Here is a 144,179-nt window from a genome sequence, read left to right as displayed (position 1 = left end):
ATAGTAACACTTTTTGCCCAAACGAAAGGGCATTCCGTTCCGTTGATTACCCTACGTAACCTATGCTTTAGCCTCCTGACCGATCACACCCCACCATGACCTATGGTTACGAGCAGCTGAGCCTTGTGGGCCACGCCTGGGTTCTTCAGGTTGCAGCCTATGGTCAAATGGGCAGGTGTGAAAAGAAAAGGGCAAAAAACAAAGTTACACAAGGATAAAAAAACAAGGGCGGGCGGGACAAGTGATTTCATCACAAAGCGAACTTAAAAATAATCATGAACATAAACTGTTCACACGGGGGCTCCCCCATGAATTTATCTTTTTTCAAAAGACTAACAACTTCTATTCTAACTCTATTGTGGCTCCTCGGCTATGTCGGCTGACGATGTGGTTGGCGAGGACGAAGGTAGCTCGGCTGCGGTCGGGACGACGGTGCTCGGCTTGGCTACGGTCGGGACGACGACGCTCGGCTCGGCTGTGGACGGGACAATGCCTGGCTCAGTTGTGACCTCCACCTTGGCAGGCTAGACGACATCTTCCTGGAGCGCACTTACGACCACCCTCGAGCGGCGAGCCTCCATCACCCACTGCGGGGTGACCTACTCAGCAATAAATTGTGCTTGCGGCACCAAGCTTTCACCCAATGCCTGGATGTCGTCTGTTCTCCACCCGTGGGCATATCCCCTGTAGGATGCCATGAAGTCTAGGTCCGGGTAGTGGGTCACCACCGACATCAGCACCCCCGACATCCCGTAGTACATGATGTTGGAGATGAGTGCCCAAACCTCGTTTGGGGCCTGCGCCAGCTGGACGACAGGTGTGCTGGTGCTCGGGCCTGACCCGAACACCTCGGAGACCACCAGTTGCACAATGTTGCAAAGCTGGTCGAGCTCCCCTCAAGAGCACATCGCTCCTCAAGGGACTGGGCTAGCGCCTCTGCGCTTTGACCTGCCATCGCCTTGGCCGTTTCTAGCTCCTGCTCTAGAGAGTCGATCTTTCCACCCAGTTCTGGAAACGGATGACATTTAGGAGAAGGAAAAGAAAAAAGTCTAGACATCGACCAAGGGCAGGAAAAGTTCATACCAAGGTGGACGCTTTCAAGAATGGTGAGCCCTTCCTCTTGCTAGGTCACCCTATCAATCAGCCGAGTGTTCGACTCTTCTACCCCGAGCATCTACCCCCAGAGTACAACAACCTCACGCTTAGCGTCCGACCGAGCCTTTCGCTCTGCCTCTAGAGTCTCTAGAGACTTCCTGAGCGCTGCCTCGGTCTTCATCAAGTGGGTCTACATCGCGTCTAGCTTCTGCTTGACAGTAGTCATCCGCTCAGCCGCACGCCGCTCCGCCTCTCGGGCACCCATCGCCTCTACCGCCTGATCTTGGGACTCATGGTGGGCGGACTCCAGCTTGTGCCTAAGCTCGTTGACCTACCACAACACCACCGCCTCCTACTCCATCCGATCATGCTCCTCCTAGAGAAACTAGGACTTGTGGATCGACATCATCTCCAAGTCCTATGACACAAGAAATAGGCGTGCTGAGACAACTGTTTCATGCCAAGGAATCAAAGACAACAGGAATGCAGAAACCTTACCTCAACAACACATGATAGGTTGATAGTCATGGCCTGATAGATGAGCTCGACCCTCTCCAAGGCCTCCTTCAGCTTCACCTCAGTAAGGGCGAGATCAGACCCCATCAACAACCCTCTCTCCTTGAGCAGGTGCCAAAGCTTCACCTCCTCCTCATCGCGAAGGATGAACTGGGCCTTTCCTGGCTCGCCGAGGTAAGGCCACACCAGCTCACGTGTCGCCCTCGACCCACCGAAAGATCCAGCATCGTAGTATCAAGCGACGACCGGATCATCGCCAACTCCTAGGATGACGAGACGGATGGCGGCTCCACCCCGATGTCTTCCTCGCCATCGGAGGGAATGTCCACCACCTGGACTCCATGGCTTGCCGGTAGCTGCTCTACCTCTAGCTTGGCCGTGGCTCCTTCGGCCTCCTCCAGCTCTGACCAGGTGGGCAAACCATGCGCTCCTCCGCTGGGTGAGACAGAGAGCCCAGCTACCCTCCTCTCCTCCTCCACAATCAGCGACGGAGGGACAGCAAGAGTCACCCTTGACCTGGCCTCTACCGACACCATGGGTATCGGCACCATCACGACCGCCATCGTAGCTGCAGCCGCCGCCGTACTCACGATCGGTCGGGAGGAAGCAGCCCCCGTTAAGGAAGGTCACGACACCGCTAGCCTACTTCCCCCGCCGCTCATCACAACTTGCCACAGGTTGGGTCTCCACTCTTCTTGCATGGGAGGTGTGGAGATCTCGATGCCAGCCGGCTCCTGGCAGCTGCAAAATAAGGCACAAATGTAGGTTAGTCAAACACCCAAAAACTCAACTATGAGGACAAAGGGAAGCATGGCCACATACCTAGACAAAAGCGGTAGAGCCTGAAACCCAAACATGCTAATGATGTGTCGACCGGACGAGGATCGCTCGAGGGTCATAGCTCGTGCCCCCTCGGATCAGCCGAAGGTGGGGGCAGCCCGGCTGGTCCCCGTTCGGCCCGTGAATGGCGACGGCTGCCAGCTCGTGGTGAAACCACCGAAGCAACTGGCGGGGCATCTCTCCATTGGGGGTCATGCGCACGCACCGACCCTAAAGACGTAGGGGAACGGTCCCGTCCCCCCGACTGACCAGCGTGCTCCATCACCCTCGGAGAAGGGGACGACAAAGCCAATGGTGTCTCCAAAGGATGCGGCGACCGCGCCCGCTACGCCTCCCGTTCATGGGCGGCGTCCTCACTTGCGGCGTGCTTCCTCAACTTAGGAACGTCGCCGTGCATCTCCGTACCACGCCCACCGCCAATGGGCACAGCCATGGGCTCACTGCGCTCTAATGAGGTCGTAATAGCGCCCCTGTCTCCCTCATTCCCCGAGGAACCCGCATCATCACCCAACTCTAGGGGATCATCCGACTCGAGCTCCGCCTCCACGTCACTCCAGCTCTCACCGCCATGGACCCGCCAATTGATCTCCTTCTACTTCTCAAAACTCCTCCGGACCTTCTCAGTCTTCTTCTTCTTCTTGGCAAGCGCGGCCTCCCTCTGGGCAGCTTGCCGAGCCGTGCCCTCTGGCCCTTTTGGAAGATGCGGTCAGGATTTGCAGCCCACAAGCCCCTACAAGATGGGCGATTCAGAATCGATCGAGAGATCAAAACAAGAAAGAAAAAGCCAAGGGAAAGGAGTGTACCAAAGTGGATAGCTTCGTGGCATTGAGGGGTCCGGGCATCCCCTCAAGGGAATCTTGATCCCCCAACTGCAACACTCAACCAAGATACCCCCAAATTTTGTCCCCTGACAACTCCTTCGATGACGGGCGGTCGGGATCTATCGGGCTAGAATACTACCACATCAACCATGATCTTTCCGCCAATGGGGCAATCCGATGGTGGAAGAAGGCATGGAAGACCTGCAACCCATTGAGGCCACTCCGCACAAGCTTCTGAAGCTCTGGCTCAATGATCTCTAGCTTTCTAAGTTGTTGACAGGAGGGACCCCATGACCCGTTGTCCTTCTTCTCCGGCCTCCCCCCGGTGAACCTCAAGAATGGCGCATCCATCGGGTTCCTAATGTAGAACCACTCGCCATGCCATCCCCGATTGGAGACACTAGGGGAGTACGTCGGATAGGGGACCGACGACTTGGGCTGCTTTTGCAGGGTGAACCCGCCAATAGGGGCGTTTGGAGGCGGTTTCCCCTCGGACAGGGCATGCCCGAGGAAGATCTGCCAGAAGGGATCCACATTTGGCTCCATCCTGAGGAAGGTCTCACAGACGGTGATGAAGCCAGCGATGTGCAGCACCCCATTGGGGTTGAGGTGCTGCAACTCCAGGCCCTACTCGTTTAGTAGCCCACGCAGGAACCAATGCACGGGATACCCAAGCCTACGCTCGTGGAAGGCGAGGAAGGAGACGACCTCATCGTCCTAGGGTCATGGAACAACTTCCCCCGACACGGGAGCCCTCCAATGCGCCACCTCCTTCAATGGAAGTAGCCCCTTCATCGTGAAGTCGGCCAACAAGTCCTCATCCATGATAGAAGGCCTCCAGTTCGACATCGCGTAGATCTACGAATGGATATATTAGTTTTTTCCTCTCCCTCGCTCCCGAGGAACCGCCGTGACGCACGAACAAGTTTGGTGAAAAGAAGGGAGGAGAAATAGCAGCAGATTGGAGGAAGGTGAAAAGACGGGAGAGAAATCCTCCCCTTCCCCCTATTTAATGCAAAAAGGCGCGTGGCGGGACGTGGCCCTGGCTGACAGGACACGGCCTGCCCAATGGGACATGGCCTCGCTAATGGGACATGGCCTAGGTGGGGCCCACCACTACCACAAGCCGGGCATAGGAAACGAGGCACAACTTCATGCAAACACCCCTCCGCCTTCCCAGGTAGGGTTTGAAGGGGCCCACCGATAGAATCTCCATCGAGGAGAGGCCAACGGGTCACCTGAGTCGATTGGACGGCTTGGGCGGCTGCCGAGAGATGGGTAAGAAGCAGTAGGATGCCCCATGCGGGTTATGCCGACTCTGTCGTGAATGACGAACCTGGATTCCACTCGGACATATCCAATAGGAGCTCCCTGAACCCGTCACTCGAGCCATCGAGGTAACTTTATCAACCCCCATTTTCTACTTTTCTAGTGCATAAGCATTCATCCTCATGCATGCATTCATACATCCAAATCATTGCATATGCAATCATTGCATCGAAACACTTCGTGTCGCATCACGAAGCGGTAGTCGTCTCATTCGATATGAGCATCAACCGACCGGGGTTCGAAGGCCGGCCCATGAAGGGCTCGAGGCCGCCTCGCATAAAACAGAGCCAGTGGAGAAAACACAGATGAGCCCCAGTGGCCCTCGCCCAACCCGCTCAAAAGCAGATAGGGTCATCTCAACCTTCTCGTTTGATCCTGACCTCGAGCCGTGCCTATAGAATCTCCATCGAGGGGAGGCCATCGGGCCACCTGAGTCGCTCTCCAGAATGACTCAGGCATCTGCCAGGAGGCAGGTTAAGGAGCAGTGGAGTGCCACATGAGGGCTATGCCGACCCCATCACGAACGACGAACCCAGATTCCACTTGAACATTCCCGTTAGCGAGCTCACCGAGCCCGCCACTTGAGCCATCGAGGCAAGTGGAGTTAGCTCAACCCCTCTAGTTGTGGAAACTGTGGACATGGTGATGCAGGAAAACATACGACTGGCCCCTAGTGGCTCGGGGGCTTGGGCCGCCAGATCCCGACTTAGGAATCCGATTGATCGCATAGGTCACGGTCGGAACGGACATGGGTGAACGCCCCGACTGGCGGGGACACCAGAGTCTACAACCCTGAGAAAAGAGTACCAAAGTGCTCAGCCTCCGATCGACTTCCTAGTCTACCACAGGCTCGGGGGCTACACCTATCGAGTGCGCTCGCACGCACCCGGCAGAAGACGGACTACTAACAAGTCCCCCTCGGGGGCTGGGCGCCTAGTTCTACTTGGTTATCCTGCACAGAGAGGTAAACCGAGGAAAAAAACAGTAAAAGTTCCAATGACAGCCCGCCTCCACGACGCAATGGGCATAGGAATTACAAGGCAAATACAAAGCTTTCGTTATGCTAAAAACACAAGCCCCAGGCTTTTGCAATATCATGCAAAGCGTGTGTGAACAGCCCCGAGACTACTCCGCACCTTGGAGCATGAAGCGGAACAAGGGAGCCAAGATCCTTGTTCTCCCGCTCCAATGCCCTCCTCCCTCTCTCCGTCCTCTGATCCAGAATCTGGGACAGGGGCTCGTTCGAGACGCACAATGCTCTCTCCTTATGTGAGATCTTCTAGCATCGTGGCCTCCAAACATGCCCGGAGAGGCTTTGGAGGGAAGGAGCTTGGGACATCCATTACGAGAAATCTTCTGGCATCAGGAGTAGTGGCCAAAGCCACCCCTGGCGAAAAGCAAGAGCCTCATACCAACTAGCGCTATAACTCGAGCCATGAAAGCTTCTGAGGTAGAAGCAGCTCTATTTATATCTAGGGCAACAAGCTACCGTCTGAAGTGCTACAACGCACGCCCGTGTCCGCACAGTGAAAGTGCCTGAGCGCAGGATGACGGCATAGTATCCCCGTGAGGCTGATCCTTATCTGGAATCTGGCACAGTATCCCCGTGAGGCTGATCCTTATCCGGAATCCGGGGCCAGTGCTCACACACGGCTCGCCATTCTACGAAGCGACAAAGATGAACAGTACTCCCGTACGTCCTCAAAAGCGGCAACTCAACAACCCCTTCACGGCTTCACAGAAACCCCAAAGGGGCTTGGGGGCTCCTGTCGTGTTCATCAACCCGGGGTCCCCAATGGACCCGCTTCCTAGCAATACTCGGCCTAGCAGGCGGCGCAACAACAGCACGCGTTAGGGCTGACCCAAATACACAATGACAGGCCGAGACCACGATCTGGCCCCTGACCGGCACCTCAGGCCAGGAGTCCCGGTCGAAACCCCGACCGGAAGGCCTGGTCGTGGTGGGACCGTAGTCCAACTCTGACCCCGTTCCTCCGACCGAGAATATGTCGGACCTCTGCTCGCCGCTCTTTTCCGACCGACACGGTCGGGGCCTACTAGGAACACCCGACCGAGGACGCCCGCTCGGTGTGGGCCCGGGGAGCAGGCGGAGCAGATAAGGTAAGACGCTCAAGTCAACCGCAATACCAAGGACCGTACCCTGCCATGCCCTGTGCACCTGTAGGACGGTGTCGTCGGGCCATGTCAGACGGACACTGTATAGCCTGCCAGATGCGCCAAACCATAAATTGTATTGTGGGCGCGCTAAATAGTACGTATTTAGCGTCCAACGCGTCAAATAGCGTTGTCCCCTCTCTCTCTATATACAGGGAGAGTATATTCAGTAGCCAGCTATAGAATAAGTTATTCTGTAGGCACCTCTATTTACGATAATTTTATATGCTAATTTACGATAAAGTGAATACATACTTACGATAGTTGTGCAGAAGCTTAATTAAATTGCGTAGTGTATGTAAGTAAAGAAAAGAGTGGCAAGGACAAATTACCTGCAAAAATTGATGTTTCCGTACGTCAAATGTAGTAGCACATTGGACATTAACGATGACTCACTTTTTTTCTCGATCAAGCGCGGAGCCTTGTTTTCATTAAGAAGACAGGAGGTTTAAACAAGTCTTACATTAGGCGCTAACTCAAGCTAGCAAAGTGCGAGCTAGTTGAAAGAGCTTGACAACCAAGCACAGATCGACTTATATTAACTGCGAATTGTGTTTGCAAATTCAGCAAAATGCAATAGCGTACGAAAATTTTCAACATGTTTAGAAGAGAAGCGTCCTTTTTATTATTGTTCTATATCTCGTTATGTAATAGTGTTTTTTTCCTTGTTTTTTCACAGTTTTTTTTCCTCCTCTACCAGAGTGCTTCAGTGTTGTATATATATAACTTTGTTTTAATTTTCCCCTACTAATACATTTTTGGCAAAGCTTTTGCCGACCCTTCCAAAAAAAAATATTATTGTTGGGGTGACGATCTCGACTCCGAAGGCTGCCGAGGAGAGGATGCAGGCGAACCCGGCCCTGGGCATCTCCCGCGGCCGTCGCACCGTTGCCGAACGGGAGCAGCGTGACGGCGGCCATGGACGGCGACAAGCGTAGCCAGCCGCCCCGCGGCGACGCGGAACAAGGCCTGTGAGAGTGAGTGAAACACGAAGCTGGAGTGCCAGGTTGGCTCGAGTCAATGGCAAGAACGTGGCGCGCGCGCGTGCCTTATTAGTCCATGGCAAGAACGTGGACCTGCTCATCACCTTTGTCATCGTGGGCATGGTTACCGGGATGGAGATCTGCGAGCGAGTTCTTCGTCCACCTCTTCTCCGACTGGACTAAGGTACGCGCGTGGCGTGAGCGTGACTACGGACCTACATGAGATCAATCAGAGAGCTTGTTGATACATTTTTTTTTTCTCATTCAGCGTTGACGCGATTGGCTGATTCAATCTCCTCGGTGGCCATCCATATATAAACGTATAGTACAGCTCTGTCGCATGCCTATAAATATTATATTGCAGCAAAGTTATTTTCTCAGGCACCATGCAGTACCTATAGAAGATGTTTCAGTCACGTACCGCCTGTTTGGATGCGGCCCTGCTGAGGAAATGCAATGCATCGGCCGGTCCTCATCCATACTTAGTTGCTCGTAGTGCATTATGTGTGTGTTTGGTCTAGGGGCTCGGTGTGAATTGGGTTGGTCGGACCCATTTTTTGAATGGGTTTGGTTCGGGGACTAGAGGGTTAGGTTCATCTTATATAGCTAGGAAATATTCCCGGCCAGTTTCATTCTGTTGCTCCAAAACGGAGAAACAAACCGAACCCGGCCACTTCCTCGCATGGGCGCGTGGGCAAACGTTGCTGGACGGCGTTGGAGGTGAATAATTGATGGTGCCCCCCCGCTTTGCCTTTGAGGTTATATGGTGATCACTGAATACGTCCGGAAACCGTTCTCTCTCGGACAGTTTGATCTTTTCAAGGCGACCAAGAAGCAGATACGTACATCTCTCGGACTCGGAGTGCATCGTCAAGCTGTACCACACGGCAAGGTCCTTCGTCCTGCTCGCTGGCCACGAGGACTTGCGCATCAACAAGTGCACGACTCTCTCCGGCCGGTTCCACAGACATAGAGGTAGACTAGATGATAGAACAGAGACGGTTTGGTTGGCGGCCGGAGTCCCTGAAGGGTGAAGAGGAGGACCGACCTGAAAGGCGACGAGGAATATGTGGGCTGTGCACGTGGAGATTTCCCCCGGCCGTAATTCATCGGGTCCAACCAGTCGGCGTGCAGTACGGCGCCAACCCCTGCTGCGTGATGCCGCGATTTTTCCGGAAAATCTTCGCTGCCGACCGGGTGGCCGCCAGCAGCGCGCTGACCCCCCCCCCCCCCCCCCCCCCCACCTCATTTTTTTTTCGGCCGAGCGCGGCCCATCTACTGGAGCGAGCGGCCCACATCTGCATGAGCATGGTCCATCCGCTGGAGCGAGCGCGGCCCAGAGGAGCCGCGATCGAGCGAGCGCGAGATCCCCTTTTTTTCTCACTTTCTTCTTATTATTATATTTCTTTTTCTTTTAAGTACGTTTGTCTTGTTTTTTTATTCCCACACCGACACGGCGTCTAGATTCGTATGTTTCTTTTTTTTATTATTATTACATATATCTCTTTCCCTTTTATATATGTTTCTCTCTTTTTTTCTTTTTATATTTCTTTTCCTTCTGACTCCGACGTAGCATCCAGCTCGTATGTATGGTTTTTTATTTCTTTATTTATTCTTTTCATTACTACTTCTTTTATTTATTTTTAAATTATATCTTTTATTTATTTGTTTTTGTTGCTGGTTTTTTGTCGAATATTGAAGGAGCGCATGGTGCATTGGTGCGCCTAAAGGTTCGAGATGGGCCTACGCTCATGCCAACGTCTAGATGAGCTTCTTTCTTTTTTTTCTTTTTCCTTTTGTCTTTGGAATTTTTGTTCTTTACATCACTTTATATTTTTATTTTCTTCATTATTTACTATATTTATAATTATTTTTTATTTTTTCTTTTCTTTTCTCATGTTCTACTTTTTTTTCTTGTATTCCTTGAGATACATGTAACGCTCAGGTGGTATATATGTGATGTTCCATGATATGTTTTCAGATGTTTAGTTCTTTTTTCTTTATTTTTTATTTATATAAAAAAATTATATAATGTTCACGTAGTACACTCTACGATCTATTTTGTTTCTTCACACTATATCCATGAGATATCCCTTGGTGTATTAAAGTAGCATCGACATGATGTTCCTTTTTATTTTCCTCAGTTAAATTTCTTTTCATTTTTATTAATTCTATTTTTTGTTTGGCGTGATGTTCACGTATTATATATGCGATGTTTTGTGGTGTATTTTTGAATGTTCACGTAATATAAATGGGATGTTAAACGATTATGTTTGAGTATTCACATAGTATCCATGAGATGGTCTGTGGTATTTCTTAAGATGTTCAATAATATCCATATGATGTTCTCTTTTATTTTTCTTTATTAGGTGAGGGTTTTTCTTTTTATTATTTTTATTTTCTGCTATGTTTTGTTTAATCTTTTATTATTTTTTTATATTTAACTTATTTATTTATTTATATATATATATATATTCATAGAAATTGTTATTAATTTTTATTTCCCATTTTTTCTTCTTCTTTATTTTACCCTATGTTTTTTATGTTTTTATTTTTATTCCCTATATTTCTGGTATACGTACGATGTTCGCATAGTATACGTGTGATGTTCATGTATTATATATGCGATGTTCTATGATATATTTCGAGATGGTCACGTAATATAAATTGGATGTTCTACGATCACCTTTGAGTATTCATATAGTATAGTGAGATATTCTGTGGTATATTTTAGGTTGTTCTATCAGTATTCGTGTGATGTTCTCTTTTTTCTTTATTTAGTGAAGTTTTTCCTTTTTATTAATTTTATTTTCCCCTATGTTTTATTTAATCTTTTAGTAACTTATTTTCCATTTAAGTTATTTACTTATTTCTATATATTCTTAGCATGTGTTACTTATTTTTTATTTTCCTTTTTCTTCTTTATTATACTTTAATTTTTTTTACCAAGTTTTGTTTTTTTGTTATATATATTTCATGGTACACGTGTAATTTTCTGTGATATATTACGTGATATTTTATGATATATTTTATGATGTTCAAGTATTATCTATGTGATGTTCTATGTTTTTTTTATTTTCCTTCTTCTTCTTTGTTATACTTTAATTGTTTTTTTCATGTTTTGCTTTTTTTGTTTTATATATTTCATGGTACACGTGTAATGTTCTGTGATATATTATGTGATATTTTATGATATATTTTATGATGTTCAAGTAGTATCTATGTGATGTTCTATGTGTTTTTTATTATGCTCTTTTTTATGTGATGTTCTGTATTATATTTTTTCCTTATACTTATTTACTTTTGATTATTATTTACTTTTTATTTCATTTTTTCCTTCATATTTCCATTTTATTTCATTTGTACTATTACATGAGTTTTCCCTTTGTCTTCCCCTTTTTCTGATTTGTTTCCCGTTAGTTAGCCTTTTTCTATATTTCATGTAATGTCATGTGGTATATTTTAGTATAGAATATTTATTCTTGTGATGGTTGGATACCTTTTTATTAGACTTTAAATGGTCCGATGTATTTAATAAAAGAAGTATTTCATTACTATCACCAACTTCTGTATGGTCTGGTAGTGGAGAGTAACATCTCTAAATCAGTAGGTCTTTTGTTCGAATTAGGGATGAAAGCGGGAACGGGAAATTCCCGTACCGACCGACACTGAATACCGGAATTCCCGACCGGATATCATTTCTCGGGAAAAAATGAATTCGGGAAGAAATTCGGGAAAATTCGGCGAATCCGGTATTGAAATCGGTTAGAGTGATTTCCCGACCAAATAAGCGGATCCCGTATTTGTCCAAGAAACCTCCCGCGGAAAATTCCCGTTTTTCCCATGGAGCAGCAAGGTTTGGCCCAGGAAGAGAGGAGGCAAGGAGCATGCGGCCCATCATTCCATGCTTGGCCCAGGAATTCACGCATGGAACACAGGAGCAGCAAGGTTTGGCCCTTTGTTCATTTTTCTTTTCCATTTTCTTTTTTTGGTAGTTCTGTAGTTTTTTTTGCATAAATATTCTGACGAGCTCACTGTTTGCTATTGTTTGCATATGGATTATGCATGGTTGCTATTATTGCATCGAGCTCACTGTTTCCAGTGGTTACATATATCGATGTTTCCGTTTTGTGTTACCGTTTCCCGATCGTAATCGACGCGTTCCCGTTCGAAATATTCTGTTCCCGATATCCCGTAATACCGGATTCGTTTTCCCGTCTGGCCTTTCCGTTCCCGTTCCCGTTCCCGTTCCCGGCCAAAAAATATAGGAGCGGGAATGGTTGAGACATTTTCCCGACCGTTCCAGACCGTTTTCATCCATAGTTCGAATCATGCCATGGACCATTTTTGCTTTTATTATTTCTCTTTTATATATGCATTTACGTGCTTCCGTCTATCAGCTGGGCTGGGCCGGAAGCGTTCCGTCATCAGCCGATCTGAGCCGGAAACAAGCGCGGGCGGGAGGCCGATCTGGGCCGGAAGCGTTCCGTGATCAACCGAGCTGGGCGGAAGCGTTCCGTCATCAGCCGGGCTAGGCCGGAAACGAGCGCGGGCGGGAGGCCGAGCTGGGCCAGAAGCGCGCGGGTGGGAACGTGGGCTGTGCCGGAAGCACGCGAGCGCACGCGACAGGAAAAAAAATTCAGCGGGTCGGCGCTAGACTCCGCGCCACCCTGGTCGGACGCTAGTCGCCCCCCGATTTTTCCACGCTGATGGAATTAGATTAGGAGGAGGCCGATTCTTTATGGGCTATGGCTGTTTGTTGTTATTTGGGCCCACGAGAACATTATGAGCTGCTGGAACAAGTTTTAGAATGATCAATTTTCTACTGGGCTGATAGTTTTCCGTTAGGACCGAGCATTATTTCTCCAGTTTCTTAGATGATGCATGTACGTAAGTGTCTCATAGGTGTCATTTTTTTTTCTTTTCTCAGATATTATTTCTTTCTTCTTCTTCTTTTCTTTTCTTTTTTATTTTCATTTTTCTTACTCTTTATTTTTTACTTTCATTACTTCTATTTCTTTTTGTGCTTCTGTTTTTTTATTTATGTGTTTTTTATTCTGCTTTTCATTTTTTTTGTTTTCTGTGATAATTATTTTCTTTTTATATTCTTTCTTTCGTATTTTCATTTTATTTCCATAATTACATGGATTTTTTCTCTGTATTCTTCTTTTTTTCTTGTTTGTTTTTTTATCACGTAGTTTTTACTCTTTTATCCTATATATGTTTTTTCATAGGATACATATGATGTTTGTGTAGTGCACATGTGACGACCTACGATATGTTTTCGGATATTCACATAGTATAAGCAATATACAAAACAACAGTTGTAGCTGCCGCAATAGCAGTAGCGAACGTAGCAAACTGAATTTAGCAAGTTGGAACTTAGCGGCCGCTATTTGAGTTAGCAGATCGCTATAGTGGTCCGCAATTCTTTGTAGCGGCTGCAATAGCATGGTATCATATGTAATAAATTAATGAGGTGTAAGTGATCATGGGACTAATGAGGTTGCTATTTTTTGACAGTAATAATGAATAATGGTCTTATCAACCATTTATGATTCATAATCTATTTCTTTATAAATTTTGATACATGATGACGTATATGTAACACTATGTTTTTTCTTAATTTAAGTATATGAAACCTCAGTTCTTTGAGTACAATTGAATGTCTATTTATTATGTATTTTCATATCATATGCTATTCATTTTTATTTAATTTTAATTACAATTTTACTCTATTTAATTATTTTATGTTTTTCATGTCTATGTTTAGTTTTTACTTCTTATATATTCCATGAGATACATGTGACGTTCGCATCGTATACGTATAATGTTCTACGATGTGTTTAGAGATGTTTGCGTAGTATAAATTGGATGTTCCATGATTAGCTTTGAGTATTCACATAGTACTCGTGCGAGTAGTATCCATGTGTTGTTCCTTTTATTTTCCACTATTGCATGTTTTTTATTTCTTTTTTTCTTTATGTCTTATTGTGTTGTTCATATGCTATACATGTGATGTTTTTATGATGTGTATTATAATGTTCACGTAGTATAAATATGATGCTCCATGATTAACTTTGAATATTCACGTTATACTCGTGAGATATTTTATGGCATATTTTGGTTGTTCCAGTAATATCCATGTTATGTTTTGAGTGTTTTTATGTATTTACTTTTGATTATAATTTTATTTTTTATTTCATTCTTTCTTTCGTATTTTCATTACATTTCTTCAGTTTCATGGTTTCTTTTTTATTTTTTTATTCCATGAGATGTTTGTACCTTTTAATTTCATTTTCACCCCTCTTTTATTTTCATGGCTTGTTTTTATTTATTTTATTTTCTCTTATGTTTTGTTCTATATTTTATTAGTTTGATTTTCTATTTAATTTATTCATTTAATTTTTTTCCATATTTTCTTAGCATTTATTATTTATTTTTTATCTCCCTTTTTTGTTCTTCTATATTTTACTCTAATGAATTGTTTTTCATTATCATGTTTACTTTTTATTCCTATATTACATGATATACATGTGATGTTTTATGATGTACTTTCTCCGATTTCCTAAAGGATGTCGTTTTGATGTCGTCTTAAGTCAAATATTTTAAACTTTGACTACAAATAAATTCTTTTGGGTTGAGTTTGAAAATATAAAAGTGATGTAAGTAGATTCATCTCAAAATTGTTCATAAAAGTATATATTGACTATATTTTATAAATATTTTATAGCAAAAAGTAATGGTCAAAGTTGTTTTTTGGAGGCCGTGTCGCTGTTCAAAACGACGTCCTTTAGAAAACCGGATGGAGTATCTTGGGATATTTAATAGTATAAATTAAATGGAATGTTTCATACTGTACTTCGGGTTATTCATATAGTATCATATGATGTTCTACCATTTGTTTTTCATTGTTTTCATACTGTCCATGAGATGTTCTACGGTATATCTTAGATTGTTTACATATTATCTACTAAATTTATGTGATATATTTTCAACTATTCAAATGGTATGTCGGTACCCATAAAATATTTCATGATATGTTTAATTTTTCTTCACTTTTTTACTTTTGATTATTGTCTCTTTTTATTCAATTCTAATGGTCTGATGCGGAGGTTTATAATAGTATAAAAATTTTATAATCAATACAAATCGTCTACATGGTGTAGCGGTGGGAAATGAGTCGAATTACTGTCCTAATCGTCTACATGGTGTAGCGGTGGGGAATGAGGAATTACTGTCCTAATCTTCGATATCTTGTTTTCAACCCCTCTAGGACAATATTTTTGATCCTCCTATTTTCTAATAGAGTTAAATGAACCGGGAGCCTCGAACTTGTAAGTGTGTGTCACATAAGCCCCTGAACTTTGAAAATGCATCTCTGTCCCCCTAAACTTATTAAGTGGTACACCACAGGCCCATACTTGCCATGCGGGTATTTTTTGCTGACGTGGCGTTGCTACGTGGCAAAAAAAAATGCACCAAACTCCCTATAACCCAATCCGTGTCGCTGTCATCGGCGCGGGAGCCGCCTCCGCATAGAGGTGCTCGTCGTCAGGAAGGACAACGAGGGGAGCATCGGTGGCTGGAGGGTGAGGTGGCACAATGGCGCGTCGCAGAAAGCACGACCCTGGCCGCCGGCGATGCTTCTCCTAGTCGCATGCCAGACCGTGTGTGCGTGGCTCCTGTCGGCGATGCTTCTCCGCGCGAGCTCTTTGACCGAAGCCACACGCGGAAGCATCGCCGACCGGAGCCACACGCACGCGGTCTGGCCTGCGACTAGGAGAAGCATCGCTGGCGTCCAGGGTCGTGCTTTCTGCGATGCACCACGGTGCCACCTCACCCTCCAGCCGCTGATGCTCCCCTTGTTGTCCTTCCTGACGGCGAGCACCTCTGTGCGGAGGCCGCGGATTGGGTTTCAGGGGGTTTGGTGCGTATTTTTTTGCCACGTAGCAACGCCACGTTAGCAAAAAAATGTCCGCGTAGTAAATATGGGCCTGTGGTGTATCACTTAACAAGTTTAGGGGGGCTAGAAATGCATTTTCAAAGTTCAGGGGCCTATGTATACCACTTAACAACTTTATGGGTCAAAAAATGCATTTTTAAAGTTCAGGGGCCTATATAACACATGCTTACAAGTTCAAGGGCCCCTGGTGCATTTAACTCTTTCTAATATATATCCTAACTAGCAAATATGTCCGTGTGTTGAATAGGATAAAAAGCTACTGAATACTGCGGTATTGTAGCGGACGTCCGCGGTACTGTAGCAACAGTCCGCGATCTCCAGGCTGTGCTGTTTTCTTCCGTTGTTGCGCGTTTGTGCTCCGATTTGAGTTCCGTCTTTTGGGTTGGCTTTCCACTAATCTAAGGAACGTATCTAGGTACTCTTGTCATCAGTTGGTTTGGGTATTTCAGATTCTTCTTGCGTCTTGTGTTTTTACGGTGATTTTGGGACAACGGCCGAATATTTCGAAAAAAATTTGATACTTCCATTCACCCCCTCTTGGGTCGTCGTTTTTGGTCCTAGGTATATATTAATGGGCATGGGTAAATACGAATTGTTATTGTTCTATTCTGCCTATTTGTCGTTTGACGGGTGATCACATTTTCATAAGAAACATATGTTTCTCACTTGTGTGCAGAAAGAAGCAAGCCGAAATGTACAATTGGGAATGTTATAAGCTTATAGCTGCCTGTCTGCTCCAGCTTCCAGGTGTATGTATAATCTGGACCCTATGCTGCGCACCAATCGCATGACCTTCGGTGTGGGTAACATATTGTCTTTAGTGGCTCAAGTCTTCGTGATGTATATATAGTATAGTAGATTCATGGCCAACGGTTGTAGCTTCCAGTTCCCAAAAAAAACGGTTGTAGCTTCCAGCGCAACGTGGAAGTGGAAGGCCAATAGGACTGAAAAGCAAGTTCTGGTCCTAGCTTTTTAAAAGTAATTATCTGAAGTGTTTCTGATGACGAAAAGACAATGTAACGCGTGTACTCATTGACATGTTATGATACGAAATATTTTCTTTTCTAAAGTCAGGTGTCAGAAAATGTATTAAAAACCTGTAGTTGGTGTGAGACACTCATCCTTTCGCAGACCGTGCTAGTTATACCAAAAGCACATGTACGAATAACATCTAGTTCAATCTGTGTTTTCGTAGTTGAATATCTCATTATGAAGATACAAATCTTTGTCATTTCTTATCCAAGAATGCATTTCTGCAGAAAAACACTCGGACAAATGAAACACCAACATAACATACCAGTACTGACACTACAAATCGTTACATGATTATTATTAGGAAAACACATTACATAACTAAAATAATCATTGACCACCTAATGCCTTTACTAGGACATGGTCACAAATACTGAATTCAGCACAACCAACGCGGCAGCTATAGGTCGGGCATGCCGATTCCAGATTTATCATCGTAGGTTTTCTCCAGTACAAGCTCAATCGGCGTATCCTTTGGGCCAGCTGCATGATTGGAAGTAGACAGTTAGATCAAGAACAGAACACATCCTGTAACAAAATGAACATGTAAGGCAATGCTCAAATAGAAACAGAATGCATTTTATTGCATGCAACAAGAAAACAGACTATTAGTGCTTTTTTTATTCCATACAAACCCACATTACATACCATCTCACAAACATAACTCACGCATTCAAACATGAATCTGCAGTAGGGTGATTATGGGGGAATCAGTTGTCTAACATACACAATATGTATAGCATTCCAATGCTTAAAAAAACTCGTCAGGATGGGAAAATAAAGGAAACATCAAATATAGCTACTAGTCTACCACATGCTTGTTTTAATTTGTGGCACAAGAAGTTCCACTTAGTTTAGTTACACCCTTTTTTAGTGAACTAATGCAACTTGAAAAACACTGTATAATGAGCATGTAAAATGTGTTTACAAGACATGCATGATGTGGATCACCATTAGTGAGCTTAAAGAAGTTTTTATGAGACATACGTGATGTGGGTCTCGGTTTTCTTCTCTCCTTCAGAATTTCTGGCCGGGGTATCACAGCACCACATGCATTCATCCCCCTAGCGAACCTGACTTTGGTCCCATCTTCCAAATACTTATATCCAACCTTACATGGTTTCCTGTGGTAAACATTGTGTTGACAAATGATTTTACAAACTTAGAGGTCAATAAAAGAAATATCTCTATAGGTAGTAAAACATGGTCAAGTATCATATGCATACCCAGTGACAGGATCAACTACTTGGACATTTGACACATGAAGTGGAGCTTCAATCGAGAAAATACCACCTGTGTGCCCTTCCCCTTGCTTAATGTGTTTCTTTACCTAACATGATGATAGCTCAGATATTTATGGAGTTCCCGACATGCAAGAGATGACAAGGCACATGATAAATGAAAATGACATTTTCCCCTTTGCTGGTTGCAGTTAAAAGTACCCAGAATAGACAAGCAAATATGCAATGCAATTTTAGTAAAGATACAATGGTTTTAGAAAGATGAGAAAACTATAGTTTTGTTGTTCTTGTTTGGTATTCACCACAGCTGTTCCACAAGACAAATCAATTGGCTATGATGTTATCAAGTTTATTAAGTTATTGAGCATCAATTGATTATGGGCTTATGCTTATGTGATTATGTCAATATGCAACAGTTGATACAGTACACAGGCGTTCCCCGAAGAGAATCAGTAAAGCATGTAAAAGGACACTGCAATATGAACAACAGAATACTGGTTTGTTACACAGCAAGAAATTATACTTTTCCTATGCTACACAATCAAACAAACTATACAAAAAAATGGATATTGACGGGTCTGTTCCCTCAAGTGCCAGTGCTATTCTTTGATCTCTAACCAATTCATAAAGCTGAAGGCCTACATCCACCTATAGATACAGAATGTGCACAACTATTCAGTTCTCACTCACTATTAATATGTGCTCTGTTCCTCTTTGCTATCTTTGTGCCAAGATGGACATGTATTACTTTTAGGGAAAAGGCTATATCTATCATTTGGTATTCACAAGTCAAACTCATACTCAACCTCAAAGCTAGTCTGGTCTGGTAATTTCGACGAGCACCTGGAGCACGATGTCAAAATGAGGGGTAGGTTTGCTTAAATCTGATACAGCTAGCCACAACGAACCAAACTGCCGATTATGCAATTGGTATCAGTCCTACGTAGACACAAACTGTTATCTGGTACACTGATTCCACACTCAAGCTAAGTAACTGGGGAAGAACATATAAGGCCAGCAAAATACCAAGTTCTTGCCCTCGACGATGACGCGATTCTGCGAGCGAATGACACGCTTCATGAGACCGGTCTCCCCTTTGTCCTTGCCTTTGATGATCATCACCTGGCAGTAATACGAAAAAAGGAAAATGGGAGATCAGGCGACGAGAAGAGAGTAGGACTAACACTACTAACACGAGTAACTGAAGTGGGGGATGGAGTGGAGCACGAGAGAGGTTACGTTGTCTCCGCGGAGGATCTTCCAGTGTCTGATGAGCTTCTCCGCCGCCTTCCATCCCATCTTCCTCTGAGTGCTGCGGTGGCCCGCGCGGCGAGGGAGGCGGCGGCCGGCGAGGGATGGTTGGCCTGGAGGGAGGAGCGAGTGGCGGTACCGGGGCTGATTGCTCAGAGCGTAAGTGGGCCCGAGTAGTGAAGGAGGTGGAGCGCATGGGCTGATGGGGAAGGCCTGGCCTGGTAGCTATGGGCTGAGCCCAAATTGATCTCATGCACACATTTAACATTTTTTTTAAATGTTTCTCAAAAAATATTAACATTTTTTAATTAAAAATATAATTGTGTTTCAAGAACTCAAAACATGGGCTCCACGATTTCTCAAATTTGACCTGCAAACTAGTCATAGCAAAACCTGTAGCTGTAGGTACACAAAGATGCTAGACTAGAGTAACACAAGAGAAATCCCTGTCTAGGAATCTGGATGTAAGAGACCTTTTTTCAAATTATTAGAATCATTTTATAACAGACCCTGCCCAAGCCGTCCCATTGGCAAACTGTTGCTGTTTTAAAACAAAAAATAAGTAAAATAACACAAACAATGTAAGTAAAAAAAATAAGTAAAGTATTCCCTCCATTCTAAATTATAAGTCATTCTAAAAATCTTAGAGAGTCAGAGCATCCCAAGTTTAACCAAATTTATATGATAAGATAATAATATTTATGACCAACTAAGTCTCATTAGATTCTTTATTATTTATATTTTCATAGTATATCTATTTGATGTCATAAACTTTATAATTCTCTCTATAATTTTGGTCAAACTTGAGATGCTTTGACTCTCCAAGATTCTTGGAATGACTTATAATTTGGAATGGAGGGCCTTTCAAAAAAAAAAAGTACCCCAAACAACTGAACAAGGTCTGAGTACCTGGCATGCACAGCAAACACGTACGGAGAAAGCAAATCACTCAACACCAACCAAACCTGATGTGATTTTTATTCATGAAGTACAGTACGTATATATCTGTATCGTGGTACACTAGTACAGAGCTTTTATCAAGATGCTAACACATCACATCTCCGCCACAAGCTTGGACTGAGCCAGCGCCAGATCGAACGTGGTGAAGGAGTGAGGAGCCAGCGTCACCTGCATCTGCTCCGCAGCGTTGCTCAGCTGGCTTTTCACCGGCGCAACCTGCAAGATCGTTCCACAAGCAATTAAGCTTTGTGTTCAGAACAAGCTCTACACATCGTGACACTTTTTCATTCAGAAATAAACCAGCCAGTTTGATATATGATCATCGGTACACAGACCTTGTTTGGGTTACTGAAAGAGTTCTCATCCATAACGTTGCCAGATGTGAGAACAGTGGCGGTTGATCCCAGCGAGTTGACACTGGCCTCAAGTCCACTTGTGGAGATCGTGAGGCTAACAGTGTTCGACCCAAAGTTTACAACCTGCATAGAAGCTTCTTGAGATCACTACAGGTTTGTAATCCTTTAGGCACAGGCTAGGATGGATGCGACAGATTTTACTTGCCTTTACTCTTAGGAAGCTATTCTCTGAATCCTGCCACGTAATTGCAGATGCAGCTAGCGAGCTTGAGTACCGGGAACTGATATTAATTGGATGGATCATGGCACCACTGGACTCACGGAAAATTGTCTGCATCCAGTAATTAGGAGTTCCATAATATTGCCAGGAGTTGAAGACAATAGCGTCCGGGTTCCACCTGATTGTTATGTTCAAACACAATTATCGCAGCGTTAGATCAGCAAGAACACAAGAAACAGGATAAAGCCACGGATACCAACGTTTGATCATTGTCGTTCACGAAGAGTGGAGCGTAACTTGCCATCTGAACAATATCACTGCAAAGAACCAACAAAAGGTCATCTAACTCACAGTAATGATTATCTTGGTAGTAGAACTGGAGCAGACCGAAATCCGCCATGGTGCCTCAATGAGCAAAGACAATATACAAAATATACCAACAAAAATAAGGATTGATCATCAACCAACTTGCATTCAAAAGGAGATATCACCTGTTTTTCTCCAGACCAGTAAGGAAAGCAGCTTCAGCCAATGAAGCGAGAAGACTTCCTCTACCCGCATCACTTCTCCAGACAGCGTACTCACTCACAAAAGCCTGTGTTCGAATCATTTCATTAACATTTTTACTGTATAGACAGGGTATGGTGATGTTGTAAATAAGCAAGAAAATCATTGGAGTTTCAGAGAGTCTTCAGAACATGCAAATAAAATCACACATCACATAAGCTCCATATAAATATTGCTCATTGTTCTTCAGAATCGCAACACCTCAAAGAATTGTACCCTCCGTCTCTTAAGGATTTTGCATAGCATCAAAGGACCCATATTATATACTATCCAAAGAACATCCCAAGTGAATGCGAGGAATCCCGAATCAAATATAAATGATTGGTCATGAAAGAGGGCTGTCTCATAAGGATCCTGTGAAGATGAGACTTACCTTGGGTCCACTACGGGATGTTCTGTCAAATTGGCTCCTCATGTTAAACAAAGTCTTAGAATCAGTATAGACCTAGAAGAAAAAAACACTGTTTAAATTTAAGAGAAGGCAAGTTGACCATGACAATGAATAGTTAGAACCACAGAATCATTAACAACAACAACAACAACAACAAAGCCTTTAAGTCCCAAACAAGTTGGGGTAGGCTAGAGTTGAAACCCAGCAGAAGCAATCAATGTTCAGTCACGTGAATAGCTGTCTTCCAAGCACTCCTATCTAAGGCTAAGTCTTTGGGTATATTCCATCCTTTTAAGTCTCCTTTTATTGTCTCTACCCAAGTCAACTTTGGTCTTCCTCTGCCTATCTTCACGTTACTATCCTGGCTTAGGATTCCACTACGCACCGGTGCCTCTGGAGGTCTCCGTTGGACATGTCCAAACCATCTCAACCGGTGTTGGACAAGCTTTTCTTCAATTGGTGCTACCCCTAATCTATCACGTATATCATCGTTCCGAACTCGATACCTTCTTGTATGACCGCAAATCCAACGCAACATACGCATTTCCGCGACACTTATCTATTGAACATGTCGTCTTTTCGTAGGCCAACATTCTGCACCATACAACATAGCAGGTCTAATCGCCGTCCTATAAAACTTGCCTTTTAGCTTCTGTGGTACCCTTTTGTCACATAGGACACTAGATGCTTGCCGCCACTTCATCCACCCTGCTTTGATTCTAAATGAAACAAACAGACTTGGTAGTAAGAACTTTACATGGAAGTCATACAAATCCGCAGGATGGTCAAGTGGTCTAGATGAACCATCACAGTTTGAAATCATTTGAATGTCTGGATAGGCCTCTCTTATAGCATTGTAGAATTTGAGGTAATTACCTGTTTAACAGACATAAAGACCATCATTCCATGCAAATAAAAGCAGGCTTCATATGTAAAAAAACTATAGGTGAAGTATATCCTTTGCCGACTACCACTGGGAGTTAAGTTCAGTTTAAGTAAGTCTCTTTGCTAGTACAGGGACATCGAGTGCATAATTGCCCTTGTGCAGAAGACCATTTTTTTGAACGAAACTTGTGCGGAAGACCTTTTCAACTTATTTAAAGGATGCAAATAAAAATGTAGTTGATAAGTTTACCACGGTAAAACTTTTTCCCGCAATCTTCATTTCCAATCGCGACATGTTTCACCGGGAAAGGTTCAGGGTGCCCCATTGCAGCCCTAACAGAGCCCCATGTTGAATCTGCATTCCCCCTTGCAAATTCTAGACTGTCCAATACATCCTGTAGAAAAACAAACACTTCAATAACAATGAAGCTAGAAGAATTATAAGTATAAGAACTACCTAAATCCACAGGAGATATATGGTATCTTATTGAGTTTGTTACTATTCATATAAACAGAATTAATTAGTTCACGGACAATCTTGGTAAATGTGAGTGTACAACTCAAGCTAAGCGTCATCTCTGCATGTAAACTACCTGAATAAAAAGTAAAGGGTCATCCACTGCTGTTATATCCTTTTCAGTATTCATGAAGACAGCTAGAAGATAATAAAACTTCAGCATTATTCAAAACTGATAATATGTGATGGTTCTCACTGTGATCTGAGCAATAAAGTTTTAATCTTTTTTTTTTCTCAGATATGCAGGATTTGTATTAAGAAATAAAGTTTTAATCTTGGATATGCTTTCTAGCTCACAAAAAATGAAATTCTATTATAAAATCTACAGTGTTGATATCCAATGGTAATTTGCACCCATGGCTGAGAAAGTACATTGCATTAAAAAATTGAAGGCTCTTATATCATTATATCAACAAATTTTGAAGGCTTTATATCAACAAATGCTTAGTCTACTCGAGGTATAACCAGGGAGCTCAAAAGATACCTTCACAAAAGGAGCAATAGCTACAGTATCAACTTCGTCATTGTGGCTGATTCCTGAGTTATAAGAGAGAAATTCCATAAGTTAAGAAGCCCCACAGTGAGAAAACATTTAACAAATCTGAAAACAATTACCATTGTTGAATACCCAGATTGGGGCAGCACCCAGGTCCTCCGCAAGCTTTGATGTAGATTCAAAGTAATAGGTAGGGGGTGATGATAGGAAAGAAAAAAAAAAATTGAAGCAGTGTAAACTGGTACCTGAAGAAACTCATAATATCCAAGCCCATCATCAGTCCAGTAATGCCAAACATCCCCAAAGTGTCCAGGCCTCTCTTCCCATGGACCAATAGATTCTCTCCATCTGAATGCATTTCTTAGCCACTCACCTTCTACAAAACAACCTCCTACAATAGTCGCATGCAATCTATCAAATATCTGAAACATCTATGAACATATATAATGTATGTCCAAACGAAGAACCTGATTTTAAATGTGAAAACACAGTGCATACCAGGAAATCTCAAGAACCGTGGTTTTAAATCCAAAAGCATGGATATAAGTTCTGTGCGGAAACCATGCCCCTGTGTGAACAGAGAGAACCGGCTGTAAATACTCAGATAAACTTTTGCACAACGAGAATTACCATACACTAGAAAGAGATCGTTTATAGGTTTCTAGCAAGATGAATGAATCTAATACATTCGGTACACTAAATAGATGACTAACATATAAATTCAGCCACACAGGGTATCCATCAGAAACATTCAATTGGTGGTTACATTCATCAAACAAACCGAAGTAGTGAACTGGGTGTCATACTATTCCTGTTATGGATTATAAGTGGCCAGTAGTTCATTGGTTTGCAGCATGGTAGAGTGCACTTGTCATGTGGGGCAAGCAGTAGTAGAGGCGTGATCACCGCGGCCAGATCAAGACTGCAGGCTTTAGTGGAGAGGCTTCAATGCAGACCATAATAGCAATTTTGCAGTCAAGTGGGTACCATGAAGTACACTTGCACTGTTGCACATGATCTTAGCCATCCAATATTCCATTATTAATTGGAAGTGGAATGTAGTCATTAAGGATTGCTGAAAAGTAGATCCTCCACCTACTGACCTAGTTTGATTTGTCACCATGCAGAATTAATTAACCAGTGCTTTATACTCAGAGGTTCAGTACTAATCTTTATTTATTATTCATATTTTATATATGTTTTTTCTAGGCCTTAATTGTGTTTTTCACTATGAAGACTAATAAAATAATATAACATACCTTGTATGTGTCTTCAGGCATGAGTGATACTTGATCAAGCCATACAACTCCTTTTTTGTTAGTTGTTATTTGAAGCCTTGAGGTTCTATTGGTTCCTTTAGCAACCAGCTTCTGCTCCACTTTTGTCCAATTTGATGTGCCAGAAACTCTGCAGCAGTGCAATCCCTTCAGCTATTATGAATACGGAAATATTCTCCTTCTTTCTAAACATTGCGAGAAAAAACACTAACGTTATCGTAGCTGATGCCAAGTTTTGCAACCCATCAGAGCTTGTTAATGAAACTGTTAAATCCGTTGTTTCTGGAGACTTAACATACATAATGAGATTGTAAGCCTTCCCATCTTCTATGTTCTGTAAGTTGAAATGGTAGCATTATAGAAAACAAAAGGTAGAAAGGGTATGAAAACAGAACATGTGCTGAATATCTGCCTAACATCAGAACATAAAAGGTAAAAAACTACCAGAACAATACAAAAAAAAAAACCAAATTGTTACTGCTTCTGAAATTATCCTTTCGCTACTGTTATTGCTTCTGAAAATTGGCATCCTAGTTAATTAAATAACCAAATTGTTGATATTAACAAAATACTTCTTTACGAAACTATCCATTTCTAACACTTATATGAATAAGAAATACATGATGAAATCATACCATGCCCCAAAAACCTGGGTTGTAAACACCAACACCACCAGCTGGGCAGTTATTACAGAGGACCTCCATCCTCAGAGCAACAATGTTTCGACTGAAACATGATGTACGATCAGTCGCCACGAATATGGAGGAGTCATCTCCAATGATGGACCACGGGGCAATGTTTGATGGAGTATGAGAGCCTCCAGCTTCGAAACCTAAAGTAAAAATCCAGCTCGAAAGCCTTGAACATCAACATCGGCGGCAACTTTCAAAATAAGTGCATCCAGTGGCATTTCAAAAGGCACACAAAAATCAAGAATAGCTGAGGTACCTCTGTTACTGACAAGCTCTGCCCATATACCACCAGCTCCTGCATGGTTGATCTCCTACAGTGGGTCATGTAGTATATTTTGGATTATTCTTTCTGATTATATGTGGTCAAACATAAGAAGCCGACGGAACTAGCATCTACCAATGAACTACTTCCTCACCTCAAAAAATATCCCAAACAGTGTTTCAGGAATCTTCCGGGCAAGTTGTGGCGAGGCATCAACCTTGAGGGTTGCTGTCTGGGTGGCCTCTATTTCTAAAGGCCGACATCTGCAGCCCACGCAGAATAGAAGCAGAAGGCAGAAGATTGTAGCAGAGAAGGCTTGCCTGAGATCCATAGGCTTCCAGTCTTCCACTTGTGGTAAGCACTAATGCAATGAGTGTGTCTGTTGGAGAAATAGAGTATAATTGGCAGGTCAGTTGAGTTAGATGGAAACAGAAGCCACTACAGCATGGCATCTCCATTTTAGAGAGAAATGGAGAAGCATCAGATCAGAACAATCAAAAGGCAAACACATAGTACTGGTGCATATTGAGTTATCGACCCCCCCAATTTGGATAAACATCAACCAAAACAGTGAACATAAGGTAGCTACTTTACATTCAGATGTACATAGGAATTTTTTTTTAAAATAAAATAAAATTGATTTGGTAAATCACTACAAATATGCAAAGGCCTTTTGAGATTATGTCATCAGACAGAAGCACATGGGCACCTGGGATTGTGTTCCAGTTAAAGCAGGGAGCTTGTTTTGTCTCGCAAAAGAAAGAAACGGAGGCCGTCTTGGGAATTCCATCGAACTACTCGCCTGCACCAACCAGGCAACCACCAACACAAACTCCACCCAAAATCGGCAACTGAAGACAAAAGATTCCGAAGCAGAATTGGAGTCTGTCGTCGTGGAGTGTCTCACCATGCATCCACCATCCGATGCCTCCTTTCCAAATTCCAAAGGAAGAAGCGATCGAGCTACCGGATGCGAGTGCCCGGCCGGGGGGCCCTGCGCTTAAGTAGAAGAAGGCGGCGGAAGCAGTGGCTTTGAAGGGAAGCGTGCCTACGCTACGGACTATGGAAGCCACGCGAGGGGTGTGGGGGAGGGAGACCTATCGGGTGCCGGAGACGGCGGACGTCAGGGTCGCGCCGCGGCGTGGCCACAGTTTTTTTTTTTTTTTTTCCCTCTCATCTGAGTATACGTTCGTACCCGAAAAAATCCCGAACAACGGTGAGGCACGCGAGTCGATCAGGGATCGAACTCGCGTGGGCTGTTCGCACGCCGGCGCAGCTAGCCAACCGAGCCATGCTCGGTCCTCGGCGTGGCCACAGTTGCTTGCCTTGCCGGGGTTGTTGGCTTCGTTCGGCGGCGGTTGGCTGCGCGCGCCCGCCGACACGTGGGTCCCACGGCTGTCAGCGACAGCGGCGCTGTCGCCTTATCCGCATCCATCATCACTTCCATTTTTTTTTTGGGTTCAATCAAAGCATTGGTTTTGGATTATATTTCTGCCGGCGCATTAATCATGGAAACGGGAACGGACGAAGGGCGTCGCTGTGGAACGACTTTTGGAGCTTGAGCTGGTTTAGTTTCAAAAAGTTTTCCTAAAAAGTGATACAGTAGCAATATCGAATTTTGCGATACGCGTATAGAGCATTAAATATAGACGAAAAAAAACTAATTACACAGTTTGGTTGGAAATCGCGAGACGAACATTTTAAGCCTAATTAGCTCATGATTAAATACTAATTGTCAAATAAAAATGAAAGTGCTACAGTAGCCAAATTTTCAAATTTCACCTCACTAAACACGCCTCTGGTTTGGTTGTGGCCGTATCTTTGTTGTCTATTATATGCCTGTTTGCTAATCGTCAGAACTTACTCAGGCCTGTTTGAATCATCTAAAGTTTTCATAAGTTGGTCGATTGAATAGTTCAAAATAGTTATGAGCCAGACTATAGTTGTGTTTGTTCAGCTTCTGGAAAACATTTCTCCTGTCAAAAAACAGAACGCTAACCAAATGGGTGGAACTTGAAGCTTTTCCAGAAACAGCTCTTTTGCGTATTATGATTTTTCCAGAAACAGCTCTTTTGCGTATTATGATTTTCGCAGTTGGACCCTTCGTTTAGCTTTCTGCTCTTCCAAATATATGGAAATAGAGAGATGTCTGAGATAAAATGAGAGGGAATAGGTTTGTTGCATCAGAACCTAGAAATGAAAATTCTGATCCCGGTTAAAGTTACACATGTTGGCAGGCAATTTTGTTAAAACAGAATCCGGAAGTACCAAAAGCGAGATTTTTAAATTTAAACGCTCAGCAGAATGGAATTTGGAGTGACCAAGTAAAGGTTTCAGGCCAAGCTAGCTACTTGGCATAACAAAAGAGCTATTTTCTAAAAGTTCGGTTTTGCACGTGCTAAATTTTTAATTAAAAAACAAATGAAAAGCAAAATTCGAAGCTAGCACGGCAGAGTAAAAAAAAAAAACAATCACGTTTCCTTGATACTATAGCACGGATTTTGATCGATCACGGTCACGCCACCATCAAGAAGTAGTATTCGCACAAATAATTAATTAATCAGGGTATTTAATTAACTAAGATTCTAATAATAACAACAACCGATCGATTAGGAGAAGAATATATACCTCATCATCATCTAGCTAATTGATCGTTATTTGACGTGGCGCACGAGATGCTGTACCTGTCACCATCAGACTTAGTCAGGCACTCAACAACTAGCAAACAAAGTGATATGCTATTATCCGTTCCCAAAATCCAGTTTATAACTATACTAAGAACAAACGTAGTGATTAGAAACTAATTAGTATAGATTACTTTATTTATCATTTGATGTGGCGCACGAGATGGCTAGGCTAGATGTCATTGAACTTGCATTGCACTAGGGAAGCACTCAACAGCAGAGGCGATCTTCATTCTGTCGTCTTTAAATAGATGGGTGGGACTCTGCTGAATATTTATAGGCTTGGATTGGATTTGCATTTGCATTCGCATTCGGAGCACTCTTTTATCAATAATCACCAGCTAGAGGTTTCTTTAAATTCTTCATTTTAATCCTCGCGACTGTTGCTGATCGACTTGTAGGATGGGCAAATTTGAAATGCACCTTTAGAAGAACTGTGAATGATAGTCTGTTGATTTTTTTTTTTTTGGGTTAGAAGTTTGGTGCAATTAGCTTGTACAATTTGTTTTACTGATGCTAGAGGATTATCTAGTTTGGTAGTTGTACACTCTTCTCAATATATAGGGTAAAGTATACTTTAGGACCTCCAACTATCGTAGAAGTATGGATTTCAACCTCCAACTTCAAAACCGGATAACATTGGTCCTCCAACTCTCGAAAAAGTTCACTTTAGGACCATGGCCGGTTTTCCAGGCGGTTTTGCATGGCACTGTAGCAGTGCTGACGTCAGCGATGACGTCAGCACTTCTTTTTAATTTGCAAAATTGATATCTTTTTATTCGGAGCTCCAAATATAGCAAATAATATATCAATTTTGATCGTCTCGACGAGCTCTTTGCAATGGTGTACTCCGTTTTGTTGTTTGAGATAATTTTATTTCATGAAAAAATAAATATTTCTACAAAACAAGTTACCGATGCCGCACAAGATTCTGCTTCGTGTGCTGCCACCTCGCGTCGGGCGGGCGCGAGGGCGACGAGGCGCACCGCAACGCCGACGCCACGGAGATCCTCGCCCGGACGACCTTCCCGCGGGGGCACGCGCTCAACTTACTGATGCCGCACAAGATTCTAGACCACGAGTAAGCCACTCACTATTGCTGCTACCTGCTCCCTCAATTCAATCTAGCTATCCACTGCCACTTCATGCGGTCATACTCATGCCATGCCAGCCAGAAAACAGATACGTACAGGTCGGCCGAATGGTCATCCAGTTCCTGTGTGCTGCAATAGTAGCCGTAGGAAAGGAAAAATGACATGTGTACACGAATCGTATACTGTATCGGATTTGGGTACAAGATAAATATAATACTACTACTACCACTAGCTACTTAATTTCACCACAAAAACAGAAAAAAACTACACTAGGAGCAGTAAACATATCGTTTGATCGTGTCATATGTTGACAGTTAGTTAACCGCAGCTAGGGAAGGTTAATTCAAAAATATCTAAACGATCGTGGCAGGTCTGATTGACCGTCCAACTCCCTGTTTTATATACTGACTACGTTGGTGTTGTACATATACAAATATACAAAGTATATAAAATACTTGCATACGTCAGCTTAATTGCATAACTTGTTTTGTAGAAATATTTATTTTTTCATGAAATAAAATTATCTCAAACAACAAAACGGAGTACACCATTGCAAAGAGCTCGTTGAGACGATCAAAATTGATATATTATTTGCTATATTTGGAGCTCCGAATAAAAAGATATCAATTTTGCAAATTAAAAAGAAGTGCTGACGTCATCGCTGACGTCAGCATGCTACAGTGCCATGCAAAACCGCCTGGAAAACCGGCCAGGGTCCTAAAGTGAACTTTTTCGAGAGTTTGAGGGCCAATGTTATCCGGTTTTGAAGTTGGAGGTTGAAATCCATACTTCTACGATAGTCGGAGGTCCTAAAGTATACTTTACCCCAATATATATAATCCTTGGCATTTTCTCAATTCATAGTCCTGCTGCTTGGAGTTTGAAAATCCCCCCTAGAGTACAGTACACTGGCTTTTATGGTTTCTTCAAAAGAAGGTTCTTACTAGAGATAATGTGAATAAGAGAAGAAAGGTGGAGGATCCTAGTCCAAGCAAGCTGTGTATTCTACCGTGAAAGCTGTAATCAACACATATTCTTTGATCGTGTGGTTTCACAACAACTAGTTTGGTCTATCTTATGTGATTTATTAGAGTGTTACAGGTTTATTTAGAGCCTATTTGACACTAGGGGTTAATTGTTAGGTACCTACAAAATTCAGAATTGCTGAAGCGCACTCGAGTGTTTTTTTCGTCCGCCAGCACTTGATTTCTATCACCGTTGGACGATGCATTGGGGGGGCCAGGGTCGTCTCGGGGCCAGCGCTCGATTTGTCCTTCCTGGGACCATGCGCAGCCGGTGGGCGGTGTTGACTGCTGCTGCTACTCTGCATGGCGGACCGGACTCGGAGCTCGCGGCCCCGGCCATGGCGGGTGCGCAGCCCTGGCGTTCTCGGCGAGGAGGGCGACGAGAGGGCCGGCGGCCGGCAATAAGGAGGGTGCAACGGGTGTGGCCCAGGTTAGGGAAGTGAAGGGAAGGAAGGGATAAGGTTGGGGAGAGTGGGCCTCACTGCAATTTGTGAACAATTTGTAATTTGTTTTGAATTTTGTGAACAATTTATTTATAATTTGACATATATTTCTCTGCTTATATATGCAATCCATAGAAATAATTTATATTTTTTTCTAAAAAATTTGACATATATTTGTTTAAGATCTGCAATCCATAGAAATAAAAGTTGTATTATCCCCAAATTACATCACCCTGTCCAATAGATTACACCGAAGAAATCAGTATAAATATAGTAATAAGACAGTGTAAAATAGCTACTCTCTCCATTCCAAATTATAAGATGTTTTGGCTTTTTTAGATATATTGTTTTTACTATGCATCTAGACATAGTGTATATATCTAAGTGCATAGCAAAAGCTATAAATCTAGAAAAGTCAAAATGTCTTATAATCTGGAACGGATAGAGTAAAAGACACTGTAAATGCATGAGCAAAAATCAGGGCCAGGAGCTTCCAAAACACTCAGTTATTAGCTAGACAGACTCAGCCAAAATTAGCCGTAACGCATGTAAACAGAATAGCTAATAGGTGAGCTATTTTTTAGCCAAGTTTTTAGCTATTTGTTAGTCAACTTCAGCTAATTTAGACTAAATTTTAGTCCTAACTAGTAACTAGCTATAATTGATCTAGACAAACATGGCCTTAATTTGTCTCTCTTTCAAAAAAAAAAAAAATCGCATGACTGCTATGCTAGCTGACGATGGATCTCGATCGCTCTCCGCTGTGAACGTGGATGGATCATTTCCTCGTGCATGCAGTACGCACGCAACCTCGCATTGCGGCCATTGCCACACGTACGCACGGTGCCCTACCGATCGATGCGCGCATGCGTCGTGTCGCGTCGATCGCGCGCGGGCCTGATCTCTGATCTGATCGCGTAAAAATGGACGGAACCACCGGCAAAACAGAGAAAGCTGTGATATGATATCTGATGTGTGCGCGAGAGAGGGAGATGCATCGTCATACAAAAACCGCCCACAAGCAATGCAAGAAATCCGACGTAACGTACGTGATGTATATCCGATCCTTTTACAAAACTGCACGCCTACGCGTCTCGCGAAAGCGATCGTGTAGTAGTGTAGCACGAGCACGAGCACGAGCACGAGCACTAGCACGAGCTAGCAGAGCGAGCACCGAGCAGCATTCCTATACAAATCGATCGAATAATAAATATCCCACTTACAATCTGGTTTGCTACTTGCCTACATGTCCCGTGCTGGTGCATGCATTGAATTGGCCAATGGCCAGGCTACTGACAAAGCGGATCGACACGCATGCACAAGCGGCAGGCATCTGGGCCATCGTGACCCATGAAATGGCTTCCAAGTTCGTTCCAAGCACACATCATGTGTTTGTGTTGTGCATGCTTTTGCTTCCCCACAAATCGATCCAACAGCGCTTTATTTTTCTTGCCTTTGCATCTACGCCGGTATAGATAAGTGTACGTGTGTGCCATCACACTACTATAAAAAAGTTTCTACAGTCAGTTCCATGCTAGCTGTCCAGTAGTCCAGCGCGATGTGCCCTCTCACAACGCCACCTATGCATACGTCATTTATTAATGAGTTAAATGCATCATTGATTCGTTAACTTTTGTCCATGTTTCACTTGGGTCCATCAACTGTGAAAATAGTTTTTCGGATCCATAAACTTTAGAAGTGATGTATCTCTAGTCCATACCCCTTCGTTTCTTTTTTAATCCGACGCGGTGATCTATAGTGGCGCTGACATGGCCTTGGAGGCAGTTGTGGCTCACGTGAGCAGTAGACGAGGGCTGGTTAGTGTGCAAATGGCTCTGACATTCAGAGAGAGGAGGCTTCGACGTCCGCGTCGCGAGCCAGCGGCGAGTTCCGGCTCTCGGACTTCGACAGGCTCGCCGTGCCGGGGAGCGGGAACAGGGGCACGGTGTACAAGGTCGCGCACCGCCGGACGTCGGCGCTGTACGCGCTCAAGGTGCTGCACCGCGGCGACCCCGGGGCCGCGTCGGAGGTGGACGCCCTACGGCGCGCCGACAGCTTGCCGCACGTCGTGCGGTGCCACTCCATGCTCCCCGCGGCGGCCCCCGGCGACGTCGCGCTCCTGCTCGAGCTCGTGGACGGTGGCTCGCTGGACGCCGTCGCGGGGCGTTCCCGGAGGCCGCGCTCGCCGAGGTCGCGGCGCAGGCACTGGCCGGACTGGCGCACCTCCACGCGCGTAGCGTCGTCCACCGCGACGTCAAGCCAGCGAACCTCCTCGTCAGCGCCGCCGGGGAGGTCAAGATAGCCGACGTGCTCCAGCATCCGCCGCCGCTCGTCGCGCGTCGTCAGAACATACAGCGAACCGGTCGGGGACGAACTCGCGGCCACGCTGGAACACGCGCTCGTCGCGCATCGCCAGCGGCTGGTACCCGAACACCATCTCGCCCTTCTTCACCTCATACGCTGCGTCGTGGCTCTCCACCACCGTGTCCCGCCGTGCAACGCCGTGCTGTTCGTCGGCGACCTGTCAACGGCATCTTCATCGAGGACCACGCCGCCATTCGAGACTCCCGTGGCTGCTCTCCGGCTCCCGTGGCTGCTCTCCGGCTCGACGACCACGGCAACCTCGCGCCCATGCATGGCCTGCGCAGCCACGACGTCTCTTCTAGCGACGAACGGGTGCACAAGAAGTAGTCCAGGCGGTCGCGTAGCCGCGACGTCTCTTCTGGCGACGAACAGGTGTGCAAGAAGCTGTGCCATAGACGCCCGCTTGGTGTAGTCCTTCTGCAGGCAAGCGGCGACGAACGCACGGAGCTCCGGCGACGCTGCGTCGTCTGGCCGCGAATCCGCGATGGCAGCTCGCCGAAGCAGATGGCGCACATGAGCGCCGCCCAGCTGGGCTTCTGCCCGGCGGGGAGCAGCGGGTACCGTCCCATGAGGAGCTCCAAAACGGTGACCCCTAGGCTCCACACGTCGGCGGCGCAGGGGTCGGCGTGTTCGTGGCGCTCCGTGTCGAACCGCTCAGGGCTCATGTACGCGGCGGTGCCCTCGTAGGCGGCGCAGTGGTCGCCGGCGCGCGAGAGGACCTTGGCGATGCCGAAGTCGGCTATCTTGACCTCCCCGGCGGCGCTGACGAGGAGGTTCGTCGGCTTGATGTCGCAGTGGACGACGCTGCGCGCGTGGAGGTACGCTAGTCCGGCCAGCGCCTGCGTCGCGACCTCGGCGAGCGTGGCCTCCGGGAACGCCCCGCGCCGGGCCATGACGGTGTCTAGCGAGCCGCCGTCCACGAGCTCGAGCAGGAGCACGACGTCGCCGGGGGCCACCGCAGGGAGCATGGAGTGGCACCGCACGACATGCGGCGAGCTATCGGCGCGCCGCAGGGCGTCCACCTCTGACGCAGCCCCGGGGTCGCCGTGGTGCAGCACCTTGAGCGCGTACAACGCCGACGTCTGGCGGTGCGCGACCTTGTACACCGTGCCCCCATTCCCGTGCCCCAGCATGGCGAGCCTGTCGAAGTCCGAGAGCCGGAACTCGCCGCTGGCTCACGGCGCGGACATCGAAGCCTCCTCTCTCTGAATGTCAGAGCCATTTGCACACTAACCAGCCCTCGTCTACTGCTCACGTGAGCTACAACTGCCTCCAAGGCCATGTCAGCGCCACTATAGACCGCCACGTCGGATTAAAAAAAGAAACGAAGGGGTATGGACTAGAGATACATCACTTCTAAAGTTTATGGGCCCGAAAAACCACTTTCACAGTTGATGGACCCAAGTGAAACATGGACAAAAGTTAACGGATCAATGATGCATTTAACTCTTTGTTAATTATTATTATTTTTGTTACAAATACCTTGTATAGGGATGATCTCAATCCATCCGCGTATCCGGAGTTGGTTCTAGAGTTGGGAACTCACCGTACGGTCAACCACAACCGCACCCCAATCTAAATATGAATTCAAAAGATTTACACCGTTTGCGTGTTTACTTTTAAAGTGATAGTCTCATAATTTGAGGTGTACACCGTGTTTCTATAAACATAGTGACTACCTCTGAGTTGAATCACCCAATAAGGTATATGTCATGTTCCTAACATATGACTACCTTCAAAATATGATCAACCCATACTATTAGCATAAACACAAGGTAATGGGATGACATCTACTGCACATACACATATTTGTAGATTATGCTCCCCTACTACAAGGTCACCAGTTTGGTTTGCACCTTTATTTGTGTGTTAACTTGCTAATGTATAATTATTGAGACTATATCTTGGCAATGATTACTGTTCACGGTGATAGTAGTGATTTTCTATCACCTATCCAATATGAGGTAAACACTACATGTGATTCGAGATTCATCTTGACATCATAATGTTTTGCATATGCCAATTCAAGACACATCTTGAATATGAAGTTATTTAAGTAACCATTTGCTTAAATAAATAGCAATCTATAGTGCATAATTTGGGGACTCCTTTCTATCATATACAGAGTCTATGTTTTGGCAAAGACTTTACATCATCTATTCCCACCGGAATGGACTCCAAAACATTAGCAACGACTTTGTCGCGTGTCCTTTTATAGAATGGTTAGTCTATAATCAAGTATCACCTTGAACCCTAAAATTTTGCCTTTATTGCTATACTATTTATTGTCAAAGTAAATTCATACATGATAAACTGATGTAGGATATGGCTAATATTTCCAATTTGGAATATTTCCAACCTCGCATTGGATAGAATTTATTTTCCTAACATGGGCATTACAACCAAATGCTCAATCCATTCTGGATATTGCCACACTTGCATTTTTTGCAATTTTTTATGCAACTCCCATATTTGGATTTTTACAAATTTGAGTATTCAAAGGAGTGAGATCCATCTACCTTTTGCAAATTCCTCATTAGGATTTCAATAAAGGATGTAATATTGCCCAAATCATAAATGATTGTTTACTCATTCGTTTATCAAGGATCTTTGATCCATGGCAATATACAACACAGTGGATTCTCATGAACGCAAATGTCATTTTTCATTTAGAAAAGTGATCATGTGTGACAAATCTCACATTTTCACAAAAATGTGATTGTACTATCCGTGTACACAGAAAATCCTAAATCAAATATTTGGCTCAACTATACCTCCAACTCATTGGAGACAAGCGAGTTCTTTGGATCAATTTGAAGTTCACTTCAATAAGCGAACGCTTGCAAAAATCTTCATATTTCTATTGGAAATATTATTAGCCTAATGTCGTACTACCACATGTAGTATGTTGTTCATTACCAAATAATATCATGTACCTCATACATGGTATACATATTCTATATGAGTGCAAATTCATACTCGAATATTGCCTCACTCTATATAGAATCACTTGGGATTCAACCAGGTGGAAAGAAATCTTGTTTAGTGGACCATTGTCAAGCTAACACAATGATGAGAGATTGCGCTCTCTTTGCGGGTATTCAATTAATCATGGATGCATCAGTGTATCCTGATTCTATAAATACCCCAGTGATGTTTTCATGTTATCTACTTGCATGGTTTCCATACCGAAACCCAATACTAAGGAGCGATGATGAAAATCTTCACTCGACTTAGTGCAACATATATGGAAACTAGATAATTGTGCAAATTCCTTCTGTATCATCTGGGGTGTATTATACATACATCAATCCCATATTATATGTTGCGTACAAAATAATTTTCTCTCTTGATTCCATCAAGATTTGGCACATTTGCCTTAATCATTCTACCTTTAGGATGATGAGAAAATTATTATCAATTCTATTGGTCATAACATCAATATGAGCCACTAAATTTCTTGAAGAAATTCAAGAACATACATGTGACTTCATTTGCCATTTTATGGACCATAAAAATACTATGTAATGCACATTTATGCATCTACAATGTTGTCCTAAGTGTGTCCTTTACTCATAAGGTACCACAAATTTGCCAAACCCATTGCTCAAATTCTTCAATTTGGAGCACATGATCCTCGACGTGGGATCCAATCCATTTATATGGAATAGTTTGGTTTTTAGGGACTACATCATTAAGTATCTTATGTTCATACACATAATGGCTCAATTGAATCTCTCGTCGAGAGAAACAAGTCTGTTGTTTGATGACCCAAAATAGAATTGCAATTTACCAACATCTAGTTGGTGGCATGTGGATTTACACAACGCATCAAAATCCAAATTCATCAAACTGCAATTATACGTCTCCCTCCGTTGCAGCTAGTACGCGAAAATTTGGCCCTATAGCCAAAACATTTCCCATCCGCGAATCGGTAATGTTTTGTACGTACCGATATCACCATCACAGCATACATCAATGGGTATTTTGGAGATCAACATAAGGTATCATTTTTTGTCATTCGATAATACCTCAGATCTCTAATTAGGGATTCATTCATTGCCCGTATGCTGAACACATCTTTGAGGAAGATTCCAAGCATTAGGGGGAGATACTTACCACACGTAGAATGCCAGGAATCAAAAAGAGAATGTCACTAATGATGTTCGATCCTCATATCCACGTACCAAAGAATCTGAATCAACAGTTTAAAATATCTTATATTTGCAACACATTGCAAATAGTCTGCCAAATGCATTTACTTGTCATAAAGTTATCACCAAATCCGATCCCCATTTAATGTGACTGAAAGAGTGGAGGTACCTAACAAAACCACTCAACTCCTGAATCTGAATAAGAGGGGGAGAAATATGGCCACATGGGGATACAATTTCTTGCAAGCATTCTCGGATTAGGGGGAGATAATTCTCCAAGACAGTACATGCATATCAACATCAACTTGATAGACACTATGGATATTTACTATCCAAAGCCTATGGATGTTTAACATCCAAAAGCCCAGCACAACTTGTGCACAAATTTAGGCGCTGGGTCATTGGAATGCCCTAACTCTGTTATTATGGGAAATGACATGGAGTTCAAAAGGGTCAATATTTCCACATGCTAAAATTGGTTCCATTGAATCAATCATACAAAAGAATACAAATTGTTGACATACTCCTCAAAATTGCCGTACACCTTATCTAGATCTAGACCACAAGTCCTAGGTAGAGTGTTCAAACACTCACATTGGGTCAACCAAAGGTGGCAATTAAGGAGAATTGCTTTCACTCAATAGTGAGAAGCCATTACCTCTGAAATGACTTCTCCTCACAATGCGTTCCCTATGGAACCATTATGGATTTTTCAAATCCATAAGGTGGTGAAATAGTGAGAGCTTATAGCACATGGTTTCACGCAGAGACCTAGCATAACGTACCCATTGGTATGTGTGGAAATTATGTTCCTATATCGATAATTGGCAGATCAAATTTGATTTGGATAGATTTGGATTATAAGTCCCAATGGACTTTGTATTCTGAATCAAAAAACAAATCGCAACATACATTGTGTATAAATCAAGTCACTCCACGACTTGGAATAGTCAAGTTGATTGTGGTACAACTGACTAGGTGAGTTCCTTCCACAGAAGGATGTCTCCCATCTTGATGATTTCACCTGTGTGACAATAGTAAAATCCCATTGGATTTTATACATCTCATATGACACATATCAAAACAGGTAGTCATCCTATAAGACGGAATTGAGATATAAGATTTGGGTAAAACCAAATTATGCTTAAGTCTATAACTTAAGCACACACATCAGTCTTCCAATATTCAATTGATATTGTACACCAATATCCAAATAATGTTGGACAATCATACTACCAACACTATGGTCATTCAATCATTAAATATGGATCAATATCCATTCTGACCCTTGGGATAACAACCATAGTGCCATCAAAGCGCTCATGTATCTTGCATACTACAACAGGCCTGATATTACACTTGTAGATACTTGCTATAGCTTGAAAGGCGCAACTTCTATAACATCGAAAGGTGGGAGTCAAAGAGGATATCCATAGATATCTATATGATACAAAGGATCTTGATTTATTATTATGTAAATTAAGATATGACCATGTGGAGTATCGGGATACTGGCTATTTAATCCTCATAATGCTAGATCATATACTGATGTTATAGTGGTAAAGTTCTCATGGGAGTCATCAAACTTAACTCTAATGGCTACTTCCACTCCTCATTCTAAAGTATTACATGAACATGTATGACTTTATTGAATGGTTGCTTTTGATTCCATCGAGCAACTAGCCATTATCTTCAAAGATAATGCAAGTTGTGTTGCTTGGATGTAAACAGGTTACATAAGAGCAATATCACTATATTGCCTTCTAGAAATGTTTTATTCTCACGAAAGTGAGGAGATAAACACCTTGCAAACTAAATCAAGTGATAACTCCACGAGATTTATTCACAAAGTTCCTACCAATTTCCACATTTCACAATGTGTTGTTGAGATTGGTATGCTATGACTTTGAGAGTTGCAAGGCTCAGGGGGAGACTCCTCTTGAAACTATAACATGTCCAAAACATCATATTGTACTCTTTTCCTCTATGAGTTTTTCCTCACACAGGTTTCTCATAAAAGGTTTTTAATGAGGCAATATCAATACAAGTTCATATGTCATATCTCTTATTTTTCCCACCAGGGTTTTTGTAAGGGGTATCTAAGACAAACATATGTCATATCTCCTATTTCCCCCCCCACAGGGGTTTTTGAGTAGGTATCAAAGACATATAATTACAGTTATGATCCTCAGATCATATTTATTGTTCTCTAAACTTGGTCATGGGTTTTCCTTCCAAGGTTTTTGCCATATGAGTTTACAATGAGGCAATAATCATTATATGCTATATCTTTCTCCTTGTTTTCTCATTGGGTTTTAAGGAGTTTTTAATGGTATATCCACACACATTTCTCCTCATTTTCCCCACAGGGTTTTTGGAGAAATTATTCAATACATTGATCTCAAGGACGGATTTGATCAAGGGGGAGTGTTACAAATACCTTGTATAGGGATGAATCTCAGTCCATCCGCATATCCGGAGTTGGTTTTAGAGTTGGGAACTCACCGTATGGTCAACCACAACCGCACAATCTCTGTATGTGGCCACGTGGGAGTTACTCCCCGCATGGCTGCATGCACGGGAACTTCCCATGGCCATAGGATATGCCCACATCGTGGTGTACGAATGAGTTTTCCATCCTCGAACCTCCTCTCCTCTTGTATAAATATCTATCTAATGATCAATGAAAGGGTTGGATGGTTCATTCTATTCCCATGTGTCTTTTACATTACTCGCAATTTATACTCGCAACAATTTTTAAATATTTCTTATTTTGGCTCTTGTTGGTCAAGAAGCTTGGTTCATATTATTTAGATAGGCATATAAATAATTTTAACTGAAAAGGCTGTCACATACAAATCTGTACATCTTGTCGAGTACTATAAATTTCATATACATTTTTGCTTCATTCACTATTGGAAACGAGGATTGCCCTCTGGGTGATAAATTTTTATGTCGGTTTTTAGCCATACCAACAGGGAAATTTGTTATGAAGCACAAATTTTTGATTTCGCAAAAAATATATTTTTAGATTTTTTTTACTATCCCACTAGAAAACACAAACAACAATTTATATGAGTACTTTACTCGAGTATCTTGTGCAATCATGAACCAATTTATCACAACTATAAAAAAATACTTTTCCAACGTTATTGTCTCCACCAATTCTATTAAAATCGACAATGATACAATATCACCACTGGTTCGTTATAAACCGGTAGTGAAATTTGATTTTCACCGCCGGTTTATAATGGAACCGGTGGTGATAATGTTTTTATCGCTAGTTTGTGGCATTACCAGTTCAAGTTACAAACCAACAATGAAAATCAGCCCCAAATATATATTAAGGGTCTCTCCACCCTCCCCTTTACCCTCCTCCCTTCCGCTGCCGACACTCCTCCTTCTCCTCCATCGCTAGCGCTATAGATCCGCCGCCGCCGCCCCCTCCTCCCCCGACGCCCGGCGCTCCTCCCCCCCTCAACATCGGCGCTATATAGATTAGGGCTACCCCTCCTCCTCCACGGCTAGGCGGAGGCTCTAGTGCAGTGGCACTAGCGAGGCACTGCTGGATTTGCGTGACTCAATGGTAACTACGCGGACAACTAGCGACGCCGACAGCGCGGGTGGGCGAGGGCGCAATCTTGGTAGGCAATGGCATGGATGGACGTTTGGCGCGGACGGCCCTAGGTGCGGATGCGCAGCGCCGGGTGTAGCTATTGTTTTTTGGTTTTCATCGTCAGTTCCAATCCAAACCAACGATGGTGTTGATTCACATCATTGCCGACTCGTGAAACCAACAGTTTCCCAGCCGGCAATGATGACATATCTATAGTATAGTGTTAAGCCTTGCACATATTATCATCCATTCATCACTATATAAATACCACATTGTTATTACAAGATTTATTTACCATAATTGCTAGGGGCCAGTTCAATGTCTTAGCATCGTTTTTAGACATTATGGGTAAAAAAACTAGGGTTGACAAATCCTTCTCATAAACCTCAGTCAAATAAATCTTTTTTTTTTGTAAATGTCTAGTTAGCTTCAAATCCCACCCAAAAATGAAAAATCCAAGTCCAAATAAATATTTTTGCTTTCCTGTTGGTAGTCCAATGTTTTCAATACGCCAAATCAACGTCCATGTCAGCACCACCTTTGGTCTTTCCCCACCTTGATTAGTTAGCGGTTAGCAGCCATTGAACGGTCCACCACAGCACCACACTCATGTGCGTGGCCAGCATGATACAACTCGCAGGCACACGCCCTCACCAGTCCCCACCTATCAACCTGCTATAGGCCCCACCTATCAGCCTGCTGCATGGTTAACTCTCTCACCAGCAGCTCCTCTCTCACTCTCCCGCTCATGTTGACTATATTGAGAAATAAATTTAAAAACGGCCAGGTCGATTTTCCCTTAATTGGCCATAGCGAATGATTGCAAATTAATTGTTGTGCTGGGAAAAGGAGATATCTGCTATACTCTCCCCGTTCCAAAAAAGAGTGTCGCTAGTTTGACCGCATTTGTAGAAAATTTTAGCAGCACTTGTATCTCCAAATAAGTTTATGATAAAAATATATTGAATGATTTATCTTTATCTAATGATACTAATCGTGCACAATAAATACTAATATTTTCTTATATATTTGGTCGAAGTTGAAAATTGTTTGAAAGATATTCTAGGGATTGATTTCATTCCTTTTATCGCCTGCTAACCATGTAAAGAGCTATGCTTGAAAGATGTCTATAAGGAAATACTGAAACTCGATATATGATTTATTTTATATACAATTTCGTTTCAAAATGGTAATTTAGCGAGGGACTTGCAGCGGGCTGTTGTGGTTTACCTAAGGTCAGTCTTAATGAGAGTTTCATCTTATTGTTTCCAAGACTCCTATGCGTTGGAAACAGTGTAGACAAGTTTCATCAGATGAAACTCATCCCACATCTCTCTTCATTAATACTAATGCCACATAAGCTTATTTAATACTTATGAATCTCCCATTGAAATTGACTTAAGATGGAAGATGATGGGAAGAGTAAAAGATGGAAACCATCTGGCCCAAGAATTTTTTTTATCAACTGCCATAGTTATCCTACTAGTGCAATCTTGTGTAGGAGCACGAGTGCACATTGTCACGAATGTACGCAAGGGGATGGAAGGATCCAATACGTCACTATGCATTTAAAGGATTGCATGGTTCAACCTTTTCTATTGTGATTAATGCAATATTGTTTTACTAGGATTATTATACACGTTGCAACGAGAACAAAAAGTATAATACCATAACATTGTAGTTAATTTGCCCGTGTGTTGAGGGAGAGGGAGACCGTACCAGAAGTTTTTCACCCTTTCTTATATAGCATGGGGTTAGGGTTACATACATGTGTGACTCCTAATGGTCAAAGGTACTATTGCCACCAGTAAGTAATTATCACATCCAACTGATGCAACACTATTGGGATGACGGTTGCTAGAGCCGGCTCCTGTCTTAGCCGGATTCATGCGGATGGTAGGCACACACTGCATGTCACTCTGGTTAGGTAGGATAGTACTGTAACAGTGCCAGACATTGATGAGGAAAACATCCTTTGTTATTCATTGGTTTGTGAGACCCTGTCTTGTGAGCTTATTCATACTAGCACTATTCATAGTATGTTCCTTATTGTTCTTGCTTCTGTTGTTCGATTAACAGACATGAATTAGCCTTTGTAGTGAGGTCAATCGGGCAATACATGGTTGATAACTAGAGGAGACATGGTGCTTCGATTGTAGAGTTTGAGTCCTTGTAATCAGAAGAAGAATCATGTGTGTCAAATCTCCACCAAATCAAGAGTTACCTTCATGGAAGATTGGGCACCCCCATTTCATCAGGCATGACCATCCATGTGCCCAGTTCTCTGTATGGCGGCAACATGGCATGTCCTATAGCATGCTCTGGTGTAGTGTTGATACATAATCAAGTACTTCTTGCCCTATGAATTGGCTGCCCACAATGCACAGGGTACATGTTTCGCTGGTGCTTCTACTTGGGTGCTTCCGTACGCTGGGTGTACCGGTGGATGAGGCACTCCTAGGTCGGGTCCATCCCTAGCCAGTCAGTTCATCGAACCCTATTCCTGAAAGTCAGATATGATCTCGGGGAGTATACTCGAGGACTATGCACTCATCAGACCTACACTCTTGTGTTTATTTTAAACATGGAGTTTATGAACTTAGTGCTACATTATATCATTTTAATTGAACGTGTGAATTGTGATATTGATTAGGTGCGTAGATCATAATTGTTATATATGATATATAAAGTGATTTAAAAAATACTGTTGAACAAGCATTGAAAGCTATCGACACAAAATTTTATCCCGTGCCGAGGACACACGTAGCAAGCCGGAAGGGTCCGCTCGATGGAGCTAGAGATCTGCCTAGCTTCAGTGCAAGGGTGGTCGATCCTGCACACTCCTCCCGAGACATGCCAGTCAATTTGACCCTGCAATTGACAAGGAGAGAAAACTTATCAGTAATTAAGGGCGGGACTTGCCGGTGTTACCAGACAGTCCCGAATGTGCGGCTCTGAGAGCCGAAATGAAAGGAAATCGACTAAATAGTTGATTCCAACATATTCATGAGAATAAATCGGTTAAAGCTCATTGGGTTGTATAAGAAAAATCGGTTATCATTCAAGATAAATGTCGTTATTTGAGCAAATATTAATCAATATCAATAAGATGTCAATAATGATTGGTTTATACTAAGCCAATGACTGCAAGTAACTGAACTCCTTTATAAAAGAAATAGTTCATCATTATTCAACCATTTAATAGAAACAAATCTAATGAACATATTAGATATCATATATCGCTTTGACCAGTGGGGCATGAGGCAGAATCATGCAGGCCGTAGAAACAACAATAGACTCGACGACCCTAACTTATTACTAATATCAGTGGGACATGAGGCAGAATCATGCAGGCCGTAATACAATAATAAGATCATGTGGCTAACACATCTTTTAACTTATCGCTACTTCAACGATCTCGTGATACGAACTGTTCGTGAAAGCGCTCGATATCGGCTAAAACAGCCGATTCAGGCATAGCACACAGTTAAGGTCATGCCTTATCAGGAATAGATCTACCAAATAACGATCCTCACTCCATGGTGTTAACAGTGGGGTGTGAGGCAGAATCACACAGGCCGTAATAACAGGCCATGAAACGGTTCTCTCTAGCCAATAAATCTACTCAAGATACAACATGCTTTAACCACAAGCTATGTGTGATCAAGATTGACGTAAAACAACCTCTGTTCATGATGAGGTGAGATTGACAACCTCTGTTCATGATGATGACCTGTTCTGACTCGCCTATAGGTCCGTTGTGAATGACAACCTTCATCCTTTCCCCAGGACCGGCAAACCCGCTGATGTTGCATCCTCCGCGCCGGCTTCATCATCGGGTTCTTCCAACTCATATGACGGCGATGATGCCTGGCGCTTCTTCCAAGAATAGAGGGCAGCCGAGGACCGCTATTCCGAGGCGATTCGGAACAACGGCCAGCTTGAGATTCGTCTAGGGGTTTCCAAGCGGCCCTTAATGCGGCTAAGGAGGAGGCCAGCGCCGTTCGAGCGTGACTGGCTGAGTCTGACGCCGCGGTAGCAGGTAAGATGAGTTCCATGAACGTTTCTATTCTGGTTTCCATTGCCTTTGTCTTGATATTCTTCTGCAATCGCCAGCTCAAACGATGCAATTGGAGTCTCTCCAATTGGCGGCAAACGCGGCCGCAGACACCGTCAATGCTAGGGGTTCCCTCATTGACGCTCGTCTCCAAGACATCCCGGCCCGCGTCTAGGAGATTGCCCTTCATGGCGCGTCGGTGGCGCTAACTGCGGCGCAGGTCCAAACTAGGCATGATCTCCACGCCATGGAGGTTGGCTTCCCGATTGGAGATGGCCCCGAGGGACATGAAGATTTGATAGAAGATTTCACCGCAGCGGCGGAGGCCATTGTGGATATTACATCCGCTCAGGATGTGGTGAACAAAGTCTTTGACTAGATTGTACTTAGGGGAACCAGTGAACAAAGACTTCTCTTTCATGAATGCGCCTCAGTGCAATGCCCTTATATATGATTGTTTTTATTTTTTGTTTTTGCTCTATAGGCGATACATATCATATCGGCTTTTATTGTCTTTGAAGATTTTCATTTTTTGAACTAGAGGCGATACCCTCCTAGTACCGGCTATTAGAGCCGAGAACGAATCGGTTATCAAATATTGACCAGATGTTAGGATAACGTCCCTCAGAACTTTTCATATCAAAGTTTAAACGGTTAATCAACCCAGGTCAAGCATTCTATTAAGCAAAACAGAACTTCTTTAAGGAATCCATTAACTCTGAATCGCATTTACAATTTGACTCAACATCCACATATGTCGGCCTAAACTCATCTCTAGGACTCAATGCTTATTTTTTCCTTTAATCCAATGACCGATGTGAAGCCATGATTTTTCTACTAAAACAAACTCTTAGAGCCGATCGCTTGCATTGGCTGTTGGCTTTTATTGCTAATCTTAATGAAGCCTCCTTCCCATGACTTGCTAGAAAAACATTCAAAGTCTCATAGTTCCCAAAAAACTGGATCGACTGTTGCGATGCTCATGGACTCATCAGCGTGAACCAGTTCTACATTATCCCCATGCCATTGAATCAAACACTGATGCATGGTTGATGGTATACAACAGTTCGCATGAATCCAATCACGATCGAGGAGTAAACCGTACGACTCTTTTCCATCGATGAAGAAGAATGTGGTGAGCAGAGTCTTGCTTTTGATTGTTAGTTCGACATTTATTGCCCCCTGGGTCTTAGACATATTACCTCCGAAATCCTTAAGGATCATGTCAGTCTCCATTAGATCTTCTGGTCCTTTGCCAAGTTTACGAAAAGTGGTGTAAGACATAAGATTAATGGAAGCGCCTCCGTCCACCAACATCTTGTTCATCGACTTCCCATCAACAAGACCTTTCATATATAAAGCTTTTAAGTGCCGATGTTTGACTGGTTTGTCAAATATTGCTTGTTGTACAACCGTTAACTTGACAACTATTTCCTCATACTCCGATTCATCGAAATCCGAATAAACTTCTTGATCTGTCAGAGCTCTAAATTCTAATGGCAACAGAAAATCCATTTGGATATTAGCCGATGGTTGCTTTCTATCGGCTGTTTGCTTGGTACGCTATACTTGAGGTTTACCGGATGCCTGAGCCTATTCCATCTCTTTATTCCTTAGGCATTGCACCCTTCTCTTCTGGCTTCTTGTTAAACCTCCTAGACACCATTGGCCCTGCTACCAAACATATTTTCTTTTGTTGCTCTCCCCTTCATAATCAGCTCAGTCCTGGTCAACAACTCTTTTTCCCAGCTGATTATGAACACTTCCATTTTTTAAGCGCCGATCCTTGTTATCATGATGATATGCATCTAGAGTATGGATAGACCGGTGGTTGGTTTGAGATTGCCTAAACTCCTAATACTGATTGCTGCATTCTGGATAGTCATGTCTGGTAGGCAACTTCAAACCTTCATTCCAGCAATGTCTGAAGAAAGGACAATTCCAATGTAATTTGGCTCGTTTCCTTTCATACCTCTCTTCTTTCAGTTGATGCTGGTATGCCTGATCCTTTAACCAATGCTGATAATCCTTTTCCTTCTACCGCTACCACTTATTCAACAGAATCCGAGATGTAACCTGTGGCTTTGTCGTCTCTGCTTTTGACGTCCCCCCTGCTCGTATCGACTCTTTTGCTTGACACGACGTCTTCTAATCTCTCTGTATTCATCAGCCGATATTTGCATCTTGGGATCGACCGTTCCAGCTTCTTTTGATTTGGTTGACGTTAGGACCTTAGTCTTTCTTTTGAGTAGCCCAGCATCAACCATGTTTTGTTCTCCTAGGAAAGGATTATCATCAACTTTCATTTTCCAAGACGTATCAAATTTGATCCTCCCCTGCTAAATAGCCCTTTGTATATGCTGCCGGAAAATTCTGCATTCGTTGGTGGAATGAGAAGTAGCATTATGGAATTTGCAGAACTTCTTATTCTTTAATTGATCAGGGGGCAACATGATATGACCATCGGGCAACTTGATCTGCCCTTTCTCAAGCAAGAAATCGAATAGCTTATCTGATTTGGTGACATCAAAGTCATAGCTCTCCTCGACTCCTCTTCCCCAAGGATTTGGCACCATTACTGTCTTCTTGCCCCAATTCCATTCAGCCGCAGCAACCTCTTCTTCATCTTCATAGCCGTCATCGACTGAGTTTGGATCATAAGCTTCAGCTACTGTAGTACTCTTCTAAAATCAGGTATCTCTGCGCATACTCTAGAATTGGCTATTGAGTGCTGCCACTCATTGAGTCAATTGACCCAAGTTGTCAAATTCTTATCCCAGTAGCTTTTCTTTCCACATCGGCAGCATTCCTTGAACAACTAAAGCAGCTGGTTGATCATCAGCCAAGTTTAAGGAGAAGCACAAGTTCCTGGTTTCTCGGAACCTCTGAAAAAATTCAGTGCCCGATTCATTAGTCTTCTACCTTATAGTTGTCAAATTAGTAATCTTCTTTTCTCTAGTCCTAGTGTAAAAATATGTATGAAACTTCTTCTCTAGATTAGCCCAATTGGCAATGGAATTGACTGGCAATGATGAAAACCAAGTGAAGGCTGGCCCTGATAAGAACAAGGAGAAGAAACGAACTCGATGGGCATCCTCAATTGATGCTTCGCCCAACTGTGTAAGATATCGACTGATATGTTCTATCGTGCTTGTACTGTCTTGGCCAGTGAACTTAGCAAACTCTAGGAGCCTGTAATTTGTGGGAAGGGTGACCAAATCATACCATTCTGGATATGGGCGTTTGTACGAAAAGGTCAGCCCTTTTGGCTTCAGACCGAACTGATTCTTTATCATCTCGGTCACCCTCAACAATAACTCATCAGCTTGCGGATTTGGATTTCTCTGTACCTGCTGACCCATCTATGGATTGAAATCCTGTGTGCCTTGATATCCTAGATTTGGCATCATGTGAAGGGTGTTATAATCTGTGCCAAAGTGATACCCTTGTGGAATCTTGATCTGTTGGGTCCTTTGCTGACTTGCTGCTTGAAGTCTCTGATTATAGACATAAGGATCTATATCTCTATGAATCCTTTGAATTAATGGTGCTATTTTTTGAGCCGATGACGGTATGTGGCCTGATGTGCCAAAATTGATCACCTGGTTCTGACTTTGCCCCATCGGCTGTTGCACATGCTATATTGATGGTCCAGGATTGTACTGTGTCTAATTTGCAGTAGTTCCTTGAGTTTGTTCAGATGGACCCTGAACTGTCTAGACATCACCACTACCAGCTAGTGCTGCTTCTTGATGGCTAGTACCGACTTGATTAGTCCCTTGGGTCGATGGATCTAGAATGTTGTAATAAGCCGGCCCACCTTAACCAACTGGAAATCTATGAATCGCCTCTCTCATGGCATTGTGGAATATGTCCATGAAAGCTTTGTTATGGCTTGATATGGTATCACAAACAGATTTGTCTACAACTTCCTTAAAGAAACGTCTGTCTTTATCTTCAGTTGTATCTATCTGCCCATGTAGTAGAACTATTGGTAGTGAAAATTTCTGAACAATTGTGTTGTTACGTGTTTTGGTGTAGGACAATAAACATTTGTTCTGAAACTCTCCTGTATCTTTGCTGATGATACCATTATCCCCATCAGGTAGATCTTCATAATGCAGCATAAGGATGTCATTGTTATTGTGAACCACCATGACGATTGTGGGGTCCCATCGGGCGTGCCAGAAACGTGTGTCGACACAGAATTTTGTCCCATGTCGAGGACACATGTAGCAAGCCGAAAGGGTCCGCTCGATGGAGCTAGAGATCCGCCTAGCTTCAGTGCAAGGGTGGTTGATCCTGCACACTCCTCCTGAGACATTCCAGTCAATTTGACCTTACAATTGACAAGGAGAGAAAGCTTATTAGTAATTAAGGGTGGTACTTGCCGGTGTTGCCAGATAGTCCCGAATATGCCGATATGAAAGGAAATCGACTAAATAGTCGATTCTAGCATATTCATGAGAATAAATCGGTTAAAGCTCATTGGGTTGTATAAGAAGAATCGATTATCATTTGAGATAAATGTCGTTATTTGAGCAAATATTAATCAATGGCAATAATATGTCAATAATGATTGGTTTATACTAAGCCAATGACTGCAAGTAACCGAACTCCTTTATAAAAGAAACAGTTCATCATCATTCAACCATTTAATAGAAACAAATCTAATGAACATATTAGATCTCATATATCACTATGACCAGTGGGGCATGAGGCAAAATCATGCAGGCCATAGAAACAGCAATAGACTCGATGACCCTAACTTATTACTAATATCAGTGGGGCATGAGACAAAATCATACAAGCCATAATACAATAATAAGATCATAGAGCTAACACATCTTTCAACTTATCGCTACATCTCGTGATGCGAACTGTTTGTGAAAGCGCTCGATATCGGCTAAAACAACCGATTCAGGCATAGCGCACAGTTAAAGTCATGCCTTATCAGGAATAGATCTACCAAATAACGATCCCCACTCCACGGTGTTAACAGTGGGGTGTGAGGCAGAATCACACAGGCCGTGATAACGGGCCATGGAACGGTTCTCGCTAGCCAATAAATCTACTCAAGACACGACATGCTTTAACCGCACGCTATGCGCGATCAAGATTGACGTAAAACAGCTGATAAACGTAATGCATCGTTTAACGTGTAGATTAGATTAGTTTCAGATTAAAAAACAATGGGCTAAACAAGATATAAGGCTAATCTAGATCAATCCCAATCGGGCAGAGTGATATTGCTGTAATTTAGATAAATAATGAAAGCAATAAGCAATATCGGTAACTTAACTTGACCTTGATCTAGTTCATTCAGTGGGGGTCGATTGGATCGATACAGCCATACTTGAACTAGGCAATAATCGATAACTAACTTATACCAGAGTCGTAGTGGAGGTCGACCGGATCGATACAGCCGTACGAACAGAGGTATAAGCCATGACAGTACTTACAACAAGCAGTGGAGGTCGACCAGATATATGCAGCCGTACTTGCTGAAGAACTCACCGAGATCTACTCTACTCCTACTCCTAAGGGGTGGCCAGAGACAAAAAAGTAAATGACTTGTATATTAGATTGATTGTGTGTCTTTTACAATAGCCGAAGTTTGATATTTATACCTAGGACCTACGCATGACTCCTGTCTAAGCACGACTCATCACAATTTTTGACCATAGAGAAAACATTCCTAATTTAAGATAACTTGGACTCTAATTTTTTCCTTTTTGTAGAGTCCAACATGTCTCGTCCTAGCGCCAATCATAGCCTTTGTCGTTATCCGCTGCCACTATCTGAAGAAAGCTAATTCTGGTTTTGCATCTGAATCAGCTGCTTCCGATCTGTATGCATTTAATTCCTTGATGACATGATCTTGGGAACTGTCGAGTCCCTATGACTCTTCTTCCAAATTTTGGTGTAAACAAAGCACAAATCCAACCATGAAAGCATGACCACATGTGTAACAACTATGCTATCGCCAAAGCCCTTTCTGTACTTGCATCTAAGGAGGGCAATTAAGTGGGCCTTGTTGAGTTGATCAGTTTTATTTTGGCATACTTCTTTTGGACAATCTTTGTTGTAAGCCTTGTGTTGGGTTCATAAACCCGGGGTCCCTCGGGGACCGGCTTCCGCACCAAGGCTCGGCCCAAGAGTCTAAATACAATAGGCCGGAAGGACGGCTCAGTCGCTGACCAGAAGGTCTAGACCGAAAGGAGCGGCGCCTGCTCGTCGACCCCTTGGGCCCACCACTCCGATCAGAGCACTAGCTTTGGCCTCCAGCTGCCTCCGGACGCCCTCTCTGATCGGAAGGCCTGGCCCAAAGCGCTACTTCCAACTCTGACCCTGCATCCCTCCGACTGGGGCTCATAAGAACCCTGCTCACTACTCTTCTCTGACCGGCGCACTCAGAGCCTACTAGAGCCATCCGACCGGGGACGCCTGCTCGGTAGGAACCAGAAGACATGCAGAGAAAGGCAAGGCAAGACTCACAAGTCAAAACCACTGTACTAGGGACCATACCCTGCACGGAACAGTACTCTACAGCCACCTCACACAAATAGTATTGTAGGCGCCGACATCTCCCTCTACAGTATTGTAGGGGCCGCTAAAACTCCCATACGGCATCAAATAGCATTTGCAGGTACCGACGTCCACCATCCCTGAAAAAGGTAGCACGACCTCCCATATTTATCTGACATTCTACAGTGACATCAACAGTGTTGTAGGCGCCCACCATTATCTGGTACCCGCCGGTGTGGGCAACAAGGCTCGGTAGGCATGGACAACAAGCCTCGGTAGCATATGCACCCTTTCCCTCTCACTTATAAAGTCGTCCCCTTCATCTATAAAAGGGGGTGCGCTTCCTCCAACAAAGGGAGATCGATCCCAGTTGATCAGAGTTCCTTAGATTGATAGCTCTCAACCACAGAACTGCTAGATTCGGACCTCAAGCACCCGCTTGAACACTTAGCTCATAGCGAAGTTCCTATCACTCTCAGCCCTTCTGACCGAAGCCAACCGGACCTCTTGTACTCCCCATCTTTCTCCTTGTCGTTTGTAACCCCACTACAAACTTCGAGCACCTAGGCTCAGGAATAAAGTCACTGACCGACCCTGACTGGACGTAGGGCACATTGCCTAAACCAGTATAAATCCTGTGTCATTGAGTGCTAGGCACCTCCGATCACAACGTACAACAAAACTACAAATATTCACTAGTTGGTCACTTTCTGCACCGATAGTTGGCGCCGTCCGTGGGGAAGATGCTGTTCATTCAACACTTTTTGGTCATTGGATGGCCCATTTTTCCACCACCCCCGCCATGGCGCGCTCGGGCGATACAATTTGCTTTGGCTCCTTGGAGTTTCCTGCACCCTCGCTCGCCGGGATGCGAGTTCCACCTGTCTTTGAGCCATCCCAGGCCTTCCTCTTTGGAAGCCTAGACTTTGTCGCCGACCGACTCAGCATACTACACCTCCACGAGAAGGCTTGCGACCCGACACCCGTCGGAGGGATGTCCTCCATCGACTCCAGGACGCATGACTTCGACGACGTGACATCTACGCTTCATTCCGAGCAAACTCTCTGCTCAAACCCCACTGTAAGTAATATGCGTACTGTTGTTCGCTCTTTATTTACCATCTCCCACCGATCACCCGGAGGGAATGCACCACCCACGCCACAAACACCGTACGATCGGTTTCCCTACGGCCTCGCGTCCTCCATGGATGCATACGCTCGGGGGCTCCAAAGGATGCTGGTACCATCCCCCCTTAGGTCTGAATTTGTGGGATTGGCAGGCTGCATTCCTACCATTTCCCACGATCTCTCGGATGGTGAGGGCGAGAGCGACGGCTCCAGCATCGGTGATGTGGCCCCCCGCCACCATCTGTCATGGGAGTGCGCTATGGCGGACGCTCTAGGACAACCGTCGGTGGTTGTGGAGTCTACGTAAACTCACACCCCTCTGGACCCACATGTGGGGGCCCTCACATTAGTGCAAGCACACATCGAGGAATTATGACAACGATGGCAGAACCAGCCGCCGCCTGCGCCGGCGCAGTCGATGTGACACGTTGCACCCCATGCACCTGGCCCGGCGGGTGGCGCCCGGGGTCACACCCGTTAGGTCCAACATGACATCATGAATGAGGGGAGCGGTCTCCCACAATTTGCCTGGGCCATCCAGAACATCGCTACTGCGACAATGCTTCTACGCGGCGTTCCCGAGCCCATCGACCCCTAGGAACGCGCAGTCTACCGGAACCTCCGGGTTCGGGTAGAAGCCGCCACTGTCCAATAGGTGGAAAGCTCTATGTCGTGACTCTGACCCATGCCCTGTCTCCCCACCGAGGGAGCGGGGACACGCCGGACGGGTCACTCCATCCGCTCGCTGCAACAACCGTCAGGCGTAGCTCGGGAAGCGGCAGTCACGCCACGATCCAACCTGGCGCCCGCACCACACCAACTACTAGTACACGAGCGGCCCGATCCGCACCAAGACGCTAGTAGCATCGTCAGCAACCAGCATTAGGCCTAGCACAATGGTGATCTCCACCGAACGGCAGCAGCCGACATGGATCTTGGCCGAACCATCGAGGGGAGCGGTGAAACGGGCCCCAGGCGCGGTCACCGGTTTGACGACCAGAGCCCTAGCCTTGAGGGCCCAGGGCCATGGGCCTTCAGCCAACGCATCTGGAGAGCACCATTCCCGCAGCATATCTGACCGCCCGCCAACATCACCAAATACACCGAGGAGACAAACCCAGGCATTTGGCTCGAAGACTTCCGACTCGCCTGTCGGGCCAGAGGAGTGGATGATGACCATTTCATCATTCAATACCTTCCCATTTGCGTGGGGGAACATGTTCGGGTATGGCTTGAATTCCTTCCGCACGACAGCATCCGCGACTGGACGGACCTCAAGAGGGTCTTCATTGGGAATTTCTAGGGGACGTACGTCCGCCCGTGAAACTCCTAGGACCTCAAGAGCTATCAACAGGAGCCCAACGAGTCCCTGCAGGATTATATCCATAGGTTCTCCCAACGATGCAACTCCCTCCTCGATGTCGTCAACGCAGACATCATCAGCGCGTTCCTCTCTAGGATGAACTGCGAGTCCTTGATTCGCAAGCTTAGCTGCTTGAAACCCTATACCACCCGTGACCTGCTCGACATCACCACCAACCACGCCTCTAGTGAGGAGGCGGTCGGAGCGGTCTTCAGCGGAGGCCAGGATAAGGTCAAAGCCGAGCGCACAGACCTAGACGAAGGCCCCTCCACACAGAGGGGCAAGAAAAACCAAAAAGACCAACGCCGGTCGGACAGCTCCGCACTGGTCGCTACGGCCAATCGCACGGCCAAGCAGCCCCAACAGGGACTGCCTGACCACTTCAACAAACTCATGGATGGTCCATGCACCAACCACAACTACCCCGTCAAACACCTCTACAAGGACTGCCAGCTCCTCAAGCGCTTGCTGAGGTAAGCTGACAGGTCAAAGGAAGAAAAAGGCGAGGAAGCAGCGACCAAAGAAGGGGGCGCAGCGGGCGAGGATCCAGACGACTTAAGGTTGAAGTGATCCGACCGGACACCTACTGACCAAAGGACAACAACGACGCCCATCTCTCCGAACTACTGGAACAACTATGTCATTTTTCCTAAAGCTTCAATCTTATCATTATTTACTTAGTATATGCTCCTACAAAAGCGCCCCGACCCGAACACTTTTCGGCCCGGGGCACTCGGGGGCTCCACTAGGGTACACTACTATCATTATGCTTAATGACTATCTCCCGGTTTTGTTTACATATGATGGAATTCCTTCCTACCCAACCAACAGGATAGTTCGTTCCTTAGTTTTGCTTTACGTAGCTTTGCTTTAAAAACATTCCAACCGATCGCACCCCACCTTTCCCTACGGTTACGAGCAGCCAAGCCTCGCAGGCCACGCCCCGGGCTCCCAAGGTCACGGCCTACGGGACAAACGGGCAGGTACGAGAAAGAAAGAATAAAAAACAAAATTATGCTAAGGGAAACTAAGGAATGAAAGGGAATAGGCTCTCCTGAACGGAGCAATTCCATCACAGAAAAGAAAACTGATGGTAGTCATTAAACACACAGTAATATTTACACGGGGCTCCCCCACAAACTTAACTTTTACATTTTCTACTTCTGCAAATACTACTGTGACCGCAAGGGATCCGCTCGGTTCTGCTCCCTTGGCTTCGTCAAGCACAATGGGTAGGAAGCAAAGGGATGCCCCATGTAGGCCATGCCGACTCTGTCACGAACGACGAGCGCAGGTCCTGGTTGGACATTTCCGACTGAAGCTCTCCGAACCCCGTCACTCAGGTCATCAAGGTCCTGGTCGAACATTTCCGACTGAAGCTCTCTGAACCTCGTCATGCAGGTCATCAAGGTGAGCATGTGTTCATTAATACAAAAACTGTTCACACAAGGGCTCACCCATGATTGACGAGCGTAGGTCCCAGTTGGACATTTCCGACTAAAGCTCTCCGAACCCCGTCACTTAAGCCATCAAGGTGAGCACTACCAACCCCCTCTATTTCCTTACAATCATTTCATACATCCATACGCGCATTCATTCCATACGCCCGTGCCTCCTGGACGATTCGGGCCCTGAACCGTCTAGGGGCTCGGGAACTAAGCATCGCACGTGCAGTGAAATGCATCAGAACATTCCGTGTTGCGTCACGAAGCGACGGTTGCCTCATTCGACATGAGCAACCAATAGAGCTAGTGGAGAAAACCGTAGATGAGCACCGTATGGCCCTCGCCCGGTCTGGCAGACCGGGTCATCTCAACCTTCTCATTCGATCCTGAACCTCTCGCTAGGCCCACATAATCTCCATCGAGGGGAGGCTGTTAGGCCACCCGGGTCAGTCTCCGGAATGACCTAGGCATCTGCCGGGTTGCAGGTAAAGGAGTAGTGGAATGTCACAAGAGGGCTATGCCGACCCCGTCACGATTGACGGACCCAGATTCCACTCGATCACACCCGTTAGCGAACTCACCGAGCTAGTCTTCGAGCCCGAGCGATCGGGACAAGCGATGAAACTTAGCCCCTCTGGTTGTGAGGAACCAGATGGGGTAACGCACACAACTCACATCGACCCCCACGAAGGCTCGATAGGGCTCGAGGGCTCAAGACAAACGCCAAGGACGGCGACCTCAAACTCACTAGATCCACAACTCCGACTCGCCCGGTCCCGCGGCGCACACCAACGCAGGATCCACGAGCACCGCCTCATCCGATCTTTAACTAACTAACTACGCTTCGACTGCGCTCTAAAAATCCAGGGACCGTGACTCCGAACTCATGTAACGGCTTCACTTCCGACTGTGCTCCAAAAATCCAGGGACCGCGACTCCAAACTCGCATAACGGCTTCACTTCCGACTGCACTCCAAAAATCCAGGGACCGCGACTCCAAACTCACGTGAAAACTAACTAAACTAACTACCTCGGCCGCCCAGGCTGCGCCGAGGCTGGGATCCCCAACTCCGACCCGCTCGGTCCCACGGCACGCACCGACGCTAGGACCCACGGTCTTGGTCTCGTCCAACCCCTAAACTAACTATTTAGAAAGCACGGCACGCACCGATGCCAGGGTTTGTCCAAACTAACTCTCTCACCCGATCCCACAACGCGCATCGATGCCAGGATCAGTGAGCTCTCTCATGATCGAACTAACTCCCTCACACGATCCCACGGTGCACATCGACGCCAGGATCAGCGAGCTCTGGCTCATCCAAAGCACGACTTTGACTCGCTTGATCCCATGGCGCGCATCGACGCTAGCATCAGTGAGCTCTGGCTCATCCAAAACACGACTCTGACTCGCTCAATCCCATGGCATGCATTGACGTCAGCATCAGCGAGCTCTGGCTTGTCCAAAGCATGACTCCGACTTGCTCGATCCCACAACGCACATCGACGCTAGCATCAGCGAGCTCTGGCTTGTCCAAAACATGACTCCGACTTGCTCGATCCCACAGCGCGCATCGACGCCAGCATCAGCGAGCTCTATCTTGTCCAAACACGGACTCCAACTCGCTCGATCCCACGGCGCACATCGATGCTAGCATCAGCGAGCTCTGGCTCATCCAAAACATGACTCTGACTCGCTCGATCCCACGGCGTGCATCGATGCCAGCATCAGTGAGCTCTGGCTCGTCCAAAACATGACTCCGACTCACTCGATCCCACGATGCGCATCGACGCCAACATCAGCGAGCTCTATCTTGTCCAAACACGGACTCCCTCACTCGATCCCACGATGTGCATCGATGCTAGGATTAGTGAGCTCTGTCTCGTCCAAAACACGACTCCGACTCACTCAATCTCATGGCGTGCATCGACACCAGCATCAGTGAGCTCTGTCTCGTCCAAGACTGACTCCCTCGCTCGATCCCACAACGCGCATCGATGCCAGGATCAGTGAGCTCTGTCTTGTCCGAAACTAACTACCTCACCCAATCCCATGGCGTGCATCGATGCTAGGACCAATGAGCTCTATGTCATCTGAAACTAACTGCCTCACCCGATCCCATGGCGCGCATCGACACCAGGATTAGTGAGCTCTATCTTGTCTGAAACTAACTGCCTCACCCAATCCCACGGCATGCATCGACGCCAGGATTAGTGAGCTCTGTCTCATCCAAAAACCCTTGACTGACTCCCTCGCTCGATCCCATGGCGTGAACTGACACCGGGATCCACAAGCTCCCTCTCACCCAATCTCTCAAAACAAACTAAAAAACTACCTCGACTGCACAACGATGCCTTGGGCGACAAAATTCCATCTCAGACTAAAAACACACACACACATGCCCACCAGAACAACACCCCCAGATGGTTCTGCTTGAACCACCCGGGGGCTCAGGGGCTACACCCGTGGGTGCACTCGCGCGCACCCATCAGCAAGACAAAAATCCCCCGAATGATTCGACCCGAATCGCCCGGGAGCTCAGGGGCTTCTGTCGGGTTCATAAACCTAGGGTCCCTCGGGGACCGGCTTCTGCGCCAAGGCTCGACCCAAGAGTCTAAATACAACTGGCCGGAAGGATAGCCTAGTCATCGACCAGAAGGTCTGGACCAAAAGGAGCAGCGCCCGCTCATCGACCCCTTGGGCACACCACACCGATCGAAGCACTCGCTTCGGCCTCCAGCCGCCTCCGGACGCCCTCTCCGATCAGAAGGCCTGGCCCAAAGCGCTACTTCTGACTCCAACCCTGTGTCCCTCCGACCGAGGCTCGTAGGAACCCTGGTCACCGCTCTTCTCTAACCGGCGCACTCAGAGCCGACTGGAGCCATTCGACCAGGGACGCCTGCTCGGTAGGAACTAGAAGACGTGCGGAGAAAGGCAAGGCAAGGCTCACAAGTCAAAACCACTGTACCAGGGACCATACCCTGCATAGAATAGTACTCTACAGCCACCTCACACTAACAGTATTGTAGGCGCCGACATCTCCCTCTACAGTATTATAGGGGCCGCTAAAACTCCCATATGGCATCAAACAGTATTTGCAGGTACCGACGTCCACCATCCCTGAAAAAGGCAACACAACCTCCCGTATGCATCTAACATTCTTTAGTGATATCAACAGTGTTGTAGGTGCCCACCATTATCTGGTACCCATCGGTGCGGGCAACAAGGCTCGGTAGGCGTGGACAACAAGGATCGGTAGCATACGCACCCTTTCCCTCTCACTTGTAAAGCCATCCCCTTCATCTATAAAAGGGGGTGCGCTTCCTCCAACAAAGGGAGACCGATCCCAGTTGATCAGAGTTCCTTAGATTGATAGCTCTCAACCATAGAACCGCCAGGTTCAGACCTCAAGCACCCACGTGAACACTTAGCTAATAGCGAAGTTCCTATCACTCTCGGCCCTTCCGACCGGAGCCGACTAAACCTCTTGTACACCCCATCTTTCTCCTTCTCGTTTGTAACCCCACTACAAACTTTGAGCACCTGGGCTCAGGAATAAAGTCACCGACCGACCCTAATTGGATGTAGGGCACGTTGCCTGAACCAGTATAAATCATGTGTCATTGAGTGCTAGGCCACCTCCGATCACAATGTACAACAAAACTACAAATATTCACTAGTTCGCCACTTTCTGCACCGACACCTTGACTCTTAGTGAGCCATAGTGAAAGACCAATTTGGGTTTTGGTAATTGAGTGACAATGTTAGTGAACCAATGGTTTTGTTTATGAGATGAAAGGTGAAAGCTTAATTAGTCCACAAGCTATTTGAACTATGAGGATCCATGAAGAGGAGATGGCAAGGACCATGAGGTGAAAGGCTTAACATGTGGAGATGGTGGATGGAAAGCAAAGGATGAAAGGAAAGGCCAAGGCAAAGGCATATCTTAGGGTTTTCTTTCACTGGCTGTCGACGATATGTGGTCGGTAGTCCACCAAGGGTGAAAGGTCCTAAATGGCTAGAGAGGGGTGAATAGCCTAGTAAAATTTTTCTACAACACTTAAGACAAGGTGGTTAGATAACTAAATGGCGTAATGCAAGTTTTGCGCTAGCACTACAAGAAAGATGCAAGCCACCTATCCACAAGTCTAGTGAGCTATACTTTACTTAGGCACTCAAGAGCTAAGACTAATCAACAACTACTAGATAACTAAGCAAGATAGCTAATTACAACTAGAAAGATAAACTAACACTACACAAGATATATATCAATGTAAATGCAATAGACTGATAGAGAGGGTTATACCGCCGTGGCAAGTGAGCAATCAATAGACACAATGAAATCCTAGGAATGGAGATGACACACAATTTTTACCAAGGTTCACTTGCTTACCGACAAGCTACGTCCTTGTTGTGACGGTCACTTACTTGGAGGTTCAAGCACTAGTAGGCATACACAAGCCTAACCCACAATGGGTGCCGCACAACCGACACAAGATGAGGACACTCAATGTCACGAGCAATATATTAGAGTCACCTTTCATGAGCTTCCATAGGGAATAGGCGCAAGAACCCCTCACAAAGACAATGAGTGTTCCAAGAGCAATCACCAATCTTGCCAACACTTCTCCACTGCACCAAGCCGTCTAGGTGGCGGCAACCACCAAGAGTAACAAGAGAAATCCGTAGCGAAACACAATCACCAAGTGCCTCTAGATGCAATCACACAAGCAATGCATTTGGATCACTCAATCTCACTTTGATTTGCAATATGAAGCAAGAAGATGAGTGGGAGGGAGTATGCTTATCTTAATGGGATGTTAGGAATGTTAAAATGCCAAGAGAGATAGACCAAAGCCAGCCATCTAGTATTTATAGACACCCCATTGAAAATATACTCGTTGGCCCCTTTAGTGGGCTGTCTGCGCACGCACCGGACGCGTCCGGTGCCTTTGCGTCCAGTGTATCACCAATTGGCATGTGTCCTAGCCATTTGAATATTACTGTTGGCATGCAATGGCTACTCACGCGTGCTCACTATGCATTCACTAGACGCGTCTGGTCAACTAACCGGACTCAGCAGCCATAGTGTTCGGTGCGCACTCAGAGAGGTTCAAAACTTGATTTTCATCACCGGACGCATCCGGTCGTCCGGACCGGACTCTCTAAGTGTTCGGTGCTCTCTCTGCTTCAACTCCAAGAGCCACGTCACACTGACTAGACTCGTCTCGACCGCGTCCGGTCCATCTGGGTCAGCAGCGTCTAGTGCAACATAGAGAGCTCCCCGAGAGCTCTCCGTGGCACTGGACACGTTTGGTCACACACGACTGGACTCGCCCAGAGTCAGCGCAACTAGGGTTTTGTACCGGACACGCCCGGTCCCACGGGGACCAGTGTCCAGTCAACTAGGGTTAGCCACCGAACGCGTCTGGTCCTAGGGGACTAGCATCCGGTGCACTCTCTTGAACCATGTCTTTTCTCCAATTGCTTCACCCTTGTTCCCAAGTGCTAAACACAATGTGTATCACCTTTGTGCATGTGTGTTACCATATTTCCCAAGCATTTTCAAGGTTGTTAGCACTCACTAGAATCTAAATGCATATGCAATGAGTTAGAACATCTAGTGGCACTTTGATAACCTCATTTCACAATGAATTTCTCCCCTCTTCATAGTATGGCTATCAATCCTAAATACACTCACACCCTCTATGGTGTCTTGAGTGCCAAAAACAAAATGGCCCTATTAAGTATACCTTTGCCTTGAGCCCTTTTTGTTTTTCTCTTTCTTCTTTCCAAGTTGGAGCACTTGATCATCATATTTTGGCCATCACCTTTGCCATGATCATCATCTAGCTCCACACTTGATCTTGAACCATCCTTACTTGTCTACACACTTAGATCAAGGATTAGTCCATAGGTTTCATCAATTATCCAAAACCAAACTAGGGCTTTCAATCCCCCCCTTTTTGGTAATTGATGACAACCTTTACAAAGATATGAAATATAATCAATTTGAACTTGAGTTGCTTGTCCAAGCATTTTGTTCATGAATTGTATTTGGACAAGTTACGCAAATTCGGTTTGGTAGTTATTAGCTCCCCCTACATATGTGCTAGATGAGTTTGGTACAAAGCATTGCACATATGTATAGATAAGAATAGTGGGAGAGTGAACAACTACTAAATGATGCTAAGGTGTAAAGAATGGACCTTTGAAGCGTGATACCATCGGAGTGCACAATTTCAACCATCCTTAGCACCAAGAGTAGCTAGATACCACTTTGAAAATACAAAGAACTAGATACCTCATGTGATCAACATTAAATGATAGGTTCTAGTACCATTTGAAAACATATTACTTTGTGGCATATCTAGCTATTACCTATGCATGCTTGTATTTCAATCACCACACAAGTTCTATTTCTAGCATACACCACACAAGCATGTATATTGAATTTAAAAACTTGTGCAATGTAATCAATCAAATGAATATGCTCATATAAATGCAACAAATAAGTTCATGAGCTTGCTCCCCTACTTGTGTGCTTAAAATTCAAATTTTCAAATTTTTCATTGATCCTCCCCCTTTATCATATCTCTCCCCCTTTGTATTATTCATTCTATCTTTGTGACCAACTTCTCCCCATAAAGCATTTTATATCTTTGTACCAATTTTCCCCCTTTGTCATCTATTAACACAAAAGGTACACCAATTTTAGGTAGGAAAGTTTTAGTCAATCAATGGATATCACTTGTAAGATTCTTGGGAGTGGAGCATTAGTTCAATTGGTTTAAACTAGACAACATGTATAAGATATTTAACTCGGTTTAAACCAATGACAAGCTTCTTCACACATTTTGCAATGGTTATCTTGCCAATGTTGAATTAAACACTTGATACATATTAGCTAGATCAAACACTAGGTTTACAAGCCCATAAACAAGTTATATGCTACCACTAGATCATAGTCAACATAGAAGCATTAGTGGCACCATATAAGCATTAAAAACATTTGTTTTAGTGAATGAGCCTAAGGAGTGCAAGGTATGACTAGATGCACTAAACAAGTCCTTAGTCAAGTATAAATGCCATGTCAAACAACTTTTACCTTTGCTTTACTCGAAGGAGAGGCATGCCATACATGTGTGGGTGCATTCATCTAGAGGAGGGGTGAACTCAACTCATATTGGAGAAGTCAAGTATGTTCAATTCATTCCTTATCTTGTAAAACCTCTTCTCATCCAATGGTTTGGTGAATATATCAGCAAGTTGATCAATAGTGCCCACACTCTCAATTGAAATGTCACCCTTTTGTTGATGATCTCTAATGAAATGATGTCGGATATCAATATGCTTTGTTCTTGAGTGTTAAACCGGGTTGTTCGTGAGCTTGATTGCACTTTCATTGTCACATAGCAATGGCACTTGTTTGAATTTGATTCCAAAATCATCCAAAGTTGCTTTCATCCAAAGTAATTGAGCACGACAACTACCGGTGGATATGTATTCGGCCTCGGCTGTAGATAGTGCTACACTATTTTGCTTCTTTGATGACTATGAGACAAGTGATCTTCCAAGAAATTGACATGTGCCCAATGTGCTCTTCCTATGAACCTTGCATCCCGCATAATCAGAGTCCGAATATCCAATTAACTTAAATTGAGATCCCTTGGGATACCATAATCCAACATCTTGTGTATGCTTCAAGTACCTCAATATTCTCTTTGTTGCCTTCAAATGACTCTCTATTGGTGAGGCTTGGAATCTTGCACACATGCATACACTAAACATGACATCCGGCCTAGAAGCGGTCACATAGAGTAAGCTTCCAATCATTGACCGATACAACTTTTGATCTACCATATTTCCACTTGAGTCCAAGTCCAAATGACCATTGGTTCCCATAGGTGTATGAATTGCCTTAGCTTCTTCCAATCCAAATTTCTTAACCATGTCCTTGATGTACTTTCCTTGACTTATAAATGTACCATTCTTCATTTGCTTAATTTAAAGTCCAAGGAAGTAACTTAGTTCTCCAATCATAGACATTTCAAACTCATTTGCCATCATATTTCCAAACTCTTCACAAAAATCTTGATTGGTTGATCCAAAGATAATGCCATCTACATATATTTGCAACACAAACAAGTCCTTGCCTATCTTCTTGGTGAAGAGAGTAGTATCAACCTTGCCCATCTTAAATCCCTTAAAGAGTAGGAAATCCCTCAATCTCTCATACCATGCTCTAGGTGCTTGTTTCAAACCATACAATGCCTTCTTGAGCTTGTACACATGGTTGAGTTTCTTGTCATCTTCAAATGTGGGAGGTTGCTCAACAAATACTAGCTCATTGATATAGCCATTGAGAAAAGCACTCTTCACATCCATTTGATAGAGCTTTATGTTATGAGCACAAGCATATGCTAATAAGATTCTAATTGCTTCCAATCTTACAACCGGTGCATATGTTTCTCCAAAGTCAAGACCTTCCACTTGTGTGTATCCTTGTGCAACCAATCTTGCTTTGTTTCTCACAACTATTCCATCTTGATCTTGTTTGTTGCGAAAGACCCATCTAGTGCCAATCACATTGTAGTTCTTTGGTCTCTCAACTAGTTTCCAAACTTGATTTCTTGTGAAGTTATTCAATTCTTCTTGCATTGCATTCACCTAATCAACATCTTGTAAGGCTTCTTCTATTTTGGTAGGCTCCATGGATGATACAAATGAGTAATGCTCATAAAAAGAAGCCAATCTTGATCTTATTTGTACACCACTTCTAATATCACCAACTATTTGATCTATAGGATGATCTCTTGCAATACTAGTTGGTTGGAGCACTTGCACTTGATTGCTTGAGCTTGATTGACCATTTGATTGATTCACTTGAGATGATGTACTAGCCACTTGTTGATCTTGCATAGGAGATGATGAGCTAGCTTGACTTGCATTAATTTGAACATTCAATGGAGTGAACACTTGATAGTCATCATCTTGCTCATATATCACTTCTCTAGGCCTTATATCACCAATATCCATATTCTTCATTGCATTTGCCAATGGTAGACCTCTCACATCATCATGATTCTCATTCTCATCTTGAGATCCATTGGTTTCATCAAACTCAACATCATGAACTTCCTCAACTATCTTGCTTGAATTATTCCATACTCTATATGCTTTGCTCGTAGTTGAATAACCAAGTAAGAACCCTTCATCACATTTCTTTTCAAATTTGCTCAATCTTGTGCCTTTCTTCAAGATATAACATTTGCAACCAAACACTCTAAAGTATGCAATGTTGGGCTTTCTTCCATTCAATAACTCATAGGGTGTCTTCTCAAGCAATCTATAACAATAGAGACGGTTACTACAATAGCAAGCCATGTTGACAGCTTCGGCCCAAAAAGAATCACTCACATTGTATTCACTAAGCATTGATCTTGCCATATCAATAAGTGTTCTATTCTTTCTCTCAACAAGACCATTAGATTGTGGAGTGTACTTGAGAAAGAATTAATGTTTAATTCTAAATTCATCACAAAGTTCATCAATTCTAGTATTCTTGAATTCACTACCATTGTCACTTCTAACTTTCTTGATAGTTGTATCAAATTCATTGTGGCATCTCTTGATAAAAGTTTTGAATATATCAAATGTTTCACTTTTATCACCAAGAAAGAATACCCATGTGTATCTAGTGAAATAATCAACTATCACAAATCCATACTTATTTCCACCAATACTAGTATATGTGGTTGGTCCAAACAAGTCCAGATGCAATAGCTCAAATGCTCTACTTGTACTCATCATGCTTTTGCTAGGCTGTGTGTTTCCAACTTGTTTGCCGGCTTGACAAGAACTACAAAGCTTATCCTTTTCAAATACCACATCTTTCAAGCCCTTAACTAGATCATGCTTAACCAATTTATTTAATTGTCTCATTCCAACATGACCAAGCCTTCTATGCCATAATCAACCCATGCTAGATTTAGTGAGCAAGCAAGTTGACAATTGGGTTTCATTAGCATTGAAATCAACCAAGTAGAGGTTCTCATATCTAAAATCTTTGAATATCAAATTAGATCCATCTACACTTATGATCTCTACATCATTAACTCCAAATATGCATTTGAAACCAAGATCACATAGTTGAGCTACCGATAGCAAGTTAAAGTTCAAGCTCTCTACTAGCAACACATTGGATATGCTCAAGTCATTGTATATTGAAATCTTACCAAGCCCTTTGACCTTGCCTTTTTCATTATCACCAAATGTAATACTATCAACACCATTGTTATCATTTGACTTGATTGAATTGAATATTCTTGAATCACCCATCATATTTGAGTGCACCCACTATCAAGCACCCAATGCCTTCCTCTGGCTTTATAATTGACCTACAAGAAAAGATCAATTCTTTTTAGGTATCCAAACTTGCTTGGGTCTTCCAAGGTTAGTTACTAAGCTTTTGGGCACCCAAATTTCCTTCTTCTTTGGGCCAACAATGGGAGCACCAATAAACTTAGCATTTACACCATTAGTTCCCTTGGTAAGCATGTAGCAAGAATCAAAACAAATAGATGATACATTTGCATTGTTCTTTTTACTCTTGCATGTTTGCTCTACATGCCTAACTTGCTTGCATCTAGTGCACAACCGACCATTGCCCTTCACAGAGTCTTGTGAGTGACAAAAGCCACCTTGCCATTCTTGGGGGTATATCCCAATCCCTCTTTGTTAAGAGAGACCATAGGCTTTACCTAAGACATGAGTGAGCTCATTTACCTCCTTTTTGAGGGTTTCATTCGCAACCATTAGTGAGGAATCACATGTGAAACCATCACTAGTAGATGAGATGGAAGTGAATGTGCTACAAGAAGGGTTAGTGGGAGCAACAATAATAGGAGCATAAAAAGATTCATCAAGTAAATCACAAGGTACTCCTATGTTGCATGTTTGAACAATCTCCTTCTTACTTTGGTCAAGGAGAGAGGAGTGAGCTTTTTCAAGCTTAGAGTGAGCCTTCTCAAGCTTCTCATGGGCTTCCATTAGCCTCTCATGAGATGCATTGAGCTCATCAAAGGATTGCTCAAGAGCTTGATGCTTCTTGCACAATTCTTTGTACTCGTTCCTCTTTTTCTCCATGTAAGAGTGAGCTTGTTCCAACATGTCCATGAGTTCCTCCTTGGAGTACTCCTCATCATCACTCTCACTATCACTACTTTCATAGTCGGATTGTACCTTTGAGCCTTTGGCCATGAAGCATGATGGAGAGTAAAATAAACAAGGCTTGTTGTTGATAGCAATGCTTGCAATAGCCTTCTTCTTGCTTGTCTTCCTCTCATCATCACTATCTTCATCATCATCACTTGTGGAGGCATCACTATCCCATGTGACCATGTATGATTCCCCCTTCTTCTTCTTCTTAAGGATCATCTTCTTATCCTTCTTTTCTTTCTTGCCCTTTTTCTTGTCATCATCACTATTGTCACTCTTGTAAGGACAATCATCAATGAAATGGCCTTTGCTTCTACACTTGTAGCATCTTCTTGTGAAGTTCTTGTTCTTTGATTTGTCTTGCTTCCTTCTTGCACCATATCCCTTCTTGATCATGAACTTGCCAAATCTCTTGACAAATAGAGCCATCTTCTCATCATCTTCCTCATCACAAGTACTTGGGCATTCATCATCACTTGGTTCTCCTTTCTTTGCCTTGCCCTTGGATGATGATGTGGCCTTGAATGCCACACTCTTCTTCTTTTCATCCTTCTTCTCATTTTCTTCTTTGTCATCATGATATGTATCATCGGTCATTACATCGCCAAGCACTTGGTTTGGTGTCATTGTGTCCAAACCACTCCTCTCTAACAATGTGACCAACATGCCAAATCTTGGAGGGAGACATCTCAAGAATTTATGAGAGAAGTCCTTGTCCTTCACCTCCTCACCAAGCTCCTTTAGATCATTCACCAACACTTGGAGCCTATCAAACATCTCCGGCACATTCTCATCTTCCTTCATCTTGAAGCTAGCAAACTTCTCTTTGAGGATATAAGCTTTGGCACCCTTGACCACTTATGTGCCCTCATATGACTCTTCTAGCTTCACCCAAGCATCATGAGCCATCTCCATATTCTTGATTTGCTCAAATACTCTTTGGTTGATAGCATCATGAATGACACTAAGAGCAATATCATTGTTTTGCAATTTTTCTTCTTCAGCGGTGGTGGGAGCCTCTAGATTAGCAACCTCAAACTTGGTTTCCACCACTTGCAATATCTTTCTATTGATTTACTTTATATGTATTGTCATTTTTGCCTTCCAATAGCTATAATTGGTGCCATCAAATTGGGGTGGCCTTTTGGTATTGTTGATTTGAGCCATTTTAACACCGTAGGTTGTTAAGCCTCAATTAATGGTGACCTAGCTCTAATACCACTTGAAAGGTCCTAAATGGCTAGAGAGGGGGTGAATAGCCTAATAAAATTTTCTACAACAACACTTAAGACAAGGTGGTTAGATAACTAAATGGCGTAATGCAAGTTTTGCGCTAGCACTACAAGAAAGATGCAGGCCACCTATCCACAAGTCTAGTGAGCTATACTTTACTTAGGCACTCAAGAGCTAAGACTAATCAACAACTACTAGAGAACTAAGCAAGATAGTTAATTACAACTAGAAAGATAAACTAACACTACACAAGATATATATCAATGTAAATGCAATAGACTGATAGAGAGGGTTATACCACCATGGCAAGTGATCAATCAATAGACACAATGAAATCCTTAGAATGGAGATGACACATAATTTTTACCAAGGTTCACTTGCTTGCTGGCAAGCTACATCCTTGTTGTGGTGGTCACTCACTTGGAGGTTCACGCGCTAATAGGCATACACAAGCCTAACCCACAAAGGGTGCCGCACAACCAACACAAGATGAGGACACTCAATGTCACGAGCAATATATTAGAGTCACCTTTCGCGAGCTTCCGCAGGGAATAGGAGCAAGAACCCCTCACAAAGACAATGAGTGTGGCCAAGAACAATCACCAATGTTGCCAACACTTCTGCACTACACCAAGCCATCTAGGTGGCAGCAACCACCAAAAGTAACAAGAGAAATCTACAGTGAAACACAATCACCAAGTGCCTCTAGATGCAATCACTCAAGCAATGCACTTGGATCACTCAATCTCACTTTGATTTGCAATATCAAGTAAGGAGATGAGTGGGAGGGTGTATGTTTAGCTCAATGTGATGTTAGGAATGTCAAAATGCCAAGAGAGATAGCCCAAAGCCGGCCATCTAGTATTTATAGACACCCCATTGAAAATATACCCGTTGGCCCCTTTAGTGGGTTGTCTGCGCACGCACCGGACGTGCTGCAGGGAGCACCAGATGACCATCTAGTATTTATAGACACCCCATTGAAAACATACCCGTTGGCCCCTTTAGTGGGCTGTCTGTGCATGCACCGAATGCACTGCAGGGAGCACCGGACGCGTCTGGTGCCTGTGCATCCGGTGTATCGCCCGTTGACATGTGTCCTAGCTGTTTGAATATTACCATTGGCGCGTAACGGCTACTCACGCGTGCTCACTGCGCATTCACCGGACGCGTCTGATCAACTGATCGGACTTAGCAGCCATAGCGTCTAGTGCGCACTCAAAGAGGTTCAAAACTTGATTTTCATCACTGGACGTGTCCGGTCGTCCTGACTGGACTCTCTCAGTTTGGTGCTCTCTCTACTTCAACTCGGAGAACCACGTCACACTGACCGGACTCATCTCGATCACGTCCGGTCCATCTAAGTCAGTAGCGTCTAGTGCAACACAGAGAGCTCTTGAGAGCTCCCCGTGGCACCGAACGCGTCCGGTCACACACGACCGGACTCGCCCAGAGTCAGCGCAACTAGGGTTTAGCACTGAATGCGTCCGGTCCTATGGGGACCAGCGTCTGGTGCACTCTGTTGAACCCTATCTTTTCTCCAATTGCTTCACCCTTGTTTCCAAGTGCTAAACACAATGTGTATCACCTTTGTGCATGTGTGTTAGCATATTTCCAAAGCATTTTCAAGGGTGTTAGCACTCACTAGAATCTAAATGCATATGCAATGAGTTAAAACATCTAGTGGCACTTTGACAACTGCATTTCACAATGAATTTCTCCCCTCTTCATAGTATGGCTATCAATCCTAAATACACTCACACCCTCTATGGTGTCTTGAGTGCCAAAAACAAAATGGCCCTATCAAGTATACCTTTGCCTTGAGCCCTTTTTGTTTTTCTCTTTATTCTTTCCAAGTTGGAGCACTTGATCATCATATTTTGGCCATCACCTTTGCCATGACCATCATCTAGCTCCACCACTTGATGTTCAACCATCCTAACTTGTCTACACACTTAGATCGAGGATTAGTCCATAGGTTTCATCAATTAGCCAAAACCAAACTAGGGCTTTCAAAGGGGTATACCCACGATGGTAGATTGAGTGGTGAAGGTGCGCGTGATCAGGAACCGGATGGTAACACAAGCATAGAGACACGAAGTTTAGACAGGTTCAGGCCATCAATATGACATAATACCCTATGTCCTGTGTTCTGGTGGATTGTATTGATGATGAGATAATGAGAGATGATTTTGAGGGGGTCCCCTACCCGCCTTATATAGCCAGGGGATAGGGTTACAGGTCGGTTAGATCTAAATCTAGTCAGTTACATGACAATCTTCATAAGGAATATGATATCTAGTATATCCGATCCAATCTATCTCTATCTTTGGGATTCCTTCCTGATGCCTTGTGGTGCACGTCGAGCAGCGCCTTGCACCGCACGCCTTAATCTTGTGGGCTGGACCGTCCCTGATGGTGCAGGCCCATGTCTTACGCTGTGGGTACCTAGGGTTATACCCCCCACACCGTCCTAAGGTGATTAGAGAAGTAAATTATTCAGGTTTAGGATAGATAGTCTACTACAAAGAGGGAAAATCTTTAGCTAATGCAATTATCTAGTGCTACTGGACAAGGTCTAACATTGCATATGTATTAGATAGAGTGGCGCGGTGAGGTGCAAGTGAAAATCTTTGAAAAATGTTTTCAAAATGCTAACTCAATGTTAAAGGTGATGGTTTTCCTGTATGATACCTATTGGAGTTAGGCATTTTAGAAGGTTTGAAGAGAGAAGCTCGATGGGCCAATTTTAGTATTGGCCCTAAGTAGATTGGTCCGATCATCCATCGGAGCTCTTCGGTGTCCCACCAGAGAGTGGCACCGGAGCTTAGCCTAATACACAGAGCATTGTTGATTTTTAATGTAGGAACCCTAACTTTCGGTGCCACTAGAGAGGTGGGCACCAGAGTTTAGGTGTTGATCACGGAACAATGGCGAGAAGGTGCACAGGAAGTGTAAAATGGGCGGTAGATCTCTCCAGTGGTAGCATCGGAGTGCTCATCGGAGCTTAATTCCATATAACATGTTTAGTGCGCGCAAGGCTTGAGAGCTCACTGGAATTCTCTGTTGTTCACCAGAGTGCTAGCACTAGGGGCACTAGGTGATTGTGTTTGCTATGGGTTTTTTTTAACTCTTGGTGGTTACCGTCACCTAGATGGCTTGGAGCAACAGTGACTCCATCAAGCACTCATTTGGACATTGTGTGGTACCGGTGCTCCGGAGATCGATTATGAGAGGCTCTTGTTCTCATCCTCGCTGGAGATTCACAAAAAGCAACTTTAGTGGAATTGACACTTCAAAAGCACCTTTTGATCGAGCTGGCTCAAGACTAAGCTCATGTCAAACCCAACCTTTGTGGGGTTGTTTAGTAATGGTGCGGTGATCCAAGGGCTTGCCTCAATATAGATGTAGGTGTCAGGCAAGTCATCGAACCATGGGATATATCTTATGCCATCTTCTCATGGTTTTGATTGTCCATTTTACTCTTGTATTACTTGTTTTGTTCAATTCATAGAGTAGAGTATGTAAAAAAATGCAGAGTAGAATTAGTAGGACTTGTCATCACAGGGTCAAGGTGTTTACCAATTTACCTATTCTATCTATTGACATGGCTTAGAAGCGGTTATTTCTTCTCTCATTTAACACCAAAAACTAATAGGAGAGTCATAAAAACTAAAGTTGTGGTCACTAAGAAAGAAAGAAATATGAATGCTAAGCAGGAAAACTAGTTAACATTTAGAGCTAAGTAAGGAATTCATTCATGCATATACTATGGAGAAGCAACTATATTATTATAATATAATGAGTCCTTATAAAGAAAATGTTATTTCTCTAATAGAGAGGTAAGTTTTTTTAAAGACACGTGTCAGCCGGTATTAGAAATCAGCGACTCTGATAACTTTATTATTGACTTTACTATATATATTTTTTATAGAATTGACTTCACTATTTTGATAGGAGAGAAAAATAGGAAAAAGCGTATTTGCAGGAGGAGCGAGTAGGTGGTCTCTTCTGATTATGTGATCCGACGCTCCCGAAACCTAATCCAGTCTGCCGCCGCCACCGTGATGGCCTTCGATGACAGTGACAGGGACGTCGTCCTCCTCGTCCAATAGGTCCCACTCGACATGGAGGAGGGTCCGGTGCCCCGCCTAGCGCACCTCCTCCTCCCGCTCCACCACGCGTCTCCCCCGCCCCTGCCTCCCCCCTTCCGCTCGTCGCCCCCACCATAGGCCACCGCATCCGCCGAGCACCGCCTCTCCTTCCGTGGCTGGCTCGGCATCCCCCGCCACTGGGAAGACTGGGTCACCAAGCTTCGCCCGCTCCACGCGCCACCTCAGCATCCACGACGATGTCCTCGCCTCCACCCTCTGCTTCAAGCGCGACGCCTCCGCCGTCCTCCACCTTGCCTCCTTCTGGTGCCCCGCCACCGCCACCTTCACCTTCCCCTGGGGGGAGGCCACTTTCACCCTCCAGGACGTCACCGTCCTCACCGGCTTCCCCGCCCTCAGCACCCCGGCCCCGCTCCTACCCTAGTGGCACCCCGATGAGGCCTCCCTCAATAGCGTGTGCCTTGGCTTCAACCGTAGCGCCTGCAAGAAGGTGCACCACTCCGCCTAGATCAAGCACTTCCTCACCGACGACAACAACGACCCCGTCTTTGAGCATGCCGCCTTCCTCGCGCTCTGGCTCACACATTTTGTCCTCCCAGGCCACCTGGAGTCTACCATGCGCTAGGCCGTCTTCCCCATCGCCGTCCGCCTCGTGCGCGGGGACCGCGTCACCCTCGCGCTCGCCATCCTCACCTCCATCTACCAGGACCTCTGCAAGATCAAGGCTATCATACCCTTGGCCACCGGCTAATCGCCGTCGACGTGAGCACAATAAGGGTATAGAACAAGGACGCCGGCAGGGCAAGCCCTCTGCCTTGGCGACTTGGATTTACTAAACATGAAGAGTCTATCGAACACGGCACATGGTTTGGGCACTTATGTGCCATTACAGTCTCTGGCCACTCGGCCCCACATGACAGTACAATAATGGAAATGTAATACAACGCAATACGTAAAGCTAGTAACGTAGACGGCTTCAATGGTGGTCAACGGGTGTGACATCTCCCCCCGCTTGAGTTGCAGCTTGCCCCCAAGCTGCTGCTTCAGGGAACCTATTCTTGACGACGTAGTAGTCCTCCCAGGTTGCTGCAGTATCAGGCAGACCCACCCAGGTTAGCTTCACTTGAGGTACGACAGTATTGCCTTTCTTGACCATGCGACGATCAATGATTTCCCTTGGCGTTGTATTAGCTGTATCCAAGTCAGTTAGGACAGGCAAAGTGTCAAAAACTGGCGTATAGTCTTTAGTGTATGGTTTCAGTTGTGAGATGTGGAAAACTGGGTGAATCAATGATCCTTCTGGTAATTGCAGCCGATAAGCTACTGATCCCACCCTCTCTAGCACAGTGTAAGGACCAAAATACTTGTAGGCCAGTTTCGGGTATGGTCTGTTAGCTACAGTTGACTGAGTATAAGGCTATAGTTTCAGTAGCACTTTGTCACCAACTGAAAACTGATAATCCTAGCGTTTGGAATCTACCACCAGCTTCATTCTATTTTGTGCCCTTGCCAAATGGTCTTTCAGTGATTGTAGATGGAGCTCACGGTGTTCAATAATATCAGCTACTGATGCATTTGTTGTGGGTGGAAGAGATGTCACTGCTCTAATGTTAGGTTCATAACCATACAATGCTTTGAATGGTGAACAACCCAGGGCAGAATGCAATGATGAGTTATACCATAACTCTGCCAAAGAAAGCCATGATTTCCATGATTTAGGAGAGTCTTGCACAACACACCTTAGGTACATTTCTAGACACTGATTTACTCTCTCAGATTGTCCATCCGTTTGCGGATGATAAGCAGTGCTAAGTTGCAAGTTGACCTTATACAGTTTAAATAATTCTCTCTAGAAATGGCTAACAAAAATGGTGTCCCTGTTAGAGACAATTGAGGCTGGTAATCCATGTAACTTAACCACATGATCCATAAACAGCTGAGCAATTGTAGCAGCAGTATAGGGGTGCTTGACTGGTAAAAAATGTGCATACTTTGTCAGCCTATCCACAATTACCAAGATGACACTGCACCCTTCTGATTTTGGAAGGCCCTCTATAAAATCCATTGTCAAATTCTACCAAACCCCTTGTGGGATGGGTAAAGGCTACAGAAGACCCATAAGGTGTTGAAGTGAATGTTTTGCATGTTGACAGGTGGTGCACTGTTTCACAAAATTTTCCACATCTTGCTTCATCCCTTTCCATGCAAAATGTTTCTTGAGTCTGTAGTAAGTTGTAGCAATACCTGAGTGACCCCCAGTGCACTGGAGTGACAAGTTGCTATGAGTTTTGTCTGGAGAGCTGAATTGCTGCCTATCCACACCTTCCCTTGGTACCATTTGATGCCCCTATCCAAGCTGTATCCTTGGTTATCTGGGCTAGTAATAGCCAATCTTTGCAATAGTTGCTGTGCTCGTGAATCAGTGGTGTAGGAGTTGAGAACTTCCTCTACCCAAGCTGGTTGGACTACTGATATTGCTTGAAGAGCCATCATGTGTGCCACCCTAGACAGGGCATATGCAGCAATGTTATCTTTTCCCTTCTTATAGATGATTTTGAAGTGTAATCCCATGAGCCTATTCATTGCCTTTCTCTGCATGTCAGATTGAAGATTTTGCTCATTTAGATAAGCTAATGACTTATGGTCAGTCTGAACGAAAAATTCTCCTCTCTACATATAGTGCCTCCATCTTTCTATAGCCATGATGAGAGCTAAGAACTCCTTTTCATATATAGATAAAGATTTATGTTTCTCTCCCAAAGCCTTACTGAGGTATGCTATAGGTTGTCCCTTCTACATGAGGACAACTCCTATCCCATCTTGATAGGCATCTGTTTCCACTGTGAAAGGTTCTTGGAAATTGGGTAGGGCCAAAACTGGAGTTCTTGTCATTGCCACTTTGAGATCATCAAAAGCTGCTTGTGCTGTTGGATTCCAGGCAAACTGTTTAAGCCAAAGGATGGCTGTCAAAGGTTTAGCCATGATCCCATAATTTTTGACAAATTTCCTATAATAGCCTGTTAATCCTAGAAGGCCCTCAACTCAGTCATGGAAGTAGGCATAGGCCACTGAAGCATATCATGTATCTTGCTTGGATCAGTGGAGACCCCCTGAGAGGAGATGATGTGGCCTAAGTATTCCAAGCTATCCTTAGCAAATGTGCACTTGGATTCCTTCAGATATAACTGATGTTTTCTCAGAGTAGCTAACACTTGTTCCAAATGTTGGGTGTGTTCCTCTAGAGAAGTACTGTATATCAATATGTCATCTAAGAAGACCAAGACGAAGTGCCTCAAAAATGGTTGGAGGATTTCATTCATGACACACTAGAAGGTAGCTGGTGCATTGGTCAAGCCAAAAAGCATGACTTTGAATTGATAATGACCTTGATGTGTCTTGAATGTAGTCTTGTGTTCATCCCCAGGCAACATCCTAACTTGGTGGTATCTAGATCTCATGTCTAGTTTTGTGAAGACTTTAGCTCCTGAGAGTTCATCCAATATTTCCTCAATTACTGGCATTGGAAATCTATTTTTGATTGTGATGTCATTCAATTTCCTGTAATCCACACAGAACCGCCAGGACCTATCTTTTTTTACCAAAAGCACTAGAGATGCAAATGGACTGTGGCTATGAGCTATGAGTCCTGCCTATAAGAGCTACTATACCTGGTTCTCTATTTCTATTTTGTGTAAGGGAGAGTAGTGGTATGGTCTGGAATTGATGGGAATAGAGCCAGGGATGAGTGGGATAGCATGATCATAGGTTCTTTGTGGTGGTAGGAGTTTTGGATCAGTGAATACATCCTTGTAGGCAGTGAGGAGGTTTTGGATTTCATTTGGATGTGGACTGGTTTGTTTTGGTTTGGTGGGGAAAAAAATTCTGTGGTATGGTCTAGCAGGACAAAGGCCCATATATCATTACCTTTAGTGGAATTGTAAACCTTTGTGGTAGAGATGGATGATAGTTGCAACGGTGGCTCGTGCAACCCCTGGAGTGTCACTGTCCTGCCCTCTTCAGAAAGGTTCTGTTCTTCCAATCACATTCCATGGGGCTGTGTGCTTGGAGCCAATCACATCCTAATATGGCATCATATGGTTGCATCTCCAGTACCACCATGTCAGTAGTGAAACTTTGACCCTGACAATAGCATTGGAGTTGAGGCACCATCCTATCTGTTTGCAGCCCTTCACCATTTGCAAGTTTTACTTTCCTGGTACTAGTGGGCACTGTGTGTAGCTTAGCCAGTTCAACAAACTGTGAACTAATGAAGCTGTGAGTACTTCCACTATCTACTAGTATAAGAAGAACTTTGTCTTTGACTCTAGCCTTCAATTGAATGCAACTTGTACTGTTCTGACTGGATAAGGCATTGAGGGAGAGTTGACAGAACTCCTCATGCAACTGGTCCTCCACTGCTAGCTCATTAAGGACTTCATCAGATAATTCCCTGTCTAGGTCATTGAGCATAATAGCATTGACTTGTGGTTTTTGTCGCTTGGAACAGACCTCGAGGTGTCCTAGCACAAATTTTTCACCACAAGAGAAACACAGGCCATTTGCTTTGTGATAGTCCCGTAATTGTCGGTCCTTCCACAGGGTTGATATTTGTTGTGGTTGTTTGTATTCAGTCTTTGGCGGTCCATAAGGCCTGACCTGAGAATTGGCTCGGTTATATCTGGTTTTGCTTCACTCAAGCATCCCTTGCTGAATCCTGGCAATGGTTGATGCTTTTTGCACCGTCTGGGGCATTTGAGGCTCCACAGTAGTCCTTATCTCCTCTTTGAGCCCTCTGATATATTGTGGCGTGAAAAACATCTCATCATAGTGTGAGTTGTGCATGGTAACATCATACTACAGAGCCTGAAACTGCGAGGTGTAATCTTCAACAGTGCCAGTTTGCTTAAGATCCAGCAGAGCATTCATGGCAGTTCTGAAATCATCAGATCCAAACTCTTCTTCTACCACTGAACAAAAATGGTCCCAATTCTTGAAAGTGTGGTTCTGTTTATATGCTTGGTACCACTTCGCAACATTCCCTTCAAAATGTAGGTGGGCTGCAGTAATCCACATCCCTTTTGGCAGTTGATATAGCTCAAAGTAGCTCAGGCAATTATCTTTCCAGATCTTTGTGTTTTGACCATCAAACTTTGGAAATTGCATCTTGGGCATAGCTTGGTACGGCAAAGGATTCTTCTTATCATGCTTAGGAGGTGGCCTCCTTGTCTTGGATGATTTCGGTTTGTGAGTGCCTTTGTTTCTGGCAAACACATTCTCAAAGTCTTCCTTCTCATCAAAAATTTCAGATAGTGAGGAATTATCTAAAAAAGCCCCATCATTGTCAAACTGTCTCATTGTGAGTTGAGCGACCGCTGCACCATTAGCCTTAACTTGTTGGGCTATCAATTGTTGCTCAGCTGTATAATTGTCCATTGCTTGGCCTTTGATGTCCATCTGGGTTTTCATCTGTTGCTGGACTTCTCCAATGTCATTGACTCTAGTGAACAGCAGATCAAAGTGCTCCATAACCTGATCCCACCGAGTCTTCTCCTCTTCAGTGTTCTTCGACATGTTGTCCAGGAGTATCTGAGTCTGCTTGGATGGCTTTAATGGAGCCGTGATGAAGGATTTGAATGAAACCGAGACGCAGCTGCAGATGATGCGGATCCGAGGGGATGGGTGGTGGTGTGCTGATAGTGGAAGGTGGGTGTGTTGGTGCTCAAGCTTGGTGACACCGATGCCGCCGCCGACCCAGTTCAACCAGAGGGACCTCTGGGACCTCACGTCGAACACCTTGTGGGCGACCCGCTTGCTCACCGGAATTACGAACTGCGATCTAAGCGAACGATTTCGGGAGGTTACCGAGGAGGGGATGAGCACCGTTGTAGTGGTGGTGGTGGTGGTTCGTCGGATCCAGAGTCGAAGGTTGTCGGAGCTAAGGTAGAAGCGGTGATGAGGAGCGATGAGCGCCCGCCACCCACGCCAAGGATAGAACGTCTCTGATACCACTTGTCACACCCTTGGCCGCCGGCTAATCGCCGTCGACGTGAGCACGATAAGGGTACGGAACAAGGACGCCGGCAGGGCAAGCCCTCTGCCTTGGCGACTTGGATTTACTGAATGAGAAGAGTCTGCCGAACACGGCACATGGTTGGGCACTTATGTGCCATTACAGTCTCTGGCCACTCGGCCCCACATGACAGTACAATAATGGAAACGTAATACAACGCAATACGTAAAGCTAGTAACGTAGACGGCTTCAGTGGTGGTCACCAGATGTGACAAAGGCCTTCCTCATCGCCGCGGGCGCCACCGCCACCGCAGGCGACGCCGATATGCTCTCCTCCTTATCCGTCTACTCGCCCCTCTACATTCTTCATCTTTGGATGTGGGAGCGCTTCCCTGCCCTCAGGCCTACAAAGGTGAACCCACTCGTGGCGGGCGACCCGCTTGCCGCTCGGTGGCATGATCTGAGCAGAAAGCTGAACCCGGCGCAGATACGTCAGGCCCTCAACACAGGATACAACTTTGTGTGGCAGCCTTATGTCAGCTCCATGGAACACACAGGGTGGGTTCACAGCAGTGATCTAGCCGGGAACGATGAACTGACATCGATCGCACATTTCTTGCGCCCCTGTGAGCTCGTAGGGATGGATTGCATTGAGCAGTACCTCCCGCACCGCGTCGCCAGACAGTTTGGACTGGACCAAGATGTACCCGGGGATGTTCACCGTGCCAACCAGGATTGGGCGATTGCTTGGCAGACCTACCAGCTGGAGGGTAAGGATGTGGCTTTCTTCATCCCTCACTCTGTACCTGGAATCACAGCACGGTACGCACAGTGGTGGAGGCAGCAACTTCTGCCTTCTGACATTGATGCTGCAGCAGCAAGTGCTCCAGTAGAGTGGAAGACTTCCAAGCGCAAGGTGAAAAAGACACCAGCGGCCATGGAAGCTGAGGCTGAGAAGGAGCGGAGGATGAAGAAGGCCCGTGTCTCTCCTACTACTGACAAAAAGCGCAAACTTGAAGAGTTGTATGATACTAAGTTGTCGGATTGGCTTCCAACTGCAAGGAATGAGATTAGTGACACCACTAGTGACATGGGATCGGAGGAGGCCTTGTTGCCTAATGTTGGAACTACCAATGATGATATTGTGCTACTTATGCCAAGGAAGCAGACAACGACTGCACCTGTAACGGCATTGATGGATAATGACATGACCCCGGCTCTAGGAGAGAGGAAACTTCATGGTTGATGAGCCTCCAGACATCCCATGTGAACCTGAAGCTGGTGTACCTGCAACGCTGGAGGAGGAAATAGTTAAAGTTCCTGTGGTTATTTCTCTTGATATCCCAGATAAGTTAGAAGAAGGAGCCACTGCAGTAATGGAGGAGCAGAAGGAAGCTGCTAGTGTATCTGGTAGATCTGAAGAAGCTAGTGCTCCGGTCATAGAAGAGGTAGAAGAAAAGGTTGTCATAGAGGGAGCTATTTGTGTTACAGGGATGAATCCATCGGGAAACAACACAGGAATTGTAATGGAGTCAGATGAAAGAAATGCAGTTCCAAAAGAATTTGGAAGGGCTGCCGAGGAAGCAATTGAAGCTGTGCCACAGAGCCAGCATGAAGTTGATGCAGGTGTTATGAACAATTCTCATGATGCAGTGGCTTTACCTGAGGAGGCCGCTCCAGTTCAGTCTACAAATGATTCTGCTGGATGTCCTGTGGTATCTCTGTTATGACCGGAGTCCAGTATGCAAGGAGGCCCACGGGTGGCTGACCTGGGCGCCTGGTGCATGGGCTTAGGGCCCATGATAATTATCTATATTAGAATTATTGGCTATTGCCAAATCAGTTTCCTATTTTTAGAAGAACTATATATAGATGAATTGTAAAACGATTGGAGATCAAGCAGAAACATATTATTGTTTCCGGCTTCCTCAGGGAGCCGGGAGAAACCCTAGCCGCCTCTACTGTTCACGCGTGAACAGTGCCGTCGCTACTGTAGCCGCGTGAAAGTTAGGGCTACAGCAGCAGCCGCCCATCCTCCACCACGGCGTCCAGCCGCCGGCAGCGAGGTTCCCAGCCTGCTCCACCTCCCTCTCATCCCTACAGACTCCGTGATCTACGCGGTAGGATCCGTAATCCTATCAATCTGGTATCAGCTTCCCAGGCTACGATGTCGCTTCCCTTGCCTACAGCCACCACGCAGCCGCCCGTCACCCCCACCGCGCCGCTGTCCTTCGTGAATTCTGGGATCTCCGATGCAACGGCTACTTCCGGGGCCCCCCTCACGTTGCATGCGTTGGCCTCCGTCGTCCTCGACATCCAGCGCGAGATGCGGGAGATGAGGGCTGCCTGGAACGGCCTCGTCCAGCAACCGCAGCCGCCGCCGTTCCCGGCTCCTCCGCCGACGACCGCATCTTCCACACCAATGCCGTCTGCTCCGGCGGTGTCCTACCCCTACGGCATGCCGCACTCGGGGCCCAGCGTTCCCCTCCATCAGCTGCAGTGGCCAAGCTCGCCGTCGCCGTTGCCCACCTGGCTGCAGACCCAGATGGCGGCCTCCGCGCCGCTCTACTCGACAGCCGTCTCCTCTACGCCAGCGCCTTCGGCTCCGTCATCGACGATCGCCGCCTCTTCCCTGCCCCCCGCCGGCGACATCTTCTATGGGGGGGTAGATGGACCGCTGCTCCAGGGAGCACCTCCACCCTCGGCCGGCCAGTACACAGGGGTGGTCGACCCCGGCCTTGCTGCGGCGTTCGCTTTGGGTGGCGCCCAAGCCGGGCCCAAATTCTACAAGCTGGAGTTCCCGACATTCGATGGCTCGGTGGACCCCCTCAACTGGTTGAACTAGTGCGAGCAGTTCTTCAGGGGACAGCAGACGCCGGTCTCGTCTAGGACTTGGCTCGCGTCCTACCACTTGCGCGGTGCAGCGCAGACATGGTATTATGCCCTGGAGCAAGACGAGGGAATGCCACCATGGGAGCGCTTTCGGGCCCTCTGCTCACTCCGTTTTGGACCACCGGTTATGGGTACCCGTTTGGCAGAGCTCGCCCGTCTCCCCTTCGTCTCTACTGTGCAGGACTACTCAGAGCGCTACAATGCCGTGCTCTGCCATGCCCGCGACCTCTCCGCTCGCCAAAAGGCGGAGTTGTACGTGGGCGGCCTCCCGGACCACATCAGGAAGCAGGTACAGATGCGTGCGCCGCCGGATCTCCAGTCCGCCATGTACCTAGCGCGGGCCTTTGAGGACTGCGCGTATACGCCGGCGCCTCCACCACCAGCGCGCGGCGTCCGACCACCACAGCGATCGGCCTGGGCACAACAGCAGCAGCGCCCCCCTAACGTCGCCCCGGCCGTGGCAGGGGCCGTGCCCCCACCGGTCCAGGGGGCCGTCGCAGCCCCGCCCGTGCGCCAATTTCGTCGCCTGTCTCCTGCCGAGCAGCAGGAACGTCGCCGTCAGGGGTTGTGCTTCAACTGCGACGAGCCCTACGTTCGCGGCCATGTGTGCCAGCGGCTCTTCTACCTAGAGGGCGACGACTACCTCGACGACGAGCCGGCAGCCGCCACCCAGGATGGCTTGCCGGTCGACCAGGACGCCCACGCGCCGCCCGCCGCTAACGCCCTCGTGGTTTCTCTTCAGGCTGTTGCAGGGATTCGGGCGGCTAATTCCATGCTGCTGCCCGTCACCATCAAGGGGGAACGCTTCCTCGCCCTCCTCGATACCGGGTCGACGCACAACTTCGTGGCCGGGGAGACCATGCGTCGCCTCGGCCTAGTTCCGGCCGGTGGTGACCACCTGCGGATCACGGTGGCCAATGGTGACCGCATGCCCTGCGAGGGTATTGCTCGCAACGTGCCCATTCGCATCTATGACGAGGACTTCGCCGTCACCTGCGTTGGCCTCAACTTGGGTGGTTTTGACTTCATCATCGGTTTCGACTTCATCCGGACCTTGGGACCCATCCTATGGGACTGCGAGGCCCTCACGCTATCGTTCTGGAGGAACGGCCGCCGCATCACCTGGCAGGGGGTGGCCGGCGCGTCTGCACCCCAACCGGCCGCCTCTGCCCAGCTGCTCGCCGCGATGGTACCGGACTCCCGGATGCCCTTGCTGGACGCCCTTCTTCAGCAGCACGCCGCCGTCTTCATGGAACCCACGGGGCTCCCTCCGGCGCGTCCCTATGACCACCACATCCACCTGCTGCCCGGTACCGCCCCTGTGGCGGTGCGCCCCTACCGCTACCCCCAGCTGCAGAAGGACGAGCTGGAACGGCAGTGCGCAGTTATGCTGGCCCAGGGCATCATCCGGCCCAGCACGTCGCCCTTCTCCGCGCCCGTTCTCTTGGTGCGGAAGGCGGATCAGTCTTGGCGTTTTTGCATCGACTACCGTGCTCTCAACGCGAAGACCTCCAAGGACAAGTTCCCGATCCCGGTGGTCGACGAACTCCTCGATGAGTTGCACGGGGCGAGGTTCTTCACCAAACTTGACCTCCGCTCCGGGTACCATCAGGTGCGGATGTACCCCGACGACATCGCCAAGACGGCGTTCCGCACCCACCATGGCCACTTCGAGTTCCTTGTCATGCCGTTTGGGCTCTCCAATGCCCCGGCCACTTTCCAGGCCTTGATGAACGACGTCCTCCGCCCCTACCTCCGGAGGTTTGTGCTGGTATTTTTCGATGACATACTTATCTACAGCTCGTCGTGGGCCGAGCACTTGCAGCATGTCAACATCGTCCTCAACGCCCTGCAAGCGCACCAACTACATCTGAAGCGCTCCAAGTGCTCCTTTGGGGCGCCGTCCGTGGCTTATCTGGGCCATGTCATAGCCGAGGGCGGTGTCGCCATGGACGCCGACAAGGTCGCCGCCGTGGCTGCATGGCCGCTTCCCCGCTCCGCCCGGGCCCTCCGTGGCTTCTTGGGCCTGGCGGGATACTACCGGAAATTCATCAAGGACTTCGGCATCATCGCTGCCCCGCTGACGCGTCTCTTGCGGCGAGAAGCGTTCCTGTGGGACGACGAAGCGACTACAGCTTTCGAGGCGCTCAAGCGCGCCTTGACCACAGGGCCCGTCCTGCAGATGCCGAACTTCGACGAGACCTTTGTGGTCGATTGCGACGCGTCGGGTGCAGGGTTCGGCGCCGTCCTCCACCAGGGCGCAGGACCCCTCGCCTACTTCAGCCGGCCCTTTGCAGTTCGACATCTCAAGCTCGCCGCCTACGAACGCGAGCTGATCGGATTGGTGCAGGCGGTGCGCCATTGGCGCCCTTATCTATGGGGGCGGCCCTTCCTGGTTCGCACTGATCATTATAGTCTCAAATTTTTGCTTGACCAGCGTTTGTCCACCGTTCCTCAGCACCAGTGGATCAGTAAACTTTTCGGCTTCGACTTCACGGTGGAGTACCGCCCGGGACGCCTGAATGTCGTGGCAGACGCCTTGTCCCGCCGCGATGTTGCGGACGATGCGGCTGCTTCAGCCCCCGGGGCGGCTATGGCCGTGTCAGGGCCCTCGTTCTCCCTCCTGGAGGACATTCGGCGCGCGACGTCATTAGCGCCGGACGGCCAACGGCTGCTGCAGCAGCTGCAGGCCGGCGAGCTCGGCGAGTCGTGGCGTCTCGACCACGGGCTCCTCCTCCATGGCTCTCGCGTTTATGTGCCGGACCATGAGGATCTCCGCCACCAGGTGCTCCTGCTGGCCCATGCGGCCGGCCATGAGGGCATCCAGAAGACGCTGCATCGCCTCCGCGCCGACTTCTACGTTCCGCGGGACAAGGTGCTGGTTCAGGACTTGGTGCGTTCCTGTACCACGTGCCAGCGCAACAAGACGGAGACGCTGCAGCCGGCGGGACTGCTGCAGCCCCTCGACGTGCCCTCCCAAGTGTGGGCAGATATCTCCATGGACTTCATCGAGGGGCTACCGAAGGTGGCGGGCAAGTCAGTCATCCTCACCGTCGTCGACCGTTTCTCCAAGTACGCGCATTTTATTGCACTCGGTCACCCCTACACCGCCACATCGGTCGCTCGTGCCTTCTTCGACGGTATTGTGCGCCTGCACGGGTTCCCCCTCTCCATCGTCAGCGACCGGGACCCCGTGTTCACTGGCCATGTGTGGCGGGACCTTTTCAAGATGGCGGGCGTGCAGCTCCGCATGAGTACCGCCTTTCATCCTCAGACGGACGGCCAGTCCGAGGTGGTCAACAAGGTGATTGCTATGTATTTGCGCTGTGTGACAGGTGACCGGCCTCGGGCGTGGGTGGACTGGCTGTCGTGGGCGGAGTATTGCTATAATACTTCCTTCCATACCGCCCTCCGCGCTACGCCCTTCGAGGTCGTCTACGGCCGCTCTCCACCGCCCATTCTGCCCTACAGGCCGGGGACGGCCCGCACGGAGGCCGCCGATACTCTCCTCCGCAGCCGTGACGAGATGCTTGCCGAGGTTCGTCAGCGGCTCCTTCAAGCTCAGCAGCTGTCCAAGAAGTACTACGACGCCAACCACAGGGACGTGGAGTTCGAGGTGGGCTCGTGGGTTTGGCTGCGCCTTCTCCACCGCACCACGCAGTCCCTCGACCCGCGCGCCAAGCGCAAGTTGGGGCCCCGTTGGGCCGGGCCGTTCTGCGTCCTCGAACGCATCGGTCGAGTCGCCTACCGTCTACAGTTGCCGGAGGGCGCTCGCATCCACGACGTCTTCCATGTTGGCCTCCTGAAGCAGCATCGCGGCGACTCTCCACCAACTCCAGGCGACCTTCCTCTAGTACACGACGGTCGGGTGCTGCCGGCTCCGGAGCGTGCCTTGCGCGTCCAGCAGCGCCGCGGGGTCTGGCGCGTTTTGATCAAGTGGAATGGCCTTCCTGAAGATGACGCGACGTGGGAGATCCTCGACGACTTTCGTGCTGACTACCCCGACTTCCAGCTCGAGGACGAGCTGTTTTTGCAGGCGGGGAGAGATGTTATGACCGGAGTCCAGTATGCAAGGAGGCCCACGGGTGGCTGACCTGGGCGCCTGGTGCATGGGCTTAGGGCCCATGATAATTATCTATATTAGAATTATTGGCTATTGCCAAATCAGTTTCCTATTTTTAGAAGAACTATATATAGATGAATTGTAAAACGATTGGAGATCAAGCAGAAACATATTATTGTTTCCGGCTTCCTCAGGGAGCCGGGAGAAACCCTAGCCGCCTCTACTGTTCACGCGTGAACAGTGCCGTCGCTACTGTAGCCGCGTGAAAGTTAGGGCTACAGCAGCAGCCGCCCATCCTCCACCACGGCGTCCAGCCGCCGGCAGCGAGGTTCCCAGCCTGCTCCACCTCCCTCTCATCCCTACAGACTCCGTGATCTACGCGGTAGGATCCGTAATCCTATCAATCTCACATAATGGAAGATAGTAATGTTGCTGGCGATTCGGGCAAAAATGATTATGAAAATACATCTTGTGATTTTGTTGAGGAACAGAAGGGGATTCCTTGTGTAGAAGAGATTGCTGGAGAAAACAGTCGAATGGGTGAGAAAGAGAGAGAGAGGAAACCCCCCATGGATCTCCTCAAATAGAGAGAGTAGAATGTGTACAAGACATCGTTCTTATGGAAACAGACTATGATGTTCAGCAAAAGATAGTTCATCCAGCAGTGGAGGATTTAGCAACTTCCAATAGTATGAGTGCAGCTCTTCTGGGTGTTCCTGAACCAGAAAATGCAGAACTCAATACACATCCTTATCTAGCAAATAAAGATGTGGAAGATATACCCATGGAAGTTGCACAAGGAGAAGAAGCAGAACTGGAACAAATTAGTACTTCTGCAAAGGGAGGTGCCGAGGAGCATGAGGAATTTTCTGAAGTCGATCACATGGGCACAGCAGATGCTAAGTTGCCTTTACACTTAAATTCTGAGGTGCCTGAGAAAGTTGATGAAGTAGAGCGTACAGAAGTCGATGGCACTATGAGACTAACTGGGAGAGATTCTGATAAAAAGCTTGGAGATGTCCCTGAAGTTGGGTATGCAGAAGATGAAAACATTAGGGGGCTGGTAGTGAACACAAGTGATAGGAAACCTTCAGAAGTCTCCCAAGCCGAGCCTGCAAAACTGGAAGATTCTAAGGATTTGATGAAAGAGGATACAGACAAATCTGAAAATGTTCCTGGATTAGAATGTACAGGATTGGAGGAAACTCATGGAGATTTGATGAAAGAGGGTACAAATAACAAGTCTGAGAATGTTCCCGAATTAGAAAATACAGGATTGGGAGGAACTCGTGGGCCAATAGAGGATACTGATGGTAGACTCAAGGGGAAATTCATGATGTCAATGCAGAACTGGAAAAACACAATGTGCATGAGAGCGATATTGATAGATCTGAGGACATCATGCAAATAGATCCACTAACACAGGATGAAGCTAGGTGGCTAGTGAAGGAAGAAACTGAAGATAATACTACAAAAGTTCAAGAAGTAAAGTATGAACAATTAAGAAATGAGGCACCAATTCAGGAGGATACCAAGGAAAAGCCCTGTGCTGATAGCAAGGATCTATCAGAGAATGTTGTAGATCAGTCCAAAGAGGTTGATAAATTGAAACAAGCAGAAGGAGAGGGCCGGCGTGTTGGCTCCTACCCTCTTCCGCCCGATTACCATGATCCATAGTTTCGCCAAGCTGCTATCCAAAATTCTGGCAATGCGGCTGGCACCAAGACTGAAAGACATCGTCGACAAGAACCAGAACGCCTTCATCCAAGGCCGGTCAATTCATGACAACTACAAGTTCATTCAACGTGCGGCCGTCTTGATCAGGACAAGGAAGCAACCCATGCTACTACTCAAGCTTGACATATCCAAGGCGTTCGACACCCTGTCTTGGCCTTTCCTACTCGATGTGCTCAAGGCCAGAGGGTTCGGGGAATCTTGGTGCGGCTGGGTGGAAGCACTTCTGTGCACAGCCTCATCGCGGATCATGCTCAACGGCCATCAGGCCCCTTTGATACAACACTTGAGGAGCGTGCGTCAAGGAGATTCGCTGTCCCCGATGCTTTTCATCATCGCCATGGACATGCTACACCGACTTTTCGCCAAGGCGGTGAGCGACGGGGTACTCAAGCGGATGCGGCCATCGGAAATCAAATACCAATGCAGCCTATACGCTGACGACGTTATCATGTTCATCAGGCCAACAGTTCAAGAGGCGCTGGTGGTAAAACACATTCTGAACTTGTTCGGCGAGGTCTCCGGGCTCCAAACAAATATGACCAAGTGCTCCATCACCCCAATCTTTGGTGGTGAAGCGGTTTTGGACGACATCGTCGGTATACTCGGCTGCCAGGTTCAGCCCTTCCCCATCAGGTACCTCGGACTACCACTTAGCATGAAGGCCATTCCGAAGGCAAGCTTCCAGGCCTTGGTTGAGCACGTCGCGGCAAAGCTCCCTCCATGCCACGGCGCACTCATGGCCAGGAGAGGAAGACTAATCTGGATCAAGTCCGTCCTCCGATCGGTGCCCATCTATGCGATGATGGCTGAAAGCTTGCCGGCCTGGGCGCGCAAGGGGATCGACGCTATCTGCCGCCGGTTCTTTTGGGCTGGTGCCGACCAGTCAGTACGAGGGAAGTGCATGGTAGATTGGCCCACATGCTGCAGACCAACGGAGCTCGGCGGGCTGGGGATCACGGACATCAAGCTGACGGGTTACGCCCTGCAAACACGCTGGCTATGGCTGCAAAAAGCCGACCAGGACAGAGCTTGGAGCCAACTGCCGATCAAGACATGCCCCCAGGTGCAAGCTTTCTTCAAGGCGTCCACGTACTCGGTCGTCGGCAACGGGGAACAGACGTTCTTCTGGGAAGATAGATGGCTCAACGGAGAGTCGGTGGGCGAGTTCGCGCCATGTCTTCTCAGTCTGGTACCGCAAGCAATCCGTAGCCGACAAACAGTGAGCATGGCCATGAACAACAGGACCTGGGCACGGAGCTTCACCGGTGGAATGTCCATGCAGGCGATCATCGATTACCTACACCTATGGCAACTGCTGGAGGGCGTCCAGCTGACTGGAGAGCGAGACCGCACGATGTGGCGCTGGACGGCGAGCGACGAGTACACGGCTAGATCGGCCTATACAATGCTGCACGCCGGCTCATCTCCATTCCCCGGCCACAAACTCATTTGGAAAACATGGGCACCACTCAAAGTAAAGATCTTCCTATGGCTGGCCATGCGTCGGCGGAACTGGACCGGCGACAGGAGAAGAAGACATGGTCTTGAAGCCCGGGAAAACTGCTACCTCTGCGACCAAGAGCCCGAGACTATCGATTATATCATGGCGACTTGCTCCTTTACCAGAGAGATATGGTTCTTGGTGCTCAGGGCCCTAGAAATCCAATCGCCTCAGGCCGCAGTCACCACCTTGGGCTGGTGGCGATGAATTCGGGCAGCAGCACCCGGTGAGCGAAGGAAAGGTCTCGACACGCTCTTCGCCCTCGTGTCCTGGCAGCTGTGGAAGGAACGCAACGCGCGGTGTTTCAGAAGCTTGACAGCTTCCATCGCCGAGACGCTCCACATGATCAAGATCGAAGCTGATCGTTGGATCGAAGCAGGAGCTCAGGGCCTACGTTGCCTGGCGCAAAGATGACAGCTGCCTCTCTTCTAATCGAAACTTCGATGTGCTTAATTACAATGTAGTCACCAAACAATTGTCACTGCCGTCTACGGCATTCTTGTAACATAAACCTTCCTTCTTCTAATGTAAAGATACGCACTCTCGTGCGCATTCGCGAAAAAAAAGAAGGAGAGGGCTGCCAGGTGTTAATGGAGAATAGTAGTGATGCTTTTGTACTAGAACAGACAGAAGGTCGACACATAAAATCATTGATAGAGACAAGTATAAATAACCATAGTGAAATTACTATAGGTGAGCAGTTGGATGGACAAAGCGAGAGACTTACAAGGACAGGTGCTGAGGAAATTCATGGAGAAACCATTAAAGCACAAGAAAAGGAGTTTTATAAGGATGTGGCAGAAGATTCAAATGACTCAATCAATGATAAGGATGTGGTAGAAGATTCAAATAATTCAATCAATGCTGAGATGCCATGTAGTTCAGATACTGTACAGTTAAAAGAAGATAAGATGGAAGGTTTTCATGAAGGCAAGATTGAGGAGCCATGTGTTCAGGATGTTGAACTGATTAATCAGAGGGAACCATCATCTGATGCAACTGCTATGGAGATTGAGGTAGTATCCAACCACAAAATCTTGAATATGCATGAGGTGTGCTTGCAAATGTCTGTACTTCTGTTAACTGCTAATTAATCTGACCATGCTTTTTTGCAGGCAGTGGCTCTGGAACAGGACAACAGAATCATACGCAAGAACATGGAGGCAACAACAGTGGAAGGCAGCCACACGCTGGATAGTGGACTAAATTCTGATCTAGACAATGTTGATGAAACTCATGCTGCACGGGAAATTAAAAACCAGGAATTTTTGGACGTGGACATGGTGAGCATGGCTGCAGAATATATGCCTTGATCACCTTCTCTAATTGCTATAATTTTGTTGAGACCACAGCTTATCTAAATCATGATATTTGGTTGTTTGCAGCAAGTAGCAATGGATGAAAGACAAGATCTACAAGCGGTAACTGGAAATGACAAAAGGAATATGTCAGAAGATACATGTAGAAGTGTTTGTGGTGAATATCAAATTAACTCAGCTGGTACGGAGGATGTCAAGTCTACCAAAGGATTACAGAACCAAAAATGTTTGGACCAGAAAGAAGTGAGTGTGCCTGCAAAATTATTTTTTTGTTTGGTAACCTTATCTGATTCCTGAAATATTGTTGTTTGCAGCAACTAGCAAGGGAGGAAAGACACAATTTAGGTGCTACAACTGAAAATAACAAAATGAATATGTTAGAAGATGCAGACGTTCTTGTCTGTGGGCAATATTAAAATGGTCCAACTCATACCGAGGTCAAGCCTACCAAAGGATTACAAAACCAAGAACTTTTGAATTACAAAGAAGTGAGTCCACCTAGAATATAACTCTTTTGTTTGATTTGTCCTATCTTTTCTATTTTTATGCTCCCTCTGTCCCAAAGAGTATCGTTCTAGATTTGTCCTTAGCCAAACCAACTTAATTTTGACCAAGTTTATAGAGAAGATTATCAATATTCATGAGACCAAATATGTATACTAAGAAAATATATTTCATGATGAATCTAACCATCCTTATTTAATACCATGAAATCATAAATATTGATATTTTTTAATATAAATTTAGTCAAACTTAAGATGGCTTGACTTAGGACAAAAGCTAGAATGACATTCTTATTGGGACGGGGGAGTGATAGATTAGTGGAGCTTGATAATACTCTTTTGCAGGACCAGGTAATGGATGAAAGAGTGGAGTGTGAAGTAACAGATGGAAGTGGAGTATCCTATGAAGAGGCCTGTAAGCTTGGTGGTGATGGAGTGAATACCTCTGGAGTTGCAGCGGATGTTAGTGATCCAGTGCTAAACAAGGAAGCCTGCAACACAAAGGAGGCAAGTACATTTCCAGAATCTAAATCTTTGTGGCATCGTTTGGCACAGCTCCTCCTAGGTCAGTAGGCCCCTAGTTCATTTTGGGGTCTGGCTCCTGCTACAGTGCCTTTTGGCTCAGTGCCATTTCCAAGAGGAGCTGGAGCTGGAGCTGGGATAAAACCTGCCAAACGGGGCCTAAATATGGTTCATTGTGATGAACTTGTTCTACAGTTTCAGGGAAGGGAGGATAAGCATCACCATGGAGTTGGACATGCGAATGAGAAGAAGATTTCGGAAGACACTAGTATGATTGATACTGGTGAATTGAAATCTGATTCGACTGTTATGGAGGTTAGCATGGCTGGGTTAAGAGAGGGAACACTCAACCAGTGTCCTTCAAGTTTGGAGAAGGTGAGCACAGTTTGCGTTTTCAATGTAATATCCGTTTGGCTGTAGTAGCTGATGCATCTCAGTCACAGGAAGAGGCAGTGCAGAAGCATGCTCAGGGAGTGGTAGATGAAAACACAAACAGAGGTTCAGCTGACATTGATGCACTTGAATGTGAAGGAGTGAATCCTGATGTGGCCATGAAAATGTTTCATGAACTACAACAGAAGCTGTCAATTTAGCTGGGTCTAAAATTCCGTCTGAGAACAAGCAAAAGGAAGCACCCTTTGAAGAACACTCTATATCAGAAGTCGAAGCTTCTGAATCAAATGAATCTGCAAGAAAGGAGCCTGAAGGAGCTCTTCCACAAGAGCCTGGAAACCTGGTAAAAATTAAGCAAGAAAGTTTGGAGAATGGAACCGAGATGTCCATTTTTAGGGAGAACGACAAAGCTTCTGGAAAACATCAGACCTCAGCAGAGTTTATAATTGCTCCTTCAAATATGGATGAACGGGGTGAGAATGATATTGGATGGCCCGATGAATCAGCAAAAGGCTGCGAAAGGTTAACTTCTGATTCAATAAATACAGTTCGCTCCATCAAATTTGTCAAGTCAAGTAGTGAAGAGGTTAAGAGAACACAGAACACCAGGTCTATGTATCTAAAAGATATCAAGGAATCATTGGGTAGAATTCGTGCTGAACCATCAAACAGGGTACATACAACCAGTGTTGGGTATTACTCTCGGCACGCAGTTCAGGATCCAATTTCATCTTGCAAGGAGATCAAAGTGCCTTTGCGAGACAGTGCAAGGGATTTTGGAAGGGAACGTGCACTAGAGTTAGTGGTTACAAGTCCACAAGAAGAGACTCCTCGATGGAGGCAAGAACAATATGCACTTCAAATTTTAGAAGATGTTCAAAATTCTCGAATTGCTGAGAAATCTAGGATGGAAATGGAGATCAGAGTACTGAAAGCGCAAGTTAGTAGCATGGAGAGACAAGTGATGAACTTGGATCACTTCTCTGAGGTAAAGTCCAGATCTAGTTTGAACCAACAAATGCTACATTTGCACAAACCATCCTTCTAAAATTGTAACTGATTTAAGATTTGTGAAATAAACACAAATCCATGCAAGTTCTCTATCCCATCGACTACCTCCTGGAAGTTACTCTTAGGTCAATTTCATTTTAAAGATTAACGTAGTAGCAAAGCAAGGTCCTGCATTCTATCCTCAAACAATATAAACGTCTTGTCCATGTGTGAAGTAATCCAGTAGAGAAACGGCATTGTTGGTGAATTTCTGATGCAAATGTCAGGCTCAGTTGTTCCCAACCTCCCATTATACTGAATGCTTGAATGCATGATGGTGTACAAGGCTAGGACATGTCTGGGTCATGCCTGGTGGTATAGCTAAGCTGCCTAAGGTGTTACTAACTGATATTTATGGTAGGTCTGCTGTCTAGCTTCTAGATAGTGACGATAAGCTCATATAAATTTAAACTTCTGTGCACCATATATAAGGTTGAGGTACCTGATCTTGATCATATTTCTCACATGAAAAGACTCATATGTCGTTACTATTTTGATAGATAGATCAGATAGTTTATTAGTTCAAAATCAAAATCTGATTATTGCTGCTTATGGACCTAGTTAAATTTACAACATCATATGGATTTGTCGTCTGAAAGCGCTTTTTTCCTGAAATATAAATATTTCACTGTTATGCTAAAGACTAGGTCTTGGATGGGTCAGCTAGTACAAATGCAGTACAAGATTAGGAACTGCATAGTATGTTTATGCATTCACAACTACTTACTTTGATCGCACATCAGAGATCAGTTTTTTGCTTCTGAGATTTCTCTTCTTGGGTACAAAATCTTGTATCCTAGCATCGAACTGAAAAAAATGAGAAGCACTTGCTTGGGTTACAGTTTGTACTGTGCATGACATCTGAAACTCGATTTGATTCTGAACTTATTAGTGTTTAGCATTTGATTAGCTGAATAACCATCTTGCTCGATTGTGCATTTGTGGTCGCATTACACATGCTGCTGAACCTGGCACTTTTGGTCACATGTATGCTGCTGTAACACGCAACGCGTGTATGATGCTGAAAGTATTCAGCTTTGGTCACACAAATGCTGTTGGAACAGGCACTATTTGCTCACAGTTATGCTCCTAGAAAATACCATGCATATGTGTTGCCAAAAAAAGAACTGTTGCTCACACCACAGACCCTTACGACAAAGCAGAGGAGTGCTTGAGAACAAACTACCATGGCACCAAAATTGTCACAGAAGCGCTTCTTCCTCTCTTGCACCTCTCATCGCATGGAAGAATTGTAAACATATCATCTCGTTTCGGACTACTCAGGGTAACAATTAAATTAACTGCCTTCAAGAAATGATGCAAAGCCATGCTAGAACTACATTCAATGGTTAGATACACTGATACCACATTTTGCATTTACAAAACACTAATCGGTTTAATTACACGGCTTCAGTTTTTCAGTGGTGAGGAATTTAAGAAGGAGCTCAACAACATCGATGACCTATCCGAAGAGAGATTAGATGAGCTGTCATTATTGTTCCTCAACGACTTCAAGAATGGCCAGCTGGAACCCTATGGGTGGCCGACTGATGGAGGGTATCTTGCATATAAAGTGTCCAAGGCTCTTGTCAATGCTTATTCGAGAATCGTTGCAAAGAAGCACCCAACACTTCGCGTGAATTGTGCACATCCCGGTTTTGTCAGTACAGACATGAGCTTCCACACCGGAGATCTCACGGTCGAGGAGGGCGCAAGGGGAGCTCTGATTCTGGCTCTCGTACCCAAGGGGGGCATGACTGGAGTGTTCTTGAACCGCACAGAGGTCGCATCCTTCGTGTAACTCTCTACCGGGAAAACCTTAAATTTTGTCGACAGGACTCAAAGTTAATTATAGTAAGTCCCATATGTACCCCATCAATGTTTCCAATGAGAGAATGGCACACCTTGCAAACACTTTTGGCTGTGATATAGGCACCATACCTTTCACTTACCTGGGATTACCCATGGGTACGACCAAGCCCTACATTGAGGACTTCACAACGATGATGGATAGAATTGAAAGAAGATTATCTGCGTGCTCAACTTGGCTCTCCTATCTGGTAGGTTGGAAATGGTCAACTCTGTAATATCCCCGATCACCACATATGCTATGTGTACCATTAAATTGCCCAAGGGAGTCATTGATAATATTGACAGAGCAAGGAAGCAGTGCCTCTGGAGAGGCAATGATCCTGAGAAGAAGGGTGGAAACCTTGAGGCGTGGCCAACTGTGATGAAACCCAAAGAGAAGGGAGGTCTGGGTGTGATCAATCTTCACCTACAGAATGACGCTCTTCTCCTAAAGCAGCTAAGCAAATTTTATAACAAGGAAGACATCTCATGGGTACAGCTGGTTTGGAGCAAATATTATGACACCAAAGTACCCCATGCTGCAAGGGAAATGGGCTCTTTTTGGTGGCAAGATGTATTGCGCCTCAATGTCATCTTTAGAAGAATTGCTAAGTGTGAACTAGGGGAAGGCTCCTCAGTTTGTTCTTGGGAAGATCAGTGGTCTGAGTCAGTGCTATCTCAAAATTACCCAAGATTGGCTTCCTTTGCAACAAATGGTGATATTTCAGTAATGGAAGCGCTATGCAGGCTGATGACCTTGATAGCTTTTTTTTTTCTCCCGCTCTCGCAACAAGCTTTTCCGGAGTTTGAGAACCTACAGGTCCGGCTGCAACTGATCCCATATGATGATACTGCTACTGATCGGTGGGTGCCGACCTGGGGTAGCAAATACACTTCGAGGCGCTTCTACTCCCATATTTTCAGCACCGTGGAAGCCCATCCGATTTTCAAAGCGGGTTGGAAATCAAAATGCATCCCACGCATCAATTTTTTTGCATGGCTAGTTCTAGTCGACCGGTTGAACACCAAGTCGATGTTGAGGAGAAGGCATCTGCACATCCAAGACAGCATCTTACGTGTCATATGTAATGATGGGGAAGATGAGACCATTGTGCATCTGTTCTTTGCTTGTCCGTTCGCACAGGAGTGCTGGGGGATTCTCAACTTCGCCTGGGACGGCTCGCTGCAGCTCATGGATAGGCTGGTGCATGGGAACTCGGTTCATAACCTGCCTTTCTTCACAGAAGCGGTGTTGATAGCGGCATGGGAACTGTGGAAGATGTGCGATGACAAGGTTTTTCAGAGGCAACAACCGAGACCAAAAGCCTGGTTAGCTAATTTTAAAAATTAATGTTACCTGCAATCTGTTCGTTTAAGGATGACTTGAGATCATCCTTTTGTATTTGGCTTGATGCCTTTAGTTAATACCTTGTATGTAAGTACGTTCTCTCCTTTAAATTAATATTAAATCTCACAGTGGGATCTCCCCAGCAGTCTTTTGCTGTAAAAAAAAAGTGTGCTACTAGCGAACGACCAAGTAGACGACCGGATGAAGGGTGAACGTGAACCGGAGCCTCACCAAACGTTTGAATGGCCTGTCACATCAGTCACCCACCTCATTCCACAACAGAAATGAGATCAGGTTAAAATGCCAGAACAGCCAGAGATTTTGCACTTTGCAGTTGCAGAACACGAGCAAAACACCAGCTTGTGAATTATCTTTGCACTTAGGTTCCTTGTTTGTTATGTGTACTTGTTTTGCTCTCTGTAAACAAAATTTACATTTAATTTAATTAGTACCCCTCCGTTCTAAATTATAAATCACTTTTGATTTTGTTTTGTATATCCATTTTATTATGCATTTAGACATATTATATTTTAGATAGAAAAATAGATGTAAAAAAAAGTCAAAGTGACTTATAATTTAGAACGGATGGAGTAATAAAAGAAGTGCACGGCAAAATAACTCGCTATTGTGTTGTTAGTTTGCTACTACGCATGTAAAGTGAAGAAAGGTTGCGGGTTAAAATACAGGAAGACTAGACTAGTCTGTCTACAAAATCTGATCTACATATGTCTTTTTTTTTGACAAAAGATCTACATATGTCTTTGTAGTACTGGATTCTCAGTTGTAACCAATCCGCCTTGACTTCAGCGAGGAGGTTGCGTCACTTGGTGCGTAAAACCATCGGCATGACGAGAGGGGTGACATCATATACAGGAGCGTACATGCATGAACACTAGTACTAATGTAGCGTAGGCCTCTATTTATAGCGAAGCTCCCGGTGGTGGTTGCGTATATCAAATCACAGCTCTGGTGTCTCCACAAACTCTCTTAACAAAGTGACTTCTACAAGATCAGCTCCCCGTCAGACACTCAGACATGATGGAAGGACATGTACGCGGCCAATATGAAAAAGAGTGAGCATCTCGCAATCTCTATGTTCTTGTTTGGCCCGTTTGCTAGTGCTCCTTTCCGGCTTAGGCGTCAGCTTTGGCTTCTCCGAGGAAGCCCTAACAAACGATTTAGTAGGTGGAGTTGTTTGGAGCCGTTTTTCGGTGAGAGAGGAGAGCCCCTTTGCAAGAGTCGGACTTCGGCTCTTCCGGAGGAGCGCTTCCAAACAAACCCTTAATTTTAGTACTCCGTCTAAGCTATTGAGATTGTATTTCCAATCCAAAAATACATATGATAATAAATAAACTTAATAGACACTTTTTGTGTGTATCTAAAACTTTGAGGACACTTTTCCTATTGTTCCAGGGTGGCCGTGGTTACCGGAGGGAATATAATAGAGGGATTGGGTTAGAAATATGCAAGCAGCTTGCTTCCAAAGGAGTCACGGTAGTATTGACAGCGAGGGACGAAAAGAGGGGTGCAGAAGCGGTCAAAAATCTTGCATCGCAGGGGCTATCCAACGTCCTGTTTCATCAACTGGAGGTCGGAGATCTTTCAAGCGCAGTACGTCTTGCTGACTTTATCAGGAAGCAGTATGGCAAGCTGGATATATTGGTATTGCCTCGTGTTTCTTTTCCAACATCACGAGTACATGTGAAGGATGTTGTTTCTGAATTTATCTTAAATCATATGTTGGTAGTCACTGGGTTGATACTTTGATTCTTTGCAGGTCAACAATGCAGGAATCGTCGGGACGACAACCGAGATCAGCGACCCAGAATCTTTTAAGCAAGAGGTTAGCTAGCTAGTCTATATAACTTCATAAGCATTTCAATTGTCACTTCCAATTAATTATCTTTAGAAAGTTCTAATATATTTATCTTCTTGATATATAGTTTTCGACACTAGCTAACAACTGTTTTCTGCATGTAAATAGCTTGCAGATATGGATGGCATGGAAAAGCTTGAATGGATCAGGAAGCACACTACGGAGCCTTACGACAAAGCAAAGGAGTGCTTGATTACAAACTACCATGGCACTAAAATTGTCACAGAAGCACTTCTTCCTCTCCTACAGTTCTCATCCCATGGAAGGGTTGTAAATGTATCATCTCATTTTGGACTGCTCAGGGTAATGCCTTGAATAAATGGCAAAATACAGATACTAGAACTTGATTTAATAATTAGACCACACTGCTTTAAAAAAATACTAATCCTTCTACATGGCTTCAGTTTTTCAGTGGTGAGGAACTTAAAAAGGAGCTCAACAACATTGATAGCCTATCAGTACAGAGATTAGATGAACTGTCAGAATTTTTCCTTAAGGACTTCAAGAATGGGCAACTAGAACCCCATGGGTGGCCGACTGAAGGAGGGTACCCTGCATATAAAGTGTCCAAGGCTCTTGCCAATGCTTATTCGAGAATCATTGCAAACAAGCACCCAGAACTATGTGTAAATTGTGTGCATCCCGGCTATGTCAGTACAGACATTAACTTCCACACCGGAGATCTCATGGTCGAGGAGGGCGCAAGAGGTGCTCTGATTCTTGCTTTCATACCCAAGGGAGGCATGACCGGAGCATACTTGAACTGCACAGAGGTTGCATCCTTCGTGTAATTCTTATGTTGGTGATCGGCCATAGGATGGGCCCCTCATGTTTGTTTCAAGAGAGAATTATGTATTTGGCACTGAAACAAATCAGTCTTTCATATTTGACACTTAAAAATTTGAACTTTTTTATCTGGCACCAAGTTAAAATTTTCTTCCCTATATGACACTACCGTCCATTTCATCCATTCATCTGTTAGTTGACTATTTTGACCGTGTCAGTTTTTTTAGTGTGACCAACATACCCTCTGTTGCTCACGCATCCCATTTCTCCCTGAACTTCCGGAGCGGCCGAGCGCTCCAGTCTCCCGTGAGTCCGTGACCTTCTTCCCCGAAAAAAAACACCAAACCCTAGAATGATGGAAGGAGGAGAGGATGTTGCGGCCAGCGGCGCCCAGCACCAGCTACGCGTGCCCTCTGCGCGGGGCGACCTCACCCGGCGGAGCCAGGCCATGGCGCGGTCGCGGCGGCAGGGCCGACGCCGCCCCGCAACACGAGGGCACGCGCCCGGGCCCTACCTCGCAGCCTTCGCCGCTGCCGCCGGTTGGGAGCAGTGGCGTCGACTCGAGCTGGGCCGGCGACATCTGCTCAACCTTCTGCGGCAGCAACCAGGTGCCCAGGACGCCGGCAGGGACCAGCGGGAAGGATGCGGCATTGCAGTCGGAGGGGCCGAGCGGTGCCGGCGCGCACGATGGCACATCGTCGTCCGGTGGGTCTGGAAGCAACTATGGGGGATCCGGGCTGCCCAGTGACAACGTCCATGTCCACAAGAGGAAGGGGAGGTGTAGAGACGACTCAGATAGTCCGAGCGAGGTGTCTACTTTGTTCATCTTGTTTGGTTGGTTGTATAACCTGTATCCTGAACGAACTACTAGGAAATAGGGATGCTTGAGTGGAATACAATTGATGAGGAAATCGCAGGATGCCGAGTGTGAGATCTCCCCAATAGTCTTTTGCTGTTAAAAAAAAAGTGTGCTACTAGCGAACGACCAAGTAGACGACCGGATGAAGGGTGAACGTGAACCGGAGCATCACCAAACGTTTGAATGGCCTGTCACATCAGTCACCCACCTCATTCCACAACAGAAATGAGAACAGGTTAAAATGCCAGAACAGCCAGAGATTTTGCACTTTGCAGTTGCAGAACACGAGCAAAACACCAGCTTGTGAATTATCTTTGCACTTAGGTTCCTTGTTTGTTATGTGTACTTGTTTTTGCTCTCTGTAAACAAAATTTACATTTAATTTAATTAGTACTCCCTCTGTTCTAAATTATAAATCGCTTTTGATTTTTTTTGTATATCCATTTTATTATGCATTTAGATATATTATATTTTAGATACATAGCAAAATCAATTTAAAAAAAATCAAATGACTTATAATTTTGAACGGAGGGAGTAATAAAAGAAGTGTATGGCAAAATAACTCGCTATTGTGTTGTTAGTTTGCTACTACGCATGTACAGTGAAAAAAGGTTGCGGGTTAAAATACCGGAAGACTAGACTAGTCTGTCTACAAAATCTGATCTACACATATGTCTTTTTTTTTTACAAAAGATCTACATATGTCTTTGTAGTACTAGATTCTCAATTGTAACCAATCCGCCTTGACTTCAGCGAGGAGGTTGCGTCACTTGGTGCGTAAAATTATCGGCATGACGAGAGGAGATGACATCATATACAGGAGCGTACATGCATGAACACTAGTACTAATGTAGCGTAGTCCTCTATTTATAGCGAAGCTCCCGGTGGTGGTTGCGTATATCAAATCACAGCTCTGGTGTCTCCACAAACTCTCTTAACAAAGTGACTTCTACAAGATCAGCTCCCCGCCAGACACTCAACATGATGGAAGGACACGTACGCGGCCAATATGAGAAAGAGTGAGCATCTCGCAATCTCCATGTTCTTGTTTGGCCCGTTTGCTAGTGCTCCTTTCCGGCTCAGGCTCCTCCGAAGAAGCCCTACCAAACGGTTTAGTATAAGGAGTTATTTGGAGCCATTTTTTGGTGAAAGAGGAGAGCTGGAGCCCCTTTGTAGGAGTCAGACTTCGGCTCCTCCGGAGGAGCCCTTCCAAACACACCCTTAATTTTAGTACTCCGTCTAAGCTATTGAGATTGTATTTCCAATCCAAAAGTACATATGATAATAAATAAACTTAATAGACGCTTTTTGTGTGTATCTAAAACTTTGAGGACACTTTTCCTTTCTTTTTGTTCCAGGGTGGCCGTGGTTACCGGAGGGAATAGAGGGATTGGGTTAGAAATATGCAAGCAGCTTGCTTTCAAAGGAGTCACGGTAGTATTGACAGCGAGGGGCGAAAAGAGGGGTGCAGAAGCGGTCAAAAATCTTGCATCGCAGGGGCTATCCAACGTCCTGTTTCATCAACTGGAGGTTGGAGATCTCTCAAACGCTGCACGTCTCGCTGATTTTATCAGGGAGAAATTTGGCAAATTGGATATATTAGTACCGCATTCGTTTCATAATGATAATATCCCTTTCCAACGTCAGTACGTCACTACACAACATGTGAAGGATGTTGCTTCGGAATTGATCATGAATCATTGGTAGTTGTTGCTTTGATTATTTTCAGGTCAACAATGCAGCAATTGCCGGGTCCAAAACAGAGATCAGCAATCCGGAATCTTTTAAGTTAGAGGTTAGTCTGTAACTTAATAAGCAATTTAATTTTACTTTCAGTTATTATGCATGTCTACTTAGAGAATTATTTATTTATCCTCTTGATACCTCCTACAATGAAATGGACTCACAATTTTCGCTGCATGGAAATAGCTTGCAGGCATGAATGCCCAGGAAAAGCTTGAAAGGTATCTAAGGTTATATCTTTTATACTAATACGCTAAGTATTAAGCATTGTCTATTGATATTATCTCTATTTGTGGCCATATGTGTGATTTGACATCCTGGTCTCACATATGGTGTGTATCTAGTTTTATCCTTAAAACCGGGTGCTACATTGGTCCCTCTAACATCATCACACACGGGATCTTCAACCCCTTCTTTTTGCCTGTCTATAAAAAACTTTGAAAGGGTGGTTGTAGATACGTTTGTTTATCATAAATAATACAAATCTCATTGTGTTTTGGTATGAATCTTGAGACAGGAACACGAATGTTGGTGTTGAAGGGGAAACCACTTCACCAAAATAAGATGCAATTCGAAGGTTTCCCAAAGACGAGCTTTTGTCCTAAAACAAGCACTTCTGGGAGATAACCCGAGTTTTTACCTTTTGTTATTATAAAAAAATGATGATGCCTTTGTGTAATGAGCAAAAAGATATAATTATGAAATTATTCCTTCAGGTATTTTTGTCACTAACCATTTCAGGTTTGAAGCAAAAAGAATGAAGGATGAAAACGCAAGGTATACCTAACCAAATCAATGCAACATTGAATCACATTCATGGGAGAATATTATCCCCCAAACTTGGTTTTGTGTTTTGCAAAATTCAAGTGTGGGGGATGAACTTCTCTGAAAAATCTCATGCCATGTTGCTATTATATCTTGGTTGTCCCTATCTTTAGGCCATGCTCATCTTGCTAAGTCATAATCATGCAAATAAAAATTTAATAACCAAAATACTCATGGTCCGCTGGTTCACCATAAATGTTATTGCTTCTATTTTGAATGAATCTCTTTGTTCACTCATGCTACCTTTTCTACACCAGCATGCTTTGGTTTGATTCTTGAATCAAAACATACTTGTATAGAATTTGGCTGTATATATGGACTAACTCCTGCAGGAAACTCTCAAATTCAATTTGGGGAAGTCCCGAGACAAATTCACATCGGAGATGAATCAAGGCATATGATGAACTCCAATAACTTTTGCGCTAGGAAGTATCAAGGGATGAAAGAATCAAAAGTATCAAGGGATGAATGAATATAAGCTATGCATGTTCATGGTTTGGCATGAATCTACAAACCCAAGCCAAACCACCACTGCAGCTATGGAACAAAGAGAAGAAGACGAGTGCCATAAAACAAGATCTACAATAAAAGCACTTACTCATAGGAAGTGGACAAACAAATCAACAGGCCACAAGCAATGTCGAAAATAACCTAGCATTGAGCCTTCCCATGACTCAAACTAGGAAAGTGATGATAAGCAGGGTGCAATTCACCTCGTATTAGTCAATTTGATGCTTGCTTCCATCATCTTCGAACACACCGACTCACACAGAACATGATGAAGAGATGCCACTACATCATGGCATGCATCCTTGTGTCAACAAATGTCATATCAATGAAGGTTTTGACGATGGTATCTAGTAAGGTTGTGGTTACACGATGACATCCCAAAGTCATTGGAGAAGAAGCTTTTACACAAATACCATTGATGGTTTCTCCCTCGACCATTAAACAGCTGGCATATTGCTAAGAGTAACTCTCCGCCACGCCGGTAGAAGACAAAGACCATCATGAAGGAAGTCAAGTTTGCAGCTCCAATGAACACCATTTCATCAACCAAGAATCAACGAAAATCAAGAAAGGTTGATGAGAGAAGAACATGTAACCGTCTGCATCCTTGTCTCCTAGATCGAATGGTGCAAAGAATAATGCAAGGAGAGGTCCTGCTCAATAGACCTAAAACCATAAGCCCTCACCAGCAGGAGATCATTTGTGGAAACAAATCAAGGTTTGAGGCATAAAACAATGAGTGGAGAGGAAAGTCCAATAAAAAAATGTCAAGATCAAAGAGCAAAAAGATGGCATGACAATGAGAAAGAAAGAGTGCAATCTAGAAGACAAGATGCTCAAGATGTGAGGTTAACCGAACAAGGAAAGCTCAAGCAAAAGGGAAGGACCACCACAAGTCATCTACCCTTCGTCACATGGTGCCATCACGCTCCAATGACAAAGGTAACATCTTAAGGTAAATGGTCATTATTTAAAAAAAACTTTTCCTTGATTCTGGTATGCACATAAATGGAGAATCAAACATGTTTGAGTTACAACTTTACTTGATCTAATCTGACTAACTCAACAGGTCTTGTTCTTTAAGTTTGTTCATAGCACCACTTTCTTGATCTGATAGTCTTAACCAAATAAGCTAAAAAAATATTGCATATCTTACCTCTAGAAGATGATAGTCATAATCATGTAAAGTTTGATACATTATGTAAAAATGGACAATCCTTCCATAGGATAAGCAACTTGACCCTTTTTGCCAAATGTATTCAAATGCTATATTCATGCTCATCTCATGCTTTTGATCCTATCACCCATGTTGCAACAATAACATCAACCTTATTTTGTTCAATATACCCAAGGATAGTGAAGAATGGATAAAGTTTTGGCTATGTTGGTGTTTTTCCACCAACAGAGCCCATGCACTTGATCTCTACCTTGTCTTTGTGAACAGAACACACTTCGAGCAAAGTGTGGGGGAGTTAGTCGATTCCCCAATTTCTACAAGTGAAAGTTCTAAGTTTGCAATAGTGAAGCACTCTAAACGAGATGCTACGAGCTTCCACTACTAATGCTTCACTTCAAAATGCTGGTTTGACATTTCCTCTCATCTTCTTAGTACATGTACATGCTTTTATGCAATCTAAAAAGATCCAAGACCACACTTCGATTAAGACTTTGAAAAAGTGACATGTTTATGATATTCTTGAGATAGAAGCTTGCATAAAGTTTGTTCCATGTTGGCATTTCTTAACGTCATTGAAAGGTCCTAATATGGCTAGAGGGGGGTGAATAGCCTATTTAAAAATCTACAAATCAACTAGAGCAATTTGATTAGTATGACAAATAGCGTAATGCAAACTTGCTCTAGCTCTACAAGGGTTGCAAGCCACCTATCCAACAATTCTAGTTGCAATGATTACTTAGGCACACAAACTTGCTACTCTAAAGAGCTCAACTAGATGAATGTAAACAATAAAGCAAGCTATCAATTCTAATTACACTAAAGAGCTTGTATCAACTAGTTTGCAAGAATGTAATCAAGTAAGTAGGGTGATTATACCGCCGTGTACGAGATGAACCAATCACAAGATGAAGATCAAGCCAATCACCGGGAGAATGCAAATGACAAGAGACAATCGATTTTCTCCCGAGGTTCACGTGCTTGCCAACACGCTACGTCCCCGTTGTGTCGACCAACACTTGGTGGTTCGGCGGCTAAGAGGTATTTCACAAACCTCGTCCACACGATAGGACACCGCAAGAACCGACCCACAAGTGAGGTAACTCAATGACACGAGCAATTTACTAGAGTTACCTTTCGGCACTCCGCCGGGGAAGGTACAACTCCACTTACAATCACCGGAGATGGCCACGAACAATCACCAGCTCGTGCTGATCCTCCACCACTGCTCCAACCGTCTAGGTGGTGGCAACCACCAAGAGAAATAAGCGAAATCTGCAGTGCAACACGAATACCAAGTGCCACTGGATGCAATCACTCAAGCAATGCACTTGGATTCTCTCCCAATCTCACAATGATGATGGATCAATGATGGAGATGAGTGGGAGTACTTTGGCTAAGCTCACAAGGTTGCTACGTCAATGAAAATGTGCAAGAGATGGAGCTTCAGCCGGCCATGGGGCTATAAATAGAGCCCCCATCAAATAGAGCCGTTATACCCCTTCACTAGGCAAAACACGCTCTGACCGGACGCTCCGGTCAAACTGACCAGACCCTAGACTCAGCGTCTAGTCCACTGATTTATGCCACGTGTCACTAGCTGCAAACGCTGTTCATCAGATTTCAACGGCTACGAAGCTGACCGGATGCTCGGGCAAAACTGACCAGACGCTGAACCCCTAGCGTCCGGTCGAGTACAGTAAGGGTCAAAATCTGTTTCTCCTCGACCAGACGTGTCCGGTCCACCTCGACCGGACATAGCCCAGCGTCCGGTGGTAAACCCTAGCCACTGTACCACCGAGTCAGCGTGACCGGACGCAGGCAGTCAGCGTTCGGTGCTTTCAGACCCAGCGTCCGGTCAGTTGACCGACACCAGCGCCTTCGTGACCAACTCCTTTTCACTTCTAATTCTTCCACCCTTGCTCCAATGTGCCAACCACCAAGTGTATCACCTTGTGCACATGTGTTAGCATATTTTCACAAATGTTTACAAGGGTGTTAGCACTCCACTAGATCCTAAATGCATATGCAATGAATTAGAGCATCTAGTGGCACTTTGATAACCACATTTCGATACGAGTTTCACTCCTCTTAATAGTATGGCTATCTATCCTAAATGTGATCACACTCACTAAGTGTCTTGATCACTAAAACAAAGTGGCTCCTACATTTTATACCTTTGCCTTGAGCCTTTTGTTTTTCTCTTTCTTCTTTTCCATGTTCAAGCATTTGATCATCACCATGCCATCACCTTTGTCATGATCTTCATCATTGCTTCATCACTTGGAGTAGTGCTACCTATCTCATAATCACTTTGATAAACTAGGTTAGCACTTAGGGTTTCATCAATTAACCAAAACCAAACTAGAGCTTTCAATCTCCCCCTTTTTGGTAATTGATGACAACCCTTACACAAAGATATGAATTGTAATTTAATCGAATCCATGTTGCTTGCCCAAGCATATTTACCATGTGTAAAAGAATATGGACAAGTTTCATGAACTCCATATGATAGCAATTGCTCCCCCTACATATGTGCTAAGAGTTTGGATTAAAGCTTTGCAAATATGATTAGATAGGAAATATAGGAGTCAATTTCTACCAAATGATGCTAAGGTATAAGAGATGGACCTTTGAAGCATGATACCAATTGGAGTGCACCAATATACCATCCTTAGCACCATTAGTAGCTAGACATTCACAAAAAAACTAGAATACCCCGTGAGATCAACATTAAAAGCAAGGGTCTAGTTTTCGTAATGTGAGCATGAGTCTAGTTACTTTAGCCTATGCATGCTAGTTTTTCATTTCAACATTCAACATCACACAAGCATGGATATTAAAAATTTATGCCATGCAAGCAACCATATGTAATGATCATTCAAATGCATCATACAAGTTTATGAGCTTGCTCCCCCTACTTGTGTGCTCAAAATTTTAATTTATCCCTTTCCTTTATCATATCTTTCCCTATCACTCATATCTTTGTTTCTCTCCCCCTTTGGCAACAATTAGCACAAAAGGTGAGTTCAAATTATAGATAGGTTGGAGTGAAACCATGTGAAATGAGGATCATTTTCCCAATTTGGTTCAATCTAGATTACTTGCAAAAGATATTTAACTCGGTTTGATCCAAGGACAAGCTTCTTCACACCTCCAAATAAGGGTTATCTTGTACCATGTTGAGTTAAACACTTATAGCTCATTTTCTAAATCAAACACTAGGTTTACAAGCCCACAAACATGTCATATGCTACCACTAGATTATTTCAAACATACAAGCAATAGTGGTACCATACAAGCATCAAATTCATTTGATTTTCATGAATGAGCCTAGGACATGATAGGAATGACTAGATGCACTAAACAAGTCCTTAGCAATGGATGGATGACATGTCAATCAACTTTACCTTGCTTTGCTCAAAGGAGAGGCATGTCATATAGTGGGGGTGCATCAACACATATTTGAGAAGTCAAGTATGTTCAATTCATTCCTTAGCTTACAAAACCTCTTCTCATCAAGTGGCTTGGTGAATATGTCGGCAAGTTGATCTTCGGTGCCCACACTCTCTATGCAAATGTCCCCTTTTTGTTGGTGATCTCTTATGAAGTGATGACGGACATCTATATGCTTTGTTCTTGAGTGTTGAACCGGGTTGTTGGTGAGCTTTACGGCACTTTCATTATCACATAGCAATGGCACTTGCTTGAACTTGATTCCAAAGTCACTCAAAGTAGCCTTCATCCAAAGTAATTGAGCACAACAACTACCGGCCGAAATGTACTCCGCTTCGGTGGTTGAAAGTGCTACACTATTTTGCTTCTTTGATGACCAAGATACAAGTGATCTTCCCAATAGTTGGCATGTGCCCGATGTGCTCTTTCTCTCAACTTTGCATCCCGCATAATCGGAATCCAAATATCCAATCAACTCAAATCTTGCTCCTTTGGGATACCATAATCCAACATGTTTTGTATGCTTCAAGTACCTCAATATTCTCTTTGTTGCCTTCAAATGACTTTCTCTTGGTGAGGATTGGAATCTAGCACACATGCATACACTAAACATCACATCCGGCCTTGATGCGGTCACATAGAGTAGGCTTCCAATCATAGACCTATACATCTTTTGATCCAACATGTTGCCACTAGCATCACTATCCAAGCTTCCACTTGTCCCCATTGGTGTACTAATAGCTTTACTCTCATCCATTTCAAACTTCTTGAGCATGTCCTTGATATACTTGCTTTGACTCACAAATGTGCTATTCTTCATTTGCTTGATTTGAAGACCAAGGAAGTAACTAAGCTCTCCAATCATAGACGTCTCAAACTCACTTGCCATCATCTTGCCAAACTCCTCACAAAATTCTTGATTTGTTGATCCAAAGATGATATCATCAACATAGATTTGCATTACAAACAAGTCATTTCCAAGCTTCTTGGTGAAGAGAGTGGTGTCAACCTTTCCCATCTTGAATCCCTTAGAGAGTAGGAAATCCCTCAATCTCTCATACCATGCTCTAGGTGCTTGCTTCAATCCATACAAAGCCTTTCTCAACTTGTAGACATGGTTGGGTTTCTTCTCATCTTCAAAACCGGGAGGTTGCTCAACATACACAAGCTCATTGATGTACCCATTGAGAAATGCACTTTTCACATCCATTTGGTACAACTTGATATTGTGGGCACAAGCATAAGCTAGCAAGATCCTAATTGCTTCCAATCTTGGAACTGGGGCATATGTTTCTCCAAAGTCAAGACCTTCAACTTGAGTGTAACCTTGAGCCACTAATCTTGCTTTGTTTCTTATCACTATCCCATCTTGATCTTGCTTGTTCTGAAAGACCCACTTAGTTCCAATCACATTATGATCCTTAGGCCTCTCAACTAAATCCCATACTTGGTTTCTTGTGAAGTTGTTTAGCTCTTCATGCATAGCATTGATCCAATCAACATCCCTTAAAGCTTCATCTATCTTCTTAGGTTCAATGGATGACACAAATGAGAAATGCTCACAAAATGAAGCCAATCTTGATCTTGTTTGCACACCTCTTGAAATATCACCAATGATAGTGTCCAATGGATGATCTCTTGCAACATTGGTTGGTTGAAGCACTTGCACTTGATTGCTAGCATTTGATTGATCACTAGGTTGATATGATGAACTAGCCATTTGTTGATCTTGCACATTGCCATCACTAGTGCTTGCTTGGATTTGATCATGAGAACCACTAGCTTGCACATTTGAGTTAGAGAGTACTTGATTCTTGTCATCTTCAACATCAATCACCTCTCTAGGCCTTAACTCACCAATGTCCATGTTCTTCATTGCATTGACCAATTGAGTGCCTCTTACATCATCTAGATTCTCATCTTCCTCTTGGGAACCATTTGTTTCATCAAACTCCACATCATGAACCTCCTCAAGAGTACCACTAGCCAAATTCCAAACTCTATAAGCCTTGCTAGTAGTGGAGTAACCAAGCAAGAAACCTTCATCACATTTCTTTTCAAACTTGCTCAATCTAGTGCCTTTCTTCAATATATAGCATTTACACCCAAAGACCTGAAAGTATGCTATGTTGGGCTTTCTTCCATTCAATAGCTCATAAGGTGTCTTCTCCATCATGGGGTGACAATAGAGTCGGTTGCTATAATAGCAAGCCGTGTTGATTGCTTCGGCCCAAAATGAATGACTCACATTGTACTCACTCAACATTGATCTTGCCATATCAATCAAGGTTCTATTCTTTCTTTCAACTAGCCCATTTGATTGAGGAGTATACTTGGCCAAGAATTGATGTCTAATTCCAAATTCATCACACAACTCATCAACTCTAGTGTTCTTGAATTCACTACCATTGTCACTTCTAACTTTCTTGATTGTGGTTTCAAACTCATTGTGAATGCCTTTGACAAATAATTTGAATGTAGCAAACACATCACTCTTGTCAACAAGAAAGAACACCCATGTATATCTAGTGAAATCATCCACAATCACAAATCTATATTTGTTTCCACCAATGCTAGTGTATGTGGTTGGTACAAACAAGTCCATGTGCATCAACTCAAATGCCTTAGATGTGCTCATCATGCTCTTCTTAGGATGTGTATTACCAACTTGCTTTCCGGCTTGACATGCATTACATAGCTTATCCTTCTCAAATGTGACATCTTTCAAGCCTCTAACTAAGTCATACTTAATCAACTTGTTCAATTGTTTCATTCCAACATGACCAAGCCTTCTATGCCATAACCATCCCATGCTAGACTTAGTGATCAGACATGTTGATAATTGAGCTTCTCTAGCATTGAAATCAACTAAGTATAGATTCTCATATCTAAATCCTTTGAATATCAAGTTAGAGCCATCTACACTTATGATCTATACATCATCCACACCAAATATGCACTTGAAACCAAGATCACACAATTGAGCTACCGATAATAAGTTGAAGTTCAAGCTCTCTACTAATAGCACATTGGAAATGCTCAAATCATTGGATATTGCAATCTTACCAAGCCCTTTGACCTTGCCTTTGCCATTGTCACCAAATGTGATACTATCAATCCCATTGCTCTTGCTTTCATTGATTGAATTGAACATTCTTGAATCACCGGTCATGTGTTGTGTGCACCCACTATCAAGCACCCAATGCCTTCATCCGGCTTTATAATTTACCTACAAAAGAAGATTAATTCCTTTTAGGTACCCAAACTTGCTTGGGTCCTTGTAGGTTAGTCACCAAGGTCTTTGGTACCCAAATGGCCTTCTTCTTTAGGCCCACAATTGGTGTACCAATGAACTTAACCTTCACACCATTGGCACCCTTATAAAGCATGTAACAAGAATCAAATTTGATTGAGGATACATTAGGTAGCTTATTGTTGTTAGCCTTACAATTTTGCTCTATATGCCCAACTTGCTTGCATCTATTGCAAAACCGACCATTGCCCTTCACAAAGCTAACTTTGGGAGTGACAAAGGCCGCCTTGCCTTTCTTGGGGCTATAGCCTAATCCCTCTTTGTTGAGAGAGAACCTTTGGCTACCCAAGCACTTTAGCAAGCGGGCATCTCCACCATAGGCATTGCCTAAGGCACGAGTGAGCTCATTCACCTCCTTCTTGAGGGTTTCATTTTCCACCATTAGTGATGTATCATTCATAGGTGGAGTGGTAATGGTTGTGCTACAAGAAGTGTTAGTAGGAGCAACAATAATGGGTTCATGAAAAGATTCATCAATAAGATCACATGTTAGTCCCACATCACATGTTACTATCGCTTGCTCCTTCTTGGCTTTCTACTTCTTAACTTGCTCAATGAGAGAGGAGTAAGCCTTTTCAAGCTTAGAGTGAGCTTTGCCAAGCTTCTCATGGGCATCCATTAGCCCCTCATGAGTGGCATTGAGCTCATCAAAGGATTGCTCAAGAAATTTTACTTTCTTGCGCAATTCTTTGCACTCCTTTCTCTTCATCTCATTGCAAGCGTGCACTTGCTCACACATGTCCAAGAGCTCCTCCTTAGAGTACTCCTCCTCCTCATCATCATTATCATTCCTACAAGAGTCACTTTCACATTCATCATCATCACTCTCATCATATTTTACCTTGGTAGGCTTTGCCATGAAGCATGTTGATGGAGTGTCGAAGATGGAGGGCTTGTCGTTGATGGCGATGCTTGCTAGAGCTCTCTTGATAGACTTCTTGCCATCATCACTAGAGTCATCATTATCCGATGAGCCATCACTATCCCAAGTGACTACATAGCCTCCACCCTTTTTCTTCTTTTGGAAGGTCATTCTTTTTTCCTTCTTCTCCTTCTTTTCTTTCTTATCCTCCTTGTGCTTCTTCTTCTCATCCTCATCATTGTCACTATTGTATGGGCAATTTGCTACTACATGATCGGGGCTCTTGCAATTGTAGCGTCTTCTCACATACTCTTTCTTCTTGGTGTGATCTCTTCTCTTTCTTGCACCATAGCCCTTCTTCTTCATGAACTTGCCCATCTTGCGCACAAAGAGAGCCATAGCCTCATCATCAATATCACTTAGATCTTCATCATCACTTGATTCTTTCTTGGACTTGCCCTTGTTTTTGTATGATGATGAACTAGCCTTGAATGATATGCTTTTCTTCTTCTTGTCCTCCTTGTCATCCCCCTCCCTTTCCACACGGTATGTTTCTTGTGTCATGACATCACCTAGTACTTGGTTGGGGGTAATGTCCTTCAATCCTCCTCTTATGATGAGCAATCTTAACATCTCAAATCTTGGAGGTAAGCACATCAAGAATCGATGGGAGACATCATCATCCTTGATCTTCTCTCCCAATACCTTCAAGTCGTTGACAATGACTTGCAATCGATGGAACATCTCTGGAATGCTCTCATCATCCTTCATCTTGAAACTTGTCAACTTGTCCTTGAGAATGTATAACTTGGCACTCTTCACCGCCGGTGTGCCCTCATATGTTTCCTCCAATCTCTTCCACACCTCATTTGCTCTATCACAATCATTGATTTGCTCAAACACCTTGGAATCAATGGCATTGTATATGGTGTTGAGAGCCATTGTATTGCATTGCTTGTTGATCTTATCTTGATTGGTTGGATCATTGGGATCAATGATAGCATAGTCATTCTCGGTCACGTCCCATACTTGATCATTGATTGAACCAAGATACATCCTCATCTTTCTCTTCCAATAACCATAGCATGTGCCATCAAAGAACGGTGGTTTGCCCCCCACATGGTTGAATACAACTTGAGCCATAATTTAACACTGAGGTTGTTAAGCCTTTAATCAAATGGTGACCACAGCTCTGATACCACTTGAAAGGTCCTAATATGGCTAGAGGGGGGGTGAATAGCCTATTTAAAAATCTACAAATCAACTAGAGCAATTTGATTAGTATGACAAATAGCGTAATGCAAACTTGCTCTAGCTCTACAAGGGTTGCAAGCCACCTATCCAACAATTCTAGTTGCAATGATTACTTAGGCACACAAACTTGCTACTCTAAAGAGCTCAACTAGATGAATATAAACAATAAAGCAAGCTCTCAATTCTAATTACACTAAAGAGCTTGTATCAACTAGTTTGCAAGAATGTAATCAAGTGAGTAGGGTGATTATACCGCTGTGTAGGAGATGAACCAATCACAAGATGAAGATCAAGCCAATCACCGAGAGAATGCAAATGACAAGAGACAATCGATTTTCTCTTGAGGTTCACATGCTTGCCAACACGCTACGTCCCCGTTGTGTCGACCAACACTTGGTGGTTCGGCGGCTAAGAGGAGTTTCACAAACCTCGTCCACATGATAGGACACCGCAAGAACCGACCCACAAGTGAGGTAACTCAATGACACGAGCAATTTACTAGAGTTACCTTTCGGCACTCTGCCGGGGAAGGTACAACTCCCCTTACAATCACCGGAGATGGCCACGAACAATCACCAGCTCGTGCCGATCCTCCACCGCTGCTCCAACCGTCTAGGTGGTGGCAACCACCAAGAGAAACAAGCGAAATTTGCAGCGCAACACGAATACCAAGTGCCACTGGATGCAATCACTCAAGCAATGCACTTGGATTCTCTCCCAATCTCACAATGATGATGGATCAATGATGGAGATGAGTGGGAGTACTTTGGCTAAGCTCACAAGGTTGCTATGTCAACGAAAATGTGTAAGAGATGGAGCTTCAGCCGGCCATGGGGCTATAAATAGAGCCCCCATCAAATAGAGCCGTTATACCCCTTCACTGGGCAAAACGCGCTCTGACCGGACCCTGGACTCAGCGTCCGGTCCACTGATTTATGCCACGTGTCACTAGCTTCAAACGCCGTTCGTCAGATTTCAACGGCTATGAAGCTGACCGGATGCTCGGGCAAAACTGACCGGACGCTGAACCCCCAGCATCCGGTCGAGTACAATAAGGGTCAAAATCTGTTTCTCCTTGACCGGACGCGTCCGGTCCACCTCGACCGGACATAGCCCCGCATCCGGTGGTAAACCCTAGCCACTGTACCACCGAGTCAGCGCGACCGGACGCAGGCAGTCAGTGTCCGGTGCTTTCAGACCTAGCGTCCGGTCAGTTGACCGACGCCAGCGTCTTCGTGACCAACTCCTTTTCACTTCTAATTCTTCCACCCTTGCTCCAATGTGCCAACCACCAAGTGTATCACCTTGTGCACATGTGTTAGCATATTTTCACAAATGTTTACAAGGGTGTTAGCACTCCACTAGATCCTAAATGCATATGCAATGAATTAGAGCATCTAGTGGCACTTTGATAACCGCATTTCGATATGAGTTTCACTCCTCTTAATAGTACGGCTATCTATCCTAAATGTGATCACACTCACTAAGTGTCTTGATCACTAAAACAAAGTGGCTCCTACATTTTATACCTTTGCCTTGAGCCTTTTGGTTTTCTCTTTCTTCTTTTCCAAGTTCAAGCATTTGATCATCACCATGCCATCACCTTTGTCATGATCTTCGTCATTGCTTCATCACTTGGAGTAGTGCTACCTATCTCATAATCACTTTGATAAACTAGGTTAGCACTTAGGGTTTCATCAATTAACCAAAACCAAACTAGAGCTTTCTGTCATTACTAAGAATAGAGATAGAATCTATCCCCGACAATGGTGCTAGAAATGCATGTTGGCATTTCCTAGCATCGCTACCTAGGATTGAGGTCCTAGATAAAGACACTAGATAATGTCAACCGGCAAATCTTAACATTTACGGATTTAAGTCCACAAGTGCATAGAAATACCGTTGTAGCATTTCACCCAAAAATATTTAGGGTATCGTTATTTATATTGTCCCAAAGGAAGGCATGGTGTAAACTTTCTAGTATTGATATGAATAAGAAGACATACTTGTAAAGTGGACCAGAGTTTATAACAACGGTAAATATGGTAAGGTTTATAGATAGTGTGACCCACACACGAGCCTACCACAGGGGTAAAGAAGGAAGAAAGAATGAATAAAGAATAAAAGAATGATCCTACAGGAGCAGGCATATCTGAATATAGTTATGCAAAGAACAATGTGTAATCATACATATACATGAGTAAGAGTTAGATCTAAGTGTGAGATGAGTCGGGAGGCCACTGAGTACTGGTCTGCCAACAACCTCATGTGACAATTTAGACTCCTACACCCTACCCAAACGTGGGGGATTACAAAGGACGGACAGGGCTATCACCACCTGCCACATACCCCTCAACCGTGGAGTACGAAATGCATTCACCTATTTCTATATACCTGAGCACCACGCTCATGTATAGAGAAACTACCCAAGTCCCCCCGGGACTCTGACCCTATGGATCGACAAGTAAAAGACTTGGGCACACCCGAAGGTGCGATGAACCGGCACCTCAACTTAGCTCTATTCTTTCTCATATACATGATATGAATGATTAAGCATAAGGTTCTATATGCTAAGATCATAACATAGAAACTATACACTAATTCGTATGCTAAGATCATAACATAAGAACTATACTCTAATTCACAAGCATAACTATATTGATAAAGTGAGGACAAGACTTTGGAGAAATGATTCATCTTATTCATACCAATATTCTTCTCCAAGGAGTCACGACCTCCAAGGTAGCTTTGCCTTGCTCTAAAAGCTACTAAGGAAAAAGTAAAAGGTGTTTCTCAAGAGAGGTGTGTAGACTCAAATGTGGTGTGTGTTGAATGGGAGCACTACCCCTTCTTTTATAAATGGTTGAGGTCGGTTTGGTGCAAGGTAAAATAGGAAACTAGCCTAAACCACCTCTACATGGCATTGATGAACCACCAGAGCAAGGTGGGGCCAGGCGACGCTAGGGGCAGTGTGGCTGCACTGCTGGTACGGCTGCACCCAGGCCAGCCTGCTTTGCCACCACCTGGCACTGGTGAATCCCTGGCTGGGCCTGGAGTGTAGGTGCATTGGTGGTTGGCCCAGATTGGCGAGGTAGGTGGGTTGCTTTGTTTATTTGTGCTTGTAAAGTCTGCGTTACACCTTCTGGGTTGCGCACTTTTGATCATATTTCCACTATATTCTTGTACGTGTCCTGCAAAATAGTATTCTTGCAATACAAGTGGAACTTTGTAAATATTAATAATATATGTGTGTAAATCATGTTAGTTTTCTCCTTTTTGGATCTTAGTTGGTGGTTGGATTTGGTTGATAAGAACCACCAACAAAATCCCCCAAGCTTACCCTTTGCTCATCCTTGAGCAAAAGCTAAGACATTGGTTGTTGATCAGGAGTTGCTACTATGTTGATTACATTTCATAAGTACCATGTCTATAACAAAGTTTTCTTCCTTAATTCGAATAAATTGGCATTTTATCCACCCTTTATTATCTTGTTACCTACGGGGCTTTTTAGCCTTCTCCAAGTCATGGGTGGTTGCAAAACAGAACGGTTTTCACAGAACTGCTTATAATTCATTCTTTGATCAACTTTCTTTCCGAAGGTTTTAGAAATTTTGCAAAGTAAATTTAAGTTCCTCAAATGATACACTCGATTGCTTAATATGTGTATGATCCTTACCAAAGGCTTTTGATGTTTGCCTTTCTTTTCATCCTATTTCTAATGGCTTATGTGGAGCTTGGGTAGGTATGAAAAGCGAGGCATACTTGCATCACACAATGTTGCTAAGTCAAAAACCGAACCTCAAGGAGATGTAAGTCATACACTTTTATCAAGAAGTGCAAGTGTGTGGAAATTTAAGCTTTTTATTTGGACTCCTTTGTCATGCCTCTCTCTCTTTTGCTTTGGTTTTGAAAATATGGGCTATCTTTTCTCTCTCTTTTCTCTCATGCTTTTTTTAGCATGGATATTTATTCTCTATATATTTTTTTCTCTCATGCTCTTTGGCATGGATTTTTTATTTTTCTCTTTTAGCATAGCCCATATTTTCTTTTGGCAAAAGAAGAACTTAGAGAGAGATGGTCATGACTCATTGGTGGAGTTTTTATTTTTGGGTGGACGGATGGCATGTTTTTGCGTAACTCTTAGTGTAAGAGTCAACATTTTTATATCTAGGTGTACGTGAATCTTGATCATGGGTGCTTGATGAGAATCTCAACAAGGGTCACAACAATTTGACAAAGTTCAACATGATAACAAGCAACATAAGAGTATAAGTTTTTGCAATGTATAATATCATATGGCTTTGGTAGGATATATTATCATTGAGGAACTTTGAATTTTTAGTATTTTGAAAATGAAAACTCCAGATGTCAAGTTTCTCATAGAACAAAGTCATAGCAAATTTTGTTTATACCATATCTTATCCTGCAACAACTTAGACTAGATCATTCATTTGCAATCCACAAGTTTCAAGTTTTTAGAATGAGATATTTTTAGCCAATAAACTTAAAGCTTGGGGAAAGCTAAGTTATAAACTAGACATAGACAAAATATAAGACAAAGCAACTTTTCATCATTTCAACAAGGATGAACTAAACATTTTTACATCACATATATGGAGTGGAATAAATATTTTTGGTCTTTTTTTTGTCTTTTATCATGTTTTGATATTTTTTAAATGCAAGAAATACATGAATGCAAAGATGCAAGTTACCTCTGGTGTGGGGGTCCTCCCGTAAGCTAGCTTGTGGCCTATGGTCCTTCAACTACTTTTATTATAATCTAGAGGCAAACTCGAGGGTAGATATATATTTATTTATTTTATTATTATCCTAATTGAGGTTCACCGGATAGGTTTTTATTTTATCTCTGTTGTCATCTTCAAGACTCACCCTTATGATATTGATAAATTTCTAAAGGGGTTAGTCCATAAAAACAACCCAAAATCTATTTTAGTAGTTTTGGTTCAATGATCAAACTAATCATCAAATTTAATTTGATCAAGGTAGGCTAAACAACCTAAGCACCATGCTTAAGCTGAAGAGCCTATGGAAGAATGATGGATCACTCATCATTCCCCAAACTAAAACATACTTGCATAGAGTATGGCAAGATAACCTAAGATTCATCCAATGGAGATGAAGGAGTTTTCAAGAAATCATAGTTGTATCCATATATGTACATATTTATTTATTTTTTGCAAGATAAATTAAACATGAAATTTTAAAAATTAAGATAACTACCGATTACCTTCGGTGAGGGCTCACCTTTTAAAAGTCCATCGAGTGGGACTTTTCTCCTTTTAGTTTTTGCTTGATGATGGTACATCCGATCCAGGAGAAATGGATGGGTGTGCCTGCTTGGGTTTCCACACCATTTTGTTAGATTTTGGTGGTGTGGAAGCGGGCTTTGGAGCTTCTTCATTTTGTTTCCACAAAATTTTGTTTCTTTTGGGTGGTGTGGAAGTGACTTTGGTCTCTTTTGGAGCTACCTTTTTCTTTTGTTCCATAGTCTTGGTCTATTTTGGAGCTGCCTTTTTCTTTTGCTCCTCAGTCTTGGTCTGTTTTGGAGCTATCTTCTTCTTTTGCTCTGGCTTTTTCTTTGTTTCTTTTGTGACCTCGAAGAGGTTATCTATAATTTGTGGTTGGATATCTACCTCTCGGATACCTTGTGGGTTCGGCCCATATTTAAAATGGATCATGGAGCATTGCTCCTGATGTCAGGGTCGAAACTCAAACTTCTCCTCCTTGCTGTTGATATTGAAGTAGATTTCTCCGGCTCCAACATCAATCTGAGCTCCCGCGGTGCTTAGGAAAGGTCGCCCAAGGATGAGCGGCGATTCCTTTGTGATTTCCATGTCAAGCACCACGAAATCGACGAGGATGAAGTAATCTCGGATTTTCACCAAAATATCTTCGGCAATTCCCGCCGGGTAGTGGACCGATGAATCGGCCAGCTAGAGCGTCATCGGCATGGGTGCCAGATGTGTATAATTGAGTTGGTCGAAGATGACCTTGGGCATAACACTTATGCTAGCCCCAAGGTTGCACAAGGCATGGTCAAACCGCTGGGCCCTGATTGAGCATGTGATAGTGGGGCACCTAGGGTCCTTCTTTTTTTAGGCAGATGGTTGAGTATAGCAGCGCTACACTCTTTCGTCAGCTTCACAACCTCCGTGGATGGTAGTGGTCGCTTGTTGTTGATGATGTCTTTGATGTACTTGGCATAAGAAGGTACATGCAAGAAGTCCATTAATGGAACACTTACATGTATCTTCTCTATCATCTCAATGAAGCGAGCGAATTGCTCGTCCACGGCTTGCTTTCGGTTTCTTTGTGGGAAACGACAGGTACATAGTGTCTATGTATTCCAGCGGAGCCTACAGTGCCATTTCCTCTTCTTCTTGATCTTTTTGTGTTTTCTTTGATGAAGATCCTTCCTCCTGGTGCTCTTTTGTTTTTCCTATTGAATGGTTAGGATTTGGTGGATCATGAGTGGACTTACCACCCCTAGTGGTCACTGCTTTGACATTTTCAAGGGAATTCTCAGGTTGCCCTAGGATTTTCCCATTATTATCAACAGGAATAACAGCAGCAATTTGAGCTAGTTGAGTTTCTATCATTTTGTTAAAGCTCAATTAATTTTTAACAGAGGAAGTTAAACCTTCAATTTTAGTATTTATATTTTCAAGCATTTTATCATTTGACATCAACTTTTTAATCAAATTTTCATTAATTTTAGCTTGGCCTCAGACCAAGTCATTCAAGGAAGGTTGATTCGAATTGTAATTGGAGTTATAGTTCAAATTACCTCCTTGGGGGTGCGACTAGTTGTTCCACCCGTTATTACTTTGCTATGGGAATGCGTTGTTGATATAGGCAGCATCTTCATGGGTCTTGAGGCAATCATTCCCCGAATGCCTGACTTATCCATAGACCTCGCACGTCATTTGCGAGTCCATGGCCTTGATGGTGCCGAACATTGCCTCCTTTTCGGCGGCACGCTCGTCAAGTCTTTTCATTAATAGATCCATTTTTGTGGCAAGCATGTCCATCGCCTTCATGGTATGCATGCCTTTTTGTTGTTTAGTGGATCTTTCCTCTCCCCTAGCTTTGATTGGACACCATCTTCTCGATGAGAGCCATAGCTCCATCGATGGTGAGGGAAAGAAAGGCTCCTCTAGCAGCGGCATCAATGTGCCCCTTGACATGGGTGTTAACCCATCATAGAAGTTCTGGAGCACAAGCTAACTTTCTATCCCATGGTGTGGGCATGCCTGGATGTAGTCCTGCAGCCTCTCCCACACCTCGGGAATTGATTCCATCGTGTTCTGCTAGAAATTCAAAATTCTTCCCCTTAGGGCATTGGTTTTGCCCATAGGGAAGAATTTGGCGTGGAACATCGTGGAGCATTTTGCCCACGCGTTGACAACTTCCTTGTCCTTGTAAAACCACTGCTTTGCCTTCCCCATGAGGGAGAAGGGAAATAGGCAGAGCCTGATGCTTTCTGGTGCGATGTCTTTGATGACGATGGTGTCGCACAACTCAAGGAAGTGTTGTAGGTGTGCGTTTGCGTCCTCACTTGTCAAACCACAAAATGGGCTTGCCTGCACCATTGTAATTAGCCTGGTGCGGAGTTCAAAGTTCTTGTCACCCACGTTGATAGCGGGCCCAATGGGCATGTTAGCAACGGCGGGGATGGAGAACTCGTGGAGTGTCTTCTGGGCCATAGCGGGAGTAGCGGATGGTACGGGAGCGAGAGGTCGTTTGTTGGTGGAGTGACAGAAGAAGAAGAGGCATGAGACCGGTTCTTCCTTAGGAGTGCCTCTGGATTTTCGATATAGTTTTCTGGCAAAGCAAAACCGCTCATACACCATCTTGTTTTCATCCACAATAGGAGAAAACATCGAAGATTAGCCTATCATGAACAATGGCTACTGTACATGCATATCATCATGATCATGTCCAACTAGATTCTTTTAACCTATGCCTTCCCCGGCAACGGCGCTCGAAATGCTTGTTGGCATTTCTTAACATCATTACTAAGAATAGAGATAGAATCTATCCCTGGTAATGGCTCTAGAAATGCCTGTTAGCATCGCTACCTAGGATTGAGGTCCTAGATAATGACACTAGAGAATGTCAACCGGTAAATCTTAACATTTACAGATTTAAGTCTGCAAGCGCATGGAAATATCGTTGTAGCATTTCACCCAGAAGTATTCAGGGTATCGTTATTTATATTTTCCCAAAGGAAGGCATGGTGTAAAGTTTCTAGTATGGATATGAACAAGAAGACATACTTGTAAAGCGGACCAGAGTTTACAATAGGGGTAAACATGGTATGGTTTATAGATAGTGTGACACACACATGAGCCTACCATAGGGGTAAAGAAGGGAGAAAGAATGAATAAAGAATAAAAGAATGATCCTACAGGAGCAGACATATCTAAATATAGTTATGCAAAGAACAGTGTGTAATCATACAAATACATGAGTAAGAGTTAGATCTAAGTGTGAGATGAGTCAGGAGGCCACCGAGTACTGGTCTGCCAGCAACCCCATGTGACAATTTAGACTCCTACACCCTACCCAAATGTGGGGGATTACAAAGGATGGCCTAGGCTGTCATCACCTACCACCTACCCCTCAATCGTGGAGTAGGAAACGCATTCACCTGTTCAAAGGTCCTTAATGTCTAGAGGGGGGTGAATAGACAAATAAAATTTCTACAAAACACTTAGAGCAACTAATTAGACAATTAGATAGCGAAGCTTTTTGCTCTAGCTCTACTAAGTGTTGCAAGCCACCTATCCAAGCAATTTTAGTGAATTATAATCTCTATGGCACACAATGCTATGTCACTACTAAACACTAGTGAACTAGCAAGAATAAACAAGGCACTACACAAGATATTGGTGATGAAAGTAATGCACATGAGATAGAGAGGATTACCAATACCGGCAAGAGAGAATCAATCAATGAATACCGAATGAACCAAGGAGACCAATTGACGCAATGATTTTCTCCCAAGGTTCACATGCTTGCCAGGATGCTAGTCCCCATTATGTCAACCACACACTTGGTGATTCGGTGGCTAATAGGTGTTTCACAAACCTAGCCCAACAAATGGGCACCGCAAGAACCGACCCACAAGTGAGGCTAGCTCAATGACATGAGCAATTTACTAGAGCTACCTTTTGGCTTCTCCACTGAGGAAGGCACAACACCCCTCACAAATCACCAAGAGATGGCCACGAACAATCACCAACTCATGCCAATGCTCCTCCGTGGCTCCAAGCCATCTTGGTGGTGGCAACCACCAAGAGTAACAAGAAAAATGTAGCCAAACAATCCCCAAGTGCAACTAGATGCAATCACACAAGCAAATGCAAATGGAATCACTCAATCTCACTTTGATTTGCACTATCAAGCAAGGAGATGAGTGGGAGGGAGTATGCTCAGCTCAATGGGATGTCAAGGATGTCAAAAATACCAAGAGAGACCTTCCTAAGCTGGCCAAATTCTATTTATAGAGCTCCCCCACAAAACATACCCATTGGCCCCTTTAGTGGGCTGACTACGCATCGACCGAATGCCCTATAGGGTGCACCAGATGCATCCAGTGTATCACCCAAGGACATGTGTCTTGACCATTTGAATGTTACCATTGGTGCCCAGTGGCTCCTTCACTCGTGCTTACTGAACTTGCACTGGACGCATTCGGTCACTTGATCGAACTCGCGACGCTTCAGCGTCCGGTCCAACTCAGAGAGATTCGAAAACAAGATTTTGATGACCAGACGTGTCTGATTAGCCTGACCGGACATGCTTAGCATCTAGTCACACTAAGCCTGAACTCCTGAGTGCCATGTCATTAGGACCAGACTTGCCATAGGTGCGTCTAGTCGAACTTCGCCACCAGCGTCCGGTGCAACTCAGAGAGCATCCAGAGAGCTCCCAGAGCCACCGGACGCATCCGGTCACACATGACCAGACTCACTCCGAGTTCGATCAGTCTTTGCGGACTAACCCAGCACATAGGGTTAGGCACCAGACACGTTTGGTCCCACGGGGACCAGCGTCTGGTCACTTCAATGAAATCCCAGTCTTCTCCATTTTAACTTCTATTACTTCACCCTTACTTCCATGTGCCAAACACAATGTGTACCACCTTTGTGCATGTGTGTTAGCATATTTTCAAAGCATTTTCAAGGGTGTTAGATTAGCACACTAGGTCCTAATGCAAATGCATGTATGAATTCACCTAGTGGCACTTGGTAACCGCATTAACCGAGATTCTCCCCTCTTAATAGTACGGCTATCAATCCTAAATGTGATCACACTCTCTATAGTGTCTTGATCACAAAACAAAAAATGGCTCCTATGGTTATACCTTTGCCTTGAGCCTATTTCTATTTTTCTCTTTCTTCTTTTCCAAATGTGAAGCACGTGATCATTACTTTGTGGTCATCACCATCTCCATGATCATCACCATCTTCATGATCACCCTCTAGCTCCACCACTTGGATTGGACCACCCTAGCTTATCTACATACTTATACATAGGGTTAGTCCAATAGGTTTCATCAAGTAACCAAAACCAAACTAGGGCTTTCAATCTCCCCCTTTTTGGTAATTGATGACAACCTTTTCACAAAGATATTCAATTAAAATCTTTTGGATCCATGTTGCTTGCCCAAACATTTTATCATGTGTAAAGCATATGGACAAGTTTCATAAACCTGAATTGGTAGCATTAGCTTCCCCTATATATGTGCTAAGAGTTTGGATTGAAAGCTTGCACATATGCATGGATATGAATTATGGGAGAGTGAATGACTACCAAATGATGCTAAGGTGTAAATAATGGACCTTTGAAGTGTGATACCAATCAGAGTTGCCAATATACACCATCCTTAGCACCATGGTTAGCTAGATACCACCTGTAAAATCATTAGTAAAATAAATACAACATATCTAGCTACCTAAGCATACTAGTATTCAAAACATCAATCAAGTTCTACTACTAGCATACACCACATAAGCATTAGTCTTGAATTTTAAAACTTGTGTAATGCAAGCAACCATATGTAAGTGCACATCCAAATGCAACAAACAAGTTTATGAGCTTGCTCCCCCTACTTATGTGCTTAAATTTTAATTGATCTCCTTCTTTTGTCAAATCTCTCCCCCTTTGTTATGCAAACTTTAGAATGGAATCTCTCCCATAATCTCTCCCCCTTTTGTCATTAATTGCCATAAAAGACATGGCTCAAATTTTAGGTTGAGTTAGTCCATCAATGGGGTGAGAGGGATCATTATTCCAATTTGGTTCAATCTAGAGCACTTGCATAAGATATTTAACTCAGTTTGAACCAATGGCAAGCTTCTTCACACCTGTTGTAAGGGTTATCTTGACAATGTTGAGTTAAACACTTTTAGCTCATTTTCTAGACCAAACACTAGGTTCACAAGCCCACAAACATGTTATATGTTACCACTAGATCATATTAAGCATGGAAGGAATAGTGGCATCATATAAGCATCAAATTCATTTGATTTTCATGAATGAGCCTCATAAACCACTTGGTATGCCTAAATGCACTAATCAGGTCCATAGCAACATATGTATGCATGCCAATCAACTTTTACCTTGTGTTTCTCGAAGGAGAGGCATGTCATATATGTGGGGGTGCATCAACTCATATTGGAGAAGTCAAGTATGTTCAATTCATTCCTAATCTTGCAAAACCTTTTCTCATCAAGTGGCTTGGTGAATATGTCAGCAAGTTGATCATTGGTGCCAACACTCTCAATTGCAATGTCACCTTTCATTTGATGATCTCTTATGAAGTGATGCCTTACGTCAGTGTGCTTAGTTCTTGAATGTTAAACCAGATTGTTGGTGAGCTTGATTGCACTTTCATTATCACATAGCAATGGCATTTGTTTGAATTTGACTCCAAAGTCATCCAAAGTTGCTTTCATCGAAAGTAATTGAGCACAGCAACTACCGGTGGATATGTATTCGGCCTCGGCAGTAGATAGTGCTACACTATTTTGCTTCTTTTATGACCAAGATACAAGTGACCTTCCCAAAAGTTGACATGTGCCCGATGTGTTCTTTCTATCCACTTTGCAACCTGCATAGTCAGAGTCTGAATAACCAACTAATTCAAAGTTAGACCCCCTAGGATACCACAACCCAACATCTTGTGTATGCTTCAAGTACCTCAATATTCTCTTTGTAGCCTTTAAGTGTCTCTCTCTTGGTGATTCTAGAAACCTTGCACACATGCATACACTAAACATCACATCCGACCTTGAAGCGATCACATAGAGTAAGCTTCCAATCATTGACCGATATAACTTTTGATCCACCATATTGCCACTAGCATCACTATCCAAATGTCCATTTGTTCCCATGGGTGTGCTAATTCCTTTGGCTTCTTCCAATCCAAATTTCTTGATCATGTCCTTGATGTACTTGCCTTGACTTACAAATGTACCATTTTTCATTTGCTTGATTTGAAGACCAAGGAAGTAACTAAGCTCTCCAATCATGGACATCTCAAACTCACTTGTTGATTGGTTGATCCAAATATGATATCATCAACATATATTTGCAACACAAACAAGTCTTTGCTTATCCTTTTGGTGAAGAGGGCAGTGTCAACCTTACCCATTTTGAACCCTTTAGAGAGGAGAAAGTCTCTCAACCTCTCATACCATGCTCTAGGTGCTTGCTTCAAACCATACAATGCCTTCTTGAGCTTGTAAACATGGTTGGGTTTCTTGTCATCTTCAAAACTGGGAGGTTGCTCAACATACACCAACTCATTGATTTATCCATTTAAGAATGCACTTTTCACATCCATTTGATAGAGGTTGATGTTGTGGGCATAAGCATAAGCTAATAGGATTCTAATTGTATCCAATCTTGCAACCGGTGCATATGTTTCTCCAAAACAAGACCTTCAATTTGTGTATAGCCTTGTGCAACTAATCTTGCTTTGTTTCTTACAACTTTGCCATCTTGATCTTGCTTGTTGCGAAAGACCCATCTAGTACCAATCACATTGTAGTTCTTTGGCCTCTCAACAAGTTCCCATACTTGATTGTGGGTGAAGTTGTTTAGCTCTTCATGCATAGCATTTACCCAATCAACATCCATCAAGGCATCTTCTATCTTAGTTGGCTCAATGGATGATACAAATGAATAATGTTCACAAAAGGATGCCAATCTTGATCTAGTTTGCACACAACTTTGAATGTCACCAACTATTTGATCTATGGGATGATCTCTTGCAATATTGGTTGGTTGGAGCACTTGAACTTGATTGCTTGTACTAGCTTGATCATTGAATTGAGATGAACTAGCCATATGTTGATCTTGCCTTTGAGAACCACTAGCTTGCACAATGGGAGAAGTGAGCACTTGATCTTTGTCATCTTCAATCTCAATCACTTCTCTTGGCCTAATATCACCAATATCCACGTTCTTCATTGCATTTGCCAATGGTAGACCTCTCACATCATCATGATTCTCATCTTCATCTTGAGAGCCTTTGGTTTCATCAAATTCAACATCATGGACTTCCTCAAGTGTACCACTAGCCAAGTTCCAAACTCTATATGCTTCGCTTGTTGTGGAGTAACCAAGTAAGAAGCCTTCATCATATTTCTTTTCAATTTTGCTCAATCTAGTGCCTTTCTTCAAGATATAGCATTTGCAACCAAACACTCTAAAATATACAATGTTGGGCTTTCTTCCATTCAATAGCTCATATGGTGTCTTCTCCACCATTGGATGACAATAGAGTCGGTTGCTACAATAGCAAGCCGTGTTGATAGCTTTGGCCCAAAATGAATGACTCACATTATACTCACTAAACATAGACCTAGCCATATCAATGAGTGTTCTATTCTTTCTCTCAACAAGGCCATTTGATTGTGGAGTGTATTTGGCCAAGAATTGATGTTTGATTCCAAACTCATCACAAAGCTCATCAACTCTAGTGTTTCTAAACTCACTTACATTGTCACTTCTCACTTTCTTGATGGTGGTTTCAAATTCATTGTGACATCTCTTAACAAAAGTTTTGAATGTAGCAAATGTATCACTCTTGTCACTAAGAAAGAATACCCATGTATATCTTGTGAAATCATCCACTATTACAAAGCCATATTTATTTCCACCAATTCTAGTGTATGTGGTTGGTCCAAATAAATCCATGTGCAACAACTCAAATGGTTGGCTAGTGCTCATCATGCTTTTCTTAGGATGAATGTTACCGACTTGTTTGCCGGCTTGACAAGAGCTACAAAGCTTATCTTTTTCAAATACCACATCTTTCAAGCCTTTTACTAGATCATGCTTAATCAATCTATTCAATTGTTTCATTCCAACATGACCAAGCCTTCTATGCCATAACCATCCCATGCTAGATTTAGTGAATAAGCATGTTGTCAATTGTATCTCACTAGTATTGAAATCAACCATATCTAAGCCTTTGAAGATCAAGTTTGAACCATCTACACTAATGATCTCAACATCATCTATTCCAAATATGCACTTGAATCCATGATCACATAATTGATTTATGGATAGTAAGTTGAAGTTCAAGCTCTCTACTAGAAAGACATTTGATATGCTCAAGTCATTGGATATTGCAATCTTACCAAGTACTTTGACCTTGCCTTAGCCATTATCACCAAATGTGGTACTATCATAACCATCATTGCCACTTGAATTGATTGAGTTGAACATTATTGCATCTCCGGTCATATGTTGGGTCCACCCACTATCTAGCACCCAATGCCATCCTTTAGCTTTATAATTGACCTACAAAAGCAAATCAATTTCTTTTAGGTACCCAAACTTGTTTGGGTCCTTGAAGGTTAGTCACTAAGCTTTTGGGCACCCAAATTGCCTTCTTCTTTGGGCCAACAATGGGAGCACCAATGAACTTAGCCTTCACATCATTGGTACCCTTAGTAAGCAAATAACAAGAATCAAATTTAATTGAGGAAACATTAGTATGTGATTTCTTATTTTTGCATTGTTGCTCTATATGCCCAACTTGCTTGCAACTATGGCAAAACCGACCATTGCTCCTCACAAAGCTAGCTTTGGGAGTAACAAAGAACGCCTTGCCTTTCTTGGGGCTATAGTCTAATCCCTCTTTGTTAAGAGAGAATCGTTGGCTACCCAAGAACTTTAGCAAGCGGGCATCACCGCCATAGGCATTGCCTAAGGCACGTGTGAGCTCATGGACCTCCTTCTGGAGGGTCTCATTTTCCACCATTAGTGAGGTATCACAAGTGAAACCATCACTCAAAGGTGAAGTAGTAGTGGAAGTGCTACATGTAGAGTTAGTGGGAGCAACCATGATAGGAGTATAGAAGGATTCATCAAGAATATCACAAGTTACTCCTATGTCACATGTTACAACAACCTTTTCCTTGTTTTGTTCAAGGAGAGAGGAGTGAGCCTTTTCAAGCTTCTTGTGAGCATTGCCAAGCTTCTCATGGACTTCCACTAGTCCCTCATGAGTTGCATTAAGCTCATCAAAGGATTGCTCAAGAGCTTTAAGCTTCCTTTGCAATTATTTGCACTTCTTTCTTTTCATCTCAAAACAAGTATGAGCTTGTTCTAACATGTCCATGAGGTCCTCCTTTGAGTGCTCCTCATCATCATCACTCTCACTATCACTCTCATCACATTGTACCTTAGTGGCCTTAGCCATGAAGCATGTTGATGGAGTGTCGAAGAGAGAAGGCTTGTTGTTGATGGCAATGCTTGCAAGTGCCTTCTTCTTGGATGTCTTCTTCTCATCATCACTAGAATCATCATCATCCAAAGAAGCATCACTATCCCATGTTACAACATAAGAGCCACCCTTCTTCTTCTTTGTGAAGGATAACTTCTTCTCCTTCTTTTCTTTCTTCTTTTCTTGCTCATCATTATCACTATTGTAGGGACAATCCGCTATAATGTGATCTTTGCTCTTGCACTTGTAGCATCTTCTCACATAATCCTTGTTTTTGAGATGGTCTCTTCTCTTTCTTGCACCATAGGCCTTCTTCTTCATGAATTTACCAAACTTGCACACAAAGAGAGCTAAGACCTCATCATCAATGTCACTCATTTTCTCGTCATCACTTGATTCTTCTCTCTTGGCTTTGCCTTTCTTGCTCATGGATGAAGTGGCTTTGAATGCCACACTCTTCTTCTTCTTCTTGTGTTCTTCCTTGACCTCCTCATCACTACCATCATTGTATTGGTCTTCGGTCATGACATCACCAAGCACCTCATTGGGAGTTACATTTTTCAAGCCCCCTCTAAAGATGATGGTACGCAAGGTCTTGAATCTTTTAGGCAAGCAACTCAAGAATCTATAAGTGAAATCTTCATCTTGTACTTTCTCACCCAAGCCCTTGAGATCATTGATGATGACTTGTAATCTATAGAACATCTCTATAATAGATTCGTCATCCTTGATCTTGAAGTTGGTTAGCTTGTCTTTGAGCATGTAGAGCTTGGCACTCTTTACCATTGAAGTGCCCTCATATGTTTCTTCCAATCTCATCCAAACCTCACTTGCTTTCTCAAGGTCTTTGATTTGCTCAAACACCTTTGGATCAATTGCATTGTATATGGTGTTTAGAGCCATAGTGTTGCATTGCATATTTTCTTGCTCTCTTGGAGTTTGATTTGTGGGATCAAGAATCACAAAGTCATTTTCCATTACATCCCACACCTTCTCATGAATTGACCCCAAATGCATTTTCATCTTTCTCTTCCAATAATCAAAAGATGTGCCATCGAAGTGTGGTGGTTTGCCCCCAACATGGTTGAACATAATTTGAGCCATCTTTTAGACACCGAAGGTTGTTAAGCCTTAATCAAATGGTGACCACAGCTCCGATACCACTTGAAAGGTCCTTAATGGCTAGAGGGGGTGAATAGCCAAATAAAATTTCTACAAAACACTTAGAGCAACTAATAAGACAATTAGATAGCGAAGCGTTTTGCTCTAGCTCTACTAAGTGTTGGAAGCCACCTATCCAAGCAATTTTAGTGAATTATAATCTCTATGGCACACAATGCTATGTCACTACTAAACACTAGTGAACTAGCAAGACTAAACAATGCACTACACAAGATATTGACTATGAAAGTAATGCACAAGAGATAGAGAGGATTACCAATACCGGCAAGAGAGAATCAATCAATGAATACCAAATGAACAAAGGAGACCAATTGATACAATGATTTTCTTCCGAGGTTCACATGCTTGCCAGCACGGTAGTCCCCGTTGTGTCGACCACACACTTGGTGGTTCAGCAGCTAATAGGTGTTTCACAAACCTAGCCCAACAAATGGGTGCCACAAGAACTGACCCACAAGTGAGGGTAGCTCAATGACACGAGCAATTTACTAGAGCTACCTTTTGGCTTCTCCACCGGGGAAGGCACAATACCCCTCACAAATCATCGGGAGATGACCATGAACAATCACCAACTTGTACCAATGCTCCTCCGCTGCTCCAAGCCGTCTAGGTGGCGGCAACCACCAAGAGTGACAAGAAAACCACAGCAAAACGATCCCCAAGTGCCACTAGATGCAATCACACAAGCAAATGCACTTAGACCCACTCAATCTCACTTTGATTTGCACTATCAAGTAAGGAGATGAGTGGGAGGGAGTATGCTCAGCTCAATGGAATGTCAAGGATGTCAAAAATGCCAAGAGAGACCTCCCTAAGCCGACCAAATTCTATTTCTAGAGCTCCCCCACAAAACATACCCGTTGGCCCCTTTAGTGGGCTGACTGCGCGTTGACCAGATGCCCTGCAGGGTGCACCGGACATGTCCGATCACCAGCGTCTAGTGTATCACCCGAGGACATGTGTCCCGACCATGTGAAAGTTACTGTTGGCACGCAACAGCTCCTTTGCTCGTGTTTACTGAACTCGCACCGGACGCGTCCGGTCACTTGACCATACTCGCAATGCTTCAGCGTCCGGTCCAATTCAGAGAGGTTCCAAAACGAGATTTTGATGACCGAACACGTCCGATCAGCCTGACCGGACACGCTCAGCGTCCGATCGCACTTAGCCTGAACTCCCGAGTGCCATGTTATCAGGCCCGAACTCGCCACAGATGCGTCCTGTCGAACTTCGCCACCAGCGTCCGGGGCAACTTAGAGAACATCCAGAGAGTTCCAAGAGCCACCGGACGCATCCGGTCACACATCACCAGACTCACTCCAAGTTCGGTTAGTCTTTGGGGACTGACCTAGCACCTAGGGTTCACTACAAGAAATATGTGGTTTTTCAACGTATTTAGTATGACAACAGGTCATAATGTCATTATATCATCCGGTTTATGACATTCTATTTTAGGCATTTTGACTTAGTGACAATAAAAAGTTGTATGTCACAACAAATGTCATATTACTAGTCTAATTCTATCCGGTGACAATATTTGCTACGTCATAAGGACTAATTTTTGAATGTCATAAATATATGACAAAGGTTGTGAGTCACAAATTATTTTATTGAATTATTTTAAATACACTTGTCCATGTTGGCATGTCCTATTGCCACGTGGTCATATTTTTTCTTTTTTCTATTATTTACCTCTACCCTGTTTAATTTTTCTTCAATATAGGCCACCAAGCGCTCGGCCCAATAGGCTACGCCCTAGCTGAAAGGGCGCCTGTTCGCCCAGCCGCTCGGCCCAACAGGCCACGCCCAGGCCACGCCCTTCGTACTCAGCCCAATAGGCCGCGCCCCAGCCAGCCGACAGGGCACCTGTTCGCACCCCAACAAAATGTTAAAAAAAGCGCAGATGGGAGGACTCGAACACACACGCTCGTGCTTCCGAGCAAGTGAACATACCACTGAGCTACGAAGATATCTTTGTTGATTGGCACACGTGATACTATATATCCAAATATAACAAGGTAATGTACCATATGTCCTCGTAGACTTTTAGCTCGTGAACGGTTGTGGATGCGGACAGTGGCGGATCCACCTTGGTCACCTATTGTAGCCAGGCCAGTAGCGGATAGCGGCATGGAGCTGCGTGTCTAGGCCGGCAGCGGGCGGTGGCGAAGGTGGACCTGTTGCGGACGGCAACGTGGAGCTGCGCATCCAGGCCGGCAGCGGGCGACGACGAAGGTGGACCTGTTGTGGCCAGGCCAGTAGCGGACGGTGGCACGGAGCTGTGCGTCCAAGCTAGCAACGGGCGGCGGCGTGGAGCTGTGCGTCCAGGCCGGCAGCAGGCGGCTGCGAAGGTGGACCTGTTGCAGCCAGGCCAGTAGCGGATGGCGGCGTGGAGCTGCGCGTCCAGGCCGGCAGCGGGCGGTGGCGCGGAGCTGCGCGGACCGCATCCAGCATCCAGCGGCACGACACGGAGCGGCTTGGCAAGCAGCGCAGATCTCCCCAGAAGCTAGCAGAACTCCCTTGATTTGTTCTGCTCGTAGTTCTAGCCTACAAGAAAGGTACTGATTTGCTTACTGAAGTAGTCTTGCATCTTTGTGCTTAGTAGTTGCTCACAGCTTTGCGCCAATTGCAGGGCAACAGTTCATGATAATACCAAATTGTATCTTAGTGTTTGTTTGTTAGCAAGAATTAAAATAAAGGTTAGTGTAGATTTATTTAACCCATTATTGGAGATAAAGCAATGCTCAACTATTGTGTATAGATTTCATATAAATAATGACATGTCACATGTTTGATAATTTTGGTCAAGTATCATATATATGTAAAAATTTTTGAGCAAGTGTATCTCATGATTTTGTGCAGATGGATAGATCTTGGATCAACAGTAGGATGTTCAGCGAGGAACACGTGAATGGGGTGAATGAATTCATGACCTTTGTTTCTGAGAGATTCAACGACGATGAAGAGATGCTCTGTCCATGTCGTAAGTGTTTGAATCGGGTTCGCAAACCTAAAGGACAGGTGCAGGATCACTTGTATATGTATGGGATGGCTACTACTTACACTAGATGGATACATCATGGAGAACCATTGGAGGTTGTACCACATGAAATTGATGACCATGTTGATGAACATACTAGTCTCAATGAGGATTTTGGCATGAATGTGGATGAAGAAGATGACCCTGATGATGGAATTCGTGGTATGGTAGAGGAGTTGTACACAACTGAAGAGGAAGGTAAAGGGAAAAAGTCTATGTTTGCAATTCTAATGGAAGAGATGAAGTAACAATTGTCCCCTGGTGGTCCTTGCACAAGGTTTTCTTTTGTGGTGAAGTTACTTCATATCAAGTCATTTTACCGGATTTCTAATGGTGGATTCATAGTGATACTGAAGTTGTTGTCATCATCATTCCCAAATTGCTCTATTCCTGCATCATACCAGGAAGCAAAGAGACTTATCCGTGCATTGGGGCTCGGATACAATTCAATCCATGTGTGCCCAAATAATTGTGTTCTATTTTGGAAGAATTTAGAAAAAAAATGATGTTTGTCCAGTTTGTAGTGCATCAAGATGGAAAGACAATGATGCAAGAAAGAAGATTCCTGAGAAGGTTTTGCGACATTTTCCATTGATTCCTAGGCTGAAGAGAATCTTTTCTTCCAAAAGAACAGCAGAGGAGGTGCAATGGCACAAGTTGAAGAGGAAGCCAGTGGAGAATGAGCTCAACCATCCACCTGATGGCGAGGCATGGAAAGACTTTGACAGGAAGTATGGATGGTTTGCAAAAGATGCAAGGAACATTAGGCTTGGCCTCGCTACTGATGGTTTCAATCCATTTGGTAAAATGAGCTCCTCATATAGCATGTGGCCAGTGTTTCTTATCCCGTACAACTTTCCTCCATGGGAATGTGTGGAGCAATCCAACTTTATCATGGGCCTGCTTATCCCTGGTCGAGAATGCCCAGGAAAGGATATTGATGTCTTCTTGGAGCCACTTGTTGAGGAGTTCCTAGAGCTTTGGAAAGGCGTCCCTACTATTGATGCACTTAGTGAGAAGAAGTTTGATTTACATGCTACTGTAATATGGTGCATTCATGATTATCCTGCTTTGAGCACATTGTCAGGTAGACTCACAAGAGGTTATTATGCTTGTGTGCATTGTGACAAAAACCCTTGCTCCAAAAGGACAAGGAATAAGATATGTTACATTGGCCATCGGCGTTTCCTTCCTAGGGCCCATCCATGGAGGAGGAGCAAGGTGTTTGATGGTAATGTTGAAAACCGTGAGAAGCCAGAGAAATTTACCACGGATGAGTTGATGGAGCAACTAGAGAGGGTCAAGGATGTCAGACTAGGAAAGCATCCTAAAAGCAAAAAAAAGCAGGACGAAGAGGGCCAATGTTGGAAGCGAAGGTCATGTTTGTGGGATTTGCCATATTGGTCAAGTTTGAAGCTGCGGCATAATCTTGATGTGATGCACATTGAGAAAAATATATGTGAGTATATCCTTGGTACATTTCTAGGCACGGCTGGGAAGTCAAAGGACGGTATAAATTCTAGGCTTGATTTGGAAGATATGGGCATTAGGAAGCATTTACACTTGATCCGTGATGGAGATTCATATAGTACTCCTCATGCCCCCTACACAATGACAAACACAGAAGGAGCATTTTTGTGATTTTTTGAAGAGTGTAAAATTTCCAGATGGATACACTTCCAACTTAGCAACATGTGTTACTGCAGATGGATGCAACCTCCATGGACTGAAAACTCATGATTGTCACATTCTTCTTCAAAGGATTATACCTGCTGCCGTCCGAGGAATCATGCACATGGACATATATGAAGCACTTGATAAATTAGGTAATTTTTTTCAGCAACTTTGTGCAAAAACTTTGAAGTTAGATGTGTTGGAAAGACTAAAAGCTGACATCCCAATCATTTTGTGCAAGCTTGAGAAAATATTTCCTCCTTCTTTCTTTGATGTGATGCTACACCTGGCTGACCATTTACCTGAAGAGGCAATTCTTAGAGGTCCAGTACAATATGGATGGATGTACCCAGTAGAAAGAAGGTTGTTAACATTGAAACGATTTGTGAGGAACATGGCAAGGCCTGAAGGGTCCATTGCAGAAGCATATGTTGCCACTGAGTGCTTGACTATTTGCTCGAGGTACTTTGATGATGATGTTGAGACATGACACAATTGAGAGGGCAGGAATAGAGAGCATGTTGCTATTGTGAGAGGAGACCTATCTATTTTCCAGCATGGAGCTGATGTTCTTGGAGCACCAAGTCTTACATATCTTGAGCATGATTATGAAAAATGGTTTGGTTCATACTAAACAATTGTCCGGAGGTTGAGCCATATATTGAGTATGTCAGCCCATCTACTAAACAATTGTCCGGAGGAGACCTTCGATGTTGTATTAGCATCTGAGCTTGACTCTCCACTTATAGGACTTCCTCTATTACTCCGTGTATACAACCGAAGCATCATGAGAGATGCTTGGATCGAGGTTTTATTCATGAGTTGACGTACTAGTACTCAGTTGATGACTGAGCCTAGAGTGGTGCAATGACGGTGGTACTAGTACTAGCACTGTTAATAGAACGACTTTGAACTAGGACCCTTTTGGTACATGTCCAATGTCTGTCACACCGAATGAACATGTGTTTTGTGTGCCACCCCTATTTAGGCTGTAATCATTTTCTCTGCCATTTCTGCGTGGACAACATCGATGGAAAAAGCTCCTAACATGCATTATGAGCAAGATCGAGGAGGGCCATGACCACCACAAGGTCAAGTATGTCCCCATCTTTGCCGATTCCCTCTCCTCTCTGAACTCACGCTGCAGCCACATCTTCTTCTTTTTTGCTAATTTTCAAACTATTTTCAAGCACGTACCTAACTATTATCTCTAAAAAAACTATTTGTTACAGTCTTTTTATCCCTACGAAACCTATTTAAAGAGCTTATTTTTAAATCTTTTGGCCATGTCTGTCCATTATCTAGAACAACAAGGACATATATATATTGATCAGTAACACATCGGTCACCGGTTCCCTCTCCTCGCTGAACTTGCTCTGTGGCCACACCTTTGATGTTGTATTAGCATCTAAGCTTGACTCTCCACTTATAGGACTTCCTCTATTACTCCGTGTATACAACCGAAGCATCATGAGAGATGCTTGGATCGAGGTTTTATTCATGAGTTGACGTACTAGTACTCAGTTGATGACTGAGCCTAGAGTGGTGCAACAACGGTGGTACTAGTACTAGCGCTGTTAATAGAACGACTTTGAACTAGGACCCTTTTGGTACATGTCCAATGTCTGTCACACCAAATGAACATGTGTTATGCGTGCCACCCCTATTTAGGCTGTAATCATTTTCTCTGCCATTTCTACGTGGACAACATCGACGGCAGAAGCTCCTGACATGCATTATGAGCAAGATCGAGGAGGGCCATGACCACCACAAGGTCAAGTATGTCCCCATCTTCGCCGATTCCCTCTCCTCTCTAAACTTGCGCTGCAGCCACATCTTCAATGTCGTACTAGTACTCAGTTAATGATTGGACCTAGTTGCGCAACGACAGTGGTACTAGTACTAACACACATGCATGTGCATTGCAATGGGTGGAAAATCTTGATCATGTGATTGGACAACGTCGCGGTTCTTGTCTGAGTAGTACTACTCTATGATCGGACACATCGCAGTTCTTTCTGAGTAGTACTCTTATTTTCTCTCCCTGGACTTTACGAATAGTTTCTAGTGAAAAAAATGTAGTATACACAATTGATTACACAATCATTTGGAAAACAACTAATCATGTTTTTGTTCCTAACATGACTTTTATTAGGCACAATGATTTTTGTTCTATCACTTACATGCTTTTATTCCTATCAATTGTACAATGAAAACACACACTACTAGGGATGTGTACATCAATGATGCTCTTCTTTCGTCACTGAAGACTCCAAAATCATCACATATATTATTTTATAATAAATTTGTGACGATATGGTATTCGTCATTGAATGTGCGTCATATTTTACCTACCGTGACGAAACGTGTATTTTCGTCATAGATGTGCATTTGTTCTATGACGAAATGGCCGTCGTCATAGAAGTGTATTCTTTCTATGATGATCTATTTTCATCATTGATATAGCCCCTTTTTCATCATGACTTGCCATCTGTTAGGCGGCCAGACGACGTCTACCACGCTGGCAGCTGACGTGTCTTGTCCACGTGGCGCATCTACATTGCAGGTGATGTGTCCGACCACGTGGCAGCTGACGTGGCCAGTGATGTGGATGGTCCATGTGTCCACTTTTTATTGGGCCACAAGGCTTGCTGTGATAGGTTCTCATTTTTGTCACTGAAGTAAATAGAAATTCGTCACAGAATCAATTACCAAATCATCACAGAAAGGTCAGATAATTCATCACAAGTGCACATGCTGATTTCATTATAGAATGCAAATAATACTGGAATGACCAAAAGCTTCCATAAATTAACAGATCTAGTATTCCAATGACCAACAACTTAATCAACAATTCTAAACTCGGTTGACATAACTCACTAGACATCACATTTGAACTACTAGTTTCATCTCAGTTCACATTAACATCACAGGAAATAATAAAAAGTTGCCAACCACCAGCAACATAAGTTACTACATAAACAAAATCACCAGCAGACCCCTTGCTTAATGAACCAGCAGCTACGAGCAGCGCTCATGTCGAAGAAGCATTGTTGATGGCCAAGGTACGCTTGAGCAACGCATTGTTCTCCTCCATTGCCTTGTTGTTTATCTCTATCAGCTTCTTGTACTCCTCCATCTCCTTTTGTGTCCTCGCCAGCTTTTCCTCAGCTTCTTCACTTCTCTTCCTGAGTTCATCGATTTCACCTTGTACAGCAGCCGTAGCTTCAACTACTAGTTGCTCCCGAAGCTCGCTTTCATTTGATGATGATGATTTGGAGGATGGCATTGGTTTGATGCCAACACTCTTTAGGAAAAGGTTTGAGCTGTTCTGGGAGAGCACCTGGGACACAACCTGCACACTGGACACTGCTGTCTCACCTTCAGAATAGGTTCTATCCTCAAAGCTTCCATATTTGACTGAAACAACAATGACCCATCATTAGTTGATACTTATTGCATTAATTTGAGGAGGAAATATCACACAAGATGTATTTAAAAAAATAAAAACCTACGCTGCATTGACAGAAACTGATGCCAAATAGGTATGCAATCATGAGTCATTTATTTGTTGTCAGGTAACTGAATACAAGTAGAAGTCAACAACATAGGACTATTATTTAGCAAGTATGTCTAGCTATATTGGATTACGACCAGTTTTGAGCAAAAGACAGAATACAAAATGTTTGAAACAAGACATATTATCCAATTAATGAATAGTTGTTGGCACAGCGAAATAGATGTCGTGACTTACAACTGCTTCTCTTGCTAGTTCAGTCAGACCATGTTTGGAGCTGGTATGGCAGGTCTTGAAGGCCTCCACCGCATCAAGTTCTTCATTTTGTTATGTGCTTGGTTCTGCATTATTTTTCTTCTTCTTCTGTTTCATAGATAATCAATTACAGCAAAGTTTTCTCAGATGAAATGCAAAATAAGTTGTTTAGTGCAAATATGTATAGGGTACCCTTTACTTACATATGCATGTAAGTGTGCCACATAGCTGCGAGAACCCGTAGCTTGATGATACTTGACTTTACGGTGATTCTGCTTGTTCTTTTCACTTGATTCCTACAAGATAATGAACATGTCATATGAGATCATAGGTTTAAAATGAGAAGATCCTTTGGAAACTGATTGAGAAAGAATATATGACAAGATACCTATTTATCTGAAAAACAGTAAGATGGTAATTTTTCAACTCCTGCAGAGTTGTCTACTCTTTTATGCCCCTATACAACTTCTATGAAATGTACATCTCAAATTGTCTGAATGCTCACAATGAACTGCCTTTTTATTGTTCTGTTCATGATTTTGTCCTTTAGAATATGTTATTCTATCCTTTGATGAATTGACTGATATTTAAGGGCATATTTGTAATCCTTTTTGTTTGCAGGATATATATGACCAACCCTTTTTCCCAAGTACATTCTGCTAATTGCTCCAATTTAGGAGCTTAGGGAATCTTTATGTTTGAAAATATTTATGTGTTACACTGCTTTTCATTGAAGGGCCTGGGTATAGCAAGAAGGATTGATGAGATGATATGTTTAAAATGAGAAGATCCTTTGGAAACTGAATGAGAAAGAATATATGAGAAGATACCCATACCATGTTTTTCGGATCAGACCACTTTGCAACTAGTGCCTTCCACTGTTCATCAGTCATGCATGCAACTAGAGAAGTTGTCCTAATCTCATTTGCAGGTACACCATTGAAGTATTTATTCTTGAGCCGATAACGCATTTGTCGCACCCCAGAGCGTAGCATATCGGTGCAAGCTTCCTCTGTTGGCTTGTCGTCAGGGTTAATGGCCAAGCGCCCCTAGTCATATGACAATTCCATATTTAGTTAGTCAATTCAGGTTAAACAGATATACATGTTAACCATAGAAATAGTAATGCACTTACAGAGAGCTTTCCCACAAAGTTTTTGTAATATTGATCACCTCTCTTGTATTCTTTCCAATGAGGTAGAACATGAACCTTATCCTGAATGATGACACCAGCCTCAGATGCAAACTTGGCTGCTTGAATAGGTTCATGAGGCCTTCTTTTGCCTTCAGCAATAGGTATGGGCATTCTCCTTCCCATAGCTTTTGTCATCCTGTCCAGCTGTGTTCCCTTGGTGGGTGGCCTGGGTCTCCTTGGGGCTCGCTGTGTAGGAGCTACAAAATAGAATTTGCATTAAAATGATTTAGTTTCATGCAGATAAGCAAAATAGATGACATATTTGAATGACAAAGAAACTATAACTTGCCTTCAGTGTCTTCCTCTCCAGCTACATTGTCTTCATCGGCACCTGTACTTTCTTGAGCACCAGCTCCACTGACTTCCTCTGTAGCTGTATTGTCCTGACCACTAGCTCCATTGCCTTCCTCTACATCTGTATAAGACCTTTGTGGTGGTATTTCATCATGACCATCTGTAGGATCCTCTACATTCTGGCCATCTCTCGCTGAAGGTTGAAGCCTTTTTGATGATCTTGTTTGGGATTCAGGAGTTTGCACCTGTGATCCTTGAGATGCCCTCACTCTCTTACTAGCCCTAACTCCTGGTGCCATGGTGGGACCTATCTTCTTCTTCTTTGAAGCTAGGACTTTCCGACTATACCCTGTAGGATACTGTGGAAAAAAATCAAGTAAGTCATGTGCATTAATAAGCAAGACCATATATTAAAGAACAGGTATGCAAGAAACAAGATGCATCTAAAAGCAAGGGCATATATTAAAGAACAGATTAAAAACATTCAAATGCAATACAAATATTCCACATCTAGTACTTTGAAGATAGAAGAAGCACCTTAGTTGCTAGGGGTTGTGGCTGCACATCAGATTTAGTGTCATCATCATCACTATCTCCTTGATCATCATCTTCAAGGAGATATTCCGATGAATCTGAATCTTCACTATTTGTTTTCTTGTTTGCTGATTTTCCCCCCTTCTTTGATGCAGATTGTGATACAGAGTTATTGAATTCAGTAGATAGATTTTTTAGGCCGAATTCTTGCATCTTCTTTAAATTGTTCGCCACGCGTGTATCCCGGCGTCTCTCATAATCAGTTTTTGGAGGTTCTTACAAAAACAAGCAAATTGTGTCTATTAGAAAATAAAAAGGAGTGAACTAAGTAATAAGAGGTAGTAATACTAGATGCTAGATAGATAAGAGGTAGGAGCTTGTAGTGCCTGCTGAAGAGCTAAGGGATAAGAGGTGATAGGTTATAGGCAACAAGTAATAGGTCAGAGGTAAGAGGTACAACTTTTTTTGTACTGAAGCACAAATACTCTAAATTATCTGAAAATTTTGAAGATAGCTTGTACTGAACTACTCTTTTCCTATCAACACACATGCATGCACTCTGCTACATCCAAATCTAGATCATTAAAATGGTCAAACGAACCACGCCAAAATCTATTTGAAGTCAAGAGTCACAGCTACTTTCAGAATTGTACTACAATTGCTTTTAGAAAACATCACTGCTGCTTCTATTTCAGACAAATACAAGTGCAAAATAGATTACAGATCTAAGATTCAGAATACAATTTGACTGAATGGTTAGCAAACCCTAAGTAGATACCAGGGCAATAGAATTGTACAACAGAATTCATCAATACAGAAGAGTTTTGCTTACCTTGTTCTTGTTCTACAGGTCGCTTCCTACCTTGCCCCCTTGTTGCCACCATTGCGGTTGTGGCTAGGTTGCGGATGTAGACCAGGTGCTCGTCGTCGGTGGTCGTCAAAGGGGAAGCAACCCTGGTACGGTGAACCCTAGTCGACAGGAAGCAGATCCAGTGCGACGATGACCCACAATCCAATGGTGGTTAGGGTTAGGTTGAGGCGAGAAAGAGGTGGATGGGGCGAGATAGGTGCATGGGGCGATGAGAGAGAGGGGGATGCGGCGATTGATGTTGGTGAGGACGTAGCTCGTGGGCGGGGACACAGCTCGTCGACGGCGGTTGTGTCCCAGCGGTGGTGGGTAGGGTTGGAGAAATGGGGGGAAGAGAGAACAAGTGGCCGAGGAGGTGACGAGTGCGGGAAATGAGTAAATATACCGGTGTTTTTGGCGGAATTTTTTGACGAGGGAAATTGTTTTGGCGCCTTGAGGCGCGAGAGGTTGCGGTCTTTTTTTTGGCATTGCAGGATCTGTTTATCAAAGACCGCGCTCGAGAACTAATGAAACCACTTGAGTAGCGCAATGGTATGGCCCTTTGAGTTTGATCCCGAGCTCCCGGGTTCGAACCCGATGATAGCCAATTTTTTTGGGTTTTTTCAATTTTTGGGTTTTGTCAACATTTATTGTGTTTATTCCTTTTTTTATTTCTCCATGTTCATTTTTTTGCCAGATTTTTAATTAGTACAATATAGCTTAATGATTTACCTTATTTTAGTGTATGATCATGACATAAAAATTTCTAAAAATTTGGATGGACACCTTATTTTAGTGTATGATCATGACATAAAAATTTCAAAAGGATTTCGACAAAGTGGTATTATACATCTGTAAAGAACTTCAGTCCAGATATATGGAATCTCTATCGTACTTGCTCATAGTCTAAAACGACTAATAATACATGACAGAGGGAGTATGCCGTTGTGAGGATGTGCATGACCACATTCTTAGAATCAATTGAAACTTTGTTGTCATCATTATACTCCAAAATGAGGTGTCCATGTAAGTTTTAAGATTTTTCTACCTAGCTTAAGGTATTGTACCTTTTATCATTTAGTCATTCAACAAATAAGTACAATAATAGCTAAAAATATAGGAAGAAGTTTGAAAATAACTCAAGTATTTCATTTTTAATTTTTATGATATTTTTATTTTTTTAAATGTAACTCAAATATTTTATTACTTATAAAGATAAAATAAAATAATTACCTACAATAAATAATTATTTCTATTTTTTAAGTTGTTGATATAATTTGATTACAAATGAGTTATTATTGTATAACTTGAAATAGTTGAACTAATTAATCAAACTGTAAACTGAAATCTTGATATTAAAGTTAGATATTTTTGTGGAACCTAGAAAATCAGAAAACTAATAAGATAGTGTCATATTATTACTAATATTTAGAAAATCACAGAACGTAATATCTAATAAAAAATGTTGCAAAAAAATGGCTACCATAGGGTTCCAACCCAGGAGCTCGATGTCAAACTCAAAGGGCTAGACCATTGCGCTATTCAAGTGGGTTCGTTAGTACTCGAGCGCAATTTTAGATAAACTCTATGAGATCCGCATCGCCCATGCTTATGAGATCCCATTTTACCCCTAAACCATATCCCTTTTCTGCCGCGTCAATCCGGCCCCGCTGCCCCCTGGATTCTACGCTGTCGATGCAGATCGGACGGTCGAGCAAGCGCTTTGGAGGATAGAAAATGGCGACGCGGCGCCGGCTCCCAAAACCCTAGCTCACTTCTCTTCACCCTTTCTCTCTCAGTCCAGCGAGCGACAGAGCGCAGCCGAGAGCTCACAGCAGACGCGACGCGGGGATGGCGGCTCCACCGTGGCACCCCTCGCCGGCGCACGCGTGCGGCCGGAGCCACGCGTGGCACCATCGAGCGGCACCACGGTGGTGCCCTTCGGCCCAAGCCTGAGGCGGAGATCTAGGCGGGCGCTGAAGCTTGAGGGCCGGCGCCTCGGGAGATCCAGGCAGCCGACGGCGGCAGCGGATCGGAGGGCTGCTTGCGGTTACGTCTTGGGCTCGGTCTCGGAGGACTCCAATCGGCCACTCGGCCTATACAGGTACCCTCACGGCCTCACCCTCACCCTCACCCTCACCGTCTATTACGCCCGCCACAGCGCACAAAGGCGCCACAGGACGCCAAATTTTGACAGAGTATTTTTCACTGGTTGTATGCAGCTCTGCATGAAAGTGGATACAATTTCAATAGAATTTGGACATATAGGTTCACACAATAGATAGGTAGCACTTAAGTTACAGTAACATAGGTCCAGATAACTTGATAGGCCGAGATAACATGTCCAGATTACATGTTTAGATTACAAGTTCAGATAACATGTCCAGGGAAAACAAAATAGTAGTGCAGTCTAGGGACATGTCAGTGGTCCATACTAGAAATCAAAATAGTACGTCAAGGTCCATACTAGAAATCATCATCTTCATCGTCTAGGGACATGTCATCATTGTTATCATTGCCACCATCACTACTCGTGGACATGTGGTCTAACCCAAAGCACAAGGTACCCTTCCTTAATATCTATCAAAATTGTTGCCTTACAGAATATATGGATTGTCTGTCCACTAATGTTTTCTTTGTATAGGAAAAATGTCTAAAAAACAAAGATAGCTGTGAGCTAGTTCAGTACCACCAGATGACAAGATCTCGGAGCTATGTTGCTCAATGCTATGTAATGGTAAGATAAATCACTACATCTTTACAAACTTTTGTGATTTTTAGTTGATACTGGAGGTTGTATGTGTCCAGAAATTGTGCTTGTTGCATGAAAAATACTGTCCGTTGTATGTAATTTACTTTTCTGTTATTTACTGATCTGCTGTATGTTGCTCAATTCTACTGTCTGCTGTATGTCTGCTGTTATTTACTGATCTGCTATATGTTGCTCAATGCTACTGACTGCTGTTCTTTTGTACCGATCTCAGAGCTATGTTGCTACTACTATGCTGTTGCTGCTACAAATAACTCTTCACATGCTTTTAGTTATTTACTTTTCTGTTTGTATGTAATTTCAGAAGCAAACTAAATTTAAGGATGCGCCACCAACTGCGATTGATATTTTTAAGGACACCCACTGCAGCAGCAAGTCAGGTTTTAATGAGCAAGCGAAGGATGCCATTGTGAGTACCTTTCCCTATTTCTTACTATGATGAACAACACAACAGATCAGTACAAAATAAAAATGTTTGCACAGATCTTTATTCCATATAGACATCATTACATATATATGTTCTAGACACAGATAATTAGCATAGAAGGTTCCATTCTATAGACATCATTCCATTTCTTCCACTATGTTGCTTTCCATATAGACATCAGTTCTAGACATACATAACTAGCACTGAAATCTGACTTTTTTGGTGTTATTGTTGCTAGGCTCAAATGGAGGCCTATGTTGATCAACCAACAGAAGAAGGGTGAGATCCGAAGACTCCTATTCAAGCTATAGCTCATGTTATGCCAAAATCAACTTTTCTTTGTAGTGTTGGCATGCAGTCCGCAGCGATAAAGAGAAATGCCAAAGCTGCTGCAATGAATGATCACATAAATGAGCTTGAGAGTGAATTGCAAGCTGAGAAGATGGGATCAGCAGGACTGCGATCATAGCTGACTGATGTGCAGAAGCA

At 44.2% G+C, this 144,179-nt stretch overlaps 3 protein-coding genes, 1 non-coding gene and 5 pseudogenes across 5 annotated transcripts; 5 read left to right on the top strand and 4 right to left on the bottom strand.

The window, feature by feature from the left end:
- Nucleotides 1-17,028: 17,028 nt before the first annotated feature.
- LOC136474403 (uncharacterized) lies at nt 17,029-19,409 on the bottom strand. The gene is made up of 5 exons (XM_066471986.1): nt 19,238-19,409; nt 19,025-19,120; nt 17,984-18,087; nt 17,745-17,881; nt 17,029-17,240 (listed from the first exon to the last, which is right to left on the bottom strand). Exons 1-5 carry the CDS (start codon nt 19,295-19,297, stop codon nt 17,158-17,160), a joined length of 480 nt encoding a protein of 159 aa, XP_066328083.1. The 5' UTR covers nt 19,298-19,409; the 3' UTR covers nt 17,029-17,157.
- Nucleotides 19,410-20,198: 789 nt separating this feature from the next.
- On the bottom strand, nt 20,199-27,050 carry LOC136477818 (alpha-L-arabinofuranosidase 1-like). Its single transcript, XM_066476079.1, has 18 exons — nt 26,780-27,050; nt 26,027-26,251; nt 25,867-25,921; nt 25,554-25,750; nt 25,131-25,252; nt 24,901-25,048; nt 24,140-24,209; nt 23,887-24,032; nt 23,761-23,806; nt 23,630-23,682; nt 22,879-23,023; nt 22,501-22,619; nt 21,726-21,797; nt 21,277-21,380; nt 21,046-21,102; nt 20,771-20,963; nt 20,545-20,688; nt 20,199-20,425 (listed from the first exon to the last, which is right to left on the bottom strand). Exons 2-18 carry the CDS (start codon nt 26,201-26,203, stop codon nt 20,303-20,305), a joined length of 1,971 nt encoding a protein of 656 aa, XP_066332176.1. The 5' UTR covers nt 26,204-26,251; nt 26,780-27,050; the 3' UTR covers nt 20,199-20,302.
- A 6,516-nt stretch (nt 27,051-33,566) lies between these two features.
- Nucleotides 33,567-67,795, bottom strand: LOC136470422 (serine/threonine-protein kinase 1-like; annotated as a pseudogene).
- Nucleotides 67,796-72,291: 4,496 nt separating this feature from the next.
- On the top strand, nt 72,292-92,324 carry LOC136477816 (uncharacterized; annotated as a pseudogene).
- A 987-nt stretch (nt 92,325-93,311) lies between these two features.
- Nucleotides 93,312-95,564, top strand: LOC136470421 (salutaridine reductase-like; annotated as a pseudogene).
- A 641-nt stretch (nt 95,565-96,205) lies between these two features.
- On the top strand, nt 96,206-99,304 carry LOC136474402 (salutaridine reductase-like). Of its 2 annotated transcripts, XM_066471985.1 has the most exons (5): nt 96,206-97,187; nt 97,303-97,368; nt 97,510-97,704; nt 97,806-98,174; nt 98,406-99,304. In XM_066471985.1, exons 1-5 carry the CDS (start codon nt 96,864-96,866, stop codon nt 98,412-98,414), a joined length of 963 nt encoding a protein of 320 aa, XP_066328082.1. In that variant the 5' UTR covers nt 96,206-96,863; the 3' UTR covers nt 98,415-99,304. The 2 variants fall into 2 exon arrangements, with proteins under 2 accessions (XP_066328082.1, XP_066328081.1); XM_066471984.1 differs by having other exon boundaries at nt 97,806-99,304.
- A 20,133-nt stretch (nt 99,305-119,437) lies between these two features.
- On the top strand, nt 119,438-119,544 carry LOC136478753 (small nucleolar RNA R71). Its single transcript, XR_010764465.1, has one exon. It is a non-coding gene; the product is annotated as a small nucleolar RNA R71 (small nucleolar RNA).
- A 12,455-nt stretch (nt 119,545-131,999) lies between these two features.
- Nucleotides 132,000-134,238, top strand: LOC136474401 (uncharacterized; annotated as a pseudogene).
- A 2,427-nt stretch (nt 134,239-136,665) lies between these two features.
- On the bottom strand, nt 136,666-140,530 carry LOC136474400 (uncharacterized; annotated as a pseudogene).
- Nucleotides 140,531-144,179: the final 3,649 nt, after the last annotated feature.

This window comes from Miscanthus floridulus, chromosome 8, assembly GCF_019320115.1.
Source record: "Miscanthus floridulus cultivar M001 chromosome 8, ASM1932011v1, whole genome shotgun sequence".
NCBI classification, from domain to species: Eukaryota; Viridiplantae; Streptophyta; class Magnoliopsida; order Poales; family Poaceae; genus Miscanthus; species Miscanthus floridulus.
The sequence above is the reverse complement of the archived record's forward strand: the minus strand, read 5'-3'. Positions and strand labels throughout refer to the sequence as shown.

Coding starts and splice junctions, on each gene's coding strand:
- LOC136474403 (XM_066471986.1), bottom strand. CDS start 19,297: ATGGGATGGAAGGCGGCGGAGAAGCTCATCAGACACTGGAAGATCCTC. Junction 17,882..17,983: donor GTAGTTGATCCTGTCACTGG/GTATGCATATGA, acceptor TGTTTACCACAG/GAAACCATGTAAGGTTGGAT. Junction 17,241..17,744: donor AAAACCGAGACCCACATCAC/GTATGTCTCATA, acceptor CCAATCATGCAG/CTGGCCCAAAGGATACGCCG.
- LOC136477818 (XM_066476079.1), bottom strand. CDS start 26,203: ATGGATCTCAGGCAAGCCTTCTCTGCTACAATCTTCTGCCTTCTGCTT. Junction 25,049..25,130: donor TTGGCATCAGCTACGATAAC/GTTAGTGTTTTT, acceptor GCACTGCTGCAG/AGTTTCTGGCACATCAAATT. Junction 20,426..20,544: donor CTTTCAGTAACCCAAACAAG/GTCTGTGTACCG, acceptor ACGATCTTGCAG/GTTGCGCCGGTGAAAAGCCA.
- LOC136474402 (XM_066471984.1), top strand. CDS start 96,864: ATGATAATAAATAAACTTAATAGACACTTTTTGTGTGTATCTAAAACT. Junction 97,188..97,302: donor ATGGCAAGCTGGATATATTG/GTATTGCCTCGT, acceptor GATTCTTTGCAG/GTCAACAATGCAGGAATCGT. Junction 97,369..97,509: donor CAGAATCTTTTAAGCAAGAG/GTTAGCTAGCTA, acceptor GCATGTAAATAG/CTTGCAGATATGGATGGCAT.